The sequence below is a fragment of the Amblyomma maculatum genome, unplaced genomic scaffold (genome assembly GCF_055883805.1).
Source record: "Amblyomma maculatum isolate TAMU_Amacu unplaced genomic scaffold, ASM5588380v1 scaffold_18, whole genome shotgun sequence".
Taxonomy (NCBI): Eukaryota; Metazoa; Arthropoda; class Arachnida; order Ixodida; family Ixodidae; genus Amblyomma; species Amblyomma maculatum.
In genome coordinates, this window is record NW_028146743.1 from 5,444,839 (window position 1) to 5,589,017 (window position 144,179).

A 144,179-nucleotide genomic window follows, 5' to 3' on the forward strand; every position below is an offset into this window, starting at 1 on the left:
TTCCTTACAGATCTCAATTGCATACTGCGATGGTTGTTCCGATCATCTGTAAATCAAGCTGGCTTCTGAAGTGCTATCAGTGACAGCAGTCACCGTGAACTTTTTTCCCTACTTGTGGCAGCTATTCATCACACCACTTCTACATGGTACTCTTGAAGCACAATATCGCTGTTGTGAAATGTGTAAATAAATGCTGGTGCCTTTCTTCTTAAATTTTGTTTTATTGCAGCGTAGACTAGCATTGTAATTTTTCTATTACCATTGGTGCTAGCGGAGCAGTCATGCAGTTTTTCGAGCCATGCGCAATTTCTTGAAACTGCCTGACATAAAATGTCATATAGCGTAGGTGTTATTGCCTAACAAGTATCATGATCACTTGTTATGCTTAGTGGATGTCGGCCTTACAAGTAAATATGCTGAATATGCACGACTGATGCTTAGGAACAGTTATCCCGCTAGCGAATAACAGCGCTCCCGCCCCGCGCCGACATTCGTACCCGTGCGACCCCTGCGCCTCGACCCCTACCTCAGCGGCGCCCTCAGCGAGGGGACCGCGCAACTTTACTCGACGGCGCCGCTCTATTGTTCGCTCGGCGCGTTGACAGGCACAGAGTATAAAGGAGGCTATGATAAGGCATGGCATTTGTCAAAACTACCAGGTATCAATATAGCTTTCAAGTCGTAGCTCTACTTTTGCCAGGGTAAGCTGTGCTCATATTAGGGCGGATTTTTTTTGTGTTTGCGGTTGCCTACAACTACGATATTGTTTTAAATAGCAGAAGTAAATGATCCCAAGTCGTTTTGCACTAGCATTTAAATCAACGCCGTAGCATTGGACGACTCGCAAATAAACCGGGTGAATGTAGTTGAAATTTGAAACGTCGCCGATAATGACATCAATGTGACGTTTCTCCGCATTACTTTGCTGCTGTGAGGAGAAGCCTGAAGATCTTCGCTGCTTTAATAGCTGGTTATATGATATCTTTAAATGGAAGTACAAAACTTCGTGAGCTGAACCTACAAGTTTTATATACAGTCTAACCTCGATGTAACGAAATTCGCGATGTGACGGCTTTTTTTTTTATTTCCCGAGCTCTGTCCCACCGAAAACCACGTACTTATTTTGCGATTTAACGAAGTATTTTTATACCGCACTCTCGATTTAACGAAGTCCTAGTGCATCGCACGTACCAGTAGCCACCTTGACAATGGGATGAGGACTAAAACTTCAGCCCTGATCACCGCATTTTACATATGCCCTTTTACGCGCCAATTTTGCCAGCAGTCTGGAATTTGCGGACGAAACAAAATCCCTAGTGCGGATACAAAACCCAGGGTGCGGAAGTTTTAGGACGCGTCATGCCCTGGCTAACTGCAGTCAGAACGAAAAAGCACTAGCCGGAAATACCGAATTTACTCGCATAATGAACCCACATTTTTTTTCTTCCAAGATCCACGTCAGTTTGAGGAGAGGGTTGAACACGCGAGAAAAGTTTGTTTTTTTTTACTTTTGTCGTCGTCGTCCATCCCAGCCATCAATCAAAGAAAGCATGCGGTAAGCCGCAATCATGACGCCAGCTGTTAAGCATCGTACCCTTCAAAAGGTGCTTGCTTCTACCGCACGTTCCAATATTTTTGTGGTAGCAGACAGCGCCCACCTCCTCGCTGCATGATAAAGCAGTGAAGCAAAACTGAAAACCAAGGGAACACGCCACCGTACCGCGGGCACTCCTTTCACGGCCGCTGGCACTCTGCCAGGTTCGCCCCCCCCCCCCCCCCCCCCCTTTCCTTACCCCACCACTAAAGCTAACCCCAAGAGATTCACTGTGCTGTTCTCGCTGCGCAGCACCTTGGCGCGCTGCCAAGAAATACACTGGACAGCGACGGAGCGAAACGGAGGGAAGCGCTAACGAGGGTTTCATTCTTTTCAAGTTCTTAGGGGGCAAAAGTGGGAGGTGGGTTCTTATTCGAGTACATATGGTACACGTATATGAAGCCTGAACAAAGATTGTCGCAGCAAAGGTAGCCGTGCCGGCGTGGGCGATGCGGACATACGACTAAATTTAGTTCACTATAATAGACAGCGTCCCCGTTAAAGCCCCTGGATCAGGTGATCTAGAGACTCGTATTAACATCTCTCGTCTCAGTTTGCAAACGTTAGTGATGATACCAATGGAGACAACTGGCGGCAGCTTTGAGTAATGCGCACACGGAGAAAAATGCGTTCGCGTCCGTTATCACTCATTATGTGCTCCCTATATACAAAATAACTTCCGGTGCCCTTGTTAGCGCTATTATGGCTAGAATTCCATATTTCCTGAATTCGTAATTTACGTTTCCAGCAGTGTTCCACAAACCTGTTACTTCATTTGGGCAACTAAAACATAGCAACCTCGACATAACGAAATTCGCGATTTAGTGAAATTTTCAGCTGCACGTAGGACTTCCTTATATTGAGATTCGTCTGTATTTTAATGCTTAAATCTTGTGAAATTCTCTAAAAAATGTTTCAGCTTCCTTTTAAGAAGCAGAAAGTGTACTCCATTCTCTAATGCATGGCACTGCAACTGATGCCAAAGTATTTACTGGCTGCCAATTAAGTTATTGGCTTGGCATCTGTTTAGTGACTGTCGCACTGAGAGGATTCCTTTGTGGTCAGGTCAGGCTAGTTGGCTTGTAATAGACACAAAAAAAGAACTGCATGAGCGAGACGCTTTTGTGGGCAAAAAGAACAAACGTAACAACTTACAGGTCTTTATTCGTCTCACAAGGAACAGCAATAAGCTACAAAAGCACTTGAAGAACTGCTTCAAGCATACCAGCTGTGATGCTGAAGTGATAAGTGGAGCGAACGCCGCAGTCGCCTCTGCTAAAAGCAAGCAATGCTACCACTTCAGCCGAATGACGTTTGAGAAAGTGCCATGCCACGGATCAAGAGAGAGCTACACCAGAAGGGGTGCGAAGCAAGAATCTGGCAGAAGCCGGGTATACGAGTGGGAGCAAGCCCTGAACGCCAGCCCCGCACATCCGGATGCCAGTATGATGAAAATAGTCCTGCCCTAACGGTAGCACCACATGCGGCCACTCATTAAAGTGAAACATACTGAAGGCTCCCATTGCAAAGCGGGCGATTTAGCTGGCATTGTAAAAATAGAGGCGCTAAACAGAGAAGCATAAAACATGCTGCTGTGCTGCTGGCATTGTACTGTATTCCATAACCTGGCATGGCAATCCATTTGACGCCAGTATGGCATAGTCCCTTGTTGATGCCGCATGACTAAGCCGCCATGTAGCAATACTATTCTGTCCCTTTACCACACGGGCTAAAACTGCAAAGACAGCTTCATCCTTGTCCCTCATTGTTGTGATTTACATTAACTGCTTTAAAATGATGCGTGAACTTCTGAAAGTGACTGGTGTTTCACAGTATGTAAGCAAGGTTAGGAACAGCGATGAAAGCAGAACTGAAAAATGCCAAACAATTATCCAGGCACTTCCTACATCAAGTTATACTTAGGGGTTGACTTTTTGGTTTAAAACGAAAAACACCTATAGAGGTATGCTGAAACGATTTTGAAAAATTCGGTTTAAATTGAAAAAGGTCAGTACCTTTTCATCCACTCCACCCACTCTCGATGGCGGGAGAAAATAACAACAGTGTTCAATCCAGGGACACGGTGTAAGACAGTGGGATATTTGGCTTAAGTACAGCGGTTGAGGGTTTTTGAGGCATTGTTCATGGCCTCACGAATGGGGAAAGAATGGCAGCCGTGCTTCCCGAGCCTCATAAACATATCAAGCGTCCTAGGAGGGGCACTTGTGGCAAGGCAGGCACTTTCTTTTTTAATAACATTGTTTATTGCCTCAGGGCGTAATGGAATATGTAAAAAAATTTAAAGGGGTATTAAATGAAAGAAAAAAGGTTGGCTGTTCTTTGAGGGCCAAAGAACAGACCAGAGCATTTGCAGCGCAAATTGCGAAGACCAAAGCCCGCCAGTTCCTTACCACATGACACTTCTCAGACACAAGCCGAGAGAAGCGCATTTGTTTTTTAAGAGATTTGGTTTATGTAAAAATTGGATCAGAATAAATAATAATTCAGTTACCCCTTTGTCTAACGTGTGAAAACGCAATGCTAATTTTCATCATGAAAATATCGTTTTCCTCCAGGAGCTTAGCCATATATATGACGACCAACTGTACATTAATTAAAAGTGCATGAAACAACATGCAAGAAAAAAAAGCCAAAATAAACATTACGTCACTTTTAACTGTTAACAGCCTCTTATCTCAGCGAAAAAAGCCGATATTTCTTCAGCAGGAGATGATATTCACCGAAAGAAACCGGAAGTTGTGTTCACATATAAACACCGAAAAAATTCAGCCGAATTCTCGGAAAATAAAAACCGAAAACTCCAACCTTTAGTTATACTAATGACCCTGAAAAGAGGTATGATCTTTATAGTTGTGCTGTTATTGAGTTCTAGCAGCCACCGAGTTAGCGACTCTAGCACCTTCCAACTTGCCTATTTCTAAATTTGATGCCTTCATGCAGGAGGGGATTTTATCATTTGTGTTTGTAATGCACAGAAAGAGAGCCACTTACAGCTGGCTCTCAATAACAGAAAATAGAATGTGATTAACAATTTGTTCCAGTTATGAAGTTTGAATTAATGGGAGCCTTTTTATTACATTCAATGTCAACAGCACCAATGCATGAGTTCTAATTAATCACAAGTCTCAATTAAGTCAGGTTAAAATAACAAGATTTGGCTGTATAAGCATACTAAAATCAATAAGGTACAACATAATGCTAGACACAATCGGTGCAAAATGCAGACACAACCCTGAGAGGCCAGGGATAATTTTATTTCCACACAATATGGCCTGATAAATTGGTAACTACTCTACAGCTACTTGGAATGGGAGTCATAGAGCAAGTTTATTGTCTGTTACCTTCTCTGCTTAGAGTCAGTACTGTGGTACTGAAACAATGACATCTCGAGATATTTCGTTCTGCCATATCAGTGTCAAAGTGTTGAGTCAATGACATTATATAGGAACATATGAGCAATAAATGAACATCATAGCTCCCCACATTACGTAACCACATTCAAGTCCTGCACAGACATCACTGAGAGAAGCCACACTTGGCAACCTGGCGCAAATGAACTACTACAAACTAAGCTTCAACATAAAAAGCCATCCCAATTCGATGTCATTGATTCATGTGTACAAAATCTGCAAATGAAGAAAGAAAAATGAAGCATTGCTACATCGTGCTCTAACAAGGAAGAAAGACTATAGAGCTTCATTATGTTAAAAAGATGATTCTTACAAACGCGCAATAACAGTCTGCATCAGCACTGCACAACTAGAAAGCATTTTGTTGTTTAATCGCTCCTAAAAAAAATTACCAAGCACAGGCATGACTAAAAGTACAGATCTTGTTTGAAGCTGCTCCACGTGAACAGACCATCATGGCCAAGCTTTGCATTGAATATATCCATTTTTCTCAATGCTGGAACATATTGTGACAAGCTAAGAAAAGGAGGAGGTTGCATCTAAAATTGCATCATTTCCTCTGTTCCCACATGTCAAAAGCACATTTTCACGGGCTGATTCAGTCAGACGTGACTATGGCAGCCTAAACACCATGCCACAACTGAGACTTCACTCCGCCACCTTAACATGCAGCCTTTGCCCAAACCACAACTTGCCGCTACTTCTGGAATACTGCGAGGTAGACCTGAAGTGGAATTTTGAAATGTACATCTCAAACACGGGTTTGCACACATACATACGAGAAAAAAAGAAAAATGAAGCAGTATTTCGGCAAAACTTCTTAGTCTAAGCAGGTCCGGCTTGCTTACTGAAGCAAATCAGCCAGCCTCGGCGCTTAACAGCACCGTGATTATGCTGTACCACTGAAAATGCTTTAGTAAGCCACCAACATTTCCACCTGTCCACCTGCCTGTATCTCCTCGATACTTGGCTGGCTGAATGGAAAAGCACAAAGGAGCAGACTGTTTATCACCGCCAACAGAAGGCCAACGCGGCATTGCTTCTCCAGTCTAACCTTGATCTGTACGGCACAAATAAGTCGGAAAGCTGCAAGCTGAACTCTGCACTTGGAGACGCGTGGTGCTTGGAGAGTCCCACTGAATGCAGAAAGATCCACTGCTTTGAAAGAACGCGCTTTCACTTCACCGCTACCGTAGGCCCCAAATGAAGGGTAAAGGGCCCTCATGTCCTGACTTGAAATCTGCCAGCCTTGGTGACATACTTGACGCCCTTGAAAGGCTTGTACTTCTGCAGAAAAAAACAAAAACAAAAACATTTCATTGCTTTGTTAATGCTACTTGTTTTCTTCAATATGTAAATATCTCAATTTCAGTTTTCCCATTTTCATATTAAATGAGCCATTGATTGACTGCATCCATTTATTGCAATCAGTATGGATCTGTGGACTAACTACTGCGAGAGACAGTAAGGCAGGAAAGTTAACATGCGGTGGTCGGTGCCAGTGGCATACACAAAAGCTCATAAGGACAAAAGTGTGTCCTTGGCACGAGCTGAGTTTTTGGGAGCGATCCAGTCCTGTAGGCTACAAACATCTGAAGTGGCACTCTGGGTGCGAATCTGCTGCAGCCAGACTCACTCCCACAGATGAGAAAACGTTGGGGTGGTGCCTTTGTCGCGTGTGGAACAAGCCGCCGACTGCAGAGGTGTGAAGCTTCACTGTTGTAGTCTGTGTGGGGTTGAGTGGGCTGCAGACCTCTCAAGGGAGTGTAGTTCCTCCAACTGACTCACAGGAACATCGACTATATAAGCCTCATTAAAACAATTTGTACACTAGAGGCACTCCTATCCCAAAGTGGAATCCACGACTCCACACGTTTTATTGAGTCCTCTATCCCTCCTCTAGCTATGCTCACTCTGAATGGCTTACACAGCCTGCTTTGCATTTAAAAGACTGTGAATTTTTACTCTTTGCTAAAATCTCATGACAAAATTTCATGCTCCCCAATTATTCATCTGGTCACAAAGAACAAAGATGGATAATTTCCTGTTCAGCAGCTGTAAAAGCTACAACAGACTTTGGCAATGTCCAGAGAATCTTTGCTACCTCACAACTTTCTTCACGCAGCTTTCTTCACAACTTTCAAGGCATGTGCATCTGAGGTGATCGTTTGCCGCGCGCCAACCCATGATGCTTGCAAGCCATGTGCGTGAAGGAACGAGAGGGAACAGGCAGATGTAGCCAATGCAGCTCTGGTGTTCGGGAAAGGGGAAACAATACGATAGAGCGAAGAGTAAGCGTGTACTCATTCTTTCTCTCTCCCCTTCCTTTCTTTCCCGGTCTTCATTGGCTGCAGCATGCACTACGCATGCGCAGATAAGCCAGCTCAGCCCATGGTAAACAGAACGTCAGGCGATTTCTCCAGTGTGTGTTGTGAGCTCTCTGTGCGTGGCAGCTGACGTGCGATCCGCGTCTCGTGTGTGGTGTAGCGTATGCTATGGCGGCTGTGGACGTTGAGAAGCAGCAGATTTTTTTTTTTTGCGTGAGTCGTCCATCCTTGCATCTATGAATCAACGAAAGCGCGGTCACCTGTGATCATGACACCGGTTTTTAGCATTGTTCGCTTCAAATGGCATTTGCAGCTATCATGCTTTCCAATGATTTTGTGGCAGTAGACTCCGCCCGCTCGAAGTGCGCGGCATGAGAAATCGAACCAGGCTTGGCAAGCAAGCAATCATGGGCACTGTGCCAAGTTTGCTCACCACCACCGCAGGAGCTTCAAAAGTATAGTAAAAAAAATAAACACGCCGTGACGTTATTGCTGCGCAGCATCTTGGCACGCTGCCAATAAATGAGTTGTGGATGCGATGACTGAAACAGAGGGATGCGCCACCGACTAAAGGCTGTTTCACATGCAAGCAAAAATTCTCACGATTTCTGCCGCGGCGACGCAAAAACCTGTTTTGAGCTGTCGCGGCGGCTCGAGCGATGCAGTTCCAACAAGTTGGAAATTTCTCGCTCAGCCGCTGCCGCTCGTCGCTGATTCTGCTTAATCACTTGCATGTGAACTGGCCTTAACGCTTTTTTTTTTTTTTTCAAATTCCCAGGGGCAGAAGTGTAGGGTGGGTTCATTATGCGAGTGGGTTGATTATGCGACAAAAACGCTATCACTTTTCATGATCGCAAGCAGCGTCTCAAGCCAATTTCTGTATATCGAAGTATTGATATATCGAACTATTTCGCAATCCCCTTCGAGTTCGATATATCCGGGTTAGACTGTAAAACAAGGGCAACATAGTGGAAGCCCAATTTAGCAGGGGTTCTCACTTTTGAACCTCACAGCTGGCCCCATTACTACTGTGTATGCAGAATAGCACTACAGCATTCTCCAGCAATGGCACTGCCAGCGCCAAGACAGGCTAACCAAATTTTCACTCTACATGGCATTTTGCATAACTTAAAACAAATGGCAGAAACCACAGCTAAGTGAAACTAACGATGTATTGTCTGCTGTTGTGTGGGCGTCAGAGCATTTTTTATATTCCGCTTAGTCAGTTAATTAGCTAAGATGAATTATGCCAAATTTTTAAAGGGACAGAACACTGGCCAAAATATGTCACGAGATTATGGTGGAGATGAAAAGATCTTGCCTCATATAGCACAAATCAAGCACTACAATATCAAAGAGGCTTTACAATTTTAATTTGGCACTGAAAATCATATAAAAACAACTGAGGCGCTATCTAGTGGAGAAACCCTATTACCTTTACTGTAGTACTATGCGTGACTACACCTCAGCAAAATATAGCTGATTTTCGTAAGTGCACACTATTCTCCTTTCTTCTAGGAGTGCCTGTCATAATTTATTATATTTTGCGCTTTCTCCACTGCGTCCTTAAATAAAAGCCACCCCTCCTTTTGCACCGTGAGAGGCATGCTTTCAGCTTTTGCCACTATGTGACACCACAGTGTTTGGAATTCTGTCAATAAAGCAATGATAGTGCCCACTCAAACTTTCGTCGACCAGGCATGCATTATTGTGCTGTAACAGCCTTGAGTGTGGAAACTGAAAAGGACACTACTTTACGCAAAGGTGTCTAATTACTGTCTGATAAGTGAAATTTATAATTGTTTTTGGCACGTCTTTTTTGTCTACCACCAGTCGTCATCGCGGTCATTGCTCATGGCTTCCAGCATTGGACTACATAAAAACTGGCGCATGCACTGATAAAAAAATTCTCGGCATAACTTTTCTACACCGTTCCTATCGAAGCCGCTATGGAATCAAACATTTTAGACATCAACCTTTCCATTGCGCTGAAAAATATTTGAGACCTAACTTTCAGTATTCTGTCCCTTTAACATTTAGTTTCGTGTCAAGGGCCTTTCATTAATTTGTAGAGCAAGTTCAGATACAGGCTGTCTAATTTTTTTCTGCCAGCATACTTTCTGAACAGTCATTTTTTCCAGCCCTTCAAGAAAGCCCGCAAAATATGAAAGATAACATGTGACTGAAGCTCATTTGGTAACATATTGTAGCGCTCGTCACAGCATTTTGAATAAATTAAACATTCACGCTGACCGTGCCGAAGTCAGCGGCCACTGCTCAGTCCAACAGGCTGTGCAATGATATAATACAACGAAAACAGAGGAGAGAGAGAGGAACACAGAGAAAAATAAAGAACTACACGGCTTCACTGCTTTCCTTTTTGCTTTGATCGCATGACCACTCAGAAGAAGGTTCGTTCGAACTGGCTGCCAGTGTCATTTACCGTAAATCATAACGCGAGGTTTCCGAGTTCAAGTATACTGTACTTATGCATTTTCAAGGCTATGCTCATACTGCCATTGGTCACTTGCTTCAAGATAGTGAGCATGTACACTTCACTTGTTCAAACCACGTCTGGCTGCATTACAGTACGGTAGCACAAGAGCTGCACATTTTTATGTGAAGCATATTACTAGAGCTAAGCCTCAGCTCCTCGAGTGTGGCGGTGTCGCCACCATTGACCTTTCATGACCTACCACGTGATGCGCGACGTCACGACAGAGGAGAGACCGGGCTGCATCTCGCGCCGTCGAGCGCGGCGTCGCTACCAATGCGTTTCCCACTTCTACTGTTAGGTGCGCTGTAGTGAACACGTGATGCCGGAGCGGCGGTATATAAGGGGGGTGCGTCTGCTTCTGCTAGGCACACACGGGGTGCCACCATGATGATGAGGCGGGATTTGGACCAATGCAGCATCAATGCCTGTGCATTTCCAAGCCTAGCCACCAATATGCTTCGCATCTGACTAGGCTTAACCTTAGCTAAGCCTCAGCATTTTTTTATTTGCATATTTTGCAGCTATCTTCGAATAGTAGAAAAAAAAAAATTGCCGACGATTACATTACTTTCTAATGCGAAATTTGAGCGCAGCTCATTTTTGATAGATTGAGCCAAAGAATTTGAGCAAGACATGTATGTACGATTACAGACAACTATTTTTATTTTTCATACATATTCCCTCTTCCGCGAGTGACAGATAGTGGGCTTTTCCTTTCCTGCAAACCACTTAAAGGGCCACTGTCCAGGGAAGGCCCTTTTAGGCAAAGAAGCCCAGTGTTTCAATCAGGTACCGGAGATAGTCTGTGCAAAATTCTACAGCGACACGCGCGCCGCAAAGCATCGAAAATACAATTCAAAGCTCTCTCATGCTCTCCTTTGAGAAGCCAGCTTCACCGCTTCCTGCACTTGCCCGACGGGCCCCGATAATGACGTACGTACCGTGAATGACGTCCATTGGTCCGTCTCGCTGACTGACGGGAGAAGGATGGGTGTCTACCGCTCGCAGCCAGCTCGCAGCGCACTTTTCCCTCGCCACGGCCAGACTGAATCCAGCGGCGCGCGCTCCCTCGACCGTTTTTTTTTTTTTCGCGCTTGCGGAGAGCCCCGCCCCACCTCCCGCCAAACACGGAGGAGGAAGGGGAATTTGTATTGCGGAGGCTAGACGACCTCGGGCAGGAGAGTGAAAAACCTTTGCGAGGGAACGGAAGGAGAGAGGCATGACAAAATCGGGTGATTGCGGTGGCTGTAACTGCGTTATTAGTTACTCTTTTCAAAAACATTTTGCGGCCTTGCGTTCTAGGGGCGAAGTCTCACAGTCACCGGGGAAGAAAATATTTTCGACCGGAGGGTGGACAGTGGGCCTTTAAACGGCTCTAATTAAGCTTTGATGGAAGCAAAACGAAGCGTTCGTGTGCTGTGCGATGTCAGTGCACGCTAAACATCCCCAGGCGGTCGAAATTACTACGAAGCCCCCCACTACAACACCCTCTTCACTCTTTCCGCTTTCACTGCCATCTTCTTCCCTTTCTTTTATGGCACCGTTAAAGTGTCCACGGAACAGGTGTGACAGACATTTCGCCTTTCCTTCCCTGTGAACCAATTATTATTGTTATTGGCTCTAATTAATTACCTAATTAAACCACATCAACCAATTTGCATACCTTTCCTTGACACTCTATCCTATAGTACCATTCTTTTTTCAATATACCAACTAGTTCCTCTTTTACAGTGCCAACAAAGTCATGCACACCTTTTTATGACACTCTATCCTATGGTACCATTCTATGTTGGCTGCGGAGCTGGTTACAAGGGATGCCAACGTCGACGATTATGTTACTAGTTACTGGTTACAGGTTATTTACTAGCTCCTCTTTTACAGTGCTGACAAAGTCATGCACACCTTTCATTGATGCTCTATCCTATGGTACCATTCTTTACTGGTTACAAGGGACAACGGCAACGCTGCGAACGAAACGCAGGGACGGGTGCCAAAGAGCTGCACTTTAAAATTCCGAGAGCACTGTGGAAGCTACACCGCAGAAATGCGAAAGCCTAATGTTGCTGGTGCACACAGTGCATCACATTTGCTCTCATTATCATTATCAACTAAATGAACCAATCATTATCATTGCCAATGTCATCACTGTCATTATCACTAATTGCAACATCATTGTCATTGCTACTATCATCCTCATGGTAGATGAGGAGAATTATGATGCGCGTTTCATGATCGCGGGCGTGTTGCAGTTAGTTAATGCACTTGGCTGTGAATCCAAGGAATAGAGATTAGATTCCTAGTGCAGACAGGACTTATTTATGGAGCTGGTTACGAGGGACAATGGTGACACCGCGAAATGCAGGAATGGGTGCCAGAGCTGCGCTCTGTAAAAAAAAAAAAAAAAGGACACCACAAAAGATATGTTGGCAGAAAAAGTTATACCAGTTACTTCTTAACCACCTCTACTACTAATAAAATACAATTGACCCCAAAGTGAATATTAAAAATACTGACGGGTGTGGATATGGCATGCCTGATCGCAGCAGCCAACAGAAAGATAAAAATCATTGAAATCCTACAAACATTTTGTCTTCTGCATATTCCAGATGTCCGTTTAATTTGTAATTTAAGGTCAGCGTGGACAATGCGAAACAAAATGCAAGACAACAACGAAAGCCAGCATGCTACTTACTACTTGCTCATCACTGCCGTCTACCGCACAGTAATGTTCCAACACCACTAGTCTCAAGGAATTTTGGACTAAAGGGCATAAATACAAACCAAGATGCAAAAATAATTGCTTATTTATTTACTAGCACAGCGATACCTTCACTTACTTCAAATGGAGCAGGGAAAAAAGATGCCCACAGTAACTGTACCGATAATCATACCGTATTTATTCAAATCTAGGCTGATAGTTAAAAAAAATATATATAAACTCTGGGGTCGGCTCAGATTCTCAGATTCCAGCATTTTGAAAAAAGAAAAAAGTAGCACGCAGGTGGCGCCTTCATGGAACGCCAACAAAAGACAAGCCATAGCCAACGCCGGCCAAAGCATGCACGAGCACTGGCTGCCATTTCGGCCTTGTCTTCTTGTGTGCTCGTGTGGTACCCTGACTCCTGAGTGCGTTCCAGGAGTTTTTAGACGTGCGTTTTTTCTTCCCAGACAGCACGGCACCAAGCAGGCGGTGTCACTATAGCGCTGCCTTCAAGCGAAAAGTTACACTCGCTGGCAGAATCATCAAATCTTCAAGCTGGGCGGGACACCGGCGTGGTTTAAAAAAAAAATGTTCGCCGCTGGGGGGAAGCAGCGCGACGAAAGTTTTGCTTGTGCCGCAATGAGAAAGACTTTCACAGGACCGAAGAAAGGCCCCCATCCTGAAGTGGAGTCAGCACTGACAGAGTTTGTCAAGTTCAGCTCATCAGAGTCAGCAAGGCCGAGTTCGTCGCGCCTGACAAGCTCGCGACGAGCGCGAGCTTACACCAACAGGTTATGTAAAGCGCGCATCACTGGTAGTCGTGGCCAGTTGGATTTCTGCAGCCTGGGATGATATCACGGAAAGCCTGGTTGAGCACATTCCACAAGTGTTGCATTTCCAATGCACTTGATGGCACCGAAGACTGTGCACTCTACAAGGAGCCCAGCAATAAAGTGATGACGACGACTGAGCAGGATAATGTAAATAAATTTCGTTTGCGTACTGCACTCCTTGTTCTCAGTTGTTTTTTCAGTCAGCCTATAATCGAGGTAAGTTCTTTTTTTTTTCTGCCGACTATAACTTTCGGGTCTCGGCTTAGAATCGTGGCCGGCCTAGATTCGAGTAAATACGGTATATGTGCGGCCCAGTACAATGCTGCATAAAGTGCCATTGAGTTTAAATTTCTAAATCTGTTCTAATAACTTAATCTGCTTCAACAGGCAGCTCTTTGTAATATATTTAATCCTAGATATATTGAACCCGGATATTTTGGATTCTGGTTATGTAGAACTAACAGATTGTCCTCTTGAAAATCCTATGCAAAAGAATAGAAAAGTTGCATCGTAGACCAGGGTGGAAGCTTGGGCGAGTTGGTGACGGTTTTCTTGCAACATAGTGCTAAACAGACAAGGACACAGCGAGACACACGGGACGGCAAGTTAGCGCCCGTCCCGTGTGTCTCGCTGTGTCCTTGTCTGTTTAGCGCTATGTTGCAAGAAAATTGCATCGTAGACTGTACTCCAATTTCACCACTTGTTTGGTATAACTCCACCATGCACAGGGGAACATTTGGTTTGATTTATGGGGTTTAACGTCCAAAAGTGACTCGAGCTATGAGAGACAGTGTAGTGGAGGGCTCCGCAAATTTTGACCACCACTGGCATTGCACAGCACATGGGAGTCTAGCTTTCTGTCTCAATTGAAAAGTGGCTACCATGGCCAGGAATCGATCCCGCATTCTTGGGCACAGCAGTCGAGTGCCGTGATCACTGCACCACCACGGCAGCGCGCACAGGAAAGTGCACCATCCTCAAAGCTGATCGCATCACCCCCGGTTGTCTGTCGCATGACGTTTGCAAACCCTATGTGGACCCAGCGCCACACCTTGGAAAGTACGTTTTCCCCAAAGGCTCACGCATCCACCATGGTCACTTGGCGCGCGGCATCACGTGATGTTTTGAAGCCATGTCTGGAAGGAATGCGAGAGAACCAGTTTGGCAACGGCCGGTCTAGAGTGGCGCCCCCTTTTCCCCAGGGGCTCAGGCATCTGCTGTGATGGTTTGATGTGCGGCACCATGTGACGTTTGCGAACTATGTGCATGAAGGAATGAGAGAGAGCCAGTTTGGCAACAGCCGGTATGGAACACACAGTCAATGCAGCTATGACGTGAAAGAGCGAAGCGCAAGAATGTACGCATTCTTTTCTTCCTTCATGAGTGTGCCGAATGTGTGCAGGAGAATGAAGGAAGAAAAACTTCTGCCGACCATTCTTTCTCCACTTCTTCCCTCTTTCTTCTCTTATCTTTCTTTGCAGCAGCAAGTACTACGCATGCGTTGTTAAAGCGAGCTTGGCACATAGAAGACAGAATGTTGGCCGCTTTCTCCAGTGTGCATTATGCCCCTGCCCCTATCACGGCGTGATAAACAGAGCCGAGGAAGCCACCACCGGCACTCCTGTCAAGGGCATTGGCACTCTGCCACATTTGCCTCCCATTGCCCCTAACACCACTGAATCTAAAACACGTCATGATGTTATCGCCCGCATCACACTAGTGCACTGTGACGATCTGAGAGTGAAGACCCAACTGGAGTTATGCTTTTTGAGGAAAGTGAGATACCTTCTGAGACGACAGGTTCCGCAGAAGCCGCGAGGCAACTGCCAAACCAGAAGTTTCATTCATGAACCCATCGCCTGCAGGTGAAAAAGCGCAGGATTCTAGCGGCATGTTAGAGTCCATCCTGTCTGAGTGCCCATATCATCGAGGGAAAGACTAATCAAATAACAGCGAGCACGAAAGCTTGGATGGAGCTGAAGCGGAGGACGGCACTGTCACTGAAATTCAGCAAATGGTTTCGAGTCAAGGCTCAGCTACCAAGGAGGTTATTCCCGCTGAGGAAAACGTGAAAAACTTTGAGAGAGATGACGATACAGGGCAACATTTGAAGCAGTGAAGAAGAGAGCAATTTGACAACTGTGCTGCCATGAAAGAAAAAACTGCAGGACAGAGCGAGTAATTAAAAGTGAGGAGGATGAGTGTCCAGTGAGTAATAAGCCCTGCTCTAAAGGTGTATGACAAAAGGTCGTAAAGAGACAGACTAAAACTGAACAGATTGGAGAATGAAGATTGGTTTAATTTGTGAAGTTTGAACGTCCCAAAGCGACCCAGGTCAAGACAGACAGCACAGTGGAGGACTCAAAATTTCAACCACCTGAGGTTCTGTAATGTGCACTGACATCACACAGCATATGGGCGCCTTGCTTTTCACCTCCATCAAAAAGTGGCTGCCGTGGCTTGGATTTGATCCTGCATCCTTGGGTTCAATAGTCGAGCATTCTAACGACCGAGCCACCACGGCGGGGCAGAGAACAAAGATGTTCTCAATCAGATGCTTCATCAAGAGAGAAAAACATGATGATGCAATTGCAATTAGATTGGGCACGCCTCGAAGACCTAGGAAGAAATTGAAAACACAAAGAGGGTTATTTAATGCTGCCAATACAGGTGAAGCCAAGCGAGGCAAGCCCATAGGAAAGGTGAAGAAGGAGAGAAACATAAAAAATCTGCCTCATCAGAGCAAGTCCAATGGGACAGATATCATGGAAAGGTCAGGAAGAAAGTCACAAAAAAAGAGTAGAAATCCCCCCCCCCCCCCCCTCCAAAAAAAACAAACACACACGAAATGCTGTGTTTCAAGAAACCCGAGTCAAAGAAGAAAAAAAAAGAAACTTGCGACAGGAAGAGGAGTCAAAGTCGAGAGCAGAAGAGAATAAAAAGCGAGGCACAAAACTGGATGCAAACAAACATGTTTCAAGGTGATAGCACAAGCATAGTGCAGAAATATAGGCGAGAGTATGCCATGCATTTACGCGGCTCTCATTTGCAAAATTGTGTTCGTGTTGCTGATGATGTGTCGTGTTATGAAGCACGTGTATATACAACGGTCAAATCTGGTGTATGTGAACTGCATGGTACTGATGTACAGTTGAACCTTGATATATCAACCTCAGTATAACAAAGTTCGCAATGCAAAAAACTTCTTCGTTTCAGTTTCTTGCTTCCACTGAAATACACATTTTTTCCCCCTCGATTTATTAATAAACTAGTTTCATGCCAAAGTTTTGGTACATGTTTTTGCGAGCACAGAAAGCAAATTTCGGCAAACTCTACAGCCTGGAAACCAAATTTCTTTTTTTTTTTTTCATCGCAAAAGCGTGCAGCATGTTTATAAAGCGACAACATTAAGGAAACAGGAAAATTTTCCCTCTCTGCAAAGCCCCATCTGCCCAGATGCTCAAATAAAACATGTGATGTTTTGGCATCTGGAATAAGTGTGTTCAGATGTTCAAATATCGCATGTGACATTTCAATGCCCGGAATGACGTTCCGATTAGAACAGTGCTGTCTAGAGCATCTATTTTATTCGCGGGCATGAAAAGATACACTGAGACAGTTATTTCATTCTTTTCTAATCATTGCGCTCACACAGTGCTTAAGATAAGCCCCTCTTGCCCCGCTGCTATGGAAGGTGGTTATGAGCACTCGACTGCTGATCCCGAGGGCACAGATTCTATCCCAGCCAGGGAGGATGATTTCTTTTGGAAGCTAAACACAAGGTGCCAGTGTGCTGCACCCATGACTTGAAATTTCAGCAGTTCTCCACTATGACATCCTCCATAGCTGGTGTTATGTAGCTTGGGACAAACGACATAAACAAACTTAGGCCCATCTCATCGCAATGCTATCGGCATCGTGAAGTGCAGACACAGTCGACAGCCGTAAATCAAGTCCGGTGCGCATCTCAATGGTTCCTATGATCAATATTTCTAAAAACGTACTCCACAGTCTACAAAGTTACCGTATACACGCGTGTAATGGCCGCACGCATGTAATGGCCGCACCCCGAACTTTAGAAAGAAAATTGGGAAAAAAAAACTTTTAAAAAATTTCCCGAGTAAAAGCCGCACCATGAGTTTCAGAAAGTTGGGCAGTGCCGTCTACTGTGCGGTGCAAGAAATACGGAACGTTTTGTGGTTACTGCCGCCAGGTGGGGCCCAAAAATCAAGTGAAAGCCAAAATGAAGCGTAAGGTTAGAAGTAGAATTGCCAATAAGAATTAAGAACAAAATATTTGAGGAAAAAAAAAGTCGAGCATGAGGGCAGCGGCCACCACCTCCGTTACAAAGGGGGCGCTCCTAGCCGCAGCGATGCCCGCCCGTTACAAAGGGTGAGGCCAGCAAATCCAATCCAATCCAATCCAAGTCTGTTCGCTCCTCCGTTTTACAGCCATTTCCTCGATCGCCCGTAGCATATCACGTGCGATCTCGCGATCGGAACGCATCGCTGCCCTGATTTGTTCTGCGCTCGTGAGCTGAAGATTTTCACCGTGCGTACAGTGAGTGGATGGCAACGGCCCTCCACCAGAAGACTCCAACTAGCCGACTGAAACGGGCATCGCTTGTGGCCGTTTGCCACTGGATACTCGAAGTGTGGGCCACGGTTTTGTTTGAGACTGTGGAAAAAAAGTTTCAAGGTGACAGGGATATAAAACAGGCTGGACGGTACGGAGGATGGCCTCATCTGGGACAAGGACGAGCCTGAAGTCCCGATGAGTTCGGAGGAGGACGACGACGAGGAGTGATGTTTTGGACACGGGACGAGCCTGAAATCCCGACGAGTTTAGCGGAGGAGGACGAGGACTTTTTTAACAATAATAAAGGCAGGTACCACCGCAAATAATTTTTTTCGCTGTCTTTTTTTCTCATGTAATCGCCGCACCCCCTGATTTTCACCCCAATCTCGGAAAAAAAAAAGTGCGGCCATTACACGCGTGTATACGGTATATGAACCAAACCAAACCAGCAGTGCTATTTTGTGTGGCAACCTGCTCACCTTGCTGCTTGCACACGTTATTCCTATCAGCCCGTGACGGGCGGCACAGTTGCTTGACGCCATTAATGCAGTTCCGCAGCAGCACTTGGTTTCGTATTCTGTGAAAGTGCCCACTCAGTGGCAGTCTGTGCGTTGCTCGTGATAATTTTCAGTGATGGCATTTACACCTCCAGCCATCAATAAAGACAAAAATCCATTATTTGGTAAAAAAATACTTCGACAGTTATATCTATATGCACAGCGGCAGTGAAGAGCTGCTCAGCTCCGCAGAAAACCTGGGATATGAGATTTCGAGTTAATGAAACTTTATTGCACTACTCTCTCCAGTTCTTTTGTTTGGTGTTTCTTCTAAAATTGCCTGTATAGCCTCACAAATGCACATAGGTGGTACAGCAACGTTAAGGGATATGGGATGTCATTTGCAACACTGAAAGAGGAAAAAAAGAACCTCGATGAAACTAAGTCAGTCCACAATATAACGAAGCTTTTTTTTCCCGGTGGTAACTACAACTTCCTTATATTGAGGTTCAACTGTATGCATTTTGGCATTTGCCATTGGAGATTGTGAAACTCATGCCATTCATGTGTGTTCCTGCATTTGTTCCTTTAAAATTGTGAGCGCATCATGCACACACGATGTTCTGTACGTCTGAGAACGTTGTAGGACAAAAGGAGAGGCGGTGTAATGAAATCAGCGCATGCTTTTATTAAGTTAGTGCAGTGCTAAGGAAGCATGCATGCGGCGTCGCACTGGCTGTTCAAGAAAAGGAAAAAAAACTCCTCATATATTGCTTGGACGCAGAGGCCCCATCACCACTCCCTCCTTGACTTCATTAAATTGACTAACCTTTTATCATTTATTTAACAATTGTCTTTTCTTTCTTAACTCCCTTCATGTCTTGAGACAATGTTCCTTTTCTTTCTTAACTCCCTTTATTGCCATGAGACAATGTTCATTTTCTTTCTTAAAGGGACACTGCAGCTGTTTTCAAATGTGCTAATACCCTAGATTTTTAAAGCAGATTAATTGTTGATCATGGCTGTAGAGTTAATTTTTCGATTATGCATAAAACATCTGCGCAATAGCAGACTGAAAGCATGCAATTCAAATACCTGGCGCCTCGTGTGACTGCTACAGAGGAGGAAAGCAGAGAGAAGCCTTGCTTCTCCTTCTGTTGTGATGTCACTTTGAGAAGCTGGAGGCATCCAGAGCCAACCGAGGGAGACTATTAAAGTCTCATTTGTATGTGAGCAGTTGTGTTTAGCGTTGACTGCAATCTGTTCACAGAGTGCAATCGTGCGATGGGACGGGCAGACAGCACTGGCACATGGTTTTACTCGTGTCTTTTTTTTTTCGTTTTCGCAAAGGTACGCGCAATGGCTTCTGTACTAAACATCGGACAACTCATCAGCAGCACGCAATAATAATCCTTTGCGAACCAGCAGATGATTAAGAAGAGCCCACTTTTGTGTCGCAGCTAGGTTGTGATGGCTTTGTGAGATCTTTTCCAGAATGGAACGTGCCTGATATGTTCATGGAACTCCTACGGGAGCGTTATTAGAAGATAAGGCGCATACCACTCAGCTGAGTATGGGTGCATATGGAGCGCACTGAGTGAGGTTCCCTTCGATGTGTCCGGGCACGCAATCATTGAAGTTGTTTGTATATGGCCTCGTGACCTTGCACCTGTTGCTGCCTCGTCATTTCACACAGTCTTGTCTTGTTTGGGGAAGCAAATTAAATTAAAAATGAAAACAACCAGGCTCTTGTAAGAAAACATATTTCAGAACATGGTTTTCTCACGAAGGTAAGGGCACGGCAGAGCTGCAGTTTGGCTTTCAACATACGTCAGCCGTCAATTCATTAAACTTATATTGTGACTGTACGATAAAAGGGAAAGGTTCTCTAAGTCTGTTAAATGTACCGTGACTCAAGCGGCATTCTGCGCATATTGACTTGGTCTCCAGAACAACAGCTTTGTCACTGCCTTGCATGCATCGTAGAGCTCTGCAGCCGCGCTTCACTCACTCTTCATTTGCCTGGTGGCAGCTGTGTACTGCTTTCCCCTTTCTATAAAATTCTCCGTTTTCCTAAAGTATGACGCCTGGCACGCAAACCAGGATTTGGTATGCCACGCCTTGGCCCCTTTTTTCACAATAACTTTTCAGCCAGGGTGGGAGGCCTGAGATGGAGGAAGTGGGCTACTTCATTGTTCGCTGCCCTTCCTTCCCAGGAATATGCGCGCCGAGGTTTCTCTGAAGGCCATGCAGTTTCTGCTAATAATGACACACACTACTTTTCAAAATGCCTTACTCTAACCAAACCAAGTTTTCATGCAAAACCTACGCTCTCCACAATGGAGGAACTGCATCGTTTGTGGGCGCATCTGGTGCGGATACATGCGGTGAAAAACCCGATGGTCATTTTAGTGGAAATGGCATGCCACAATGACTTTCACAAAGCCGAAGGGAGCTGCGATCAGCACGCAGTGCAGCGAAGAAGCTGCATAGGCAGCTTCCCCAGCCCTCAAACATCGTCACGCGATGTATTGGCCAATCACAAGGAGCGGCGCGACCCGCGGTGAGCCCCATTGCGCGGGCTACGCATTTCCGCTGAAAAAGAGTGTATTTCTGTTTTTTTTCTGCCCAACTTCAATCTGATGATCAAGTTCGCAGCATGAAAAACTGTGGGTGTCTGCTGAAAACACTGTTCCGCACTGCCTCATTAACTCTCTTATGCCTTTATGACAATGTTAAAAAAAAAAAAAAATCCTCTTTATGAGTAGAGAGCGTGTAATCTGGCATGCACTGGGTGTAACACTTTTTACCTCACTCAGAAGTGGCGACGACCGTGCAGCAGAGATGCCACTGGCACTCTCCAGAAATTTCTGCCATGTCTAATCAATGACGACACATGTTCCGGCATGAGAGGGAGAGAAAAACTGCAGCAAACGCTATGCGTATGCACGTGCCTGTCTAGGCATACTGTAAGAAACAGATGCGGCATGCACTATAGATCAAGACTGTGTTGTGTCGACAATCAGCTCGCACTGATCTTAACTTAACAAATGCTTCTGCCCTACTTTTGGGGTCAACCCATTGTTTGACAAGCGACAGATCAGGGAGGGAGACACGCCAGTTTTCAAGATGACCACAGCATGACTCTTCAGAGGCGTCGGTCTGCTACAATGCCTGGTGAACAATTTGGTTGCTATTTGTTTTCGTCTCTCTGTCTTGTTAAACTCCTCTGTTTGTATTAGAGCCTTTTTAGCTTGCATGCTTTGCACTGCTTTTTGTGAACTTCATGCATTTGTTTGAATTATAAGTGTGAAATTCCTTCCTCTGTATCGTCTCTTGGTGTATAAAGTTTGTTTCGTTTGTTAACTCTAACTCCGACCCTTTCTCTGCCTTGCAACTGGCGAAAGCTGGGCACCAAATGGTTACCCCCTTCTGTCAGCACAGGTAGCTGACTTCCGGCTGAGCTTGTCACGCAAGTCGTGGTCATCTCCTTTGAGACCAGAACAGCTACCTCCACACGCTCTAAGGTCGTCTGGGAGTGTGCATAACAATGAGTGGTGCATCATTAATAAATTATAATTATTAATGGGTGACATGTACTTGTGCACAAGATTTTCAAGGCATGTTCTGACCACCTCAAAAATTTACAATTTACAAGCTCTATTTTAGAAAGCACCAGGGGCGAAACATGAGTCCGAGAGATCTTGGCTATTTGAACCAATGCAGAACATAATAAACGGCAATTACAATATTACCAACACTCAACAGTGGGGTGCATTTGAATTCCACAGCTCCCCACGTAGAGAGCAGAGGTCACGGCATGTTTGTGAAACATCCCACTAGATAAGAAAAGAGCCTGAAGGCAGGCTACCTCACCTCTCCATACATGTCCAACCGATTCACCTTGAGGCCAGACACCGCTAAGGGGTTGATAGTAAAACGCACCTGCAATACAACAACATTATTAGCACTGTCCTGTATGTCCCTGCACAATTAGAAATGCTCATGCCCAGGTACCTGCTGCCTTGAAGAAATGGCCAAACCTTCCACAGCAGTTGTACGCTCCACAAAAGAGTAAATCCTTGCTGACTTGAACTCAAACCTCCCAAAACGTTACTGACGATAAAATTTTCACGTCAAGCAATAAATTCGAATTGGTAACACATTCTTTGTTAACTGCTTGCAACGAACGGTTGTTGTGATGAAATGTGCATTTCTCAAAATCTGGGCTGAAAGGAGCTAAAACAAAAAGCATGAATATAAAGACAAAGAGGAGACAAGAGAAGCATTTGCTACACAGCGGCATCATTTGATGCCCTGCAGAAGTGGTGGAAACTGCTGCGTCAGCAATGTCATCATGCGTCCAAAGGCTATGCTTTTCTGGTTTAGTTTCTTGCTGCTGTTATGGCCGGGTGGTGCTTGCTTTATGCAGTGGAACTTGCACTCCACATGAAAAATGAAAAGCTAAAACTTTAAAATCAATCAAAGACGAAAATTTTACCATACAATTATCACAAAAGGATCATTTGCTGCAAAATTCTTATTCGTTTCTGCGACTGTGGAAACGAGGACTTGATGCACAGCCATCAACATGCCTGTCTAGAGCACTGGAACACCACCGACCTGTCGCACAAGAAAATAGAAATTTTTCAGCAGATGTTTGATTGCAGAAGGAATTGTGGCGCTATACCGAAGGCATGTAGGTATGCTATTTGCCCTGAAAACCGCACTACATCAATAACGGAGCAGCAGAGCCTTACTTAGCTTTCCTTGTTCTGCAGCAAGTCACTCCAGTACTGTAGACAGGTGTGCTGATGATTGTAGAGTACTGTCATTACACTGGACTCGCGTGAGTACCTGTCAAGGCCGCCTGACAAAGCATTTGAACACAACTACAAGCTCAGCTCACAAAGGCCGACTATACAAGTGGTCGGCCAGAAGCTGACCGGCGAAAGCTCGTGGCCCAAGTCTGTTCAAGTAGATACAAGACTCAAGTGATTTTGAAAAGTGGTAGAGGCCAATAGTCAAATCAGTTTCGCAAACTTTCTACACTGAGTTTGTTGGCATAGCTTCTCACTACGCAAATTTTGGCTCTTTGCAGTAGCACGTCAACCACACAAACATTGCTTCTGCTGTAGGCTTGAGGTACCATCAAAAAGTTTCCAGCCTGCCCTTATGACAGCTGACAAGACAGTAGGAGGCTCTTTTGCCATGATGTCCGTCACAGTGGCATTGTCCCAGCAAGTCTAGTAATTTAGAGGTCCAATTGTTTTAGGCTGTTCATTTTTCGTTAATAAAATTATTTGCTGTTTTAACTAGGACTACCCAAGCACGGAAGTTGAAATGGTCGCAGGCTATTGCTGCAGGAGAAAACAGATGTCTTATTGGTTCCGGTAGTGCATAACAGCACGAACAATGCAATATCAACTAGCCCACTACCAAATTCTCAGGAACAGTGGCTACATTTCCTTCAGACTAAGTACGGCTAAGACTGAATGGACTCGAAGATTTGAGGTGCGGGAAGCCTTCTATATCAGTACAACCATTTGTAACGCCACTGTTAAGAGGTAAGAAAAACATAAGCACTGAGGGGTCGCACAACCAATCCTGCATGGCCAAGAAAAGAAATCGCTGTCATATAGCGGAGCGAGATCTGGCTCACAACAGAAACAGTGTCTGAATATCTTCACGGCAGGCATACCGGAAAATATGGCTGTGACAGAGAAGGCTCTTAATTGGGCTAGTCGGTCGCTGCATTCAGACATAGTGGCAAGCTGCACACAGAAAGTGGGGGAAAGGACACACGCTCCTGTTGCCCTACCTGCTGTGGGCACCTTCATGTCTGAGATTTCTGAGGGCTGCATGTTGTGAACAGTGCAAACACAATGCAAGTGTTTCTGTTAAAATTATGGCCTTAAAAAAACCAAACAGAAGTCCAATAATGAATACCGCTAAACCTGGTTATAACGAAATTATAAAACATCCGCAATTTTTTGTTACATCCAGGTTTTTCTTATATGCAGTTTTCATGTGAAGACTCAAAAGGACAATGCAGAACGGGAACCAGATTAAGAACTGATTGTAAGGGAAAACACTAGCAAGTGCTTGTAGTAAATCAAAATTATTTGAGGTTATAAAAGGAGTAAAATGTTTCACGATCGCGCTGACGTCGCGGCACAACTGTAGCTGCAGTCTCCCCATCTCTGGCGTGGCTTGTGCGATGTGCCGCAGGGAAAGGGTGTGAGGGAAGAATCAGTGGGGGAGAGCGCACGAGTTTGTACAACCAGCGAGCGAAGAGGCACCTGCGTCTACAAGCATGTTCCCGCTGGCCCACCACCATTGTGACCGTTGCGTTGCCCCAGGAAACCGACCCTGTGTCTCGTCGCCAGAGCGCAGTACTGCTCCTGCTTCCGACGCACGCGAGCCCGCGAGCAATCGCGTGGCAGTGATGGATGCACACTGCTCGCCCCATGTCTTTTATCTTTGTTCTGTTACTTTTTGCTGCTTTAAAGCATGAACTATTGTAATGTCAGGTTCCAAAAGCGAAAGCAGAGGAGGCTGCTGCGTTTGTCATGTAGATGCGCCGTCGGCACTGAAACGCGGCGCATTGTATTAACTGCGGTGGCTTGTTGCTATCGTCGACATTCCTCTCGCGTCAAACAGTGTTTTACCACCCTGAAACTTGCTGGGCTTTGCCAAATTTCCAGTAATTCAGCAATAGTTATAGTCAGCGCCGCGAGTTCTTTATATCAAGGTCAACCGCTGCGACATATTCGTTGCATGGAGTTTTCAAATGCACGCATTTCAATGGGGGTGGCATTGGGGAATTGAAAAACTTCGTAATAGCGAGGAATTCGCTACATGAAAGTTCATTACATACAGGTTTAACTGTATATACAAGCGCATACAAGTTTTGAAGAACTTAATTTCAATCAATGAAGGTTTTTGAAAAACAGCAGTGGCAGATGCACTGTTTAGCAGACTGCTTTCAGTTCACGTTGACAGCAGTACCCTTCTTTATAGTGAGCGTTTACCAGGTACAGAAACTCAAGTTACAGCCAGCTGATTGAGCACACACCTAGTATAAAATCATCTGTTTTCCACTGTTTTCCAACAAGAAGGAAATAAACTTAAAAAGATAAATCTGAAGTCAAATGGAAAGGTCGAAGTCTAGTGCACAGCTCTCTCTCTATTCAGTTAGACAGTACTTATAGCACCCACAGGCCAGCCACTTAAGGTTGGCAATGCAAATATCTACAGAATGGTTGCCATCCACCAGCTGGGGCTCACCGTGATCGTTGGATTGGCATCAGGGGGAGGCGCACCGGCTTGCAGAGCCATCTGGACATGCACAGACAGCACCGTGAATCACTACATGAACCCAGCTATGAAAAGCTTTGCAGAGGCACAAAGCATATGTAACCATTTTCGGCAGATTATGGTGGGGATGGCTGCAACTTCCATTTCTATACACAGGCTCAGGGGTGAAAAAAAAGAAGCTACCACACTTTTTTCTCTCCAAACGTCAAAAGCTTAGTAAGCGCCCTTAACTAAGACTAGAAAGTTGCATTGCATCCACATTTGCCAAAGGCCAGCACAACCTTAAAGTGTCCTTGATGCAAGGGCTAAAACAAACAAACAAACAAAAAAAAACCAACTGCATTTCAGGAACCATAGAAAGACAAACTCTTGACACTTCGGGGAGGTTATGCGTGGCACCTCGAGCAAGGCGAAGCAAAGGGGGACCACACATGGTGCACCTTCATGTGTCACTCCATGGGCACATGCGAGCGCCAAACATCTGGCGAGGGCAGACTGGAGCGCCGGAGCCATGCAAAGCACGAATGCAGAGATCAGCTTTGGCATACACGTCGAAGTGCAACGCAACTGGAGTTGGAGCTTTATGCTGCAGGCTCACAAGCATTTCACACAGACAACCATATCTGCTGACTCTTGACAAGAAGCAGAAAAAAAACCTGAGTACTTTTTATAGTGCACCACACGCAGAATAGAAAACTCACAGGCACAGTCAGTGTGAGGCTCAGTGGCTAGCCAAGAATGAGGCTTAAAGGCAGTAGCGACGAGATAAGGAGGCACCTGAATTCAACAGTGCGCCGCATTGGGGTCAAACGACAGGAACATGAAGGTCAAGAAAAAGAAGTACACTATGGGAATAAAATCTAGTGCCCATTGCGTTGACAGCAGGCATTTCCGTCATGTTCAGGGATTCCGGAAACCACAGTATTAGTACGGGATTAGCAACGCACAAGTTAGCATCTATCGTCATACAAGGTGCCCAAATGCTTCTCTGTACGTTGCTGTACACAAAACCTCATTAAAAATAGCGAGGGAAGCAGGATGGGGCTGCTAGCTTCGTGCACAACTTTTTATTTCTCGCCAGGAGTATCATGTGACGCTGGCCACGGGAAGCAGCTTGTGAATGTTGAGTGCTTCTCGAGGGGTAATAATTAGATTGCACATGGTCAGATTGTGGAAAAAGGTCCAAAAATGATCTATTTTCTTATCTTATATTTGCCGAGGAGTACTGCTGTCTACTAGCAGTTACAGCGAGCACACTGCGTGGGTCAGCTACTAATTTCTCAGGCGGAATTAGCTTTGCGTCTGCTGCTTTGCTTCATAGGTCCTTTTTTTTATCCTTTACGTCAGATTTGCTTTTGTGTAAATCTTATGCATTCTGTCATTTACGAAATGCCACAGGCGAATGCATCCACGACGGATTTTCACATAGCCCCACTGTCACTAAATAGCACATGTGGTAGGCCGCGTAAAATGGTCATTTACTGCTCATGGTTGCCCCGCCACAGTGGTACAGTGGTAAGATGCCCGACCACTCTGCCAGAGTTCCTGGGTTCGCTCCCGACTGCCGGCAGCTGTGCTTCGATAGAGTGAAATGAAGAGGCGTCTGTGTGCTGTGCGATGTCAGTGCACATTAAAGATGCCCAGGTGGTCGAAATTACTCCGTAGACCTCCACTACCGGCTCCTCTTTCTCTTTCCACTTTCACTCCCTTTCCTTCCTCCCTCCCTCTATGGAGCGGTTAAGGTGTCCACAGAAGTGTGACAGATACTGCGCCTTTTCTTTTCTGTAAACCAATTATTATTAATTATTACTGCTCATAGCTGGCTGTTTGGTTTTCGCCTACTTAGGTAGCAAAGATTGAATTTTCCAAGCGGAATTGTCCAAGCAATGATGTGTACCCAGAGAACAGCATGGACAGTCATGGTAGGGCTGTCACTTTGCGGAGTACCTAGTACCGTGAGGTGCAGGAATACCAGCAGCAACACAAATTATCAGGTTCATTTTTAATCCGCCGAAGCTACACTAGAGCTATGAGGTGCGCATTAGTGAAGGGCTACAGACGAATTTTGACTACTCGGGGATCTTTAAGTGCGCCGAAATCTCTATACTGAGGCGTTTTTGCTTTTCACTTCATGAGAAAAAAAGGCCGCTGCGGGGACCGAGCCCATATCCTTTGGTTAAGCAGCACAATGTCTTTAGGCTGCCTTAAACACTAGAATCAGCAAGGTTCAGCAAGATGTGCTCATAATTGAGTGTGCGATTGTGATATGGCATCGTCCATGCAATTCGGGCGCAAACACCTCACTACAAACTCCATGATATGATTGTAGAGAAAAAAAGAAAACAAACGAACAGAGCCCACAAGTGAATAATAGCCAGAGTGACATTTCAAAATAAGAAATCTAGCCTAGAGCACTTCTTGGTCTCTAATGTGGGCAGAATGACAACCGTTGTGAATTTCTTCACTGACGGTGCCTCTCAGACTGTGTTTTCAAAGCATAATTTGTATCTGCAAAGTGGCTCGTGCGTGTGTGGGCATCACAGCAAGGTCCATGGATAGTTCATTGCTCATTTCAGCCTTAAACCTTAAAATAAAAGGATCACCAAGCTGAAAAACCCGTTCACGTGTTCTACACTAGACAATCTCGTGACTGCATTCCCCCAACATGGAACGGCTATAGCGCAAGAAATGCAAATGTGGCAAAGCAGCTAAGGCAGGAAGCAGCAACAACAACAATGTAACATTCAGCAGTAAAATTTATTATCATGAAAACAGCACGCCTATAGCTGAAAGCCTTAATTTCTATACTACGTACATAGTGGTCTAGAAACGATTCCTGAACACTGATCTGTGACCTTGTAGGACCAGGAGCATATCTGATGGACTTTATCTTTCTAGACTGAAGCAGTTACTCAAAGCACCAAATTTATCTCGGTTACCGCTCAGCATGACAGTACAATTAGCATTCATGGGACTTTCGGACTGTGACTTGCTTGTACTCACTGGTATGACGTGTGAGGTTCAATGTCCTGAAGTTGCTTGCAGGCTTACGCTGTAATGAAGGATTTCAGACTTGTTTTTGATGATCTAAAGTCCTCGAAAAAACAACCACTGACCAAAACATGTCATGAGGCTATGATGGAAATGAAAAGACCTTGCTTCATGATGTAAGGACAGAGCATTCCAATATTCAAAACCCAAGGATTTATCATTTTGATTTAGCACTAAAATCACATAAAGTAGGGTGCCTCAATGCCTTTCGCCTCCGCTTTCAGGACCTTGTGCCGTTGTTTTCCCCTCCCGGCGGCATGTTAGGTCCCACTCGACAATTGCATGCAGCAAGCAATACTTGCGGCGGGGGCTCTCCACAGTTGTGCGGCGACTGAAATAATGCGAATGATCTGGAAAAAGATGGCATTTTTTTAATTTGCTCTCGGCAGTAATGTTCTTGCAGTTTCAAGAGGGATCTTTACATGATGCAGCGGTTGTAGTTGGCTTGGTAAATTCCGTACAAACCTACTGCATTTGTTGTTCGAACGCGAGGACTTTTCACAACGCCGCTATCGTGTTTCTCCAATGTGCCAACAGCGTGAAGGGTGATCTAGCTTACAAATGGAACTATCTTCGTGCATTTTAAACCCACTTTTCCATCATTCATTCAGATCCCTTCCCTAAAGTTCTTCTAGTCGCCTGAGTGAAAAAATATTTTGCAGACGGTTGGGTTTCCTTCGAATTGAGATGCTTGGTCGTGAATTGGTGGCACGATGGGTTGCAGGATGTTGCCTTTTCTTGTTTCTTTTCTTTTTGTAAATAACCTGGTGTACATGAACCAGACAGAATGCAGGCAGAGTTGAGTATTTGAGGAAAAAAGCTAGTTTTTAGAAGGAAATGCATGACTAGTTTTGTCCTCTTTTCTTCTTTTTGTCGAGTTCATGGCTAATGATGAAGAAAACTACTGAAGGCGACCGGGACACCAAGAAACCAGACAAAATAAGCCCTTGAATGTTACACTTTCTAAATGCTGTTGCCCCTGCCATGCTCAATTACTGCAGCTATCAGAAGAAACCAGGAGAACTTGCCGCTTATGTAGACTGTGCGGAACCATCCGTTCTCACTTTATAATCGTTGGACGAGGCAAATGTGCCGTATGGGATAGATGAAAAGCCAAGTTATAATCATAAAGCGCACAGAAAGAAAGTATCCAGGAAGGCGACAAACGAGCTTGCATCGCCGCTGAAGTCATTTAGATATGCAAGAAAAATAGAAAAATTTTAAGATTTCAGTGCAGACACGCATGCGTGACGAATTTTGCTCATGCCAATGGCCTGTGACTTCAGCAAAAAGGAAGGCATTTTTTTTTTACTTTCCATCATCTCTTTTATACTGATGCCTACTGGCATCATTGAAATAAACTTAGTGAGGTAGGGTGAAAAACTCGAAGGGAGCAGTTGGGGAGGGGTGGCAGTCTGCGTGCCTTTGTGAACCGCACAAGATGCGGCGACGAGAGCTTCAGATACACACTTCATAGCGAAAGCCCTTATTTAATGCAGCCATTTTACCGGGAAACGCCCTCTTCTTCAGGTTACTGAAAAAAGCCTCGGTAAATTTAGGTGTTGCCTAGCAGGTTAGATCCTCACCTCCCGTTGGAGACATCATTTCAGCTAAAAGTGCAAGTTTGCAGAGCGCTGGTTAAAACGAAGAAAATATGACAAACGAAGATATTTAAAACGACAAATTTGTGGGAACGTCTTTACCAACAATTTCCCACCTCGCCTGTGGCATGGCTCGACAGCTGCGAGAGCATAACACGTTTTCAAGCTATCAGGACATGCGACTCGGGTCTTGTGGACAAAACAGGAGACTTCTGGTAGCATTGTGCAGAAAGTGTAGCTCGGAACGAGGAGCTTCGTCTGTGTAGGCATGCTGGAGTGCGAAAAAAAGCGAAACATCGGCTGAAATTGCATTACACCTAGCCACAGACGACCATTGCACACATTTTATAAATAAAAGACTTATACAATATATTACTACTATTCGCACAGTCCAACATGTATGCTATGCACAGGATATCCAGAACGTTCCTTAAACTAGTCTGAAACTTTCTAGAGAGAGCTCCTGTCGTTATCTCAAAATGTTTTCAGAACAGCTTTCTTACGTACTATGTGATAAGCCGGGCCGGGAACATTACCCGGCCAAGAGTGAAGAGCAACACGCCATTCGAGGGCATAGCACACACTGACTAGCCCAGTCATGTGTGCCTTTTTATTTATCGACACAGACCGGCGCAGTGGAACCCCTCAGTGAACAAAACGTCACATCCCTCCCACCCTAAGTTAATAAAAAACCCCAACAACTATAAGGTGATTAGGTGTAAAAATGGCAGCACTTGAGTTATGGGATGTAGCACTGTACAGGCTGACGAACTCTCGTGCCCTGTCGGGAAGGCGTGATGACAGGTGTTTGACGAGGGGACAATGTGGACGATGTACCTCCTGCAGCCCTTGGCTGCCCTGGCTCCTCAGTGGAAACTCCCAGACAGGAGATTCCGGAACTCTGGCCTGACAAGTCAGGTGCCACAACCTGCTCTGCCGGCTTGGATATGTTAGGACTGGGCCCAGGAATGCCAGGGTCCGTGACTGTGCTGGATGGTTGATTATGCTCAACCTGGGGTAGCGGTTTTGCCTGCCGGAGATATCATGATGGCGCATCCAACGTCGTCCGTATGCCAGTTGGAGTTCCGATGAAAACGCTCCCTGAGCTGTGACTACAGCCGGTACCCATGCACATGCCAAGGTCCCATGCAGATCTTGGCCGAAAGTTTCTGGCAAATACCTCATCCCCAGGCAGTTCCTGAATCCGAGGTTTCGTTCGCTGGTCGTATCTAATCTTGTGCTTGAGCTTTTTGCTGTACAGTGGCCCTCAGATCCGGTCGAAGCAGATCCATTGCAGTCTTCATTTTTCTTCCGAGCAGTAGCTCTGCGGGACTGCATCCCGTGACTTCATGTGGGGTCGATCGATGAGTCAGCAAGAAGCGTGCGATTTGTGCCTGAAGGTCCCCAGGACCAGCCTTCTGCAACTTCCACTTTACGGTCTGAACGTCACGCTCTGCAGTGCCATTAGACGCTGGATGGTACGGCGGTACCAGCATCTGTCTCACCTCATTCTTCTTTAAGAATGTTGCACACATGTCACTAATAAATCAAAATGTCGGCTAACCCCTGGTTTGCGAACATGACTCTCAAGCATGTAATGGTGGCTTCCACAGATGGCGAGGAAACTGGGAACACCTCAATCCATTTAGAATATGCATCCACTGCAATAAAAAATAAGTGTTCCGGTATGGCCCAGCATAGTCCACATGAAGTCTTGACCAGGGTCTGTCCGGGAACTTCCAGGGCATGACGGGTATTGGCCGTGACGCTCGCTGCTGTTCCTGGCACGTGGGGCACCCCTGGACGACAGCAACAATATTAATGCGATAGCGTTAAGGGCCCCGTGTCGCAGAAAAGTCGGTGTCGTCGTCGGCGGCCGCTGTCCCGCGTCGTCTGGCGTTGGCCGTGAGCGAAAAATCCCAGAAGCATTAATAAATAAAAACGAGTAGGAAAAATCGCCGACCTGAGGAATCGAACGTGGGCCTCCGGGTGCGAGACGAGCACGCTAACCACTCCGCCACGCCAGCTAGATGGTTTGAAATAGACAAAGGCGCGTCTATTGATTGCGGTTTTGTCTTAGAAATGTCCCTTAGAGAAGTATATTGTGGTGTATAATAATAATTATGAGCATGTAAATTACAGAATTACAGAACACGCAGTTAAGTGAGTGGCAAATTACTTTTCCGCTGTACTTCCTCTTCGCTTGGCGTGCATGTAGCGCCATCATGCATGTGGCGCACGGATTAAGATAGTCAGGGCAGACAGGGCATGGCCTCCGAGATCTTCATCGCGCCGGCTCGGATCGGCAACGATGTTGCCGACGAACTACGACTGCAACTTGAGGCCCGCGCGTTTCAGCAAGGTGGCTGGTAGCGCTTCTACGTCCTGGAAGGATTAATAAATAAAAATGAGTAACTTTGGACAAGTTAACGAGTGTTGTATAATGTGAACTATGTCTTTGCGTCGCTCAAAAGCGCAACAAGCAAATGAGTAGACGGTGCAAACGGGGTGTGATAACGCTATCGCGTTCCATTCTTAGAGGCAAAGTTAGGCGTCCTCCAAATTTTGTTTTCATCCATTGCAGGCCACCATACATGGCTCCGTGCTACAGCTTTCATCTTGGATATCCCTGGATGGCCCTCATGAAGCAGCCTCAATACGTCGCCCTGGAGTGATGCAGGAATCAACACACGGTTGCCCCAGAGCACACAGTTCCCTTGCACACTCATCTCAGAAAACCGTGTTTCATAGGGTTTCCCCTCAAGTCCCATGTCCAGCTGGCGGCCAGTCCACAAGGCTTCTCTTACTCGTGAAACTACTGGATCCCGGCCAGAGGTGTCAGCAACAGCAGCTGACGACAGCACTCGTGGGTATACTCCTGCCAGCATGAAAGCGTCTGCAGGGCAGTCAACGGGAAACTCGGTTGTGGGAAGTGGCAGGCGACTCAGTCCATCCGCATGTGCTATGTGGCTACCAGACCTGTAGCTTAGTGCATATCGGTATCCAGACATCAGCAAGGACCACCGTATCACCCTGGGGGAGCAGGACTCAGGGACAGGTCTGTCTGCTAGGAGTAAAAGTAGTAGTGGCTTGTGGTCAGTGACGGCTTCGAACGGTCGACCCCACAAGTACTGTCTGGATTCTGTGACCCTAAACTAGAGCGCTAGCACTCCTTTGTCCAACTGGCTGTAGTTCCTTTCTGCAGCCACCAGACTTCGAGATGCAAAAGCAATGGGACGCTCCTCCCCCGAAGTCTCCCGCTGTGCCAAGACTGCCCCCAGCCCGTAAGGTGAGGCATCTATGATCAGCACAGTTGGTCTTGCAGGGTCAAAATGTGCTAAAAATCTTGCGGATGTAAGCAGCTCTTTGCTTTTCCAGAAAGCTTGCTCCTCCTCAGACGTCTAGCACCACCAGGCCCCTGCATTCAGCAAGTGGTTCAGAGGGTGCAACACACTAGACAGGTTTTGCATGAACTGTCTATAAAAGTTGATCAGGCCCAAGTAGCTCTGTAGCTCTTTCACATTCCGAGGCATTGGTGCTGAGAGCATGGCTTCGGTCTTGGTTAAGTTTTGTTGAAGACCGGCTGCACTGATGACGTGCCCCATATACTCCACCCTTGGTACCATGAACTCGCATTTAGATTTAGAAAGCTTCAGCTGCAGCCCGGTTCTCCTCAATCGCTCCAAGACTCGGCACACATTAGCCCAATGGTCGCTGCTGTTGGCGCCAGTCACCAGTATATCGTCAAAGTATACCGTAACATGGTCAGGACTGTGCAGAAGGTTCTCCATCTCGCGTTGAAATAAAGCCGATGCTGACGACACCCCGAACGGAAGTCGGGTGAACTGGTACAAACCCTTCAGGGTATTGATGAAAACAAATTTGTGAGCCTTCGTGCAGCTTAACCTGCTGGTATGCATCTCTCAGGTCGAGCTTTGTAAACATAGCCCCCCTGTTAGCCTTGCAAACAGCTCCTCGATGCGAGGGATTGGGTACAACTCAAGCACTGTCATCTTGAAGTCGCCGCACAGACAAACAACACAGCCATCCCCCTTAACTACGGGAACAATAAGCGCGGCCCATTCGGACGTCTTTACATGCCGGATGATTCCCTCCAGCTCCATCCTTTGAAACTCTTCAACAACTCTGTCTCGTAGTGCGAATGGGACGATCCGCGGCTTAAAAAATCTAGGCTTAGCTTCCTCTTGCACGGTAATTTGGGCGGTCACGCCTTCAAGGGTGCCCAGTCCCTCCGAAAATACTTCATAGAACTGACTCCCCATTTCTTCCACGGACGTCACCGCATTGACTGTTTCTGGCTTGCCGATTCCGAGCTGAAATTCCTTCACCGAACTTCTTCCGAACAGCGTTGGGCACGGGCCATTCACGACGAACAAAGGCAGCACACATTCACTCTCACTGAGCTTCACAGTTGCCATGAACTTGCCTACCACAGGCTTCGTGTCGCCGAAAACTCCTCGGAGCTGAACTACCGATGTCTTCAGTATTGCTGAGGGAAACAGCTGCGTAAACTTTCTCTCGCTGATAGTTGACACATTGGCGCCAGTATCAATCTCCATGCCCAAAGTCACCCCATTGATGGAAACTTCAACACACAATGGCTCTGACCATAGGTTGTACGCTCCCTCCTTCTCCAGCCTGAATTCAATTGCCGCCAACTCGTCGTACAGGTTGTGGACACAGGTTTTGATCCATTCCAGTACCTCGTTTTCACAGCCTGTGACGTGCTTGACTGGCATACTCTGGCCAGATGTCCTCTCTTCTCACATTTGAAGCAAACGGTGCTCACGTGACGACATTGGGTTGCCCGATGATTTCCCCCACAGCGGAAACAAGACCCACTTGCCTGGTGCTTGGTTTTCACAACATTCGCAGACTCCGCGGATTGTACTGGCGTCGCTTGGGGTAGCTGAGTACATACTGCACGGGAATCCCTCCGTGCAACCTCCATGGAAATTACGGCATTCTTTGCAGTCTCAAAATCCAAATCTGCCGTTTCCAGCAGCCGAGTCTGCATTGTGACATCATTGATTCTGCTCACGATTTGGTCCCGCAGCATCCGCTTACAAAACGACGCGAACTTGCAGTCATCGGCAAGCTTCTTTAGTGATGCGATGAAGTCGCTGATTGACTCTCCGTCCCGCCAGTGCCGAGAAAAAAACTTGAAACTGGCCACAACCTCTGATATCTTTGGCGAGTAGTGCTTGTTCAGAGTGTCGAAAATTGAAGCCAAGGTGGTGTCGGCAGGCTTCGTAGGGGCTAGCAGGCTCCACAGCGTTTCTGATCCACACAACGCCAGAAACAAAGCAGGCTTCTTCGTCTCAGCGATGTCATTCGCTGCGAACTACAGTTCCACCTGTTCACGATACTCGGTCCAGTCCGATGTACCCGCGTTGAACAGTTCCAGCTTCCCGACAGCAGACATAGCCGATCCAGGGGGGATAACGCGGATGTGACAGTGGTTTATCGCTCGTCGCCAGTTGTAATAAGCCGGGCCGGGAACATATTCCGGCCAAGAGTGAAGAGCAACATGCCAGTTGAGGGCATAGCACGCACTGACTGGCCCAGTCATGCGTGCCTTTTTATTTACCGAAGCAGACCGGCAAGGTGGCGCCCCTCAGTGAACAAAATGTCACAACTGACTACGTTTGTTCCACTACAAAAAGACATTCACGCTAAGTCCCAAAGAATCGAAATTTTGACTATCCAAGGTGAGCGAACTGCGACGGGGTATGCTATGCATATCGGAATGTAAAGACTGTTCTGAAGGCAAAAAGTTTCTGGGCAGATTACCAAAAAAAAAAAAAAATACAGAATTTAATGCAACTAACTGTTTCACAGCTACAACATTCTTTGATACCATCCTGCCTTGGTAGAATGGAAATTCGAAAAACTGAAGTTTTATCATCGAAACCGGCCGCTGCCTCACTGCGCTCAACACTTCCGAACGGGCTAGTGGGACCCAACATGCCATCGGAGAGAGCAGTGTCTCCACCCTGAAAGCGGAGGTGAAAGGCATCGAGGCACCCTGAAAGCTATCCAAAGTGCCATCTAGTGATGAAACTCTGCCATTATTGGTGTATCCCACAAGTTAACTATTGAGAAATGGCACCAGCAACGCGATAGCACGAGCGCCAAGGCCTCGTCCCTGTGCACGCGGGGAAAGCCAAGTCTTCCACTTCAAGGGAGTGCGAGGCCTAGCGCCCGCGAAGTTGCTGGCCTAAAGCGAGTGAGTATACGAAAATCACGTGGGTGGTTCAAGTTTTCCTGTACATATTTTTTCTTCTGTCTCCTTGCAATTCCGGGAGTCGCGGCTCGGCACAGAGCGTTCCGATACCGTCCGGGACGGTGAGCACCAACCGCAAATCTGCTTCGTGCAGTGAGCGGAGTAGGACCATGCCACCGAGCCGATGTCTCCTCACGGCTGTGTGCATGTGGCCCTTATACGGGTTGTTGCTGTATTTTTTTTTGAAGGCGGTCTTTGTCATAGTGGTTGTTAGGCCTAAGGCTTTCGTAGCTGCCTGCACCATGCCAAAAGAAACAACCGCCCAGACCATGGTGTGGTAAAGCGGAAGCACACTGCTGCCCGCTTGTTATATATATATTTTTTTTGGTATCCTCGCATGTAACTGAGCAGTTTCGTTCAACTCAAGGAAGGCCTTTGTTCACTTAACCCTTTCGGTGTCACGAACATACCGGAACGTTTTTGAGCATTCCTCTCACAGTGTCACTAACGTGCAGGTACATTCTCTATAGTCCATTCAAAACTTCGCGCCTCAGCGCGAAGCTGGCACGTGAAGCTGGCGTGCTTGGACTGGCGCTGTGTTGATATGTACAGTCGAACCCGGATATATCGAACTCGAAGGGGATTGCGAAATAGTTAGATATATCGATAATTCGATATAAAAAAAATCGGCTTGTGACGGCACTTACGATGCGAAAAAACGATACCGTATTTGTCGCCTAATCAACCCACTCGCATAATGAACCCACCCTCCACTTTTGCACCCGAGAATTTGAAAAATAAAAATGCGTTAAGGCCAGCTCGCTCACATGCAAGCGATTGAGCGATCTCAGCGACGAGTGGCAGCGACAGAGCGAAAAATTTCAAACTTGTTGGAACTGCGTCCCTCTTGCCGCTCGAGCAACCGCGACAGCTCAATACAAGGTTTCTGTGTCGCTGCGGCAGAAATCGCGAGCGTTTTCGCTTGCATGTCGATGGCGCGCGTCACTCCGTTTCGGTCGTCGCATCCACAGCTCATTTCTTGGCAGCGTGCCAAGATGCTGCGCAGCGATAACGTCGGGGCGCGTTTATCTTTTTATAGCTCCTGCGGTGGCGGGGAGCGAACTTGGCAGAGTGCCCGTGATGGCTTGATTGCACAAGCCTGGTTCGATTTATCACGCCGCGCTTGGGGCGGGCGTCATGATCGCAGCAGCAGACTGCGTGTTTCCGTTAATTCATACATGCAAAGATAAACGGCTCCCGCAAAAAAAAAAAAAAATAAATAAAAAAAAAAAGCCTGCCGCCTCTTAACGTCCGCAGCCGCCAATCTTACGCTACGTCGCGTGTACAGCACAGAAGAAAGAATGACTCTCGAAAAAAAAGAAAACAGCTGCCGCTTCTTAATGTCCGCAGGCGCCATAGCCACGCCAGCCGCCGCGCGCAGAGGGTTCGCAACACACGCTGGAGAAAGCGTCCGACATCTGTCTGAAAACGGGCTGAGCTGGCTTGGCGCATGCGTAGAGCGTGCTGAAGGAGAGAGATAGCTCGGCAAAAGAATGGGCGCACCCACGCACATGGTTTGCAAACGTCATGTGTTGGCGCGCGGGAAACGATAACTGCAGATGCACGCGCCTTTGGGGAATGGGCGCGGCGCTGTCCAGAACTGTCCCCTCTCATTCCTTCCGCGCGTTGCTTGAAAACGTCACGCGGCAAACGGCCAAGGGTGATGCAATAGTCTTTGGGGAAGGCACACTTTCCAGTGCGTGGTGCGGAGTTCGATATATGACGCGGCTTTCCTATACTTTTACATGGGATTTTCAAGGGGATATTCCGCGAGTTCGATATAACCAAAATTCGATATATCCGGGTTCGATATAACCGGGTTCGACTGTATATATTGAAGAGTATGAAGTGACCGCGCCCACCAGCGCCTACCACCGCCACCTTCTTTGCTGGGAGGTGCGGACCGCGCTACTCTATTGCGCTAAGCGATCTTGCGGCACGGGTTCAAGGGTTGTTCTGCCATCTGCCGCAGGGTTTGCAGGTTTTTGTTTTTATTTTGTTGGTGTGTCTGCTACAAAGCATCAATTTAAGGTGCGTGCGGTGTTGTCTCTCCAATACATCAACACGACTTGGTCGCTTGGGCCCTCCGTGCGTGCGGTGGTTACTTTCGGATGGCTCACCGTGCGGGACCTTCGACTGCGGACTAGAGCGATGGCGTTTCTGATTATGAATATGAGTGGAGCTCGGATTGGGACTCTCAAGAAGTATCGAGCAGTGTTCTTTTTTCTTATACTCATTTATCTCATTTATAGACAGGCTGATGATGATGATGTTAATTAAAAACCCCTGCATAACACTGAAATGTGCATTTTCTGTTGACTATGTTATTTGTATAGTAATCATAATAAAAAATAAATCACTATGCTCGTGATAAATCACCCCCGATAGCGAGAGGGTTAAACTTTGCATTTGTACAGGCGCGCGACATGTTTTGCGAGCAAGTTTTGTACGGAGCCACGAGGCCCGTGCGGACTTCAGTGCCCCTCCCGTGACTTATATAAATGGCACGCGGAGAGCGTTCTGGCAGTTATGCAGGTTCCCCAGAGCCACCCTGGCTTACTGGCCTCTGCACATCGTTTCGCTGCCGCCTCCTGCGATGGAGTTATATCCTGTTCAGCACACCCATCTGCAGCAGGCATGCCGAAACCAGTCAGCAGTCGCATCTGGCTGCTGATAACCTGGCGTGAAAGCGCAAGTGTGCTGCCTTTGGCGCAATTGCAGAATCCTGTCCTGCAGTTTTCAGTCAGCCTCACGGCCCTTGTGGACATGTGGTCCCTTGTGCTGCGCTGTACATCTTGCTCGACTCGGTACCTTCTCCAGTGCTGTCTGCATCTGCCTTCCAGACAGCGACGCCACCTCTACGGACTCTCGGCCACAGTTTGTGACCGGGCCCCCACTGCGTACAGACCTGCAGACACTGAAGCCCACGTGAGCCATTGTGCGGAGGCCTCCACGCTACTGTCGGCGCACTGCGGAAGTCTGTGAGGACGTCGTCGGTGCTACCTCTGCTGGAAGGTCCTGCCTCAAGTGCAAGAAGACATCTCCATAGCATGTACTTGCCGGTGCGTGGGTCAATTTAAGGTTGGGGGATGTGGGGAATGACCTCCCATCATTCCCTTTAAAGTCAGCTTTCTCTCGTGGTAGTTACCCTAGCTATCCCAAGATGGTGCCAGCGTTGCAGCAGCACGAGCGCCAAGGAAGGCTTCGTCCCTGTGTGTGCACACAGGAAAAGCCAGGTCTTCGGCGTCAGGAACTCGTCGCGAGCAGACGCATCCTTGCGGTACTCTGCAGATGCCAGAGAGGTGAAGCCTCGCAGAAATTTTCCTGCTTGCCTGTCCTGTCCGGCCTAAGAGTTTATCCCCTGCTCTAACATGGGCAAACGTTCGCCCGTAATAACCTTGCTGGTGAGTCGGATGACCTAGATTCATTAGCAGATTTTATTGCTAGCTAGCTGGCATTGTTATTACTGCAGCAATAAATGCCTGTTTGTTGTCAGCATGTGTTGTTCCTTTGTTTCCAAGAGTAAGGCTCGCAGTGGTCAGCATGTGCTCGCATTGGGTGGGGTCGGTGGTTGGACTGTCAGCCGCAAATAAGCGGGGAAAACGCATTTATCTCCCTAAGGAAACCCCACAGTACAAAGTGCTCATTTCATTTCAGGAGTGTGTCATGTTTTGTTATGGTTTATGTTCTCTCCATTGCGCCTTTAGATGAAACCCAATGCCCCTTTCGCACTGCTGATGACTTGCGTTTGCTTTCTTCACTAGACGTGCCATAATGTTTTGCATTCCTTGGATCAAGCAGTAATCATGTAGTAGAACTGTTTTATAGTAAAGTCACTCAGACCCGCAGAGATCTTTAATATACCAGGGTCTTTACTATATAAGTTGTAGGTGATAACATGCCTCTGAAAATGCTGTCTGGTAATTTCGTTACTACTTGCCAAACATGCCTTCTTACTTCATAAAAAAAAAAAAAGCACTGTAATATACCGTCCATTCCTCTCCTATGATATATTCTGGCAGTTTTTTTTTTCAGTTATAACATTTTTTTTTGGCTTACGCCTTGTGGAAACACCTCTTTATTTATAGCATGAATACAACGTGGCTACGAATACAACAGAGTTTGATTTCGTATAAAAGCCAATGCCTTGTAAGAGTATAGCGTTGTGTTTCCCTGTTTCTGTCATTTAAGAGGCAATAGATGAGAAATGTATGTGACAATCAAGCGCGACAAAGCTGTACACGGTGAGCCTCCACTTCTTACCACCGTTACCGCGTGCTTCGCACTGCAGTGCTGTTTCTTCCCTTCCTTATTTCTGGTAGCACTTTTACTTCCCTTTACTTTCTGAACAGACATGCCTTTTTTACATGTTTGTAGCCAGCATTTTTTTTTTCTTACCCATCGCATGCCTTCCCTCGCGGCTCTAAGGCCTACAAAAAGTTGGCTTCTTCCCAGAGCTGGTAAGTCTAATAGTGAAGCCACTTAAAACCAGCTTTCTTCTTCCTCTGCTTTTTTTTTTTAAATTGCTTCGAGACTCCAGGTTGCACACGTGAACAGACATTTCGTGGGAAGGCGTCGTCGCGGCCAGACGCACTTTACTATAACAGATTTTTATCAAATGTCTCTTTACTATAAAGGGGGGAAATATACAGTCGTCTATGGAAGATGAACTGCAACTTCAGTTTCACTTTACTATATCCGAGTTTACTATAGCGAGGTTCACTATAAACTGTTCAAGAGGCATACATCACTTTGCCATAAAATCTGAGTGTAGAAACTAAAATGGACGTTACATTATACTAAAGACATCTAATTAGTCTCTGGCAAGTAAGACTTGTATTAGTTTTCAGTACATCACTTTTGCAGACGTGCAGTTGTCACTGAGATACATAAAATCGGGCTGATGCACTGATAAATTTTCGCTAAAAATCTCCTACAGTATTTTTAGCAAAATCTTTGTGGAATTCAGGCCCCAAACTTTAAAGTGTGCTGGAAAAAATTGGGTATTTATAATTCAGTGTTTCGCCCTTTTCCTTTGTTTTTTCAAAGGCTTGCTATGTGGAATTAGACAGGCCTGCTAATAAACCATATTCACTCAATTATAGCATACTTTTTTTCTTTTTTAAATCTAAAAATGACATGCGGGCTAGAATAGAAATTGAAATTACGCCAGCAATGCACCTTTTTTCTGTCCTTGAAAAATGGGTACGCATTTCAGTTGAGGATGCAACAGAAATGAATAAATATTACATTACAGTAGAAACTCTACACAGAAAAGCCACTCGGACCAGCAAATACCTTTAGTGGTTTAACAATTCCTGATGGCATGGTTCTTAGAATGTAGTCTGATAATTTGCTGATTTACAAAACACACAGTGTTGGTTTAAAAAAGAAACTCAGGATTATCTTCCATTCTCATCTTCTCATCTTTTTATGCTGATGATTATCTTCAGCTATCACATTTTCAATTATACCTTACAAATGCAACACAGCTAAGAATATAATGAAAGTTTGATTCCACATGAAAAACCAAAGCTTTAAGTGAACATGAGGTCATGTTCTATAGCCTCCTCATACTATCGAGCACGCATGTCACCATAACCATTCTTCACTAAAAGTGGATAGTGATCTATAGAAGGCAAAATAGGACCGCACTTTCACTTCACTGCATCTAAGGTTTTATTGAACCTGAGTGAAGTCCTATCATATGGAACAGGGGCGGCAAAACTGGCTCCTCATGGGTTCAAGTGCGGCTCGAGACTCTCTGGCATCTGGTCCCCTCCACCTTTCCCCATATTTCTGCAGGCCTCCCCCATATAGTATGAGGGCCAGCAACCTCTGTCAATGCTTGGGTCCACCCACTGCTGAGAGGCACTCATCTCAACCAAGAAAGCGCTGAAGTGAAAACAGTGTGTGACCTTTATGCAGACAAACATCTAACCGAGCTACTCCAGACTGCAGCCATATAATTCACGACAAGCTTTAAGGAGCTAACTTCACGAACAAGGCACCACAATGCAGAGACATGCAATGAGCAGTTGCTGCATACCGTATTTACACAATTCTAACGTGCCCTCGATTTACAACAAAACAAACAAACAAACAAAAAAAGTGCAAACTCAAATTCCAACGCACGCCCAATTTCGGGGACCAAAAAAAAAACTGCAAGCCCCGCTTCTAACGTGAATGTGATTTTTGCGAATGAAAAAAAATGTGTAACCATTAATAGGGAAACCTCCCCTCTTGCGGACCGTGGCGGCCTTTGCTTGACGTTTTGCAGTGATGTTTTCATTCTTCGCCAGTTGCGAACAAAGTCTCTGGCACACCAAAATGACAGGCTGCATGCCTATTGCCACTCCTTTCTGATGCAGAACAACTTTACGCTTAAAGCTATTCACATGGCGGACACAACACATCTTCATGGCCGCTGCATCCATTCTCAAAAACGATATCGTACGGAGAGGTTGCCGGAGAACACCACCGTCGTGCTACGGACGACACTAGCTTGCAACTAACGCTGTAAACGTAGCAAAAGCGAGGTGCGGAGGTTCATCCTGTGAATTCCTTTGTACCACGCTCGCCGAGAGGAATGACAAGCATCACACCGGTTGCGATAGGCTCCTGTGACGCAGAGAACGACAAGCAAACAAGCTCCCATGGTTGCCAGCAATATGTGAGTTCCCACATCGTATAATGGTGATGACGGTGGGCAGCTATGGGGTAGTTTCGGTTTGTACTCAAATATAATGCGTATGCGATTTTAAGACTTATTTTCTCCGAAAAATGGTGAGCGTTGGAATTGGGTAAATACGGTAAGTGGCATTCACTGTTACCAAAAGCTCTGCTGAATGAAATAATTGATAAGGTACTCCGACCCCATTTTCGCTGTGAACATTACTAGAAATTCTAGATATTTTTTTTTTTTTTAAATGTCTCTTTCCGTAGTCTCCCTACCCTTGCAAAAGAAAGTCTGTGAGACTATTTTCATCTAGAAGCCTGAGCTCCGGCTCTTGATGTTGCCTGTCAGCCACAGAGGTTGCTCAACATGCAACACAGCCATTTCTTCATTTTGCAGTCACTGAAACAGCAGTCGCCATGGCCTAGATTCAATCCTGTGACCCTGGGCCCCATAACCAAACTGCGAAGGCACCCAGCAACAACAGTGAGTCACCCGAACCCACTAAAACCAATCAGGGACCAATACACGAGCACAATCCTTTTACTCGAGACTCACTGTGGTTCCAACTTGCAGAGACAAAGATTTACTGTAAGCAGGCCTTCATCAGACTCGCACAAGTCAGGCTCGCTTTCGCTCAATCTAATCTCACTTACAGCTAGATTACTAGCTGTGAATGAAATTGTGCAAAGTGTGCTGAAACATCCCCCCAAAGAACAAGGAATACTCACAGTCATCATTTCTGACACCACAGCACTACATTAAAGAGCACAAATATCTGCTGACTGCATCTACAGTTACACTACAGGGGAAGCGCGACCCACTCTGTGGTTTAATTCCCTTTTGTGACAAATGTTTAGGGAAAAAAAATAAACCAACACCCAACTTTACTGCACTCAACAGTGGGTGCCACTGAGGGGTCTCTGACCAATAACTCTGCACAGTTTTCAAACAAACAAGGAAGATGCTCACCGAACCACGGAGGTTGGGAAGTCGGCCCGGCTCAATGCGGCCCACCTCCCAAACAAGGTTTTTAGAGACTGGGTCGAAGCTGTGCTTTCCCTGGCTCGCTGTCAGGGTCACGTTGAGCACCGTTTTGCACAGTGGCACCTCCAGGACCACCTCATCGACCTGAGACGCACAAAGCACAATGAAGAAGAGTTTAGTTTAGTTTGTGGGGTTTAACGTCCCAAAGCAACTCAGGCTATGAGAGACGCCGTAGCGGAGGACTCCGGAAATTTAGACCCCCTGGGGTTCTTTAACGTGCACTAACATCGCACACAATGAAGAAGAAGAGGCCCAGTCAGGAGAAAGAGCACGGATGCCTTCGCTTCGTGGCACAGTGCCACAGTCTTCTGCAATTCGCTGTGCCAAGGCTAAGCTGAGCCAGTCTGAAACTTCAAAACTCTTGATTCCATGCAGTGCTTTTGTTTCTAGTAAGAAAAAAAAATATATATAATGGTGCCATACTCTAACAAAAAGGCTGGTTTTACCATGACTGCACTCTGTAGCGTCATGTCTTTCTTACCCCGCCTCTACCAATGCTTTCTGCCATGTTTTTCAAGCACCTGCTTCGATTCGTATTCCAATACGGTCCAGATCAGCAGAAGGAAATCAGTGAAGGAAGCAACGTGGCAGCATGCAGCTGCTTCCATCCCGAATGGTTCCTCTTGGTGTAATATCAAGTCTAGATACCAAACATGCCAACCCGTAGCTTTGCGAACTACTCCTTCAATACGCCAATTAATGAAATGAACTATCTTGCCTGTTTAGCCAGTAGCATTACGGGGCTCTGAAAGGCTATTTAATCAATTCTGAGATGTGTCTTGAACACGGCATGGCCCCTAACAAGCAGTATTATTTTAGACAGATAAACCTGTCTGTACTGCATGGTGGCTGTTCATCTCGCAATTTAGCACTTTTATTAAGACTAACCGGTAAGCATTGCTAAATTAAACACCTGTTTTAACCTGAAAGACAGACATAAACCGAGGACAGGAGCCAACTGATGTTTATGGTCAGGCCCTGAGTTTTTCTACAACTGCACATTATTTGATACTGCACCACGAAGCACACGCGCATCAGCCACAGTCCCTTACACGAGGATTAGGCAGATAACAACACCTAAAGCAAAAGGCGACCCTTTGTCATCTAATTGACAGCTATGGCAGCTACGTTTCCACTTCACCCTGTACAGCAACAACACAAAAGAGATAGAGAAAGGAGGAACAGCAAGAGTGTTTAGTTAAGATCACTTATCATGCATTCTTACGGCACTCTACTACTGTTCCCAAGGACGTGGGATCAAATCCCGACCTCGGCGGCCGCTTTTCGATGGAGGCGAAAAGCAAGGTGCCCGTGTGCTGTGCGATGTCAGAGCACGTTAAAGAACCCCAGGTGGTCGAAATTTCCGGAGTCCTCCACTACGGCGTCTCTCATAGCCTGAGTCGCTTTGGGACGTTAAACCCCACAAACCAACCAACCAACTTATCATGCATTCAAAAGCATAGAAAGACTATACTTTAGAATTAGTTCAGGGTGTCTGAACACTAAAATTTTCTGATGCGAATCGAATGCACATATGAAGAAAAATGGCTTCCAATAGTGAAAGAGATAATGGCTCAGGATGAAAAAAAAAAAAAAAAAAAAAGAAACGTAAACAGGCCAACGTTATTGCTCAATATGTTTTCAAAAAAGTATGTACAGTTTCTTTATTCGAAATAAACAGAACTGACACAGCACTAGATAAAAAACATTTTCAGGAAGCTTACTAGGGCTACAGCAGCTACACATGCCCCCGCCAAATATTACCAATCAGAGGTTGCGAAGTAGATTTTTGAGCAGCTCTTGGAGCAGGAAAACGTGCACTCTGAAGCAGCTTTGGAGCAGAAGATTTGCATTCCAGAGTAGCTATGGAGCAGAAATATCATTTTAGAGCAGTAAGATGAAGCTTCCAGTGCAAATGTGTTTGATTAGCCAAAACTCGCACATCCCAGAATTTCACTCAGATCAAGATTTTCAAGCCATACAGTTACCTCCGACAGGCAGTGTGCTTGTCGCTGCTTTTCTAGAATGGTCTTTGTGACAAAGTTCGGATATATAAATATTTGACCCCAAAGAAATTTTCATTAAACATGCCAATACTCTGGTGTAACTACCTATATGGGACATTTTTGGACGGGGCAGATGGGAGGAGGGAGCAGTCCCACGTGAACTACACATTGACTGAGGTTCTGCTGTTGAAAAATGTTGCTCAGTATGGTGTCCTTATGGAAAAAGTTCTAGAGGGCACTTTGGACCTCTAAAGTGCAATGAGGCGAAAGCCGTTATAGCGCGATGGGTCGTAGCCCTCCACTATGGCACCTCAATCTCCCTCTCTTCGCACTCCCACCTTCCTCCCTTCCTTTGCACTGTGGTTCATATGTCCGCAGAGAATTATGACAGATACTGCGACTTCTCTATCCTGTAAATCAATTTCAAACGCCGCTGATACCTGCTGTACTAACGCCTCCTAGGCATCTGGGTGGTATGTTTCTGTTTGCTATGTGGTGCGGCATTCGAAGAAGCGGCAAATGAAAAGCGCCACACGGACGCCTGGATTGGATGCCCGGCGGGGTCAGCTTCTTATATGCATGAATCGCCTGGTGACGTCATGACCTGTTGTGATGGTACATCACGCGCCTCTTGTCGAACACGACCAGCATTTCATTGAACGCATCAAAGTTCACCAGCGCTTTATAAGTCGTTTACAGGTAAAAAGGCATAGTATCTGTCACTCGTGGAATCCCGCTATCCTCACGGCAGACAAGGAAAATTATGATGAACGTTTCATGATCCGGGATGTGGCGCAGTTGGCAAAGCACTGGGCTGGGGATCCAAGGGCTGGAGATTTAATTCCCGGTGGAGACAAGGTTTATTTATTTATTTTTAACTATCTCCCTCGAAAGTGTGACACCCTCTGCCGACAGCCTCTGCTGACAGCTTCTGCTAACACTGATGAGAATTTAAAGGCTTTCGCGTTAAAAATTTATGGCGGGGGTCGCGATTTTCTCCTCTCATCAACCTGCCTTTGCCATTGGCTAGCAACTAGCACGGTCTGCAGGTCACACTGTGCACCATGCCCCACGGCAATTTCTGCGCGACCGCACCGCAAAGAACGCCTCTGGCTGCAGTTTTGTACTGGAGCAACAATGCGCAAGCAGCATGCCACCGTGCTCGCTTAATTATTTATTTATTTACAGAAGACTGCTGGCTTTATTGCAAAGCCTTAAGCAGGAGTGGGTGTAAAATACACTTTGACAAAAAGAAAACCTCCCTGCGGTACACGCAACTCAGCACACAATACCGAAAAAAAAAAATGAACGACGAAAAGAAACAACATTATACAATATTAGACGACGCCTGGCGTCAAAATGAGCACTGGAAAAAAAAGAAGAAGAAGAAGAAGAAGAAAATGTTGAATGCTGTAAAATTGTTACGAATTCCTAAGCGACTCCGTAAATGACTCCACAGTAGAAGCCTCTACAATATTCGCTTTGAGGACATTCCATTCCCACACAGTACGGGGGAAGAAAGAATTCTTGTATGTTTCAGTGCGGCATGAGTATTTGGTAGGATCGTGTCGAACGACCCGGGACGAGCTCAATGTACTTGCTGCTGTTAATTCCTAATTTGTTGTGAACAATCATGAACATATATTTAAGCCTCTCGCTGTATCTCCTGAGCTGCAACGAATCCAAATTTGCTTTCTCAAGTAAGCATGGTAGGGGACGTCTGCCAGGTGTATGAATTATAAATAAATCGCACTGACTTTCTTTGAATATTTTCGAGTGTTTTAATGTTTTCTTTAGTATAAGGGTCCCACACAACAGAGGCGTATTCTAAAACAGGTCGGATAAAAGTTTTGTAAGCTAGTAACCTAATTTCCTGCGTAGAGTACTGGAGAGATCTTCTTAAAAAGCCAAGTTTTTTCATAGCTTTATTTTTAATATTAGAAATGTGTTTGTTCCACCGTAGGTCAGAGCTAATCGTTAATCCCAAGTACTTGTAGCTGTCCACGGTAGACAGGGGATGGTTATTAATAGTATAGGCAAAACTTAATGGCCGCTTCTTCCGCGTGATAGACATTGAAACTGTTTTTTTAGTATTAATACTCATCTGCCACGTTGAGCACCAATCATGAATTTTAGCCAAGGCGTCATTAAGAAGAAGCTGGTCAGCAGGAGTTCGTATTTCATGATATAATACACAATCGTCGGCAAACAGCTTGATTTTGACAGGAATTTCTTTAACAATGTCATTTATAAAAATTAAAAAGAACAATGGCCCAAGTACTGAGCCTTGTGGGATACCGGAGCTTACCAAAGCTGGGCTCGAACATGCATTGCCGATTGATATGGACTGATATCGAGACGATAGATATGCTTGTATCCACGTCAACAGTAGATCGTTTTTAAAGATAGTAGTTAGCTTTAGCAAGAACTTTCTGTGTGAGACCCGGTCAAATGCTTTTTTGAAATCTAAAAAAAATGACATCAATTTGGCACTGGTTATCAATGGCTGTGGCAAAATCCTGCATCGTCTCTAGAAGTTGGGTCACTGTAGAGAAGCCTTTGCGAAAACCGTGTTGCCGGTCGTCAATTACGTGATTGGTTTCCAGGAAGGCTGATATATGCCCAAAAAGTATATGTTCAAGTATTTTTGAAGAAGTACACAGTAAAGATATTGGCCTATATGAGCTAAGTAGAGATGAATTTTCAGTTTTGGGAATAGGAATAATTTTTCCGTGCTTCCAGTCCTCCGGGAGCTCGGCGTTTAACAGAGACTTCTTAAATATGAGCGTTAAGTACTTGGAACACCATTCGGCATATCTCACAAGAAACGTATTTGGCATGTCATCAATTCCCGGCGTCATTTTTGCGTCACAACTGAGAAGCAGAGAGAAAACACCTTCTTCAGTTACAGAAACATCAGTAATAGGCGGACAAGCTGAGTTAAAATGAGGCTTTCTACCATCATCGTGCGTTAAAATGAGGCTTTCTACCATCATCGTGCGTAAACACAGTACAAAAGAAACAGTTGAAAGACGAAGCAATCTGTGTCGCATCAGTAATCAGTTCGCCGTCAACGACAACGCTGTACACAGGTTTCTTTTTCTTTGATAACTGCCGCCAGAACTGTGCAGGGGAAGAAACAAGAAAGTTTTTCATAGATACGCTAAAGTGATACTCTTTTGCTTTTTTGATACTGTGTTTTAAGTTCAAGCGCATATCAGACAGTTTAGCAGCATCAACTGCCGACTGGCTTCGCCGAAGTTTTTTGCGAACTTTCTTAATCTTTCGTCCCATGCATACAAGTTCCCTCGTCATCCAAGGGCTGCTGGCGCGTAGGGTAATTACCCGAGTAGGCACAAAACGCGAAATGCAATTCAGAGCAAGGTTCTTAAAGAAAACCCAGAGATTTTCTACTGAGCAGTCGCAGGATTCGTAAAGAACCAATAAAGGACCTTTGAAAACAGAGTAGTCCCTTGTGCTATAGCACGAGCGCGGCATCTCTTACGCACTCCTCGTAATGCCTTTGCAGTGTTCTATGCCTACAACACGATAAACGGGACAAAGATGAGGAAACATATAACAACAAACACAGCGCTGTCTGACAATTGATTCTGTTGCGGTCACATCTGGTCACTACCATATACGAGGTGCAGTGTGCATGGAAACAGGCCTTGGAAGTATAATGCGGCGGGCAATACTGCGACACTTTGTCGGTCCTGCAGTCACTTCATGGAAGCCGCTTCCAACCTGCACAGTTGCAGTGCCAAATACCAAGAAAAGAAAATGATAGTGGTTTAACATAGCTCTGCCAGGCTGGACATGCAAAAGCACAAAGTCTAATGTCGTCAGAGATTACAAGCAAAGGCCAAAGGTTCTTAATCATGACTGGGGTCAAAGTCATGACTAATGTCAAAGGTCAAGAGTGGTGGTCAGTCATGGTAAGTCATTGGATGCTCATGGTATGTCCTGTTCAACTTTAAAACTTGCTGTTGCTGTTCTAAGCTTCAAGGTCTTTTCAAGAACAAGCAGAACACAAACCTGAGTTAGGATGTAGCAACTCGTGGAATGGTTAGTGCTTTCGGAGTGTTTCATTATATAGAGACATAAGGAATATGGTCTTGTATATAAGACCATAATATTTATAAGTAAATAAAAAAAAGCCACGAAGCTGGTCATATAAACTGTGTCTCGTGCAACAAAACTTGCGTAGTAGTTTCATTTTCACGCCTTCTGTTTGAAGACCGTCAAAAAGTCACGATCCTGACTTGTGTGGCAAAACCTATACGAAGAAGATGATCAATTGGCTTTGTCAAGACCAGAGCATTGTGGACAACACTGCAAAGGTCAGTAGTTGGGCGAGTTGGTGACAACGTTCATAGCTACAGTACGATAAACAGGACAAAGATGAGAAAACATATAACAATAAACACAGCGCTGTCCGACAACAGATTTTTTACTGCCTGGCCAGCCAGTATATATACACCACTGGAAGGCGGAGATGGAAACCAAGGCACACATAACATGAGTAAAATAACATTTCACACTCCTACAGGGACGCGTCCACATTCGCATTCAAAATAATCTTTTAATTTTTGTTTTGACAGTGTCACCGATAGTGCACTTATACAGCTTCGGAGAGCCTCGCTATCATTTGGGCTTCCACCACATCCTTTGCCAACTGGTAACGATGACTTCCTATTACTATACATTCATCGTAAAAAGGTTGGCAGGCACTCCTATCGTCATCTTCGTCACCTTTCTTGCAGCTGCTGCAGTGCTTGGATACATTACCGGTGATAGGGACATGTGTGACATTATAATTATGCTCCTTTAATCTTTCGTGAAGACATCGGCCAGACTGGCCGATGTATTGCCTCCCACATGATAGCGGCAGGGAATAGATTACCCCTTCCTGACACTTCACAAATTTTTTAACGTGCCTTTTTTTTTGCAGCCGCGTGGTCATCGTTTGCTGAATTAATTTAATGCACAAAGTGCCAGATAATAATTTTATTAGGTTTTTATATCTGTCGCTTCACTTCACTTCACCCCGTTTGTTGGACATTTGAGCCCTGCAGTCAGAAACCCATTCATCTGCCCATTCAAAGCTCATAAAAAGAGCCATTGTTCATTCAGTGTTTTACAGTGTTGTAAAAAAGACACATGAGTACAGGATGGAGCTTAGCTTTAACAACCAAGTAAGTCGCTTGACTCAGGCCGGTTACCCTTGCGACGTTCTAACTTCGTGGAAAAAAAAAGAACAGAAAAAAGTGAAATGCAAGCCGCAGGATAGCGACTTTCTGATGATCTTCAATCAGAAGGCGTGAAAACGAAACTACTACGCAGGTTTTGTTGCACGAGACACGGTTCACATGACCAGCTTCGTGGCTTTTTTCTTATTTATAAATATTACGGTCTTACATACAAGACCATGTTCCTTATGTCCCTATATAATGAAAAACTCCAAAAGCACTAACCATTCCATGAGTTGCTACATCCTAACTTAGGTTTGTGTGCTGCTTGTCCTTGAGAACACCTTGAAGAACAGCAACAGCAAGTTTTAAAGTTGAACAAAACATACCATGAGCATCCAATGGCTTGCCATGACTGGCCACCACTCTTGACCTTTGACATTAGTCATGACTTTGACCCCGGTCATGATTCAGAACTTTGACCTTTGCTTGTAATCTCTGATGACATTAGACTTTGTGCTTTTGCATGTCCAACCTGCCAGAGCTATGTTAAGGGGGGACGAGGGTCTTAAAACTAACTTTTTTAGTTATGGCTAGAATCTCACGAAACTTTGCACACAGATGTGGTTTTCTCTCCTGATTTCAAAAATGTAATTATAATTGAGCTGGTGGTATTAGATCAAAAGTTATCTAACAAAGTCCAGAGCATAATTAGTTAATTTCTTACGCAGCTTTAATGAACTTTCTCATTGCATTTCGTTGCTTTTAATTACATAGATTGATAGCCAAAGTCTTCCCATACCCGATGACATCCTTCGTTTTCCTCAAAAAGGCATGTCATTCTCACATACTATGGTGAGAGTAAAAGGCTGCATTATTTGAAACGAACTCATTAAGCTAATCTCAAATTGACATTTATCCATTGCCTAAACTAAAAAACTAAAAATGTCATCGGGTACTTCATTTCTCTCTGAAGAAAATGGTACCAAAGTTATTTGTGTGAACTAAAAAGAAGTTATCAAAACCCTGCGTAAGACTGTAGAGATCGACCAAAAATATGAAACTGAGAAAACGGTATTTGAAGTTTGACCACATATTATAACTTGAACAATCAGTAGCCTCACTGTGATATTTCTCACCAAAAATGTCATGCTCTTCCCATTTCCAAAACTGTCTTTGGATTTTGATTAAAACTAAAACTATCACCATTACCCATGGCCAAGGTAGTGTATACCATTAGGAAATCAGCAAAATTTTTTGGCATGCAATATTATTTTAATGGCAATTTGAAAAAAATCTCGATAGAGTGATGTAAGTGTTGGATCACCCCCTGATCTTTTCAATATGACTGCAGTGGTGCTAAATTTGTCATTGTCACTCAGCGACAATGTAGAGAAAAAGCACAGTAAGGCTGAGTGCAGTGTCCAGAAACAGCACTGAGAAAAACGTATTTGCATTTTGAGACAACCTTTAACTTTTGCTACACTGCAGCTATGGTAATATAAATGGAATCGTTGTGAGGCTTTGTTCTTTATGAGGAAGGCTATATACTAAACATATAACAGTACCCTCCCCAAATACTGGTAAAAGCTTGCCACAAAGTCTAAATATACCGCCACTAGAACCAGCGGGAGAAGCATTATTTACAACTTCATATGCCTGTGGCAGTGCCCTTCAAGGCAAACAGATACTCAAAATTACGATAAAACGGTCTTGCAATATTAATAAACCTGCACAAAGTTTAAGGCTAAAGCACCAGCGGCATACTGGAATGACCTAATAAATTGGCTAATGTTGCAGAATGAAACTTTGCTACTTTGCTGTACAGTGCATGCAGGGCCGCACGCGGAGTCCCTTGCTGGAGCTAAAGCTCGAACTTTCACACCCCTTGAGCGCAGCGACGCAATTACTTAGACAATCTGAAAAAAAAAAAAAAAAAGAAAAAAAAAAAAAAACGAAACCGTCCGCGGAAAATGAACGCGGGCAACGGCGCGATGTCAGGCTCGCCTGTCGTCTGAAGCGACGCGATAAAAAAGCAACGAAGTGGTAGTGTCGGTGAGGACCATGAGTATCAGCTGAACAGTTAAATCTATCGATGCTATCTTTGATGCCTCTGAACCGCTCGCAAACGATTATACGCCGCCGGACGTGCTGCAGCTAGGTCGAGAACACGCCGCGCGACCCTGGCAGCGCGCCGCCGCAGTCGTTCTTCGACGCGCACTCGCTAGGCGCTTCCGTTTTCAATACACTCCTGATACGGCTAAGTCTACCGAGCTACGTTTAAAGACCAGCACCGGCTGCGGGAACGACTGATAACGATCGCGGAAACGCATCATAAACGAGCGAAGCAGCAGCCGCGACGAAGAACGTTACAAACAAACAAACAAAAAATGGCGTCAGTCGCGCTGGCCAATGGGAAGCGCGAGACGAGGGGCTCGCTTCGCGAGCGCGCGCTCCAGCCAATCAGCGGACCGGAAACGGCTTTCGGAAAACCCGCGACGGTGGTCGTTCTGTTTGAGCGACGTCATTTGGAGATGTCGCAAAATGCGCACAAAGAAACAAGCTTCAAAACAAGTCCAAGATGGCGGCGGCCAGCCGGCTGCTTCACCCGCGGCGCGCGCGGGAAGTTCGAACAATTTTCACCCCTTTTTTGGCCATTTCGAGGCTCCCAGGGCGTTTTAAAAGTCGATTTTACCGTGTTTCCCGATCGAATTCAGTGATGATATTTTGAAGGCTAGTGCTCAAAGGTACAGACATTCCGAAAATGCATTTTTCTCAAAATCAATTTTTCGGCCATTTTTGACCAGTTTAAGACCCGCGTCCCCCCTTAAACCACTATCATTTTCTTTTCTTGGTACTTGGTACTGCAACTGTGCAGGTCGGAAGCGGTTTCCATGAAGTGACTGCAGGACTGACAATGTGTCGCAGCATTGCCTGCCGCATTGTACTTCCAAGACCTGTTTCCATGCACACTGCACCTTGTATATGGTACTGATCAGATGTAATCGCAACACTGGCACTTGCTTGCTTTCAATGCCGGAGCGTACTTCACCACTTGTACAACGCGATGACGAGTGTCCATGGTGTCGCATCTCATGATCAAACCCACAAGCTGCACTAAGTGCATGGCTTTCAATGGTTGTCAACGCAAAGGTTCTTATGGGAAGTGTATCCTTAAAAATGTGTATGCTTTATTTTAGCGAGCTTGAAGTCACTCTACGAAAAATGAGGAACCTAAACAAAGCAAGCGATACCTTGAAATGCCATGATTGGTGGCCGCTAGTTGTGCCTCGATGAATAAATAAAAGTTAAATTGAGCTGCGAATCACAGCATGCGCTATTCGAAGACTACTCAAAATTTTTGATATTTTCAAGAACCCTTTTGAGAACAAGAAAGCTGTAACACACTGAGAAAAACTAGCCTCTTGGCAAAATTTCGGCCAATGCCCAATGCATTTAGGGCAGCAGGGCACAACTTTCTTACCCCTGCCAGATTAATGGTCCTACGAAAGAAGCAAAGCTGTGAAATAAGATGCAAAAATAGTGGTCCTACGCCAGCAGTTACACGGCAGCAATATTTGAAGCCATTTCAGCTTCACTATTTTTCCAAGGTCAGCAATCTGCTGATAACTACTGATCAGGCTTCTGGGATGCAAGTGTTGACAGCCACAAATAATGCTACACTTACCAAAGTTCTGATACACACCTTAAAACTGTCAAATCAGTGAAAGAATAACTGAAACCTAAATGTTACTATTTTTCACTGACCTACTAATAAAATCTAGCTCAATGCGATGTACAAAAATAGACAGTGCACACACACGTGCCACCCTTGCTTGGTTGATGAAATAAGCCTCGATTATTGTATCAGAAAGTTTTCATCACATCAGTTATAAAGAAAGGTGTGGCTTATTAGTAAGATCTGATTTATCCGAGAAGTTCAAGAAAATGGCACTTTCTGGGAAGAGGGCGACTTATAAACTAAAAAATGCAGTCTTCAGGGCAAAGAGGCCGAATGCTACACGAATGACCGCTTCCTCGTCGTGAGCTACACAGCAGTTTACCATAAGAGGTTCACCCTTCTTGTATAAAACACCTCATTAGCTATGTGCACAGCTTCCAAACTGCAGCCACCTCATATTAAACGCTGGGTTCCTTTTAAAGCATATAAATGCACAGTGTGGACCTCTAAATTCTTTGTGCCATATAGCTTTGGTCTGGTTTGGTTTGTGGGTTTTAACGTCCCAAAGCAACCCAAGGCTACGAGAGACGCCGTATCACCTGGGGTTCTTTAACGCGCACTGACATCACACAGCACGTCGTGGCCAGAATTCGATCCCGTGTCTTTGGGCACAGTAGTCGAGCGCCCTAACCACTGCACCACCACAGTGGGTTCATATAGCTTTCAAAAAAAGTGTTCACTTCAATACAAATGCAGCTCAGTATACATGCAAGACACCCAATGAACCTCTGTACCAAAGCTGACATAGGGAGAAAAAGGAATGGCACAAAGAGAAAGGACTGCCACCTACCGTCTTCCCCATTGTCTGCTTGGGTCCAATGCTGATGTCGAGCCGACCGCCACCAGCTTCTCGAAAGCTGATCTGGTGCCGCACATACACTGGAACAGCCACCACACTGCACAGCAAATGGGCGAGACATGTGACGCACGTCTGTGCATGGTACACCTGGCATGCAGCAAAGGCACCATCTCGTCACATATGCCTGACGTTTGTGATGTCGGGGATTGCCACTCCATGCACGGAATGAAATGCACATCACTGAATGTTACCTCACAGGAGCAGAATGCAAACCGAACAGGCATTCGGAAATAATAGTAACAGCCCAAGCTGACATGTGAACAATGAGCAAATCACTGCTCACAACTGCATTATTTTATTTCAGGATGAAAGTATTTTATTTATTTATTCGTGATATACTGCAGTCTCAGAAGACGAAGCAGGTGGGAAGGTACAGGAATGATACAGGTCAGCACTTAAGAAAACTTGCCTGAAATGCGCGCTTGATTTAACAGAAGCACAGAAAAAAAAGGGGATCACATAGCAGTACAACCAGTAAAAGAATGCTTACAAGAACATAAAATATAAGATTACCCATCAGTAGAGCATGTAAAGAAGGATAGCAACAGAAGAAAAGTAAGAACATCAAAATTAAGGGTGGTCACAAAATAGACCATGAACACAATGAAGGCAGAAGGCCCACTTTGTTTCCAGCTGGTAAGTCCTTGCACCTGTAGCAGTTTTGAAGTTCACCATGTTGACCTGCTTCATCACTGCTCATTGCTCAACTACATTTCAAGAGTGTGCCTTGGTGGTCTTCACTGCAATGAGCTTTGGCATTGTTAAATATTTGATGTGCAACACAAGAAATGTAATTCAACAGGATAGTTAAGCGGGCGAGTTGGTGATACATCATCCAAAAAAACAGCGCGAACAAACGGGGACGACAGGAAGAAACAACAGGAACAGGCGCTGCTCTCAACTAAAATTTAATCGCAGAAAACACACTTATATAAGGTACAGAAAACAATAAAACACCAAAACCAAACCGCACGTGTTACTATGTGATGTCCAGATATGCAACTTCGCAGTCACACAGGAGCAGGGAAGGTTTGCTGACACACAATCTTTCTTTCTTGGCCATATTATACGCCTCGATGATTTCCCTGGTCAACTGGTTGGGGTGTTTGTATAAAATGTCAGTAAAATGTAAAGACGGAAAACAGGATTGACACTCACGGCAATGATCAATTAGATTAGTGGAGCGATTAGATTCTAATGAGTTGAGATGTTCTCTAAGACGTGTGTTAATACATCGTCCCGTTTGTCCAATGTATATCTGACCACAGGACAAGGGAATTTTATAAACTACCCCTTTGGAGCACGGCACAAATCTTTTATCGTGTTTAACAGCACAAGACGCTAGAGATTTATTAGGATTGCGGGACTTATTTTCTACCACTGAACAAATTTTATTGAGCTTATTAGGGGCCGAAAAAACAACATCAACCTCATACCTATGGGCAACATTTTTAAGACCATGAGAAAGGCGATGAACATAGGGAAGGACTGCGAATTTTCTCCGTTTCTGAAATGTGCAGTTTGCAGCATTCTAAACATGTCAACTGATGCCACTAAACCTCTAAGCCACCTCCCAATGTTGTTTTCGCGCTGGCTCCACATGAGCCCTTTGGCACCCAAATCAAGCACTAGCACAGGGCTTCTTCAAAAAAATCAGAATGAAAAAGTCAATAAGGCAGGCTCAAGTTCCACAATGAAAGTGCCATAGAGATGCCCTTGGACAAAGTTGCTTCCTTCTGCCTCCATGCATGCCAAGAATGTGGCTTGGCTACACAGTTCGTATCGTTAGGCTAGGTTAAAAGTACAGAAGTAATTTTTTGCCCACCTACTGTGAGGTGTCAGAAATACTTACGTCGGGAACTCATGCAGCCCTTTTAAAGTACAGTACATTCTACGCCTGGGGATAGTCCAGAAAACAACAAAAACAAATTTAATACAAAAATATACGACACGACAGCAGCATGCCCATCTAAGCCGTTAAATACAATAAGCAGCAAAGTAAACTGAAACAGAACGGAACTCAGCCAAGGCCATCATAATGACAACCATATTTTTTTTTTATTATTTATTTATAGGTACTGCGATCTGGTACAGATCATAGCAGGGTGGGAAAAACAAAAAGAAATACAAGCATATAAATGCACTCAAATTCATAAAATTTGCAGGCACTTTTCAAACATTAGTAAAGAACTTTGAGTTACAGTCTCGCTATTAAGCTTATTCCATTCCGTAATTGTCCTCGGAAAGAAAGAATATTTAAAACAGTTATTTCGCGCGTTCACAGGGGTTATTGTTAGTGCATGCCTTTGTCTCGTATTATAACCTGAAGAGTAAGTAATATAATTGGAAGTGTTAATATTATAATGACCTTTTACGAGCTGGAAAAGAAACTTTAATCGGCAGATACGATTGCGCTCAGTCACAGAAGGTAATCCACTACGCTTTACAAGCTCACTGACAGACGCACGGCCATATGAATTAAATACAAACCTAACGACCTTATGCTGTATGCGCTCAAGTTTATGAATGTTAGTTAAGGTGAAAGGGTCCCATATAATTACGGCATATTCTAACAGTGGACGGATGAGGGAGTTGTAAGCTAATAGGCGGACACTGGGCGGAGATGACTTCAGTGAGCGCCTCAAGAAAAAAAGTTTGCGCAGTGAATTAGCTACAACTGCATCTATGTGTTTTGTCCATGAAAGGTTGTTAGTAATCCATAAGCCCAAATATTTATATTCTGTTACCTCCAATAATGATGTGTTGTTAGTACCGTACACAAAATGAAGAGGACTTTTCTTGTGCGTAATTCTCATGAAAACGGTTTTCTCACAATTAATACACATCTGCCAATCGTTGCACCACGCAATCACCTTTTCTAGATCATTATTCAAACACACCTGGTCATCAACTGAAGAAACCTCTTTGTACAATATACAATCATCGGCGTAAAGCTTCACGCGGACAGAAAGGCCAGACACAATATCATTAATAAATAGCAAAAATAAAAGTGGTCCCAAAACGGATCCCTGGGGGACACCGGACACAACCTGGGCACTGTTGGAAGAAGTATTGTTTAGGGTGACAAATTGACATCTGTTTGAAAGGTAGGCTGTGATCCATGTAAGTATCTGGTCGTTTTTTATATAATAGCTTAGTTTATGAATTAGTTTGTTATGCGACACCTTGTCAAATGCTTTGCGAAAATCCATGAATATGGCATCGGTTTGTTTTCCCTGATTAATCGATTGAGCGAAATCGTGTACTGTCTCAACTAATTGTGTAATTGTAGAAAACCCACGCCTGAAACCATGTTGAACATTTGTAAGTACTTTGTGCTCTTCCAAGAAACCTAATATATGTAAATAATATATACTGGTGAAATATATACTGAAAGTAAATATATACTGGTGAAATGAAAAACTTGTGCTCAAGTCCTACTTAAATCTAACAGTACCAGTGTAAAATAACTATGGATAAAAAACAAAACAAAAAACAAGCACCTAATCCGAGCATTGCAGAAACAAACCCAACAATCCCAAAATCAAGCAGTCACGTCATGAGTCATGCAAGTCTTGGTCCATCTTAGGCTAAGGCCACATGGAAAAGAATGCCTATGAGCAGTAATTCTTCAAGCTAACTTCAAGCTGACTATAATCGTGTTTGTTGATGATGTTTAAATAAATGTTATTTCTTACGCCCGTCTCGTCAAGATACTGCCATGAAGACAGGGTATGGGAGGGGGGGGGGGGGGGGAATTTTTTATTTTTCACACCCCTCCCTTTCAGCTTGTGATCGTGAAAAAGGGCGGTGTTTAGACGAGGAAGTATGGTAGATTAAAATCAAAAACTTGAATAACTGAAAAGGCATAGTCGATAGAGCCAAATGCACAACACCCCAGCACATAATGCCTGCATTCATTGCCCCAGTCCAATGAGAGAGAAACAGTAACAAACAACACTTCTTTTTTAGTAATGGAGGGCGAGTGGTTTTGATCCCTAATCATTATAGTATTTTCTTTGGCAATCACAAAAACCAGCATCCTTTAAGGTAAAGTTCTGGCAAGCACATGTAATGCACCACCCTAGAGCCACACTCACCTCTGGGAGCCTATGTGGTAGGACATGAGCCGGAAGTTGCCATCCGGAGGCACAAAGGACAGCACCCGCTCGGACTGTAAAGGGCAGTGCAGCAGCCATTGGCACTGTGCGGCAAGCAGCTGGCTTCACAAAGATTAGGACTGCACTTTTCGGTGGACTTTTTCCAGTGCTCATTGCAGAATGCAGCTTTCACTTTTTTTTTTTGCCTGGTAAATATTACATAAGTCCGATGAATGAATTCCCTTCCTTTTTCTCCTAGTGATTTAATGCAGTATTCCTGAGCAGTGCAAAGTTACTTGAAACTTCATTTAGCTTTTTTGTTTGCCTCAGCTCTAGATTTATAACTAATTACAACATAAATTGCCATTTCTTACTTGTCTAGTGCTGTCTGTAGCTGTGCTTACAGGAGAAAATGTTGCTGTCAATAAAAAAAGTTTATGGAAGTGAACTGATGGGACTGCCAAATAAAAACTTATAAAAGTTGATTCATAAAATGTCAATTGCCACTTTAGTGTTGGGCGGTTGTGTTAGGTTGAACAGGAGGAGGGAAGAGGGCATTATGCATTCTGCTTGTTGATGATACAGGGGAAACTGCTGCTTAATCGTCACTTTATCAAGAAAACGACACTTTATCCTGACACTTATGCTGGTTATGCGTGGTTTCAAGCATCCCAAGACACAGTTGAGAAGCCCGCTCAACTAAATGACTGCCCTGAACAAGTGATGACACTGAACAGTGCTAGGCTACCAGATGGTATTTGGAGACAGGCTGAAGCCTTCCAGTCTTCTGCAGAGGCGTGTAATGTAGTGGAGCACATAGTATACAACTGATCTGCTTGATCCACCAGCAGGCAGATCCTCCACCAGCCATCCTCCAGAGGAGTGGTTACCGGTGGCTTGAACCATCGGAACCACTCCTCTGGTTCTAAATTGTGCTCTTTTATCCCTTAAGTGAATGTAGCTCCTACCAGGTAGCCAGCTAGTCGTGGTAAGCATGTCTCGGATAGTGACCTTTTTTTAAGCGACAACCAAATTTGGAAAACTGAACGAGACTTTTTTTTTTCAATTTAACCTGAAAAGCCCAACCCTGAATTAAAAAGTATGAATGAATACGCAAAATTACCTACTTACCATAAAATAAATTACTACAAAAGGTACGTGAATCAGACGACATTGTAGCTGGATGTCATGTCTATGTACCACGGCATTCTTCGTGCTACCCTGGCTGCTAGCATATTTTCTTAGCTCAGAAGACTTTTGTCACAGGCTGCTCCTACCATACATGTTTGCTGCCAGCACACCAGGCAGATACACACATTGCCATCTTGCTTTCATTACAGGAACAGACTGTGAACTTAATCAAGTATAACAGTGCCGAGGAATCAGACCCTTCCCTTCCTGTTGTGTTTAAAACGTTCTTGGATGCCAGGCCTGGACAAGCTTTTCACGACAGTGAGAGCACTGTTCAGAATCTGCTCACAAGTTATTGCACACAGGGTGGCAAAAAATGAACGCCACGGAACATGAAAAAAAAACCCTGTGTAGGTTGCCTAACAGGGACGACAGCGGCCAGATTTATTTCAGAAATGTGGCAGGAGCGGCGACGTCAGTGTGCGGCCATGGCAAAAGTCCAAGGGCATTCTACATAGTGCGTGCTAAACCACTTCGTCTTTTTCCACAAGTGGCCGACAAGAAGGTTGGCTAAAGTGATGTAGAAAATTAGAACTGCACATCAGTCAGTACTGCATTCTTTTTTCATGCCTTGGGGGTGGCCCAACCACTCCTTATACACTGCAGGAATTGTTCAGTTGCTGAAGCCAAAACTGAAACCGTACAGCAGCTTAAGGGTGTCTATTATTACTGTGCACCAGCAACCTCTGCTGCCTGTATTTTTGCATACCATGGCCATGCAAGGTAGAAACTGTAGCAAGCATCAAGATATATTGCATAAATTACACTAAGGGCCGCACCCCTGACTTGGTGGCCAGTAATATGGAAAAAGAAAGTTAGCTGTGTGGTTTGCTCCACTGGGGGGCTAACAGGCAAAGGTTGATGATAACTGCCTTTAAAACTAGGAACGAACAGGGACACACCGTCCCGTGCACTGGACTGTGCCTGAAATCATAAGCACAAAAGTGCCTCAGCAATGCCAAGTTTTATGCACTCTGTGTTCATACCAGAAAGCCGTTACGCTGTGAAAAGCCAGGATAGGGTGCACACACACGAGCTGTGCATTTGGCAGTCATGCGCCACCTGATAGGGTGCCAGCGGGATACACGTTGCAGTAGTGCGCTGTTCGGCCTGTGTTGCTTGTTTAACGTGTTTCGCACCAAGGCCTCAGTGAAGATACTTTGAACTTAGTTACATCTAATCATAAAACGCCTAACTTCGTTATCAGCCAATGAACCGACAATAATCTTGCATTAAATGAGCATACAATAGATCTCTGCAAGCCCTTCAACAGTGATGTGCATAGAAAAGCAGATCAGGCAAAGGCCACCCCACACTGCAGCCACGGGTTGCCCGTGTCCATGTAGAGTGCCGCCAGTGTAGCCAGCATTGGCCAAACTGGCCCCAAAGCCAGACCTTAGGAAGGTCCAAATAATTTATGATCCCGTTATGTTTGTCAGGAAAGTAACACAGTGATCAGGAAACTGCCTACAACCTGTTTCACTCAGGGCGGTTAGCTCGCACTGATCATCGGGTGCACGCTTAACTGGGTTGCACTGTAGGCTGAAAAATTTGAAGGAAAACGTCAGTCTCGTGCAAGGGCCACATCTCGTTAGTACCGCGAAAATAAGGTGCGGCCCTAGCATATGCAGTAATTTATTCACAAGGTTTGCTGGTCACTGTGACCACTCACAGGAAAGCATTTCTGAAAGACTGTCAGTCTCCAAAGGTTCTCCTATACCATTACGGATGATTCCCGCAACAACACAAGCTGCCTATGAGCTCTCTGGCCCTTGCTTTAATTTCTAACCTGTGCAACAGACACAGATGCCTTGATCCCCAATATAAACGGACCTGAGCAGCTAGTGCCTCAACGAGCAGCCACCATGCCCTCAGAGTCCAGCCCTTTCTTCTTGCCTTTCACTCTTTCACAACATGTCCCAATGATTCCAACCGCGAACAGCCCGGAAGCATGCCAGAAAAGCTCACAGAAAAGCATTAAACCAACATAAAATTGAACACAGTGGCTCCTGCATCAAGAAATCACTGAGAGAACAAGATACATTAAAATCTAAAACCCCAGACTCAGTTTCAAAGAATTTGTTGGCAATGGGTATTAGTCCAGTAAGAAAGCTGGCGGCTAGAGCAGCTGCAGTCACCTTGGCTTCAGCCAAAAAACAAGTGCATGCTGGCAATTACGATTTGCCTATATCACATGCAACAAGCTTTTATCCAAGAAAATAACAGACAAGTCAGGCGAGCAATAAGATCACATTTTCTCAGTCAAAGAACTTGGTCAAAATTCGTAACAGTTGGTAGGCATGTACTAATGTGAACACACGGCACAAGAAAAAAAAGAAAAGCGTGCATTCAACGTTTCATTCTGAGATGAAGACAGCAGGAGTTGCCGCTAGGATACACATACTCTCCCATGCACGAGAATGAGAGCAGCTGTTCCAACAACCCATGGCGCAGTACCACGTTGGTCGGTGCACATGTCAGACGCAAAGGAGGCAAGTGAGGCGAAATGGCTGCCCTCATTCTTTTGCAGACGAGTACAGAGACCAGTGCATTGGTTGTGGAGGCTAATTCTAAATGCAATGCACTTTACGGAAAGAGGTGATTATAAATTCATTTGAATGGAGAACTTTTTCATTCCACAGGACGCCAAATTAACTGAACACCACTCACAACTTTCACTCCACTACAAACTAGCAGCAAAATGGAACGCAGTTAAAGCCGGATGTAACAAGCCCCTATGTACGAATTCCTTGATATTATGAAGCTTCTCAATTTCTTAGTGCTGCCCCCGCTGAAGCTGTGTGTATTCGTAAACTTCACACAGCAAAGGTGTAACTGCTGTTGACCCTGATATAACATACTAAGCCAATTATTAACTAATACCGAGTTGCCTGAAATTTAGTTGAACACACGCAAGTTTCGTGACGGCAAAAGATAAACTGACACGAAAGAAACGTCTACAATCCCAACAAGCGACCACAATTGACACAATGCACTATGCTCCAGTACCACTGGTGCCTCAACGTAAAAGTCTCCGCTCCTTTCATTTTTGTTATGTCACACCACATTACACTATAACAGTTTATGCTCAAAACCAGCAAAGAACAATAGGACATAACAAAACAGGACTAAAGACATGCGGTGTGCAGCTATCACTACCATTCAGTTGTTGGAGTGATTCTGGTGATAACAGCTTTCACGCATTGGATGTGAGGATAGCAGAAAGTGCAGGCAACACAGCGGGAACAAACAGAATGAGGCAGGTACTTCCACAGTGGGACTAGAGGTGGTGGCGTGACAACAAAATGCTCTCCTCTAGCCTGGCTCTGGCGGCTAGCCTCTCTTCCCACCACACTCTCAGTGGTCCTGTGCCAGCCATGGCAGAGCTCGCTGTGGATGCTGCCAAAGTTCAATTAATCAGCACAAATGCGAAACGGTCTGACTTTCAAGTAGCAGAGGCACACTGTATACATTTTCACCTACATTTACTAACTGTTTTGGTTTCCATTCCTCATTGCCCTTTTGGGTCTTCACGTAATAACTGCACACAACGAAAAACCTGGATGTAATAAAAAAACCGCAAATCTTTCTCAATTCGTAATATTAAGGAACTGCATAACACTGCATTTTGCCACCAGTGCATTGCACATACGCTCACCTCCCAACGCCGGAAACGAACACAGGGGTGAAAACTGACGTCGTCGAAGAGGCGTGGGTTCACAAACGTCAGGCTGAGGTCAGGCATTCCACTCAGCTTGATGCAGCAGTCCACCTTGAACAAGCAGTAAAAAAATGTTTTTTCAGGAACCTTGGATACAAAAATAATTTACGACATTGACAATAACAATTAAATCTAAAGGTGTGTGAACAGCAAATTTTTTTTTTGAGTGTGAAGTTAAATGACAGTTGATCCCGTACATACCTATATCGAACTCAAAGAGGACAGCCAAACAGATACACTGATAATTTTATACATAAACCATGGCAACGAACGAGCTTATCTGCAACCTAGAAGCGTGAGTATAATGCACTTAAGCTAGTGGTGCACTAGCTGCAGCGACATGTTGCAAGTCATTAGACTGGGTCAGTTTTCGGACCCCTTATCTCGCTATGCATCAATGGTGCTTCCATTTCTGTGGCTGTCACCAGGTAGAGAAACCGTTGCACCCAACTGGCAACCGAGCGCCATTCCTTCCTGTCAGGACATACACTGCTCATGCACACTTACCTTTCCAGTGTTACACAATCAGTAAGGTACCTCATTTCAAATGCCGTAAAATGCTGCGAAACTCTGCTGCACCATACAACATACAGAGCGCACTGTTTTCATATGCTACCACAGCCTCTGAAAATGCAGCGCGTATATCTTTCCATTCCCTTTGGCTTTCAGAAGCTTTACCACATTGAATCTCAGTTTAGCTAGTACTATTTTGCGGCCCAACATTTTAGCACCTCTGATGCTGGGCTACGGACTATGTACCACCAAAGCAGCAGTTGCATGGGGCAGGCATAAATTACTCCTAACAGCAGACAGGTGTAAATTCAAGTACACAGGTTACATTAAGGGGCAAATTAGGGGGTAAAAAAATGTAGGCAGCTGAGAAACCGGGACGCCAGCGACAGCGCCCTGGTCACTGGGGAACAACTGCAGCAGTGCTTTTGCCCATTCCACTACAGCAGGTATGCACAAGAAGCCCCGCTTCTGTGCGTACTGCACATCTTTTCATCGTGACTGAAAATGAGAAGACTGCTGGCGCCTGCTCACATTGGTCACTGCTACATTCGCAGCCAGTCATTAACTGCACTGTGGCACGGTGCCAAACTTTGTTTTCTGACCCTCGATTGCGTCACAGCGGCTGTTGGTGGCAGTCGGCACACTTATCGCCCTGTGTTAGCGCTAGATTCTATGAGGAATAGCAAAGCTAACTAACGTAACAAGCACAAGTGAGACTAATTAGTGGGTGCCATTTGGTCACAAGTTCAGATCAATAGGAGCTTTGTAATTTCCGAGCATTTCGGAGGTATGAACAATTCAGATATTAAAAAGTTTGTGCAAATTGGATCAAATAACAAACCCTATTAGCACACTATTTGAAATTTTGAATATTTGCACACCGCTAATCAAAATGTAACAGTATACAGTGATCGTCAAATCATTTCACTTTCTTAATGCGGCCTGCTTATGCTTGAACTCATGAATAAGAAAGTATGCAAGCAATACAGAAGAATATATAATAAAACAAAATAGCACAATAATAAACAGCAGCAGCTACAAATCGGTTGCAGAACAGAGGCAAGTATAAAAGGCATAACTGCATTCAGTGTTGAACCAAGCATTCCAAAAAACCTGTGACATGAAAGAAAGTCTAGTGTTATAGCGTATGCAGCCAGTGTAAGCCTACCCTCTCAACCAGTACGAAAATACAGTGGAACCCAGATATATCAAGCCCAGATAATTCGAATTTTGCTTATATCGAACTCATGGAATATCCCCTTGAAAATCCCATGTAAAAATATAGGAAGGTTGCGTCGCATATCGAACTACAAATTCACCAGTCTGATATAAAGAACTTTGCATTGTGCACTATAAGGTGCTCTTTTGCAGAACTCGCATGCACCTGCTATGATCGTTTGTTGCGCACCAACACGTGACGTTTGCTAGCCACGTGCATGGAGGAACAAGAGGAAACCAGTTTGACAATGGCGTTACGGAGCAGATGCAGCCAATGCAGCAGTAGTTTTGGGGAGAGAGGAAACGCGAGAAGTGCAAGAGTGTGCACATCCTTTCCTAGCGCCCTCTTTTCCTGCCTTCGTTCACAGCAACATGCACGGTGCATGTGCTGAAAAGACAGCTCGGCATGTGGTATACAGAATGTTGGACACTCTGTGCACAGTGGGGGCAACGCGTGTCACAAAAGCCAGGTCAGCATGGGGCAGACAGCGCTGGACGCTTCCCCCAATCGAGGCATGATATAGAACGAATAGGGCAGACAGCGCTGAACGCTTTCTCCAGTGTCGACAAGCCAAGCAAGCCACCACTGACACCCCTGTCAAAGCTGTCGGCACTCTGAATTCCCCCCCCCCTTCCCCCCTCCCCAATATCACCTTGCAGAAGCTCAAATGGCTAGAACTCATCACAATGTTATCGCCGCGCAGCGTCTTCACATGGTGCCAATGAATGCACTGTGAACTGCGACAATGAAGGTGCAAACAGGAAGGGCAGGCTAGCAACTAACGTTCCCCCCCCCCATATTTTCAGCAGAAAAAATGAGAAATGAGGGCTCTGGTTCATTATGCGAGCGGGTTCATTGCACAAGTAAATACAGCATCATTTGCAATGATCACAATAGACGTCAAGCTGATTTCTGTACACCGAACAATATTTTTTGCGACCCCCTTCGAGTCTGATACACGCGGGTTCGACTGCAATGGGAACTGCAGTATTTTTTATACAAGTTTCGGAGGCTTTGTGGCACCTTGTACTACAAAGTTTTTTTCGCTGTGATCCTTTGTTACAATTAAAACCGTCTGCAAAAGTCACATATGATGAAGGAGTTTGCATCAGTTGTGTGAGAGGTCTCTTATAAGGTTTCATACATGGTTTACTGATCTGCCCCTACTTTGAAGGTAAACATGTAAACATGTAAAAAAGCAAAACAGACAGGACACAAAAAGAAACAGGATGAACTAGAGCATGCTCATTCTGTTTTCTTCTTGTGCACTGTTTACATGATGATCAACTGCAGTATACTAACTAGCCCTACAGTGTAAGACAAACCCTGTTTTGATTCTCTCCCCCAATGAGTGTAGGTTTCACAACAGAAGGTGACAAGTATATCAGGTGCAAAAGTAGCTGTTTACTTTTGTTGCTTGAAATATGATGCTGCTGAGAATATCCCACACGTTGACAACATTTTTACTCTAACTTGCTCAAAAAAAGTACATGTCACACTCAAAAATGTGAGCCCGCAAGAAAAGCAGGAATATGTGATATCATTAGTGCTAGTAATTGGTAAGTGAACCATAAAAATTTTTGGCGTACCAATCGTGAATTGTAAAAATTGAAGTCTCGTGTTTGTTCTATTTCGCAGAGCAAACTCTGTCATGCAAAACCAGGCACTTCATTATTATAAAAGAGACCCTGCATATATGGACACGAGTAACACCCAAAACACAGCCAAAGGTAATGATAATGAACACAGCTGCTATGGTGGAATCTCAATGATATAATCACGGATGATATGCAATCCTGCATGACATGAATTTCCCACAATTACCTGGCTAGAGTATATGGTTTACAATCGGCAGAATTTCTGGTGATGTGAACACACTCCCACACTGCTCCTCATAATACAAACATGCGAGCCATCACTTTAACCTCGACCACAAATGTTGCCCGCATTTCGTCCATGGCATGACATGCACCACAGTGAGCAAAGGCGTGCAATTGTAAATTAACTTTATCACCTGTAACAGACCCGAGTGAATGTATTTTCCGTGCTCCTAGATATAGAGTTTATTCATTTTTGACAACAAAGATTTCTCCCGAACCCGTGAGCCCTTCAGACATGTCAAGAACCTATTGTATAAGCATACAATCATGTTGATAAGGGGGCGAACTTCATACTGCATCTCCTCCCTAAGTATACATGGCCACCATTGACTAAGGAGACTGCGTGCACGAGTTGAGTGCATGCAAGGTGCAGTTTCGACTGGCAGTGCCAATTTCATCACTTGGAATGTGAAGTGCTCTCCGTTGTGATCCCTTCGCTCGCTTGTATTTTAATTTGCATGGCCGGTATAATTTTATTTGCACCTTATAAATTTTTGTAATTATTGATTTTGCACTGGCCTTAGGAGCACAAACATCAGCAACGACAAAAACACTCCAGTGTCCCTTTAAAGGACAATGCTAGCATTCTTTTTGCTTAATGCGTTTTACTGAAACCTTTAAAGCGGCTCTCCCGATTCTTCGCGTCAAATTTCACAACCCAATAGCATTTCATTCCAGCACAAATTAATTTTAAATTCCGCCCTTTTGTGCCTTAAATTCGGCCAATTTCCATCTACAATTTTACAAGCATAACATCGTGCATGCCCATTGATATTTGCTGCATATTTAATAAAAAAAGAAAAGATATTCCAAGATTTTTTTTTTAAATAGTAACAGTCATTGCTGACAAAAATGACCTAATTCTGTCACAGTCACATACCAGTTCAGCCAATTAGTGAACGCAAAAGAGGTTCTGTGACAGTATCCATGACATCGCACTTTATGGTCAAAACTCAGTTCTGGTTTCGGTCTCTTGGGTTATTGCAGCTTCATGTCGTTTTCCTCGCTATATTTTGAAAATCTTTTCCATCACTACCATGACTGGGAGGTCCATGAAACGTAACCGCAGCTGTTGGCCGGAAACAATAAAAAATCCTTTGGAGTTAAGCAGCCGTGCAACAATAAGTCTTAGTCCAAGCTACTCGTATAATTTTAAAAAACAACCAGCTCAGGGAAACTGCAGCCCCAGCAAAGCCTCAAGCGGGGGCATCTGTAACACCTAACACTTAATGATACAATCAGCAAAAGCACCATCACGTTCTCGTGTTGGTGTTTGCAAGTATAACCTCGTTAATTCGAAGTCATCGGGACTGCGAGAAATCTTCGAATTAAGCGGGTTTTCGAATTAACCGAACACACCAAAAAATAAGACTTAGGCAAAAAAATTCGTTGCAGAAACGTGTTACCTTTATTTGGCATATTTTGAATTACTACTGAAAGTAATCAGAGATGCTGGTTTGCCGCGTCCGGTAGTTTGCGGCTCCTAAGGTCATGCTCTCGAGTTGGTCAAATAGACAAAACATCTCTGAACTTCCACCGCGGCACTCAACAAAACTACGGATAACGTTCAGCGATCCGATAACTTCACCAAGAGCAGGTGCTCGGGGAGGCTCGTCGGTGTCGTCGTCGCTATCGTCGCTGTCATCGCGCATGTTCGTACCAGCAGTGATCTCACTCTCCAAGTCAGAGTAGCCAGTCTGCTCTTCGCTCTCAATGTTGATATACTCGGCGAAGACGACTGCGTTGGACTCATCCTTTGCGCAGAGCGCATTGATGTGGTCGCAATACTCTGCTCCTTCTTCGTCAAGAGTAGTAGTACATGGGTGGTCAGCATCGGCATCAACAGTGCTTTCACTGGAAAAACCACCGTGTTCAAAACACCGCCTGATCAATGTGGGCTCCACTTGTTTCCAAGCGTACACCATGAGGCATATGGTTACGAGGAGGTCGATGGAGTACTCCTTGCCATTGTCGTAGCAAAGGAGCATGCGCTTGAGCAGGTGGTACCGATAAATCTTCCTAGTGTGGTGAATGACGCCTTGGTCCATCGGCTGTGAGATCGAAGTGGTGTTCGGAGGTAAAAATACCATCCTGATGGCCTGGAGATGTGGGATGTCGCCATGTGCCAGGCAGTTGTCGATGACAAATAGGACATTCCTGCCCGTGGCCGCGAACTTGCGGTCAAGTTGCCGCACATACTCTTCAAATATTGCACCTGTCATCCAGGCTTTCTTATTGTGCCTGTAGACGAGTTCATCCTTTGGCGGCAGCCGCGCATTTTTGAAGCAGCGAGGCTTCCCCATCTTCCCGACGACCAGTAGCGGCAGCTTGTGTTTACCGCACATGTTTGCGCCGAACAGCACAGTAATCCGGTCCTTGGCCTGTTTCCTACCCTTGATGGCGGTGTTTTTCACTGTGAATGTGTTCGTTGGCAGCATCTTAGAGAAAAGTGCAGCCTCGTCAAGGTTGTAAACGTCGTCTGCACCGTACTCGCTAAGCAGCGGCACCAATGTGTGGTTTCTCCAATCCTCGACAACGCTCTCGTTAGTGCTGCCGCTCTCACCACAGACGGTGAGAAAGGTTAAATTATTGCGTTCTTTAAAACGGCAAAACCATCCATTGCTGCACTTAAATTCCTCGTGCCCAAGTTGTAGAGCTAGGTCGTTGGCCTTCTCCCGCAGTAGCGTTCCATTGATGGGAAGGTGGGCAGCGTTTGCTTTCTGCAGCCAGCGAAGCAGAGCAGCTTCCACATCTTGATACGTGGGAGCCCGTACTCGTGACCGCTTCGAAGAATAGGTCTTGCCGTAAGCCTCTAGTATTTTTGACTTGTTGCTCAATATTGTGGACAACGTCAAGAGGGGCACGCCATGCCTTTTGGCCAACTCGGTCTTCGAACAAGCGCTCTTGCCTGCTTTCTGGATCAAGCAGAACTTCTGCTGCAGCGTTAAAGTCTTGTACTTTGGCATTTTTGCACTGCTACGGTCACAAAGCTAGCACTTCTGCACAGTCCCGCCCAAAAAAACGGCACAGTAGCCGACCCCTAACCACAGCGCACAACACAAAGAAATGGCGCAGGCGAGACCGGCGCGGCGGTGGTGGTGGCGTACTTGCAGCGTCGGAGGCACAGTGGAAGAGTGGGCGAAGCACACCAAGGGATGGAGTGGGGGCAAGGTCACGTGATAAAAACTGGTATGCCCGCCGTGTTGCAGTGAAGCACGTCTTCTCCTCTGCAGGTGCGTGTTTCGGCGGTGCGCGAGGCGCACTGTGGACCGATTTTTGTGCAGAGAGTGCTCCGGCTGGGGCGCTTCGCCTATAAATCATCACCATTACTATGTGGCTTTGCCTCGCGGCTCCGTAGGGCCGTCGTTTCGCCGGGTTTGCGGCGAAACATGGATCAGGCATTGCCGCATAGCAGTCCAAATTTTCGAATTAACCGGGCTGGCGCAGGCCGCCTGTTCGAATTATCCGGCCAAATTTACATTGGAAAATACGGGACCGCAGAAAACCTTCGAATTATCCGGGATTTCGAATTAACCGAGTTCGAATTATCGAGGTTGTGCTGTAGGCAAAGCAAGGCAACCTTCGGGTTTTCCCCACCAGCAGCATTCCATGTGCAGGGACATCATGGTGCGAGGAAACAAGAAAAATAAACCTCAGATCTAAAATAAAAAATGCGTCACTTACGTATCCCTGAATTTCAGCGGAGATGACTGACCCGCTCTTGTCAATGATGGCATCCACCTCTTCAACCACGTCAAAGTAGGCCTCATTGTTGGCATACTTGACGCCAGTTCGACGCCACGGGACATTGGACAGCTGACCGGTGGGCAAGGTGCTGCTCAGGCTGAACAGGGCAAAAATTTGTGGTGAGGGTTCAGCCCCGACACTTTCACTTCACCTCAGGAGACATTAGAACTTCTCCCTGAAAAACGCACTCAAGTCTTAATAAATAAATCCCTCCTGATCATACCTCACCTCATGTACACATCAAACAGCTACATTTGGCACATGGCAGTTTTGCCTTAGAAGTGGTAGTAAAGCTGATTTCAGTATGCTCTGCTTAAGCTGCAAATTAACACGTCAAACAAACAATCCCGTATACAAAGAGACTCGAATAAAAACACTGGTACAATACTTCAAAACACACATTTTTTTTACTCATTTTCAATCCAACTAACATGTCCCCACCCAATCTTTCTGTCTGCAATGCCAAAGTCAAGTGTGCCCAATGTCACAGAAATCACCCTTACTGATTCAATATCCGCCTTCACACAAAAGAATAACATTGCATACTTGGTGTATTGCCCATTTAGCAGACAAATGCACAAATAAAGCATTTCCTTCCACCTCCACGTTGTTTCCCAAGATGCAACTGGGGCTATTATGCATATATGGGGCTATTATACCTTTCTTTTCTGGCAACCTTGTTTATACACATACCCAAAACAAATCACTGACCCTGAAGTAACAACAGACTGCAGTGGACTTTCATTACGAAGAATTCATTTAAGAACAATGTGAGACCTTTGACTGGTTTACCATGGGACTCAACATGAAAAGAATCCGCTTAGATGAACTGTTTCGCGTGTCATTCGATTAAGATGAACTTTCACAACGAACATAAACCATAATGCCCCCCGCCGTAACAGTACTTATGGGGCATCCGCAGGGCACTATCAAGTATGCAAAGAGCTTCTGCACAAGAACGCGTCCCCTAGCAAGATGGTTTGTCCGCACTATAGTGAAAAACTGCAGCGAAGCTGCCTTTCAGAACCACACTTTCTTGCAGACAATTTTTTTTGCCAGTGTAGAAAAGGCAGGGCATTACAGCGCCTGCACCGGCAGAAATCTGACATGGTCAGATCTTGGCATCGCATGTACGTTATGTGAGCCCACTACATCCCACAGACTAAAAGGCACGTATGTACGTGCAAAGCAGGCCTGCGCGTTGACTTCAGGCTTAACCTCTCCAGGGTGTACATATCATTGAGACGCGGAAATGGGTAGATAACGTTATGCGCATTGCTTGTAACGTATAAAAGGCGCACCATGTGCCTTCTAGTCAAGCAGGTAACGGATACGCTGAAGATGGAGTGAGATGGGAGAACACACACACACACCCTACCCTGCTGGCCACCTTAGAAATGCTTAAAGTAGAACGGAAAGCAAAATAAAGAAAAAAGGGAGTCGCCATAGGATACAGTGAGAAAGGTAAGACAGTGAAAAAACAAAAAACAAAACTACACCAGTGCCATTTTCAGGTAGGATAACTGTCACTTCATGCACAGTACAACGGATGCATTACTTGCAGTCATGCTCACTCTGGAAGGCTATTTTATTGTCTTCGTTATGTCACATATTTGGACACACCTAGCATGCTCACCTCTTTTGTAGGGCCACTTCCTTTAAATAAACTTTTGGTAAGAGGAAGAAATTTTCTGGTCCCTTCAAACTCGTCTTAAAGGAAATCTATTGTATCTGCAAATGTTTACCCACTTTTCAAAATTCGTCTACAAAGTGCAGGTCAGACAAAACAACACAGAAAAGTGCACAAAAAATTGCAGGGAGACTCAAGCTTAGCCTTAAGAGTAGACGCTTTAACACTGACTTTTCATTCTGCAAATTTTTATAATACATTTTTTTCTTTAGGTTGGTTTTTGGCGCAGTTTGTCTCGCTTTTCGATGGAGACCTACACTTACAATTAACAGCACACAATCGGAGGTACCAATGTCATCAGTTCAAATCCACATCACAAACTAGCCTCCAACTTAACTACAAAATGGACGCTAAACTAGAAGCGGAGGGGTATGACGTCACCCCCCTGAACACTGCACAAAAAATGCTTGCATCACAATTTCAACACAAAATCATGTGCCATTTTCGCTCTACAACCACAACATCAATGCAGGCTTTTCTGCAAGTGTTTCTTAACAGCTACAGCTGCAACTTGGTTTCAGTACCCAGACATTCAAGTGACATTGAGACCTTGAACTTTTAAAGGCACATTGAGTAAAAATGTTTTGATAGATTACTGCACTATGCAGCGAAGCATCCTCAAAACACCACGGTTCAGCATACTCAAAGAGTGGCGGAAGCTCGTGGACGCAAGAGAGGGGAATGTGAGTTAGAATGGCGTGACGCCATCCGAGAATTAAACTAAAAGGCCAGTGCACGCAAAGCAAGTGTCCAAAATGGCACTACTGGCTGATGCATGTGCCTAATGGCAGCGGCAGGATGGCGCAGATTTAAAAAAAAGGGAAACAAACTATACGGCTGGGCTGTATTTCAGCAATGAGGGACTTCTGATCGCGCCGTCATGCTTGCCACAGTGCACCCGCCTGAGGTGTTGCGGTCACCACTGTCCCAAGCAAGTCAGGTTCGGGTAAGTCTATCTGGAAGATCGCTGGCTTTGTGGGGCGTACTTTAACCCCCCCACCCCCCCCCCCCACCCATCCAAATAACCCCGTGCGAGTCTGCCCATGTCGGAATTAACGAGTGTCCGATGCCATAGACTTACATGGGCGTCAGTAGGGACGGTGCTCCTAGTTTTAATTATCTAAATTTCACTTAACGGGCACCAAATTACGAGATTTTCGTGCCCCCGAAGTGCATTTGCAACACATATGCACACTGTGTACTAAGAGCAGACGGTAAAGGGTCTGAAAGCAAAACGGGACAGCCATCTTTCTTGTCACACATCAGGAGAAGGAAGTACAGTCATGCCTCTGTACATCAGGCGGTAGCATCTTCATATTTGCTGCAAAAATTGGTAGCTGGAATAGCACTTCGGCGTAAATTTGCGGAAAATCACCATTTTGTCGCAGCACATGGCAGGTTTGATGAAATGGTGCATTTATCAGACAGTTCGTCATTTTCTCGAGCAACATTACGGCAATGGGAAAGTTCTGCCTAAATATGAGGAAAGCCGCACAGCAAGTGTAGTCATGACAGCGAATAGTTCCATAATTAGAAGACTCAGACGACAAACATAGAGACAATGTGCATAAGCTCATAGTCTCTCTGCCCCGCATCTTTTGCATTCCTCTTATCGAACGAAGGCCATCGAATGAAGGCAGGTGGCTTCCAGAGAACACAGACAAGCAAAGAAGGCGCAGCTTTCTAAAGACGAAATACACAAAAAGTGGGAATCCTATCAGCAAAGAAAAAAGAAAAAACTGACAGTACAGATTGTCCTGCGCAGTAAAATAAAGCAGTACACCGATCGATGGATGACTGAAGTGTACGACGCAACTAAAGCAGGGCCGAGGAAATTCTGGAGTTGTATAAGCTGTCTGGGTGAAAAGAAAAAGCCGGAACAGATTCAAGACACCGAGAGAAAACGTCTAAAAGAAGACGATGCTATAGAATACGTACTTCAGTTATAGTCTAATCATTCAGGGGCAATGATAGAGCGATTTCCCCAAATAGCGAAGCAGCTCTGGAAAGCATAACAATAAAGTGTTTAGAACTGACCAATCTTAATTGGAAGACGGTGGAGACAAATATTTCTAGGATACAGCCGCAGAGGCAGAGGAAATCTAATTGCAATCAAGCTAATTAATGGACTTGGTGCAAGAAGCAAAGACACGTTAAATGCATTGAAAACTGTTATAAAAAATAAACAAATTGCAGACAGTTGGCGATGGAGTAGGATGAATTGAACCTTTAGAGGGAGCGGTGATAGGGTTACTATAAAATCTTCTAGACTGATCACAATAACGCCAGTTACCTACCGGCTGGCAATGCAAGCGGTGAAACTGAAACAGGCATGGATAGAAAAGAATAACATACTGGGAGAACTGCAGAGGGATTTTAGATTCGGTAGGTACCTGATAGCATCTTCGTGCTAATCCAATGCATAGAGTTAGCCATGGTGGATAAGCCGACCACTGTATTTAATCTTCCTGGACAAATGCGGTGCTTATGACAGCATAAATAGGAAGCTTCTGTAGAACATACTAAAAGGAGAAGGTATCGAGGAAAGGTAATTGAATTACTAGAGGAAATATACCGAGACCATAAAGATGAAGTTGTATGGGAGGGGTTAAGAAGTACACGTGTGGACATAAACAGAGCATGTTTTTCCCTTCAAAATAATATCATGCCTCCTGCACTGGAGATAAGAAAATGATGTTTGTCCAAGTGAAAGGGCACTGGCGTCTTACTGCCGGTTTGCAAACACCCTGACAGCCAGTTTTAATTATGCAACACATCAAAAATTTTAGAAGAAAATAATGTGCTCCATTTACTTTTGTCCGCACCAGTACATCTACTGTTGAGGTAGTACATAAAGGATCAAGGCAAGGTTGTCCGCTTTCACAGCTGCTTTTCATGAAAAATAAGGAAAGGAGGGTGCAAGAAAGCCAGCTTGATTTTGATCTTTTGCACAAACTAGGAGGAAGGGATGTAGAGCAGCAGCTGCCAGGTTTAATGTATGCAGACAATACGGTACTATTAGCCGATAACAAGGAAGACTTACAACCTCTACCTAATGCTTTCACTCCCAATCTTTTTTCTGCCTGCTCCTCACTCCTTGCTGGCTCTTTTATTTTGCATGTCATTTCCATGCAAATTTTATGCTAGTGATGATGCAGGGCATGTAAACATTCTTTATTCCACTTGCCGGGTTTCATCTTCTTCTGTGGATTCCTAGGTGGCAGGAGTTCTTCCTTGCTCTCTGCACTTGACTAGTTGCTTAGCTGAGCTCATTCATTGTCACTTGCATATGAGTCAGAATTCATGAACTGTTCATGAATAGATTTGTCTGTCAAGGCACGAATGCACCTGACACGCTTACTCGCCGTAGCTCGCTGCTGAGACAAGAATGAAGCAATGCGATGGTAATGATGATGATGATAATGATGATGGGGACCTAGAAATATCCTCTTTATTTGTTGTTTGAAATGTACCCAACAAATTACATGCATTTATGCGGCCTCTATGTAGACAGCGCAAGATGCCCGCAATATTTCTTTTCATACGAGTTGTATCGAGAGAGGCAGGGAGTGAGTTAAAGAGACATGAAGATACCAGGGAGTTGCAAGAGGTGTGTGTGTGTGTGTGTGTGCGGTCTCAAGAATTATCTTGGTAGTGACTCGTGGTGATGAAAGAGACTGTAGGCTTCACTTTCAGAGCAATTAAGTCAGGTCTGATGGTTATTCAATGATTCCACTGATCGAATGGTTACAATACAAGGGAGTGAGATACTAAAGATTGGCGGAATATAAGTATCTCAGGGTATGGATAAGTGAAGGAAAGGTATACATGCAAGAACATGAACAGACTGCCAGGGCGAAGGGGCAAAGAGATGCTGCAATAATGAATCGCAGAGGATTATGGGGGTATAACAGGTATGAAGTACTGAGAGGTATTTGGAAAAAAATAATGGCACAGGACTTATCTTTGGTAATGCAGTTTTGTGCTTAAGGACAGAAGTTCAGTCGGGAGTTAGAGACAGATCAGAAAGCTGTGGGAAGATTAGCACTTGAGGCCCATGGCAAAGCTACAAATGAGGCAGTATACAAGGTGATATGGATTGCGCATCTTTTGAAGCAAGAGAAGTCCACAGCAAGATAATATATAAAGATTGCCCCAGGAAACTGGACAATAATAGGTGGGCAGCAGAGATAATTACTTATGCGGAAAGGGCACGGTCTCAGAGTGGCAAAAAAGGACAACAAAATTAACCAGTTGGTATGTAGGGAAACAGGGCAGAGAAAAAAAAGAACAGTAAACAACAGGTAAAAGACACAGAGGGTAAAACCTTGAATAATGCAACAGACTCTAGACCTATACAGGAAGTGGAAAAACCAAATTAAGAAGGAAGCTTTCTACGACAACTCCAAGAAGCAGAGGCCTTTTTTGAAGCTAGATCAGGTTGTGGTAGAACGTGAAGATGATGAAAAAGTTGGTAGATGCCCAGAAACAATTGAACATCTTATGCTGTAATGTGGCAGTATCCATCCAGATGTCGAAGGGGGCACAGCCACTCTCCCCAAGTGCTTACGGTTGAGAAATGGCAAAGGAAACTCGAATTAATTTGCAGTAGAGGTTAGCAGGACGCGTTTGTAATTTGCAATAGAAGTTAGCAGGAAGCGTTTGGAGGACCGGTGCTTAAGTAGCAGGGCGGGGACATAAAGATACTGAATCAGAATTAAAAATGCAATTCAATTAAAAATATAGAGAGACAATGATGAAAGTTGTTAAAGTTGAATTTTTTTTTTAAATACGGAAAGACAGCCTGAACAAAGTGGAAATTGTCACCACCCCATTTCAAAGGGGATGCTCCTAACTTCCATCCATTCATGAGGATCACACTGACGACTCAGTGAAGAGAATAGGAGAGCCACTAATATTATCTATACTTCTTTGCTGCTCAGTTCACCAGTGTTGCTAACATTAACACAGCTGTGATTTTCATAAATTTTTGTGAAGAACCAGGGACTGTTCCGTGCTTTCATTTCAAGCCCATATATTTTAGCATATCTAGAAAGCTTTAAAACTGTGCTTGTGAAGACAAGGCTCGAGTGTAGCACTAGCTTGAGCAATATCAGAAAACAGCAGCATCAACCATAAGATGGATTCATACACAACTTACTTGGTGCGACCTGTGACAGTATTGGCAAGCGTTCGGAGAATGTTAGGTGGTTTGATGAGCTCTTTGAGGATGTTAGACTCCGTGGCAAGTGGGAAGCCATTGTCCAGCATTTCATCCAGGAGCTGCATAATTTGACCATTAACATAATTGCTTTTGCAAGCTCTTGCACTGCAGCTTATTTACATGAATGAGCTAGTTCACCAAAAAGCAGATGCTAGTAGTTAATGAACACCGCACCAGGTAACCGTGCAACTTACTACTTCTCTGAATGTAAAATCAGGAGCTTTGGTCACTTTACAGAGGCAAGATGACAAAACAAAAATAAAGTTTTGCAATATGACAGATACAGTAATAGCAGAGTTCTACAAGCTTTATCAAGATACTGAAAAGGAAATAAACTACTTTCAATTTAGGAAACTACAAGCTTTGAATGTACAGGCAGCACAGTAACTTCTAACCTGAGCTCACAAATGAGCAAATCACACACAAGAATTCATCAAAGCATTCATGCAAATAAAAGAGAGGACCAGATCAAAGAACACAAAAAAGCCTGATAAAACAACTTAAAACTATACTCTTAAAACCTCACGTGCACAGACAATAAAATGAAAAACGTACACAAGGCTGATTTGCCAAGACAAATGAACAAGCTTAAAAGATGCAGAAAAATACTGAAAGGCCCACTGTAGCTAATGGACACTTTTCTTTTTAAACTGAGTGCAATCTTGAACATGTGCAGGGCTGCTCGAGGAATTCTTGTAGCCTGCATTCCCTCCACGTGCTTCCTCCTTAGTTTTCACATAAGAGTCCCTCCCAAAGCTACAAAGAGTGGGTAACCAGTTGGTGGCAGTGATAACGTCTAATTGTAAAAGCTCTCTCACACACAACACAGGCATACATATATATATACATATATTTTTTTTTCCCATGAAGAAGGAAAAGGTCTCCTGGGGTAAAAGCTTGACAAGGCCCAGGAGACCCAATACAATGCAACAGCAATACAGTACAAAACAATAAGGTAAACTTTCATCCAGAAAGTTCAGAAATGAGCACAGGATTTCAGGAAAGCAGACACAAAAGCAAAGGTAGTGATGGCCCTCTCCACAGACTTTCGTGTGGGCCAATATAGCTGCATGCATGCGCAAGGGAAATAACTTCAAAGAGGGAACCATGGCTTGAAGCTTTATGCATAAAAAGTGAGGCCCCTAGCACATTGTCTAAAAAGGTACTAAAATGGCCTTGAAGAGCACCCCAAAAGCAAAAACTATCACGTTTACAAAACGCAACTAGATGATCTTCGTACCTGAATTTGGAGTAACCTATTTATTTAGCTTAAAATCTGAAGAACATTCAATGCCCCCTCCCCCCCCCCCCCCCCCCCCCCCCCCCCAAAAAAAAAAACTGCACAATCCTAGGGCTATGTACAAATTCATTGTGTTTTTGAACACATTAATATGAAATAAAACAAACATGGCACCCAAGTAAACTTGCAGCAATGATATTTAGCCAGTCAGACACGTCACGGGAATTTCTGAATCACATTCCTGAATGAGCGGTGTGATGTGTTGGTCTGGCAACACCATACCGCTTCAGTTTGGGGTTGAACATCCCAAAGTGACTCAGTCTATGAAGACGACATAGCGTGAGTCACTGAAAATTTCGATCCTGGGGTTCTTCCAACGTGCACTGACACCGCACCGCCCACGGGCGCCTAGCTTTTCGCCTCCATCAAAAAGCGGCCACTGTGGGTGGGCGTCAATCCCACATCCTTCGGTACAGCAGTCAAGCACCCTAACCACTGTTATCACCACGGCGGGGCCATACCGCTTCTGAATAAATCAAGAAAACAACAGAAACTGGTGTTTTGCATACCTCGTAGACAACCACATAGTGCTCCTTGATAAGGAACTCTGTGCAGTCACTGAAGTAGTCAACGAATGTGTCAACAACACGGTGCAGGAACTCTATCACGAACAGTGGTGGCACTGCAAATTTGTTAAAAAGATGAGAACCATTATGATTACAGCAATGACTTGTCACAGACACAATTTCAAGAACCAGCACAGTAGTCAGCCCACTGATTTTTTGATGATTTCATGATGAAGGTGAGCATTCAATGACAAGATTTCATGATGATCATGAGAATGTGAGACTTTCACCTTAGCAAGCATGGTTTAGAGCTAGTATACATCAGAACAGAGCTGTCAGCTTTCATTTCTGCTCAACCAACCTGAAGAGTTATTGTCCCCAAGAGTACATGCAAATTACTCCTATCAATGCAAAAGAACAGGTGAAAAACATATTTCAAACAAATGCAGTTCAAGAAAAAGCTCCAAGCCAGTGCTTGTTAACAAGCACTAGCTATTTCTTGGAAATCTGCATTTGGAGGCAAACGGAAGCAAACTGAACAACACTGTGTGCTGCATGTACAGGGTGTTCCATATATATCCACCCGGATTGTAAAAAATTTTTGTGCGTAAAATACTGCACTATTTGGGCTCAAACATTGAACACAGTGCAGCTTGTGATGGTCCACGTATTCCGATAAGCAATTTAAGATTGGAACTTGCCTGTATTGATCCGAATGAAAAACTGCAGTCGGCTGTGGCAGAGCCTTCTGTCATGGTGAGCGGGGCATTTGACTCGACAGGCTGCGCCATCTGGTAACCTGCGAGGCCAAGTCCCGTACTGTTCGGCACATTGGTTGCCTCGCAGTTCGCCAGATGGTAAAGCCTGTTAAATTAGCTGCTTCGCTCGCTTTTACAAAATGCTCTGCCAAAGCCGACTGCAGCTTTGTGCTATATCTGGAAAAATCAGGCAAGTCCAGATGTTAAATTACCTATTAAAAAAATGTAGACTATCATGAGCTACCTCGTGATTGGCATTTGAGCGCAAATAGTCCAGTAGTTTTCAGAGGAGAATTTTTCCCAATGTGGAAAGATAAATATGGAACACTCTGTATGTAGCCACCATAGTTACTAAGCTTTTATAAAGGAAGCCTGGATAGAGAACATGGGGAAGCACATGGAAAAACATGGCCTACAAGACTGCGAAATTTGGTTTTATTAATGCAGGTTAAAACAGCATTCTGCTTTTGCTTTGCTGTTTTCAAGCAAACTTAAAACTGCCTTAGGAATGCCCCAGAACTGGATTCTTGTGGCCTCTAAATTAGTAGCACTTTGCTTTAATACCAGAGGCTTGCTAAGTGCCCTGCTCGAAAATGTACCAATGAATATCCCGGTTTTCAAAGTGGAAGTTTAGCCTGACATGCAGCTGTGCCAAAACAAGTTCCATGAACCTTTGACTTCTTGTACCCCCACAAGGTCCACCTAATGAAAGACGCTCTTTTCATGAAGACATTTGTAATTTAATATCATGCTCGTTGTGTGAGCATTCGGTGCAGTCTGACTGCTAATAAACAACAGCAGGCCTATGACCTATGTCCACGACAAATGTGACACAACTATGTCAAGTTAAGATTCGGGAGTCCTAATGTAAAGTCTGAACTGCCCCAAAGAATCTGGGATGGCTGGTAACCACTATAGTAACAGTCATGAGGCAGACATTTTTATTTTCCACCAGTATGTTGGCCAATACGTAAATGCATTCACACTGTGAGGAATCCTAGGCATGCTCGTATTTCAAGCAAGCCCAATTCTATCAAGTACCATCGTTTTTCTGCACCTAAGAATGGAACACAAAAATGTGGATGCTTCGTTAAAATGAACAGTACACCACGGAGTTTCACACATGGTGCCACTCACTGAGGCATGGTAAACTTGAGTAGTTCACTACATGCTCACGAAACCAATGTCACTGCCTTAACCACAGTTCTACTAATTTATTTTCTTCAAATGCTTCAGCAGTGCTAGCCAAGAACTCCACAAATCCAACAATGCAAAGGTACAAAAATCCTGAACAAAACTTAGCAAATCAGAGACCACCATTACCGGCACATGAAAAGGATATGTTATTTGGTGTTTATACCAATGAACACAATGATATTAAATTTTCAACACCAGTAGAACGTCAAATAACATTATCCCCAGCAAGCACCACAGTTTTGCAAAAACATTTTGTCCTTTCAGACGACACTACTGCTTTCAAAGCTCTTCATGTCAGTCACAAAGAAAACCTCCCCTATCACACTAAAACTCTTTGAAGTGAGTTCCAAAAGGAATTACTGACTGGACCACAATGAATTATAACCAGAGATGTGCAATTTCAATAAACATTCACATGCCTGAATATACATCAACACAACCATGTGCTAAGCACTGCATATAAAAAACGAAAAGCGCTTGTTTTGCTCAAATTGATATTGAGCACTACTAGTTTGCTGCGATTATGTAGAATGCAGACAATGCATCTCCAGCACCTGCCTCATTTGATGACCACCACTCAGTTTTCAGCAAACAGTTGTTCCTTTCCGCAATGCATCCTCACCTTCAGACATGGTAACAGCCACAAAGAACATCTTGTTACGGTAAATGTTGATGAGGTAGTGATGTGGGGCTGAGATGACGGGGGGGATGTCCTCAGGACTAGCGGCCTTCTTTTGCACATCGAAGAAGTAGTCACACACAGAGCGGTGGATGACGCTCTTCCAGTGCTTCTCCATAAAGACATCCCTGCAGTTGGCACATGAGGATGAGTTTTAAACTAAAAGTAAGCTGCTTTTTGTAAAGAATGCTGATGCAACAAATCATGCGATCAATCAATAAGCCTATTTTGTTAACTGTGACTAAGCTGGCCGTAACTAGAATAATAAAAATATTGGTCCACAGCTGTACTGCTCTTGAGAAAAGCTGTCTCACTATATCAGACAGAAAGTGTGAATTACAGCAGGGCTGCCAGTGCTTCCTCATTAGGCTAGCTTCATCACTACATCAACAGTGAGCAGAAAGAGGAGCAAACTCATTCTTATAGGCCCAGGAAAACAAACCTGCCTGGAATACATTATGCGATGCAAAAGGCGATACTGAGCTATGTCATTTGTATAATCAGCCATTACTAAGGTTCTCTCCAGGGTGGGAGGCAAAACCGCGCCAGTAATTTTGCCACCCACCTCTTAAACCACCCGCCCACGACCCACAACTTTCTGTGACTGGCAAGGCCAATCATGCCATTTCAGACACTGCAGCAAGCGTCATTGGCCTTTTAGTTTTATTTCGGGATGGCCTCACGCCGTTCTAAAGCGTACTCATATTTTTCTTGCTTGCATCCACGTGCCTCCTCCGCTCTTCAAGTATGCTGAACTGTTGAGGTTTGAGTATGCTTCACTACATGAGTTAATGTCCTTGCGGTGAAGCATCCACTTAATGCAAAGGAGCCGTTTGCAACGAGACACTGCTGTTACTGCGTCAGTGACGTCGCTAGGGTAACTCGCACCCGGTGTGCAGGCGCAGCGCAGCACCCCCCCCCCCATCCCCGTGCTTTAGGCACGGGATCGCAACTTCCTCTTTAACTCCTCTGTCCCCATGGTTTGCTTTGAAGTCAAGTTCGCCCTGCACCCAACCACACAGTGCAAGTAAAGTGGCATTTGTTTTCTTTTAATACTCAGACGCAGCAACCATGGCCCAGGACTGACAATTCAGCAAAAGCACCTCATCAAAGCAATTCATCAAAAGCACATACTTGCGAAAAAGGCCTAAACAATAGCACGTGTAAGTTCTGAGAAAATTCACTGAGCAAGCGGCTTAAGACAGGTATTGTCCAGTGTGATACCACGCGCTGTAGTATAGGTACCCAGCAGAGCCTTTAATTCATATGCCGCATGCATAGGTGAAAGCCTTTGCATTTTCTACATTTAACTTTTCTCCCCTTTTTTCCTCAAAAACGTGCAAGTTGACTTCAGCATCCAGACTGCAAAGTTACTAATGCGTATTGATGCCATACCAGCAGAAAATATTAAGCGTAAAACGGTTTTTCGAAGCTGGGAGACGGTGGGCGCTAAAGGTGCCCTTCATCTTATCTTTATTTTTCTAGTCAGTGCGCTGTGTTCAGACTTGCCATTCCACTGAGCAACAGGCATTCCGTGCCTTTCGGCATTTTCAAGGTGTGAGGCGGATGTGTGAATGGGCTGAGGAGCGAGAAAGGCATAGGAAATAAATGAAAAAGACAAAAGACTGCCAGAGAGATACTGCCAGAGTGATACTGCCAGCAGTACTCGCTTGGGGAAGGAGAGTGAACTGCACACATAGGCGATGCGGCGGTGCGGCCACTGCAGGGTGTGGTCTAACATGCTCCCGCGCATGGGGTTTCGGATGGGTATCAGGTTAATGCTGGTATTTCCAGGGCACACATGTACACAGGCAGTCCAACGTTAAAATGACTAGGAGTCTGGCATAAACTAAGGCATGTGTTTTCAAGCACTCCTCACAATAGAATAATTAGTTAGAGAAGATCACAATTGCGAGTCAGTGTCTCTGCGGCACCAATGCGCGCAATTTCTTATCTTTACACAATAATTTATTCCGCCTCCGCCCCTTCCTCCCTCCCAAAGCAGCTGCACCCCCATGAGCGCTGCACCCAGTGCGGACCGCATTCCCACACCTCTTTTGTGACGCCACTGTACTGAATCACACTGCAAAAAGGGCCACGGTGGCACTTCCGATTTTGGAGCAATTCTTCAAACTCCTGACAATGTGCAAAACAAGGCACTTGACGAATCCGCGAAAAATTGTTGCTGTCGCATAACTTTCATCGCGAATGTATCAATATTCAAGGTGTTCATTAAACAAATTTCTATGGTGCAAACGATTTTCAGCAGCTTTTCAGGCCTATTTGATAATGCGAACATTTTTCCTCAAGGCCAAATTAACAAGATAACCTTGCTGTGCAACTTACTGCATTCTGCAGCACCTGTACCTCAGGTTAGTCCAACTGTCTAAATGTCACAGTCATACCCACAAGAAAACAGCTCGACAGTGGCTTAAGCAACAAAGGTCAGACATTATGATTGATGACTACAGCACTGTACTGCAATGAGCTATTTTATTTGCGGGTAGACCAGACAAGAAATGTGCCGAGAACAGCCCCCTCAAAAAAAGAAAATAATGAAGCAACTTTATGACCAAGAATCACTGAGATTAAAGAGACATTTTCTTTTTTCTAATGAAGAAAATATCTTTTTAACCCCAGTGTGTCCTGCACCCATTTTTCAACGTTCATGCAAAGATCAACACAAAACTGTGCAAAAACAATGTTTTAGTTTTAACTCCAAACTCTGATTGTCAAAGATGTTTTTTTGTAACTAGATAGCTTTTCTATAACTAGAAGACAGAAAACAGCAGACAAATAAAATATCTAGGCACACAGAAGTAGTAGAATCAGATGGACCATACAATTCAATGTACAAATGCAAGAAGAAAGGTTCAGAAACTCCCAAGGATATCATTAATAAACTAGATTTGAGGTCTCTTGAGATCAGCCTAGTGTACAGCCATAGATATAAGTTTGCAATCTGTGGATTTAAAAAATGAAACATGGCTTAGCTCTGCTATGCCTGGATATACGCAGCGAAAAGCAGTGACTACCTCGATATCAGAAGTTAATTTCTCCAGTCTTCTGCGCCAGCAGCTAAACTCTCCTTGGATTCCATGTCGAGCGCGTCTAAGTTCACCGGCGTTTGATAATTCGTTTACAGGAAAGGATTCCCGCTTTGATCCTCATAGATGACGGCAGACGGGTGACGTCACTGACGACACTCTAATTGAGTGACTTGACTATTTTAGTCTTTGGTACATTCAAATTGTGCGCCAATCGCAGTATCTGTCACTCGCGGAATCCCGCTATCATTCTCACACTCGATAATCGGAATTATGAAGAGCGTTTCACGAGCCAGGGCGTGGCACAGCGGTAATGCGCTCGGCTGGGGATCCAAGGGATGGAGATTAATTTTTTTTTTATTGCAGAGGAGTCCGCACACCTCTTAAGCGTTGCTAGGCAACGCCGGCAGAGCTTGGCGAGGGGGCTGCGCAGCTGGCGTTGGCTATGGCGTCACTTGGTCGCAGCATACGTTACTGGGTTTTGCGCATGCGGAAAACTAGCAAATCTGTGCACCGGCTCATGCGAAGCTCGGCTCTGACTGTCGTAGTGAAGCTTTTCGCGTCAATAAAAAAATTTATGATTAGCTTTGCTAGCCAGTCAGCTGTTATTCATTCTTGCGGATAGAGCATGCATGACTCCTGATGCTTCTTTATACTTCATGGTTCTGCTTTGCATTTTCTGCAAAGTTGCATCTTGTAAACTGTACTATGTGACACATTAGCATTTGTATAACACAACACAGCGTCAGCACAGGTGCGGGATGCAAGAAAAGCACACCTGGCATGATTGGAAATGTAAAAACGCAAAAAAGTAACAGTGTCTTTCTGCAGTTTTCTTCCAGCCATAACCTAACAAGAGTTACAAATTTTGACAACGAAAGCTACAATGAGCACACCATCTGCCGTAAAAGCTCGTCTCTCCATATTCATGCTGCATGCTTCTTCCCAACACCACCCAAAATATCCTCTCTCTAAGTGACTGTGTCTAAAACCCATGTAAAATTAACCAAATGGTAGCCGAGCTTTAATTGGCACCCTGAAAGAGACAGTGGGGCAAAGCCACTGATGTCATTGTGATAGCCCAGGTTTCTGCAATCTGCAGGTCTTAATTTTAGAAGACAGGCAGCAGCATAGTAACAGCTTCACTTAGTTTAGAACTTTATGCAGCAGAGTGTAAACAAGTGGCCATTTTTTAAACCCAGTCTGATATTCATAGCGACAACATGGTGCAGCTGTCATTAACTCGCAGAAAAATTCCAAACATCATGCTTATATGAGGCTTACATCCCGTAACTGCCCAAGACATGCTTATGAAAGAGATTCAATAGAACAAGCTCAGTAGAAGTCGATGCAGTTCAAACCTTTGTATTAAAAATTAGCTAAATAGAACAAAGTTCAAAATCCACATTTTCACGAAGCACTGCTTTCTATTTTTACATCATTTCCACTTTCATATACCTGCATATTAAATGTCCCAAGAAGAATGAAAGGATATTTGCCCACCTGTACATCTAAAATGTCCCTTATAAGTAAATGTCAAAGGACAGCTGAGATCCTTATCGGCCCCGTGAGGAGATAACCACGAATACCGACTTAAAATAGATGCACTGATCCGCAGTCTACAAGGTGACAATGTTACGGTGCCATATCAGTGGCTAAATAACAGGACTTTCGCACAAACATGTAAGGCCAACAAATGAACAGCCCGGACAGTTTAAACGTGAACTGCTGTTTCTCTGGTGTCTCCGAAAGAAATGGCAAACATGTGGGCTGGGCTGCTACATATGCAAACTTGAACATAAGTCAATGTCCTGATGTCAAAGCGTCTTCTGCACGTTATTTCCAAAGCTTCTCTTTAGCAATATTACAGTTCGGTTTATAGCTAAGGTTACCACGTTATTCCACCGTTTATTCCAGATGTGCTCCAGTAAACGTCCCGTTTCGCAGCGCAATCACGAGGTTTGTGCACAAAACAAAAATAAAACAAGGAGCATTATAAATCAGGTGCAGATATAATAAAGGGCGTAGCGGAGGGACGACTAAACGTGCTGAACCTCTCCAAACATTCCTGGCTAAGTCAACATGCAAACATGGTACCCCAGAAACCAAAGTCCGAGCATTCGGTTACCAAAGAGAGTCAATCGGACACTTTTCAAAGCGTAGTTCAGGCATCAATTGAACTCATTTCTTTTGCTCTTACAACATGAGTACCGAAATTAATTATAATCAATTTCGGGGACGTCAAACAACGGAGTCGCACGATCGCTACGAAAGCCGATTAGCAGATTTGGTGAGCGACTTACGAGGAAAACAGGAAACATATTCAGCATATCTCACCCTGAGCCGTTTATGACGAAAACGCTGTGAATCATGTCTGCGGCGCAATAGATCTCACCAAACCTAACGAAGAAACGTCTGTAGCAGCTTTCAGCTGATAGCAACAGCTACAACATGACATGCAAAGCCTATTGGCTTACTTTACACGGCCCTTTTTGCCGAAGAAAAAAAGAAACACGCACAATCACTAGCGTTACAGTAACGTCAATTCACCAAAAACGATATAAAAATTACAAATCTATTTCAGCTACGAGCTACTAATGAGATGTTCGTAAACAACACATGCTTAGGATAGCGAGCAGCTGACTACCACCAGCCCACCAAATTCACGCCGCCCAGCGACATGCACATTGCACACTTGCCCACGCGGCACGGGAAGTTTCACCATCGGAGGATATATGGCGCTAGTAACCGTTCAAACTAACTTTTTCAATTATGATATTCAAAACTAATTTAATAGGACGTTCCAAATGTTAGAATGTAATTAAAATATTATTTGTCCTAAACTAATGGAATAGAAATTTTATTACACTACTCATGGTACTTTGTTTCTTTAGGATGATCAAAGGCGGGTGACACAAATTTCACAACATCCTGCACCGGGGGCGCTCATATCGCTGCTCTCACGTGCCACTACGTCACATGACGTAGGTCCGTCAATGGCACGGTGGTCAAGGGTCCGTTCGATTCAGATCATGCATCATGGAGGAAGGAAACAAGTTTCTTCCTCCATGAGATCATGGAGGAAAAAAAGATATTTCGATGCACTCTTAGCACCAGTTCCGTAAAGTAGAGTCTAGCGTAAAGAAGCGTGCACCGCCAGTTCCAGCAGTTCAGTGCAGAATCGGTACCAGCTGCTTCCAAACGAATGGTAGAGTGCAGGCCGGGTCGTCTGCTAGCTTTTACCAACGTTACTATAGCGTGTTGCACAATTAAAGGCGCGATGTAGAATGCTTCTCCCAGCTAAACCGCGGAATCTTCGCAGTTCAAATTTTGCACAGAAATGGTATTTTGTTGCTAGTATTTTTTAATACCAAATTTGTTTGGAGTACTTGCCTGATTCGATCAAAAGAAGTCAGATGTTCTCATCTTATGCGGCGGCGACGACGCCAGACAAGCCGCTGCCCCAGCGATGGTACTGGTGGCGCCACCTCATGCTGCTTACAACAACTCAAACCTGCCAAAAACGTTCGCCCCCTCTTTTTCTGCTACAGAGTTGTTGTAGCAGCATGAGGTGGCGCCACCAGTACTATTGCTGAGGCAGCGGCTCGTCTGGCGTCATCGCCGCCGCATAAGATGGGAATATTCGACTTCTTTTGATCGAATCAGGCAAGTACCCCAACAAAGTTCGTATTAAAAAATACTAGCGACAAAGTGCCCTTTCTGTGCAAAAATTTGAACTGCGAGGATTCCACGGTTTAGCTGGAAGAAGCATTCTACATCGCGCCTCTAATTGTGCAACGCGCTGTAAAACAAATTCAGTTTCACAGCTCCACATACCGCCCAGCGGAGGAGAGTGTCCCAAGTGGCGGTCGCGAGAACTAGCGGCGCTGCAGTCAACTCTTGCTCCTTACCACGATGTAAGAATTACACCGTGCTCCTTACCGAGCGTGTCGTCTGCTACTCGCGGCGCGAAAGCATGGAGTGGCCAACACACACGTAGCTTTTGCGTGCTGCCGTTGCACTGCACATGGCTGCAGTATAATTATAACTACATTACGGCAGCTTTGGCTTCGAAGCAGCGCATTACCTTCATTAATTCATTTGTTATTGCTATGAAACGTGTGAGCGCCGTCGGCTTGCTCACTCTTGCTTTACTCCCTGGCCTGTGTTTTGTAGTATGTTCTTTCAGGGCATAGATCCTGTCATGCACACAAATTAGCCAACTTTTCAGTGCATAGCAGCACTAACCTTAGAAGGTAACGCAGTGGGTGTCACGTTTACTACTGCGCTGCGCAACATATCACTGCCGTGACTAACCGCTCAATGACAAAAGTATTCTCAACAAGCAGAATTCCTCACCCTCATGGCTTGTCTATTTCCTCGTTGCGAAAATACTCAAATTTCCTTCGAATTGCTTGTACTGCGACGAACTCAAAATTATCCAAATCAAAATTCGTAGTGGAGGACTTCGGAAATTTCGACCACCTGGGGTTCTTTAACGTGCGCTGTGCGATGTCAGAGCACGTTAAATAACCCCAGGTGGTCGAAATTTCCGGAGTCCTCCACTACGGCGTCTCTCATAGCCTGAGTTGCTTTGGGACGTTAAACCCCACAAACCAACCAACCAACCAAAATCCGTTTGTGCAGCTCAGCTGTCCGATTTGTGCTATGTACACTGATAGGCTCCTGGAATCTTGCATGTCCTCTACTGGCACTGCTGTCGAAACATACGGGGCAGCGCGATTATTAGGGCGCTCTCTTTTCAGTATATAATGTCTTTTGCGTTCGAAATATGTGCCAGCAAGAAAATAAAGAGCCTTGCTACACGAACTATCATGAGAGTACTTGAATATAGTTCCTTTTCTAAATGCAGATCAGAAATTGTTCACTTCGAAGTAAATTATATCTCTTATGTGCAGAGCTTGTTCCCAGATTTTAATCTCGAGGAAGTGTATCTGGTGTATCAGTGACACGTACGAACGGACTTCCAATTCGATCGTTTCAATAGGTTTCGTTGTGCACGGTGCAAAGCATGCAGGCAAGGATGAAGAGGCTATGTTAAAAAAAAAATAGCAAAAAGCTTCGTCTTAAAACAGGACGCGATAGCGCCTTTAACGCCGTTTCTTCGTACCGCCAATTTTAGGCATCTAAAGGCTGGTACTTAGTTGGCAAAGCGTACGTCTATTTGTTGCTGATTTTAGGGTAAAGACGCAGCATCTTCTTGGCGTACAACCTACGTTTACAGCGAACGGCATAGAATTGGAGGCACACATGTCGGCGGCTTGAATCCCTGTCACAAATTGGACTGAAACTGGAAAAGAAGGTGGATGCTGAATAAGAAGCGAAACATTGCATGACAGCACGCTGAACGCTGCGCATTGAACAGCCACGTCATATTTTTTTACTAAATGACTTGCGCCTCACTATATCGCGCAATAAAAAGAAATGAAGCCGAACAGCAGAACGTTACTAGAACGCTGGTTCTGGCCAGCAAGTCGACAACGCTGTCACAGCTGTTTCATGGCGTTAATTTTCGGATCACACAAAAGTATTCACTGAGGTAGCGTATGCCTTCGAAGCCAAAACTGTCATAATGTAGTCATAACTGCAGTGCCGCCGTGTAGATTGCAACGGCAGCACGTAACAGCTACGTGTATGCACGGCCGGTCTCGAGGGAGAGCGCGCGCTCTTTTTTACGGCCTTCTCAATCGCCGCGGGAACAATGGGAACGTTTCTCCTTGAGTTACGCTCTCCGCCGCCGCAAGGAGCGTGACCTGCTCACTGTTCGCTCCGCGTCTGCGTCAGCGGCGGCGGGTGGCTTTTGCCTGTTTCGCGCTGTCGCTCGCGGATTTGGTGGTGAGTGCAACCCCGAAATGAAAGAACACAGAAGGTAGATGCTGCAGCAGCATGTCGTCAACGTACAACACACGTGAACGGATATAAAAAACACTGTCGTTCAGCAAACGTTCGACAAGCATGGTATACATTGCGGCACGGTAGCTACTTTTGTCCATTTTAATCCAAATTTTCCTCAAGCCTGTACAAGAACAGGAACAAAAAGAAAACTGAATGAGCAGTGATCACATCGAAGCTTCTTCAAGGCTAACATGACAGCATCTCGTCTGCAACAGCAAAACCGTCTTTCAGCGCTAGATGCGAAACCATCCATGTAGTAGAAGAGACATCTGGGCGAGTTGGTACGGTGACATGATGAAAAAAAAAAAAAAACAGCGCTACAGACGTGGACGGAGGTGAAGAACAGCGCCTGTCCTGTTTGTTCTTCACCTCCGTCCACGTCTGTAGAGCTGTTTTTTTTTCTCATCATGTCATCCATGTAGCACCTAAGATGAAAATAATTTCATAAAAATGTAAAGTAAATTGCAAAATGCTTGCATGATATAAAGTATTAGTATAACAGTCAAAATAAATATGTTGTAGGGTTGAGTTATAAATGTTATTAAAACTCATATATTAGCCAATGTGTTATATTATAAACATTTTAATTTTGCAAATAAACGTTGTTTTGCTAAAATTTTTACATAATTTTAAGCTTATTATGAAAACAATCAAAAATGGTTTGATATTCATGACACCACTTGTGCTGGAAGTGGTAAAAAGAGGCCAATAAATGATAAAGGTGAATGCAGTGACTTACAAATGAGTTCACCTACTATATCGAAAGTATGCAAGAAACTTCTAAAGCGTTAAAGAAGGACACTCTCACTGAAGACGCATTTCAAGCCCTATATAGCAACCCACTGAGGCTCTCTTCGGGAAAATAAGGTTAATGTGCGGAAAGGAACGACATTCTAGATGCGAGGGCCGTAACAGCTAGCGGCACTGACTACATTGTCAAGACGGACGTTTCATCTGAGAGCAAAATCAAGGCACCTTGCGTCGATGCCAAAAAAAAAAAAATCATTTCTGCTGTGCCGCAATCACTAACCGAGGGACTGAAGGAAGTGATGGCATCTCCTGCCATCCCATTTCCCTCTGTCACATATTCCGGTTTAGCTTCATTCAACTTCACTCTTCAGGCCCATTCAACTTCACTCTTCAGGATGCCAGGCTCGAGATCAGTAATCACAACCGTCTTATGTTGGGTTCGCACATCTGGATCCTTCTTGTACAGTTCTTCTGTGTATTCCTGCCACCTCTTCTTTATCTCTGAGGCTTCAATGAGGTCCTTGCCTCGTTTGTCCTTTGTCACGCCCAGCTTAGCACAGAAGCTTCCTTTGATATCTTTGATTGTCTTATACAGAGCTCTCGTGTTCCTTAATTGGCTGTTGTCCTCAACTGATTGGCAATGTATGTTCAGGAAGGCATTCTTATCTCTGCTATTTTCTGAAAATCTGCATTGAGAACCTTGGGTCTTTCTCTTTCCCCCATAACTTTTGCCATCCTCCTTTCCTCAGCTATTTGCAAAGCCTCTTCAGATAACCAGTTTGCGTTCTTGCATTTCTTTTGTTCTGGAACTACCTTAGTAGCAACTCCTTGTATGATATCACGAACATCAGTCCACATCTCTTCAGGCTCTCTGTCTTCTAGATCTATTTCTTGAAATCGATTCCTCACTTCCACAGCATATCCTGACGGAATTTGTCCAGATCATACCTGAAAGGCCTCTAATTAGCTTACTGCGTTTTCCTAAATAGAAGCTTAAATTTGGCAACAAGAAGCTGATGATCGGTGCCACAATCGGCCCAAGGCCTTGTTTTTACTGCTTGTATAGCGCTTCTCCATCTCTGCCGGCAAAGAATATAATCGATCTGATTCCTGTACAGACCGTCCGGTGAAGTCCATGTGTACAGGCTCCTCTTGTACTGTTGAAAATGAGTATTCGCTATGGTCAGGTTGTTTTCTTGACAAAACGCTACTAGCCTCTGCCCAGCTTCATTCGGCTCACCAAGACCGAACTTGCCTCTAATTCCGGATATTTCGTCACTCCCCACCTTAGCATTCCAGACTCCTATGAGAAAAAGGACGTCTGATGATGGAGTGCAGTCTAAAAGGCATTGCAGGTCAGCATAAAATCTCTCAACGTCAGCTTTTTCAGCAGTAGTGGTTGGTGCATAGACTTGGATAACTGTTATGTTGAAAGGGTGACCTTGGATCCGAAGTGAAATCATTCGGTCGTTTTTGGGGTTGTGCCCTAGCACTGCTTTGCCCATTCTTCTGTTTACTATGAGAGCGACCCCATTCCTTCTCTTGGATTCGTGCCCACAATAAAAGACATAATGGTCGCCGGAGTTAAATTGTCCCATTCCGGTCCACTTGAGCTCGCTGATACCCAAGATATCAATGTTCAATCTGTCCATTTCTCGCTTGACGACATCCAGTTTACCTTGCGTCATAGATCTTACATTCCATGTTGCTATGTGATATATCTCCTTGCAACATCGGACTTTCCGGTCGCTTCCCGACACATCCACAACTGAGCGTCCTTTTGGCTTTAGCCCAGCCGCTTCATTCGTCCTGGAGCTACTAGGAATCGCCCTTTGTTCATCCCCAGTAACATGTGGGATGCCTTCCAACCTGGGGGGCTCATCTTCCGGCGCCATATCATTAATGCTGTTGTGACTGGCCATAGGGTTTTCTTGGCAGGAAATACTGGAGTGGGTTGCCATTACCTTCTCCAGTGAATCACATTTTGTCAGAACTCTCTGCCGTGCCCTGTCTATCTTGGATGGCCCTACACAGCAGAGCTCTCGACTTCATCGAGTTTCGCAAGCCCCTCCGCCACGACAAGGTAGTGATCCATCAAGTGATCCGAAATGAAATCATTCGGTCGTTTTTGAGATTGTACCCTATTGCTTTGCCCATTCTTCTGTTTACTATGAGAGCGACCCCATTCCTTCTCCTGGATTCGTGCCCACAATAAAAGACATAATGGTCGCCGGAATTAAATGCTCCCATTCCGGTCCACTTGAGCTCGCTGAAACCCAAGACATCAATGTTTAATCTGTCCATTTCTCGCTTGACGACATCCAGTTTACCTTGCATCATAGATCTTACACTACAATACACTACAATAGATATACACTACAATATTTTCATGTTTTCTAAAGGCTACGCACAGTTCTGTACTACTTAGAAAGTACATATCTTATAAGGCCTTAATTACCCAAATATAACATGACTGCTTTAGTAACAATGTACAGCATTTCTTCTTGTTAGTCTGAAATCCTGAGGCTGAATGTCCTGAAATCTGGTCGTTGCGTTTCGATGTTAATAAAGTTAAATTGGTTCACAGGAAGGGAAAGGCGCGGTAACTGTCACACTTGCTCTGTGGACACCCGAACCGCGCCGTAAGGGAAGGAAGGAAGGTGGGAGTGAAAGTGGAAAGAGAGAAAGGGGAGCCGTAGTGGAGGGCTACGGAGTAATTTGGACCACCTGGGGATCTTTAACGTGCGCTGACATCGCACAGCACACGGACGCCACTTCGTTTCGCCTCCATCGAAACGCAGCCGCCGAGGTCGGGTTCGAACCCGGGAACTCCGGCACAGTAGTCGGGCGTCTTACCACTGCGCCACCCCGGCGGGGCTTGCGTTTCGATGGAGGTGAAACAAAGTGGCGTCCGTGTGCTGTGCGAAGTCAGCGCACGTTAAAGATCCTCAGGTGGTCGAAATTACTTCGTAGCCCTTCACTACGGCTCCCCTTTCTATCTTTCCACTTTCACTCCCACCTTCCTCCCTTCCCTTACGGCGCGGTTCAGGTGTCCACAGAGCAAGATGACAGATACTGTGCCTTTCCCTTCCTATGAACCAATTATTATTATTATTATTATTATTATTATTATTATTATTATTATTATTATTATTATTATTATTATTATTATTATTATTATTATTAATTGCGACTTCATGATATGCTGCATCAACTTTATTTGAGCTTTGAAGGCATTATGCTCTAAGTGCAAGATGGGGATTTGCTTTATTAAACTTAATCTGAAACAAGCCCTGATCAATGTGAAATGACTTCCATAGTATTATAGTAATCATAGCCCAAATGAGAATAGGATATCCATTAGGCACTTAATTGTTTTTAGCAACAGGGTAACCAAAACAGTGAGAGGTCATCCTTTAATACTACAGCCTATTTAGCTTTTTTTTTTTTTTCTCCTAATCAACATAGATCACTCCCAGCATCACAATTCTGACCTAAAAAATTTGTAGAGTTGAATGATCTAGTATCGTATCTCCATTCCCTTTGTCCTCAAGGCTTTTTTTTGCCCCCTACAGTAATCGACTAGCTAGCTATTGCAGCTAGGATATGCTTATAATAACGCCGGCGCCGCGGTGTTGCCGGCCGGCATCATATGCATTCGCCGGCGCGTTAGTTTGGAGTGAGGATATTAGGCCCTTTTTAGCCAATAAGAGCGGTCACCGAGCGCATTTCTGCAGGTTAAAACAATTCATAATGAACTATTTCGCTTAGAAAAAGACCGAATTATATCGGGACGCGTGGCAACGGGACGCGCGACAGTTGCCGAGAGCCCGCGCGCCTGAAGGACTTAGCACCGAGAAAGCTATTTTGCAAAGAAACGTTTTGCAAATATACGAAATGTGCAGAAGAGAGGAATCACCGCAAACATGGTGTGCAGTTGTCACTGGAAAATTCGCCCGGCCGGCCTACGAACAGGTCAAACCGCGTTGGCGAACCTCGATTGTTTTTGTCGCCGAAAGGTCTCACACAGATCTAGATAAGGAAAAGCAATTAAACTGTGATTTTCCCGGTAATTCGCGCGGTGTGACAAGCTGATTCGGAAACCTCTTCGCGGCTCGAAGCGTGCATATGTTATTTGAAGTCGCTGCCGTTTCCGCGGTGTCCGCACGCAAGCTAAGCCTTGCGGCTCTCCGCCGACGGCCATCGGCTGGGCAGCTGCGATTTGCTTGCGGCGCGCCGCCGACACCGCCGGCCATGCCGTCGTGTCGCGTCCGGGCCATCCGAGCGCTCTCAAAAGCACGGGGAATCTAGGGACAGTCTAGAGAAAACACGTGCTCCCTACATTCGGACATGACGTCATACAATATTACGTAACCCTTAACGTTGTTTGTGACGTCATATATGACGTCACATATTTTGGGATAATAAGTGTTTTCAGCCGAGCTACCCCGAAACGCTTGTATCTTCTCCGCCGGTTCTGCTGGCGTGCCTATGAAGCACCTGCGCGCGCGCTGATAATTGATAATTTCGCACTTAAATCAGCATTAAAAGGCCCCAATCCTTAGATATTTTTTTTGCGATATTGAAACCCCAACTTCTGAGCAGACAGCAACTTTAGTAACGCTGACTAAACAAATAATTTCATTTCCGAGCAAGCAGAGACGCGTCGTCTGCTCGAGCAGACGACACGTCACGCTCGCCGCTTTCTAGCGGATTGTTGCCACGTCTGGCCAATTAAAGAGAAGCTCCATGACATCATGCCGCCGATGCAATGCCTCTTGGGTAGCTGTTCAACGCATGCGAAATGAAGGTTCTCTATTCTATCCGCTCCTTGTTCGCATCGCAACCAGACGCCGATTACATGGCGGTGAAGGAAGCAAGATCAAAGTGCTGTCGGGGAGGTTTGAGCGCCCTCGCGGGCGCGACAAATGTTGCCACACGAGAAACTGCGCTGCGCCAGATGATATAGGAATGAACATGGCATTGCAGTGACAAAGTGAAGAATCGAACACAAAAAAGCAAAGCTGTCTGCAGCCGGATGCGCGTGTCTATCTCAGACGACGGCATCCGCACGGTCAGACTGGGGCTTTTGCCGCGCGTTTGATCTGCGGTTCACACTTCATGCAAACATGCATAGGACTGTATGAAAGAAACAAAGAAACTGTGCACAGGAATGAAGGTAGTGTGCGTCGTCGAATGATTAAAATAAACGATTGCAGCCAAGAAACATTCTGTTTTGAGGCACTTCTCCATGACCTTCACAGTTTCTTCATTTTACTAATATTATTTGGAATACGTTGCTTGCTCATTGAACTTTATCGTATTTTTGCGCAATCTGTGTTTTGATGAAGGTAAGACTCGAAAAACATCTCTATGCTGCCCGATGCCACAAGCGCATCAGGAACACCACGCGTACAAATTTCCCAATCATTCACTACGGTGTCTGCCAGTTAATTTGCAACGCCAAGACATAAATAACAAAATACAATATTATGCCACAGTTGAAAAACAGTGTGCGATTCACAAATGTCGTAGAATCTTGAATCTTACGTCGTGCGCTGAGACTTGCGCAAGGGCGTTATTGGAGTGGCCGTAATTACTAGCGCAACAAAATTATGCAATATGTTTTCAATGAATTTGAAAGCTGAAACAAAGGAGAATAGGTGGACAAAGTTTAAGAAATATAAGAAAAATGTTTTGTCTTCAGAAATTTTCATTGCTCGCTGTTTTCTTGAAATTAGCGCAACCGTACGTCTGTATATTGAAACGTTATATAAATATAAGCTTTCGCAGTTTGATAGATAAAGATGCTGAGAACATAGTGTGGAAGTATTGCCGCTCTACTACAAACATTTTGTGAGACAAAGGCCTGCAAAATAGGCAAAATTTAGTTTCCTGGGCCGATTTCGCCCCGCCGCGGTGGTGCCTCTTTCGATCCCGACCGCCGGCGGCTGCGTTTCGATGGAGGCGAAAAGAAGAGTCGTCCGTGTGCTGTGCGATGTCAGTGCACGTTAAAGATACCCGGGTGGTCGAAATTACTCCTTAGCCCTCCACTGCGACACCTTTTTCTTTTTCCGCTTTCACTCCCACACTCCTCCCTTCCCTAAAGGCGCGGGTCAGGTGTCCACAGAACATTTGTGACAGGTACTACGCCTTTCCTTTCCTGTGAAAACAAATTATTATCTGCTAAGAAATTTCATAAAAACAAACTAGGCGTTTCTTATAAATTTGGTGGAAAGGAATAGCCGGAACCGCTATGCGGCACCAACCTCTCCTTTATGTTCATGTAAAAAAAATCTATACTCCCCCCCCCAAAAAAAAAACAAAACAAAAACAAAACAAAACAAAATTATCTGAATACAAACAAAAGCATGCATATTTTCAGTGAGGCCATTTTCAGCTACCTAAATTTATTATAATTTCTGTAATCAATGTAATCAATAACCAAAGTTGTCAAAAACAAAAGAGAACATAAGCGCGGCACTCCACTTCTTCGTTATTATTAATTTCCTATGCCCCGAAAAAAAAATTGGCAGCAAAACCAATTGCAGATATCTTCTTTCCAGTCATCAGGCAATAATATATCAAATTTTAAAATCAATTTATAAGGTCGGCCGACCATCCTTTGTTTGATCTTACATGAAATCGCCCTATAGCATCCTACCTTCAAATTGTGCTGTAATGCACGACACTCAAGTGTAATGGCAATAAAAAGAAATGCGAGCAAAGGCGCGCCTACAGGCTCCGCTGTTTAAATTTCTTGCGTTATGTTTACATTTGGGTTGCAGCAAAAGCCTTCTACAATTGTTCGCAATTCTATAAACAAGGACATTACCGTGTTTTTGGTATCAACCGGGAAAATGAACGGCGAGAAGAAATTCAAACAGTGTAGTGGGCGAACGTAACTGTGCTAGTTTTTTTTTTTTTTCAGCGCAACAGTACTTGAAACTTTGTACATGTTAACAGTGGTGAAGGCTCACATAGTCATCTTGCACTCCTTTGGATGCTTTTTACGCACCGCTCACAAGAGTACTTTCAGGAAATATTGTATTACTCGTGTTTTTCGCAAACCACAAAGCTGCATAACAGTTAAGAAATCCTTCATACGGCCTCGAGTCGAATTATAACCCAGGGAATGGGCAGAAATATAACGGTACATACCTCCAACCAAAAAAAAAAAATGGTTTCAATCAGGCGACGCTCCTATGTGCCAAATCAAGCGCCCGTCCCAAGCGCGCCCACAGAAACGCCAGCGAAATGAGCGACGAGACAGGCTGGATGGATGGATGGAATATAGGAGCGTCCCCTTTGAAACGGGGTGGTAGCAGGCTCATTTTTCTCCCTATATCTTAATTATTGATTTAGAATGGTCAACTAAACCATCATTCTATTTATTAAATTTTTCTTTCTACATTACTAACATTATGTCACTTCCGTGCTTTTAAGCCACCAATCTTCCAGTGGTTTTTTGCTAGTTTCCACCGCCGGTTTATTCACCCGGCCACTGGTATCTCTAAACCCCAGAGCTTCAGGAACAGTGATTACGCCTGCATCAACTTCCGGATGGATACCATTACATTCGAGTATAATATGGTCAATTGTTTCACTGGAGTTTCCACATACAGCACATGCGTCATCTCCATTGTAAAATTTCTTTTTGTAGCTGCGTGTTCTAATGCACCCTGATCTAGCTTCAAAAAGTAGGGCACTGCATCTTTAGTTATCAAAGAAATCTTCCTTCCTGACCTGCATTTTCCACTTTCGGTATAATTCCACACTCTGTTTCTTTTCCATCGAATTTATCCAATTTTTACCTTCTCTGTTTTTCACCTGTTGCTTAATGCTGTTTATTTCTCCGTCTTTGTGACAAGCATACTTACTAGTTAGTTTCCTAGTTCTTTTCCTCCATTGTGAGTCAACGCTTTTTAAGTACAGGTATTTAAATACTTTAGCTGCCCATCTGTTACTCTCCAATTTCCTCAGGCGTTCCTCATATAATATTTTACTCTGAGCTTCCCGTACTTCGAAAGATGCCCAGCCCACATCTCCCTGTACCGCCTTATTTGTAGTTTTGCCGTGGGCACCCAGTGCTAATCGTCCAACGGATCTCTGATTTATTTCTAATGTCGACTGTACCTCTGACTTTAGGCACAAAACCGCATTTCCGAAAGCAAGTCCGGGCACCATAATTCCTTTCCAAATACCCCTCAAAACCTCATACCTATTGTATCCCCACAATGCCTTATGCTTCATTATCCCGGCATTCCTTCGCCCTTTGGCCTTAAGTGATTGCTCATACTTTCCAATGTATGCCAATCCTTCGTTTACCCATACCCCCAGATATTTATATTCTGCTACTCTAGGTATTTCATGGCCTTGTATTTTAAGACCGTGATCAGTTGAGCCGTTGAAAATCATCAGACCCGACTTAACTGCGCTAAAACTGAAGCTTAGAGCGTCCCCCTCGTCTCCGCAATACTTAACTAGAGTTTGTAATTCTTCCAGACTCTCAGCTAGCAGCACAATATCGTCCGCATACATCAAACCGGGGAGGCGCTGCTCTACCACCTTTCCACCTAATCTATATGACAGGTTAAAACCTAGGTTACTGTCTTGTATCCTTCGTTCCAGATTTATCATATAAAACATGAACAGCAGCGGTGATAGAGGACAGCATTGTCTAATTTCCTTTGCATACTTTGACACCTTCCGTACTTCTTATCCCTTCCCACGTAATTTCTACTTTGTTATCCCGGCATATTTCCTGGAGGAACTCTATTATTTCATAACCGATACCTTCTTCTTTTAATATGTTCCACGGAAGTTCCCTGCTTACGTTGTCGTACGCCCCGTTTATGTCCAGGAAGGCCAAATACAAAGGTCTATTTTCCACTCTCGATATTTCGATGCATTGGGTAAGGACGAACAGGCTATCATATAAGCGCCTATCATTTCTAAAGCCGTTCTGAAGTTCTCCGAGTATCTTGTTACTTTCTACCCATGCTTGCACCTTTAATTTCACCGCCTGCATGACCAACCTGTACATAAAAGATGTTATGGTAATCGGCCTGTAGGATTTTATGTGCACCCTTTCTCCTTTCCCTTCATAAATCAAATTAGTTTTACTCTGCCGCCAGCTGTCCGGAATTTGCTTATTCGTTATGACTGTTTCCAGAGCTTTTAACAACGTTTCCTTACTTTTTGGACCAAGTTCATTAATCAGCTTAATCGGAATTCCATGTATTCCTGTAGATGTGTTTTTAGGAATATTTTTTTCTGCCTTTTTCCAGTTTAGATTGGTCAGTTCTAAGCTGCTTTGTATTCTGCTACCTTGTGTTGCTTCCTGATTTGCGGAGATTACCCTATCGTCGCTCTTAAATGACTCGGCTATAACTGATGTAATGTAGTTCACTGCGTTGTCTCCCTTTAAACAATTTCCCTCGTTATCTTGAATCCGATCCTGCTTTCTTTTATTCTTCTTCCCTAGCCAGCTTATATGGTTCCAGAATTTCCTTGCTCCGCCTCTAGAGGCATCGTGTATGTCAGCCATCCAGCGATCGGTGGACTGCCTTATTTTATTTTGGACGAGGGCCTGCACCTCCAGTTTCTTTTGTCGATATGATTCTCATTTTTGGTCGATTTCCTCCTGAGATACCTGTGCTTTCTTTGCCACTCGATGTTCCCTTGAAGCAGCCCGTCGTTGTTCAATAGCTTCACTGATTTCCTTATTCCACCAGCTCCGTGGCATCGTGTATGTCAGCCATCCAGTGATCGGTGGACTGCTTTATTTTATTTTGGACGAGGGCCTGCACCTCAAGTTTCTTTTGTCGATATGATTCTCATTTTTGGTCGATTTCCTCCTGAGATACCTGTGCTTTCTTTGCCACTCGATGTTCCCTTGAAGCAGCCCGTCGTTGTTCAATAGCTTCACTGATTTCCTTATTCCACCAGCTCCATGGCTTCCTCTTTCCATTCCAGCGGTTTGCAACTTTAACCTCCCTAATTTTCCTCCTTATGAGTAGTTCTATCTGTTCATAATCCCAGTCTTCCATAGGGCTTTTCTCTATTGCTTCCTCTATGTCTGCTGCTATCTGCGCTATTTGATCGTCGTTTAATTTTGCGTTTACGTTTTGTCTAAGTTGCATTTCTCTTTTCATCAAGGGCCCCATCTGCAGACTAATATGTTTATGATCACTTCCCAGACTACACTCCCCTTCTTCGGCCCCCAGTATCGGTGCTGCCCCTGGCGGCCGCACCATGCGTAAAGGTCACACTAAGTGGCCGCTCCTCGCGGCGCCGTCGGAGGGGACTCTAGTCGAAGCCCCTCTCTTTCTCCACGCGGATATATATAAATATATATATATATCAAGGAAGTTATATAGAACTTCTGAAGTGGCGGTCCCCCATGGACGTCAATGCGAGCGGGTGAAGCTGGCCGAGACTGCAGCGGCCATGTTGCAAGGGGCAAAAAGCCCGCGGCGCCGGCCTGCGCAAGCGCATCGCGCGCGTTTCGCGAGCACTTGCGTGCATGTGAATTTAAGAAAAGCCTAAGGAAATCATCATGTCGTCAAAATCCATTGTTTAGATTGCCAATTTCTTGTTTCATATGCCTTACACTGTGGTAAGAGTGGATGTAATCGGGGCCTAGCTATTATACGGTTCTCTAGATTTTTCCCCTGTTTCTTGGACCAAAAAACACTCTTGCGCTGCGGCGCACATAGCACACCCGTAAACTGAGTTTCAAAATTAGAGCACACAGTTGACGAACAATATTTCGAGATGAAAATACGGCCTTAAGTCTGAATTGCGGCTCGTATGCTTCGCTGACAGTATGAAAAGTTTCTGTCCAAATGAGCGGCATTCGCTGCCTGCATTACCAATGCTGAATCAACTAAGTCTGTTACTTTAATGATATTAATAGCATTGGAAAACTGTATTAACACTGCGACTTCTAGAACTAGTGCGATATCTTTCAAACTCTATTGGTTGCACTGTGAGAAAAAATGACAGCCTTTTAATAAAACTGTTTCAAGCTACAAAAGTGTTATGATGATGCTACAGAAATTATGAAGTGCAGGAAAGAAACGAATGATCGTGTCTTCTTTCAGATGTTTGTGCGCCAATAGCTAACCGAGGGAACGCACGTGCCAACGCCAGATGTTGGTTTCTTTCAAGCGGTCAAAAAAAGTAAATACCGGGAGCCCTTAGCACTCCTTATGCGCTGTGAATCTGTAAACACTGAGACAGTTTCGCTTCTACCACGCGTCTATTTTAACCGAGTGAGACCCGCGTTAGTTCGGTTTTACATCGTTTTGCGTAAATTACCATTTAATTTTAAATTCTACTTGTAGAGACCTTTAAAACGATATATGACTTGATGTTGTAGCCTAAAGTTCAATTGTTAATGAAATCACCGAATTACAGCTCATTATCTAATATCAGCAAACCGTATAGTGCAATAAATCGTTCTCGATACAATCTATTTAATGATATATGAGTTGAAGCTGTAGCGGAAAGTTCAATTTAATACGAAGAATTTTTTTATTTATTTTTATTTATTTTATTTTATTATTGATGGCAATTAAGACCTACAATAACTTTAGTGCAATTATACTCGACATAAGCTATTCAACGCCATAACACTTGAGGCTGTTATACTTGACATAATCAACACAGCACATTTATACATATTGTATAAATGCGCTGTGCCGTAGGATCCAATAATGCTGCTCATTATTAAATACATTTTTTTTCTGAACTTTTTAGCTGAAGTTTTATCCCATTCTTTCCAAGAGAGCGTGAAGATTGCCAGACAAGTGCAAAGTAGCGTATAGCCGCAAATGGGACGTTATATATGGAAGGGCCCCTTGGCGATACCTCCTTCTTGCCCCTTGCAAGATGGCGGACGCCGGCTTCACTTTTCACGCACCGCCTCCGCTCCAGAAGTTCTACATAACCTTGGATTGAACGGAGCCGCGACTGTGAGCAGTCGCATGGTTTGAAGCTCCCGTGGTCGCCCGAGGGCTCCGCGTATTTACGGGCAGTCGTGCGTGTCTGGCCCGATTTTTAACGGCTTGCGAGCCGTGAGTGTACCGTGCGCGGTACTACTAGTACGTTGCGGCGTACTGCTTAACAGTTAGTGTTTTGTGTGTGTGTTGTATTGTGTCGAAGGCAACCAAATACACGCCGGTTGGGCTCCGTTAACATACACCATCTGCTGAGTGCCTCCCTGGAAGCCGCTTCCATCCACGAGCGGACACGAGAATATTACTTGCCCATGCCCATTTCTTCTTAATTTCAACTAGAATGTCAGTAAGTTGAGTTATTTCTCTGACCCACTCTGCACGCTTCCTATCTCTTAATGTTACCCCTACCATTTTTCGTTCAATAGCCCTCTGAGTTGTCCTCAACTTAATTAGAACCCTCTTGGTTAGCCTCCACGTTTCAGCCTCATAGGTGAGTACAGGTAAGATGCAACTGTTGTATACTTCCCTCTTGAGCAAAACCGGTAAGCTGCTAGTCATAATCTGCGTGTGCTTGCCAAATGCGCTCCATCCCAATCTTATTATTCTGGTTATTTCCTTTTCATGGTCCGGATCTGCGGTTACTACCTGCCTTAAGTAGACATATTCGCTTACTACTTCCAGTGCATCGCTACCTAACGTAAACTGCTGTTCTTCCCCGAGGTTGTTGAACATTACTTTAGTCATCTGCATATTGATTTTCAAGCCTACGTTTCTACTTTTCCTGTCTAGGTCATCAATCATTATTTGCAGTCCATCCCCCGAGTTACTTAGCAAGGCAATGTCATAAGCAAATCGCAGATTACTGAGGTATTCTTCATCTACCCTTATCCCTAACTGCTCCCATTCTAAGTCTCTGAATAATTTCTCTAAGTAAGCTGTGAATAGTATTGGGGAGATCGTTTCTCCTTGCCTAACACCTTTCTTTATGGGATTTTGTTGCTTTCCTTATGCAGAACTATGGTCGCTGTGCAGCCACTATATATATCTTCCAGCACTTTCACGTACGGCTCGTCTGCCCCCTGATTTCGCAATGCCTGCATCACCGCCGAGGTTTCAACTGAGTCAAATGCTTTTTCGTAATCAATGAATGCTATGTATAAAGGCTGATTATATTCCGAGCATTTTTCTATCACCTGGTTGATGGTATGGATATGATCGATAGTAGAGTACCGTTTCCGAAAACCCGCCTGATCCTTAGCTTGATTGCAGTCTAAGGTTGTCCTGATTATAAGCGATTACCTTAGTAAATACCTTATACATAACAGACAGTAAGCTAATTGGCCTGTAATCTTTAAGGTCCTAAGAGTCCCCTTTCTTATGAATGAGGATAATGTTTGCATTCTTCCATGGTTCCGCTACCGTCGATGACACCAGGCACTGCGTATACAAGATGGCCAGTTTTTTCAGCACGATATCCCCCCCCCCCCCCCCCTTAACAAATCTGTAGTTATCTGATCCTCTCCAGCTGATTTCCCCATTTTCATAGTTTCTAATGCTTTCTTGACCTCGTCCTTCGTCACTGGTGGAATGTCTGACTGTTTTTTCCTACCGCCAATCTCATTACGCTCTTGACTACTTTGTCTACTGTAGAGATCTGTATAGAACTCCTCGGCTGCTTTGACTATCTTGTTCATATTCGTGATGACGTTGCCCGCCTTGTCCCTTATCGCATACATCTGGTTTTTGCCTCTGCCTAATTTCTTTTTTACCGCTTTAAGGCTTCCCCCGTTCTTTACAGCATGCTCAATTTTACTGCTCAATTAGCAGTAAACAAAAATAAGGTGGTGAAGCTCAGAAGTAGAGGATTCGTTTTGCACGTGAAAGGCCCCAAGTTAAATCCCCGGCACCTCCAAGGGGTCCGCACTTTTCTTTTTTGGTTTCGATTTTGCCATTTATTAGCAGTTGATTACACACCACTCACTCCGTTCTGCTGAAACGTCTGTATTGGTTGTGCCATGGCTTTTACCCCGCCCTCCAGCCTCGGGATCAGATTATAGGCTTGTTTATAGACCGAATGCACACTTTCTGTTCGCCGTGGTGGGGTGCGGCATTCAGAGCAATCTTCAGTAGTCTCCTTGCTCCGCGACCAGAATGGCTTCAGAGAATGGTAGCACCGTTACACGTGAGATGACTTTAATGAATCACGCAGCCTGGGGAGGAGGTGGCGTGGTTTTTTAACCGATGTTCTGTGTTTGTCGCGTATCATATTCTGTGTGCAATATGCGGTTGTGAAGTTGGCAGTAAAAAAAAAAAAAAAACAAATAAAGGGGAGTAGCTCGATTCAACTTTCGGCCACCGAGCGTGACGGACGGGCGTATCATGAGCTCCCAAGGAGCGGTTTCAGCGGCCCAGTCAGGCCGCGGTAGCAGAGAGGAAGTTACACAGGATTATGTTATTCTTTTGCCTCCCCTGACAACTGGGTACGCTGTCGAGAATACTCTTTTCTTGCATGCTGATGTTTCCGGGCGCCCATATCACGTAGAAGATTTTAAAGAGCCGCTTTTCCAACGGGTACCGCCCACCCAAGTAGTTGCGTTCGGCGCGTATCAAATGAATCACGTAACCTGCAAAAGCTCTGAAGGCGTTAAGAAGCAATTTGCAAAACCAACGTTGACATTCAAGGGGCGTAAATGTTTGATAATCGATCCAAACCAACAATATGTGAGAGTCAAGCTACATTGGCTGCTGTTTCATGTGCGTGAAGATGTTGTGCGAGAAACCCTAGCGCCCTATGGACGGGTGGTTGAGGAGGGAATGGACAAGTGGCGAGTTGACGGCTACAGTCAGCAAAACACCATGACTAGTACCGTGGTGCTTAGGATGAAAACAGGGGTATCCCGTGATATAATATCCCTCACCAGTTGTGGTTCCTGGTAGAGCACCTCGCTGTCTTCGATGTCAACAACTCGGCCATATCAGACGTGAGTGGCACGCCCCAAAGTGTGATGTGTGCAAACGATTTGGACACGTGAGTGAACGCTGCTCCAAAACCTATGCTGGTGTTGCAACAATTGCAAGTGAAAAAAAAAAAAAAACGGAACTAACCATGGACGAGGCAGAAGCGGAGAAAAGCATAGCACCTGCGAAAAATGCGGAATGCTCAGTCGGCGACATCAACGCAAGGACTGGAGAGGCTCCAACAAAGAGAACAGTATCACTTGCGGCGCTGACTGAGAGTACAAGTGCACTAAAGGTGACTACTGGACCCGCTTGAAGTGAGCGTCCCAGACTTTGCAAAACAAGCTCGGAAAAAAGAAACATGCAGAAACAGCAACGATGAAGCAAACGACGAAGATTCCATGCATGTTGTGGGAGCTAGAGAGAACTGTATCGGGGGGAAAGAGCGTCTGTGCAACGAACATCGTTGTCTTCATGAACTTCAGTCTCCGCTGCTCCTTCAGTTATTCTAGGTTTGGTGTGGCGTTCAGAGCAGTCTTCAGTAAACCCATTTCTCCACGACCAGAATGGCTTCAGAGAATGGAAGCATCGTTACACGTGAGGGAACTTTAATGAATCACGCAGCCTAAGGAGGAGGTGGCGTGGTTTTTCAACCGATGTTCTACGTTTGTCGCGGATCATATTCTGTGTGCAACATGCGGTTGTGAAGAAGGCAGTAAACGAACATAAGGGCGTGTAGCTCAGAGGTAGAGCATTCGCTTTGCATGTGGAAGGCCCCGGGTTCAATGCAATGACCTGCAGTTTTCTTTCTTGGTTTAGTTTTTGCTATTTATTAGCAGTTGATTAACACCCCACTCACTCCATTCTGCTGAAACGCCTGGGTTGGTTGTGCCACGGCTTTTACCCCGCCCTCCAGCCTCGGAATCAGAGTATAGACTTGTTTATAGACCGATGCCACACTTTTTGTTCGCCGTGGTCTGGTGTGGAGTTCAGAGCAGTCTTCAGTAGCCTGCTTGCTACACGCCCAGAATGGCTTCAGTGAATGGAAACATCTTTACATGTGAGAGAACTTTAATGAATCACGCAGCCTGAGGAGGAGGTGGCGTAGTTTTTTAACCGATGTTTTGTGTTTGTCGCGTATCATATTCTGGGTGCAATATGCGGTTGTGAAGTTGGCAGTAAACAACAATAATGGAGTGTAGCTCAGAGGTTGAGCATTCGCTTCGTATGTGAGAGGCCCCGGATCAATCTCTCGCACTTTTCTTTTTTTAGTTCGTTTTTGTCATTTATTAGCAGTTGATTAACAAACCACTCACTCCGTTCTGCTGAAACGCCTGGGCTGGTTGTGCCACGGCTTCTGCCCCGCCTTCCAGCCTCGGAATCATAGACTTGTTTATAGACCGAATGCACACTTTCTGTTCGCCGTGGTGTGGTGCGGCATTAAGAGCAGTCTTCAGTAACCCCCTTGCTCCACGACCAGAATGGCTTCAGAGAATGGAAGCACCGTTACACGTGAGGGAACTTCAATCACGCAGCCCGAGGAGGAGGTGGCGTGGTTTTTTAACCCATGTTCTGTGTTGATTGCGTATGTATGTATGTATGTATGTATGTATGTATGTATGTATGTATGTATGTATGTATGTATGTATGTATGTATGTATGTATGTATGTATGTATGTATGTATGTATGTATGTATGTATGTATGTATGTATGTATGTATGTATGTATGTATGTATGTATGTATGTATGTATGTATGTATGTATGTATGTATTGTGGGCGATTCCTCTGCCCGAGGGATGCGCACGACAAACACACAGTGGGCCGTATGACACACATCTTTAATCTCACAGGGATCGTCGAAGTCGGTGCTAGGTCGTCGTCCGGGTGGCTGCGGATCGTTTCCGTGGAGAGCGCCAGGAGCAAAGCAGGAACGAGGAGGCAGAAACCAAAAGAGCGACGGCGGCGCGAGGCTTCCTTTATAGCCCCCTCGCGCGGGACCGGTTATCCCCGAACGAGCGGGGAGAGGGAAACAGGCACCGCGCAGGGGGCATTGGGATAGTGGCGCGGCCTTCGAATGCGCGGCGCGCACGGGCATTACGGATACGTGGTGCCGGGCCCCACATCTCCCCCCCCCCCCCTCAGCGTCCGACCCGTGCTACGCCAACAGCCGGGCCATGTCCATGTCCGAGCCCGGGTCGGCGTAAAATAGGGAGGCTTGTCGCCTGGCTCTGGCGGGATGCCCTCTCAGCTGGGTCGTGTGACGGGAGAAGCAGCAGGCATGGCGGGACCGTTCCGACTGGTCCCTCTCCGGCAGCGGCCACATCCTCGCGGTCACAGCGCAGCTGGGCTCGGCCACGGATACGCCTGGCAGCGGCCCTGAGCTGCTGCTCTACATCGTTGACCCCTTTCCACGTGGCGCCGTGCTGGATGCACATTGCAGCAGGCGTTTCCGCCCCGGGCACACATGGCTTCCTGAGGCCCGTACTCCAGGCCTGGGCAGCGGGCTCCAATCGAGACTCGTTGAAGACGGCCAGCTAGGCCGCGCTGGTCACAACGATGGGCCACAAACCACTACAAACTAGGGGGGTACCCCCTGTTTAAGTGGCCCCTCCTTGAACCATGCGCTGGGTGCGGTTTCCCGCCCCAGCGACGGTGGTTCATCTGGCTGCTGCAAAATCTTATCAGAATGCATTCTGAAAGAAGCAAAGACGTTAGACAAAGTAGTGCACTACCTTGGCCTTAGGTTACAGCGTTGGTTGCGAACCGGATTGCTACCTGTACGCCTTATTTTGGGGGAGATCGCTGCATTGCTTTGAGCTTCCCCCGCTTCGCAGTTATCGTCCTTGCGAAGGTGGTAAGCTTTCAAGTCTGCGACGTGCACAGGACCAGCGGTTTCACCGCTGGCCAACAACCGCAGCTGGTAGGTGAGTGGCGTAGTCCGTGGCGTAACTTCGAATGGTCCAACCCACTTGTGCGCTAGCGACGCGGCGAAACCACGCGCTGCGTTACTAAGCGGGTGCGTTATTTTCAGTACCAAGTCGCCCGTGTTGAAAACGACGTGACGACGACCTTTGTTGTACTGATCCGCTTGCTCCATGCGCGCGACATCGAGGTTTTCACGAGCCGCGCGCTGCGCTGCCTCAAGGCGCTCGCGGAGCTTTGCCGCGTACTGCGTAAGCGGAGGGGGCGCGGGCCCCGCCGCGTCAAGTAGGGCGTTCTCTAGCGGAAAAGCGATCTCTTTCCCAAAATTCAAGTAAGCAGGTGTCATACCCACCGACCTGTTCACGGTTGTTCTAGTGGCGAAAGCCAGTTCGGACAGCCGTGCGTCCCAATCTCTGTGCTGCTCGGTCGTCGCGACCAGCATACTCTTAACATTCCGATTCACTCTCTCGGTTATGTTGCTCTGAGCGTGGTAGGGACTCGTTTTCCTGTGGCGGATTTGAAGCGCCCGACAGGAAACAACAAAGACTTTGCTTGTGAAATACGAAGCATTGTCTGTAATCAAGTCGGAAGGGAAACCGAAACGAGTGAATGTCTCCAACAGTTTCTCCCAAATCCTTTCTGACACAAGCTTCCTGAGGGGGAAAACCTCAACTCACTTGGAATAGTGGTCCGTTATTACCAGGATATATTGGTGTCCGCGCGCGGAGCGAGGGAGGGGTCCCATGATATCGCACGCGACCACTTGCCACGGATAGTTGCTAACTACCGGCTTCATCATGCCAGCGGGTTTTTCCGCCAGAGGCTTGGCTACCTGGCAAACAGGACATGTACGGGCGTAACCCAGCACATCCTTTCTCATACCTGGCCAGGTCGCGACACCACATAACTTGTCGTAAGTCTTACTGCCGCTGCCATGGCCTGCCAGCGCTGAGTCATGGAGTACTGGAGGAATCGTTTCCGCGACTTCCTCGGGACCACGACTCGGAAGGGGGATGCAATCACCTCTTCCTCATCAAGTTGGGGGATGTAGCGGAGCAGTAAGCCGTCATCGCCCAGCAGATACGCGTCGTACTTGCCCTCAGCGTTCCCGATGCAAGCTGCACTACTCGCAAGCTCTGTCAGCACCCGCTGGCATAGGCCGTCTGCTTTCTGGGCCTCAATTAGCTCTTCCCTACTGACCGCTACTCCCCATGACAGATTTCTCTCTGCCTCGCTTCTTGGCAGGCGAGTAGTCGCCGCCACCAGCTGCTGCGCCTTCTCTCTCTCGCATCAGTTTTCAGTTTCAGTTTAGTCGTTCAGTCGTGTCCGACTCTTCGTGACCCTATGGACCATGTCACGCCACGCTTTCCGGTCTCTCACTATCTTCCTAACATCACATAACTTCATCTGCAGTGCCTCGAGGATGCCATCTAACCAACGCGTTCGCTGCCTACCCCTTCTCCGGCGACCCTCAACCTTTCCCAACATCAAATCTTTCTCCAGCGACTCCTCTCTTCTCATCAGATGACCAAAGTAGCTGAGCTTTAACTTTAAAATTTGACCCTCCAATGAGCAGTCAGGGTTTATGGTCGACAATATCGACTGATTTGATCTTCTGGCAGTCCAAGAAACTCTCAAGAGTCTTCGCCAGCACCACAATTCAAACGTGCAGCACCGCGCGGCAACTCTGTCCGCCTCCTTTCTCTCTTTGACTACGCAGGGCGCGACACTCGCGTCCGCCCTCTCCTCCTCTTCACTAGCGGCGACGCCGCTTTCAGCAAAGCTGGTCTGCGCCTCTCCTGCGCTTCTGCCAGCCTTCAACGGTGCGCGCGATAAATCATCGGCCACCTTATTCATGCTGCCCCGGCGGTACTCAATGGCGTACGCGTAACGTTGCAACGTCAGCGCCCATCTCGCGAGTCTGCCTGCGGGGTTTTTCAGCCTCTTTAACCACGAAAGTGCCTGGTGATCTGTCTGCACGGTGAAAACAGCTCCGTCTAGGTACATGTCGAACTTTGACAATGCGAACATTATCGCCAGGCATTCCTTTTCGGTCACGGAGTAATTCTGCTCCGCCGATGTGAGCGTGCGGCTAGCGAACGCGACAGGGCGCAGCTTGCCCTCGTGTTCCTGCAACAAAACAGCTCCTACACCGGCATCACTAGCATCTGTCTGCAAGACAAACGGCTTGTTCAGGTCGGGGAGGCGCAAACTAGCGGTGTTCGCTATCGCGCGAGCCAGGGCAACAAAAACGTCGTTCTGTTCCTTGCCCCAGACCCACTTCGAGCCTTTCCGCAACAGCTGGTTCAACGGCCTAGCGAGCTCTGAACAACTAGGGATGAATTGTCTGTAGAAGGCAACCATTCCCAAAAACCTCTGCAAGCTTTTCACGTCCGTCGGGCAGGGGTAGTTCAGAATTGCCTGCAGTTTGTCATCGTTCGGTCTCAAAGTGCCATCATCAACCAGAAATCCCAAGAGGTTCACTCTCTTCGATGCCAACTGCACTTTCTTTGGGTTGATCGTTATACCCGCACGTCTCATTCTTTCAAGAACGGAATTCAGGTGAATGAGGTGGTCTTCGAACGACTGTGAGAATATCACGACGTCATCGAGGTACGCCATCGCGTAGTTGAACCTTGCATCGCCCAGCACGATGTCCATCAATCGCATGAACGTGCTCGGTGCATTAGACAAACCAAACGGGAGTCGAGCAAATTCGAAGAGCCCGCGGTGACAGGTGAATGCGGTTTCTGAATGTCACCCTCCGCCACCTCAATCTGCAGGTACCCTCTGCTTGCATCCAGGACTGTGAAGAACCTTGCGTTCCCTAACGCGTACATCGAAGCCTCGATGGACTGGAAAGGGTACGCAACCGTAGGCGTCAGTGAGTTGAGCTTTCGATAATCAACACACAGCCTGACCGAACCATCTTTCTTTGGGGCTAGAACCACTGGGGACGCCCAGGGACTTTGTGAGGGTCTCACTGCGCCGGTATCTATCATCTCGTCAAGGGCGCTGTCGAGAAGCTGTCTCTTATGCGCGCTTAACGGCCGCGGGTTACATCTGAAAGGGCGCGCATCACCCGTTTCGATCTCGTGCTGAAGCAAGTCGGTTCTGCCTGGTTTCTCTGTGAAGCAGCCCGAAAACGGGAGTAAAGTTTCCACGAGCCTTCGGCGCTGACTACCGGTTCCTGAGAAGGACGCGATAATTGCTTGAAGGAAGCGAAGTCCGCCTGTACTACCTTCGCTTCCTGTGCTAGGGCCTCGAGATTTGCAAAACCACGTCCCCGCAAATACGGCTTGAAGCGCAGATGGCATTGCCTCATCACGCGCGTGACCTGTTCTAGATCGGTTGCCGTGGGATCTGCCCTCTTGTAGAGCTCCTGCATTGCGCGTACATACTCGAGGAGGCTCTCCTCTGGGTGCTGTGTGCGAAACGCTAGCTCCTCAAGCATCCGGCGTTCCTAATCGGGCGGCAAGAACTCGGCGCGGAAGCGATCTGTGAAGTCTGCCATCGACTGGAAGGCCGGCTGGCAGCGTCTCCACCGCGCCGCGCTCTCAACAAGTGCCACGGGGATTACCTGCGCTAGCACCACGTCGTCTGGGGAACCCAGTGCCGTCTGATAATTCTCGAGTTCTTGCAAGAACTCGTGGACTGACTTCACGTCCGTGTAGCCGGAAAAGTAGGGAACCTCTACATTTATCCGCGGACGCGAGACTGCCGCCGCAGCTGTGGCTTGGTTGGCGCTAGCCACCGAACCGAGCTGAAGGGTGAACATCGACAACACTTCGTTCATCTGCCTCATCAGGGCGGCCGCATCGGTAACCTGCGCAGACTCTACCGCGTCCTTTACCTCACTTCCGGACGCACTGGCGTCCGAAGCGGCGGCCCTATCTGGCACGTCTTTTCTCGGAGGCATTGCACTCAACAACTAAGGCCGGCCGGGAGCCTAAACGCACACGATTACCACCTAACCCGCATCAAGAGGCTAGTCACAAAGGCTAAACACTTCATAAAACTAACATATGCACAAAAAAATTGAAACACAAACCGCCTGACACTAACAAACACACACATAACCCAAAACAAAATAAAACACTGTACAAACACTACTATACTACACTCCGTGTCATCTGCACACACGATAGCCCTAAACTCAAAATGGCGTCGCGCCTAACATACAAAGGACCGGCCCGTCGTGTTGCCGTGCGCTGCCACGATGGCAGAAAAATCGTCCACATGGGTGCTAATTCAGCCCCAGTTGGGTGCCAGTTGTGGGCGATTCCTCTGCCCGAGGGATGCGCACGACAAACACACAGTGGGCCGTATGACAAACATCTTTAATCTCACAGGGATCGTCGAAGTCGGTGCTAGGTCGTCGTCCGGGTGGCTGCGGATCGTTTCCGTGGAGAGCGCCAGGAGCGAAGCAGGAACGAGGAGGCAGAAACCAAGAGAGCGACGGCGGCGCGAGGCTTCCTTTATAGCCCCCTCGCGCGGGACCGGTTATCCCCGAACGAGCGGGGAGAGGGAAACAGGCACCGCGCAGGGGGCATTGGGATAGTGGCGCGGCCTTCGAATGCGCGGCGCGCACGGGCCTTACGGATACGTGATGCCGGGCCCCACAGTATGTATGTATGTATGTATGTATGTATGTATGTATGTATGTATGTATGTATGTATGTATGTATGTATGTATGTATGTATGTATGTATGTATGTATGTATGTATGTATGTATGTATGTATGTATGTATGTATGTATGTATGTATGTATGTATGTATGTATGTATGTATGTATGTATGTATGTATGTATGTATGTATGTATGTATGTATGTATGTATGTATGTATGTATGTATGTATGTATGTATGTATGTATGCATGCATGCATGCATGTATGTATGTATGTATGTAAAAAGGGGGAAATCAGCTGGAGAGGATCAGATAACTACAGATTTGCTGAAGGACGGGGGGGATATCGTGCTAGAAAACCTGGCCACCCTGTATACGCAGTGCCTGGTGTCATCGACGGTACCGGAACCATGGAAGAATGCAAACATTATCCTCATTCACAAGAAAGGGGACTCTAAGGACCTTAAAAATTACAGACCAATCAGCTTACTGTCTGTTACGTATAAGGTATTTACTAAGGTAATCGCTAATAGAATCAGGACAACCTTAGACTGCAATCAAGCAAAGGATCAAGCAGGGTTTCGGAAACGGTACTCTACTATCGATCATATCCATACCATCAATCAGGTGATAGAAAAATGCTCGGAATATAACCAGCCCTTATACATAGCATTCATTGATTACGAAAAAGCATTTGACTCAGTTGAAACCTCGGCGGTGATGCAGGCATTGCGAAATCAGGGGGTAGACGAGCCATACGTGAAAGTGCTGGTAGATATATATAGCGCCTGCACAGCAACCATAGTTCTGCATAAAGAAAGTAACAAAATTCCCATAAAGAGAGGTGTTAGGCAAGGAGACACAATCTCCCCAGTACTATTCACAGCTTGTTTAGAGGAAGTATTCAGAGACTTGGAATGGGAGCAGTTAGGGATAAGGGTAGATGGAGAATACCTCAGTAATCTGCGATTTGCTGATGACATTGCCTTGCTAAGCAACTCGGGGGATGAACTGCAAATAATGATTGATGACCTAGACAGGAAAAGTAGAAAGGTAGGCTTGAAAATCAATATGCAGAAGACTAAGGTAATGTTCAACAGCCTCGGGAAGGAACAGCAGTTTACATTAGGAAGCGAAATACTGGAAGTAGTAGGCGAATATGTCTACTTAGGATAGGTAGTAACCGCAGACCCGGACCACGAAAAGGAAATAACAAGAAGAATACGATTGGGATGGAGCGCATTTGGCAAGCACTCGCAGATTATGACTAGCAGCTTACCGGTATCGCTCAAGAGGAAAGTATACAACAGTTGCATCTTGCCTGTACTCACCTATGGGGCTGAAACGTGGAGGCTAACCAAGAGAGTTCTACTTAAGTTGAGGACAACCCAGAGGGCTATGGAACGAAAAATGGTAGGGGTAACATTAAGAGATAGAAAGCGTGCAGAGTGGGTCAGAGAAATAACTCAAGTTACCGACATTCTAGTAGAAATTAAGAAGAAATGGACATGGGCAGGACATGTAGTGCGAAGAGAGGATAACCGATGGTCGGTGAGGGTAACAAACTGAATTCCAAGGGAAGGAAAGCGTAGCAGGGGGCGGCAGAAAGTTAGGTGGGCGGATGAGATTAAGAAGTTCGCAGGGGTCAAGTGGATGCAGCTAGCACAGAACCGGGTTAAGTGGAGAAATATGGGAGAGGCCTTCGCCCTGCAGTGGGTATAATCAGGCTGATGATGATGATGATGATGATGTATGTATGTATGTATGTATGTATGTATGTATGTATGTATGCATGTATGTGTGTGTATGTATGTATGTATGTATGTATGCATGCATGTATGTATGTATAACTTTATTAAGGAACCGGCAAACGACGGTTAAAGCGTCGTGACGTTGGCCAAGCGTCGACCAGGGGTTATGCCCTACTCTGAACTACCTCATTTGGCCCGTTTGTGGTGCGTTGGGAGGCTTGTGCTTTTCGAGCGCACCCCGGGTCTGCTAGACGGCCCATAGTGTAATGTCTGTATTTTGCCCAGCACTTTGAAGTTCCGGCGGGTATGTCCTGGAGGCAGCTTCGGTCGGGAACCTGGCAGAGTCCCACATGATGTGCCATTGGTCCGCCGGACGCACTTGACATACACTGCACATATCACTCGTGTCTGGGTGTAGGAAGTGAAGCACTTCCGGGGCTAGGAGTGACCCGGTTTGCATTTTCCCTAGGATGACCGCCTCCTCCCGACTAAGTGCCAGGTGAGGCGGCGGCATTGTCCGTCGAGCTAGGTGGTAAAATTTAGTCACTTTCTCGATCGTAACTAGTCATTCGGTCTTTTGTTTCGAACCACCACTCGCGTATCATATTCTGCGTGCAATATGTGGTTGTGAAGTTGGCAGTTAACAAAACTAGGTGGGTATAGCTCAGGGATTCCACTTCCGGCCACCGAGCGTGACGGACGTGTTATGACGAGCTTCGTTGGAGCGGCTACAGCGGCCATGTCGAGCCGTAGTGACAGGATTTTTGCATCGAATGATGACTACCAGGTCGTATTGCCTAGTTTGCCTACAGGACGATCCGTTCTAAACCCTGTTTTCTTGCACGGAGACATCAGGGTCCGCCCATACCGGGTGGAAGATTTGCGGGATGCGCTCGATCCCCTATCGCTCCTGCCAGAAGTTATCACCCTCGGGTCGTACCGCATGAGCCACGCTTGGGCCGTAACCTTTAAGCACGACGTGGGCGTAAAGAAGATTGTGGAAATCGGTGAGCTGAAAGTGAAAGCTGCTCGATGCCTCGTGATTGACCCTGCGAACCGAGACGTCCGAATGGAGCTACACTGGCTAGCTACTTCACAGCGTACCGGGCGAGGACGGGCGGCTCGCTTTCGCGCCGTTCGGCAAAGTGACCGACATATCTAAGGAGCGGTAACGTGCACAGGGTGTGTCGGACAAAAGTTCAACCACAAGGCTGGTGACCTTGAAGTTGAATGCTGGCGTGAAGCTGGACGACCTGCCCCACCAGGTGAGCCTCGCTGGAGAACTAGCTAGCCCTTGCTGTTGTGGCGGGCAGGGCTCCGCTCTGTCTGCGCTGTCATGGCACGGGCTGCATTTGGAGTGACTGCCACAATCCACGGTGTGGTTACTGCCGTCGCTTCGTACATGACGAGACCTAGTCTGCTCGGACTTACGCCAGCGTCACCGGGCCCGTGAGCAGCGAAGACGCTGCCGAACTGCTCGTGGATGAAGCCGAAGTTGAAGAGGCATCGAGAGCGGCTAATGGACCGTCGCTGCAAGAGAACACGGTGGGTGCCCCACAGACGGATCAACTTAAGTCTCAACCTGTAGCTGGCGCAACGCCTGAGAAATGTTCTCCAGAATCTGTACTGGGCGCAGTCGTCGAGCCGGATGGTGCGGCCGCGAAAATATCTGACTGTTTGGTTAGCGACACCCAGCCCATGGACGTTTTCGGTACAGCGGTCAGCCAAATTGCCGGAAAACGGCTCCACGAGGAACTCGCTCCGAGTGTGCCCCAACTTGATGCCAGCGGCGGAGAAGAGCCACCGGCTAAAACATCAGGTATGAGGCGGTCGACCTTGAGGCCGCGTCCGAACATTCCTGTAGAAACACGGCAGGCGGGTAAACAGTCTCCATAGTTTTGTGTAGTTCAGGCCACACAGAGGTGGCATGGTGTTCCGGGGTTTGTCTTTTAGGTAGACACCATGAGATAGGGTCCCTATTTTTTTTTCCAACCATGGCAATCAACCTCCCTAAAGCGCTACGTGTAGCTACAATAAACGTACGGGGCCTTGGAGCAAAAAGGCGACAGTGCCAGCTTAACCGCCTTTTTCTTGAGAACGATTTGCGCGTAGTAGCTGTTCAAGGAGCAAAATTCATAGCCATGAAACGACAGATCAAATGGTGTCCGCTTTCCGACTGCATTTCGACGTTGGTGTGTGTCATTCAGTTAATTTATCTGCCGGTTGTGCCATTTTTATATGTAATAGTATTGGTATAAATGTGCAGATGATGTTTCTGTGTCAAAGCGGCCGGCTTCTGATTGTTGATTTTTTACATTACGATGTAAACTTCAGAGTGATATGTGTGTATGCTTCTAATATAGCTTCCGAGAGAAGAATGTTTTTTGAACGTTTCCAGACGTACCTTGATTGTGAAAAAGTAATAGTTTTGTTGGGAGATTTCAATTGTGTTTGTCGCGCTGAAGATCGTGTAAAATGCATGACAGTGACGAATAAGAGTGCGGAGATCCTGAATTCAGTTATTCACGATCACAACTTGGAAGATGTTGGAAGTGTGTTTGCAAATGCTACTCAACTGCAATTCACTCATTTTCAAGGCAGTAGCCACGCACGACTGGATCGGTTGTATGTATCGCTTGAATTTGTGCCGCTGTGTACATCGTATGAGGTTAGACCAGTGTGCTTTAGTGATCACTGTCTAGTGATTGCAGACTTCGGCAGAAAGCAAAGCAAAAATATCTTTATTGGGACCTATGGAAACTCAACACGAAATTGTTGGGGGACGAGGGTAATTTTAAGGACGTTGAGCAGGAGCTGAAAAAGTTGCTCGCAGCGCAGCCAATAAGTGTCGCCGTGGGCTGGGAAGAATTTAAACAGGCAGTAAAACTGAAGGCAATTGAAAAAAGTAGTAAACTACGATAAGAACAGAAACAAAACGAAACACACCTGTGCGAGCAACTAGAATTCATTACTGGTGTAGAATGCGCTCAACCAGGTACATTTGCCAAAGAACTAAGGAGCATCAAGATACAGTTGCAAAGATTAGATACAGATAAGTACAGAGCGGCGGTTATTCGTGCACGGTCCGAGAAGCTGTGGGCCACTGAAGCACCAACAAAGCGTGCTTTATCGGACGAAAAGCTATACGCGAGCCGTAAGGAAATACGGAAAATACGAAGTGGGAATGATGTTTCATCTGATGGCAGTGTTATCAGATATGTAACTGCCGGTCATTTCAGACTTGCTTGGTCACTCGCGCAAAATGAAAGGGGAATTTCAAACACAATTTTTGCCGCTAATGCCTAAGCTTGATGATGAACAAAAAGGAGCGACTAGAAATGCCGATTTGCGTGAAAGAAATAGAGGACGCAATAGACGCTCTGCCAGTTGGTAAACCGCCGGGCCCCGACGAATTAGGCGCGGCCTTCTATAAAACATTCAAGCCAATGATAGCTCATCTCCTCCTGAAGGTTATCAACGAAGCTTATGAGTAAAACCTTTAAGCCTTTTTTTAACACTGCGACTGAGCAGTGCGAAAGGCAGTCTCGTTTATCCTGTCTGCAGATACGAAAAAGAGCGCCCGAAGAAGCACTCAAGATTCGACTCGGGCATTGTTCTCAGAGCGGGCAAGCCAGAAGCTCCCCTTTAATCCGGCGCCAGGCCTTCAGCATGGCGGCTGGTTGATGTTTCCCTTTCCATGTCGTTGCTCGTAGTGGTAAACACGGGTGGCGCAAGGCAATGCACGGTGGAAAGGATTTAGCCAGCAGCGGCAGCGTGGATGGGGCGGCGGTGTGCGGGAGACAAGTGGGAAGAAAGTTTCCTGAGAGGAGAGGATTCGACACCCTCATCGGGGAAAGAGTTTCGCCGTGCTATGTTTGTTGTAATTTGTATTGCTAGTGTGGCCCTGGGTTAGAGGCTAAGGACAACCCACGGGGCTGTGCCCATCTAGCATATTTCCTTAATGGACAGTTGATGTAGGGGGTTGGCCTATGAAAATGACCGCCCCTATATCTTTGTTTTGTGAAGGTGTAAAATGAGACGTGATCCAAGAGAGTTGAGTCCAGTCTGAGCTGGGGCTCCATGCGTAGGCATGTAACGCGGCTGTTCTGCTTGGGCTCTAACCAGTTAGGTCGAAGAGTCAAGTAGCGCAGAGTGTTCTTTTTGTAAATTCATTTCAAGTTCCAGTTTTACTCTCTTTCTCTATATATATGCCATGCTGTAAATATATGCTCTACCATCATCACCTTCAAGTATGCCTCCTGGTCTTCCCTACGCCGAACTACATAAGAGGAAGGGCTTAAAGAAGCTTTCGAAGAGGAACGAACGTCATAAATTCTACTGGCGCAGCTCGACAGGGTTCGGCAGTCTAATCTATAAGGTCAATCATCGCACCGGCAACCACAGGCCATTCGACACGGAGCAGCGAGGAACGGTCAAGGGACGACTCTACTTCGGCTGCCACCGACGCCGTTGGAGCGGATGCATCATGTGGGCTCTGGGCGGCAGACAGCAAAAGATCTGCGCCGGGTGAGTGGGATTTCTTGCGTTTGTGAAGTTGGCATGGTGGTTGGTTTTTGACGCTTATGGTTGAGACGAGGAGAATGCTAGCCGCTAAAGAAAGCGAATCAATTCCTGAGAGTGAATCGAGGTCGAATCCTCAACGGGAGCAGCAATCGCTAGAGGGCAGAATAGAAAGGGTTACTGATCAGAGTGAGGTATTGACTATGGAGGGTGATCTCAGTGTGGAGAGCACGTTACAGGCCGGCGACCTGAGGCAGACGTTGTCACTAGACGCGACAGGAGCGGAGACAGAGAGGATGGCTGTTCGCCGTATGGAGTTAAAGATGGAAATGGAGCTACGAATGCTTGAAATTGAATCTCGGGAGCGACTAGCCTTAAAGCAGATGGAGCTTGGGCTGTCGAATGGTCGACTGTCACCGCTTGGGTCGGGACCGAGTGATGAGCGAAGTATAGGCTCAGATTCAATAACACAGTGTGCGAAAGTCCTAAAAGGCTACAAAATGCCATGCGATGCTGATGTGCCACTGTGGTTTGAGGAGGTGTAGAAGTTGTTCGTCACTTTTAGTGTGCCGTAAGTAACAGAGTGCATTTAATTATGCCGGCACCGACAGAGAGAGTCCGCTACTTGCTTTGTAACCTCGACGGAGCGGAATGCACGGACTATGAGGCTGTGAAAGCAGCGGTTCTAACTGAGCTAAAACTCACCCAAACTGAGTACCTGGAAAGATTTGAAAAAGCAGCAAAAAGGAAGGAGGAGATATGGGCTCAGTTTGCATCACGCGTGAAAACGTACCTAGCATACTACATTCAGGCTAGAGAGGTGGACTCAGTAGGGGCGCTGACTGACCTAATGGTGTCTGATCGCAGTAAGGCAGGTCTCAGCTCAGAGGGCATCGAATATGTGCGCCTGCAGGAAGGAGAGAGTTGGCTGAAGCCCAAAGAGCTATCAAAGGCTCTGCAGATCTTTGAGCAAGCAAAATGTAAAGGCCGAGATACAAAGCAGCTTACGGCGCCAGTGCAGCAAATGGGCCAAAACAGATAAATTCCGAAAAGCCCAGAGTAAAGTGCCATCTATGCCATGGGCAGGGGCACATTGCTAGGAATTGCCCGCAAGCAACAGGAAATGAACCGCGCCTGAAACAAGAAAATGGGTACCAAAAGAGGGTGCAGAAGTTCGCGCGGGTCGATGAGACGGAAGCAAAGGAACAAGTCTTAAACCAAAGTACGGGTTTAACTGCTAAAGTTAAAGTACCGCTGCAAAGTTCGAGGGCAGCCACATCGAAGCTCCACTTTGTAGATCTTCTGTGCGGAGATGTTTGCACAGAGGCAGTGCTTGATACTGGTAGTGAAATAACAGTAATACGAGAAAGCATACTACCGCAAGCGCTGACGGAACCATCTGGGGCAGTGAAACTAGTGTCAGCTTTCTGCAGCTCCATTCAGGCGAAGTTGGCGACGATCCCTGTAAAAATATCTAAGCCGGGAACAGTCGCAGAAGATCAAAAGATAGGCATAGTATGTGCCCTCACCAATGAGCTGGCTGAAGGTGTGAACTGTTTGCTTTCATTAGAGGACTGGCAGCCGCTTAAAGATCACAGTGATTCTGAGCACGCAAGTATGGGTGCAGTCAGGGTTTCTGACAAGGAACTAGAAAACGCAGAAAATCGGCAGTATGAGGCACTGACATGCGAGGTGAACACGCCACTGAATGCCGAAGATTCACAAGAGGAAGCAGAGTCAGACGAGAGAGAAGAGGCAGTTTCGCTGTCTAGCCAGCGGGAAATGTTTCGAGCAGCACAGCTCGCTGATGAGAACTTGAGAAAGGCATGGGAGGACTCTAAGCACGGAAAGGCGGGTATGTTCGTTACTGAGGGTTTGCTTCACCATTGGGACTCAATAGCAGATACTAAAGTGCGACAGCTGGTGCTTCCCCGAGAAAAACGAAATGACGTTCTGTCCTTGGCGATGAATCGCTGTAGGGTGGACACCTGGGTCCAAGAAAGACCAAAGCCCGCATAAAGTACCATTTTTATTGGCCTGACATAGAAAGAGAAATTTCAGAGTACTGCCAGTCTTGCCATGGATGCCAGATCTGCTCAGACCGATGTCAAACTCACAATATACCCATCACGGCATTGACAAGGCCTGAACATGCCTTTCAGGTTGTTAATGTAGATGTCATAGGGCCTCTTGATACGCCATCTGGTAGGGGTCACAAATATGCTTTGTGCCTTGTTGATTTATGCACGAGATGGCCGGAAATAGTATGTCTTCGTTCCTTAACGGCAAGGGCTACCTGTGATGCTCTTTTAGAAGTATTCAGTCGAACAGGGGTCCCACAGACTATCTGTTCGGCTCAGGGAACAAATTTCAAGGCACAACTCACTCAGCTGATGCTAGAGAAATTAGGTTGTTCCCCTAGGTTTTTAGAACTGATGCTTGGGCGAGTTGGTATGCCATTTTCTGAAGAACAGCGCGACTTGGACAAGGACGGAAGGAAGACAACACGGACAGGCGCTGTCCGTGTTGTCTTCCTTCCGTCCTTGTGCTTCCATCCTTGTCCTAGGTTTCCCACTCCGGAACACCCTGAAAGCAACGGGGCCGTGGAAAGATGGAATCGGGTACTAAAGAACAGGCTCTTTCATGTAATAGAAAGAGACCCTAAAAATTGGGATAAGCTGATCCCATTCGTGCTGTGGGCTTACCGCGAAGTTCCCCATGACACTACCGGGGTAGCACCCTTTATGCTTTTGTACGGCAGAAATCCGACAGGTCCACTTACAATTCTTCGCCAGACGTGGGAAGGAGAAGTTAGTGTACCAGCGACGCATAGGGAGGAACCTGCGAGGTACTTGATACAGCTACGGGAGAAGTTTGAGCTAGCGGCCAATGTGGCAGGACTCAAAAGCACGGCGCGACAGGCTAGCTACGCAGAAGCATACAATAGAAGGACACGAAATAAAGTCTTTAATGTGGGGGACCAGGTGCTCGTTTTCGACACAGACCGCACCACTAAGATGGCTCCTAAGTGGCTCAGTCATTTCACAGTAATTGGTTGTGATAGGCAACATTAGTACAGAGTAGAAACGCAACAGGGAAAAAGATCTGTGGTCCACGCCAACCGAATGAGACCGTACTACGCAAGGGTAAGCCAGTTTGGTGTAGTGTTTGATGACGATCATGAGTTTGGAGAAGTAGAGTGTGCACCACAAGTCGCACCCCCTCTAAAAGATGAGGAGCTAATACTGGTAGAGAATTTAGCCCACCTCAGTGAGATGGAGCAGAATGAATTACGACGGTTGTTTCGAAAACACCGTGCACTCTTCGATATCAGGCAGGGATTGGCGAAAGTAGGAAGGCACATAATTGAGCTAGAAGAAGATTTAAACCGAAGAAAGCTTTTCCTTACCGAGTGCCTGAACTGCTCAAGAAAGAAGTAAGCCGCCAAGTGGATGAGCTACTTGATTTAGGATTAATCTATCCTGTAGAGAGTGAATTTGCGCACCCGGTTGTGTGTGTGGGGAAGAAAGATGGGTCAGTGCGAATGTGTATTGACTACCGAACTTTGAATGCAGGAACCCGTGCAGACGCGTTTCCAATGACTAACTCACAGGAGCTAATTTTTAGAGTCGGTCGCGCGCAGTTCATCACTTTGGTCGATCTGAGGCGCGGCTACTGGCAGGTACCGATGGACCCGCAGAGCCGAGTACTCACCGCATTTGTAACCCATGAGGGTCAATATGCATGAAAGGTGATGCCTTTTGGGCTAAAGAACTCGGCAGCCACCTTCCAAAGAATTATTAATACGCTCCTCGCTAAGCACCAAGCCTACGCTACGGCATATCTAGATGATATAGCTATTTTCTCGCAAACCTGGCAAGAACACGTAGAGCACGTCGGTACCATATTTTGGTTGCTTAGGAAAGCAAGACTAAAGGCTAGCCCTGAGACAAGTCAAGTGGGGCCGTCTCACATTCGCTATCTAGGGCACATAGTGGGCTCAAGGACACATGCACCCGACCCCGAGAAAGTATCCGCAATAGAAGGCCTAGTGCAGCCTAGAACAAAGAAAGAGCTGGGAAGTTTGCTGGGACTATGCGGATATTACAGGGATTATGTGTCTGGGTATGCTGAAATAGCTAGCTGACAAACAGCGTTGACAAAGCGAGGAGTACCAAACTTGTTCCCGTGGCCGCAAGAGCGCAACGCGCGTTAGAACAGCTAAGGACTCGCTCTGCAGAGCAGTGGCATTGAGCACTCCGCAACCTCATGACCCATATTGGCTGTTCCCTGACGCATCAGCGACGGCTGCCGGGGCTTGCTTGGCACAGATGACCGCAAATTGCGATGAGAGGCCTATAGCATTCGCAAGCCATCGCTTCGATGCGACCCAGGCGAGATGGTCGACCATAGAGCGCGAAGCGTTTGCTATTATTTGGGCTCTAAAGAAGTTCAACTACTGGCTTTTTTTCGCTGAGGTCAATGTTGTCTTTGACCGCAATCCGCTGTCATACCTGACGACGTGCACTCCACACGGGGCGAAATTGGCTAGGTGGGTGCTGGCACTCCAGCGTTATAACAGAACGGTTAGACATCGTAAAGGTATCAAGAATGGAAATGCAGAGGCGCTATCCAGGCTCCCCAGTCTGTCATGGGAGGTGGGAAATAGCGATACCATCACATCAGCCAAGACAAACGTGAACGTTCCTACTCAGCCGACGCTGTGTGCGGCGAACTGCGTATGTGATATATCGGACACTTGGAAGAGAGTTCTCGTTGATATTCAGCTGTTGTCGTCAGTGTTGTGTGCGCGGACTTGCGAGCCGCGATGAACAATATGACTTCGTGTGTACGCCTGTGTACATGAATGTGGACTCCCTGCAGAGTGATATTGCTGACTGCTTAGCAGACCTGGACAACAGCATGCACCAATGTTGTGTTTTGTGATTTGCTTATTTCTGTGTATGTGTTTTTCTCTGTGTGTCGCGGTGACCTATAGACATTGGTGCCCCAGCAGGAATGACATTGCTGCCGCAAAGGTAGTGAGGCCCTTGTGAAGAGTTAGTACGAACGAGCTGATAGCAAGCTCGGTTATACACTTAGAAGGGGCGTGTAGGGCCGCGCCCGAGGATAATCACTTGCAGGTGCGCGTCTCTGCATGGCGCCGCCACCCGCCTGTTTGCTTCTTGTATTGTGGACGCGGTCCCCCTTCTACAAGCGTGCCGCGTGCGGGGAAAGCCGACTGGACCGTCGGCGCTGGATTTGCGGGACCGTTTTAGCCCGAAGGTCATTCATGGGGACAGGAGCAGCGGAATGTGCTGCCGGGTGCTCGCAAGTATGGCACCCTTCGTACTGGCCAGTAGCGAGCACGCAAATGACCTTTAAGCCTTTTTTTTAACACTGCGACTGAGCAGTGCGAAAGGCAGTCTCGTTTATCCTGTCTGCAGATACGACAAAGAGCGCCCGAAGAAGCACTCAAGATTCGATTCGGGCATTGTTCTCAGAGCGGGCAAGCCAGAAACTCCCCTTTAATCCGGCGCCAGGCCTTCAGCATGGCGGCTGGTTGATGTTTCCCTTTCCATGTCGTTGCTCGTAGTGGTAAACACGGGTGGCGCAAGGCAATGCACGGTGGAAAGGATTTAGCCAGCAGCGGCAGCGTGGATGGGGCGGCGGTGTGCGGGAGACAAGTGGGAAGAAAGTTTCCTGAGAGGAGAGGATTCGACACCCTCATCGGGGAAAGAGTTTCGCCGTGCTATGTTTGTTGTAATTTGTATTGCTAGTGTGGCCCTGGGTTAGAGGCTAAGGACAACCCACGGGGCTGTGCCCATCTAGCATATTTCCTTAATGGACAGTTGATGTAGGGGGTTGGCCTATGAAAATGACCGCCCCTATATCTTTGTTTTGTGAAGGTGTAAAATGAGACGTGATCCAAGAGAGTTCAGTCCAGTCTGAGCTGGGGCTCCATGCGTAGGCATGTAACGCGGCTGTTCTGCTTGGGCTCTAACCAGTTAGGTCGAAGAGTCAAGTAGCGCAGAGTGTTCTTTTTGTAAATTCATTTCAAGTTCCAGTTTTACTCTCTTTCTCTATATATATATGCCATGCTGTAAATATATTCTCTACCATCATCACCTTCAAGTACGCCTTCTGGTCTTCCCTACGCCGAACTACATAACAGGAAGGGTTTAAAGAACCTTCCGAAGAGGAACGAACAACAAATTCTACTTATGCCTCTTGACAGCTATCAAGATAGCGAGAAGTACTGGTGTCAAGCGACAGAAAGGGTCAGGGAAAAGACGCAAGGCTGGCAAGGCCGTAATTTGTCCATGTTTTGCCCGCGCAACTGTCTGAAATCTTTTCTTCATATCCAAAATGTGTTCATACTCCAATTTTTGTTTATGAAACGCACAAGTCTGCAAAAATTTCAGTGTCCGCGGTTTTCATTTGGGGGGCAAGTTGGGAATATACTAGTAGGACGAATTTGTTTCATTCTGTTGGTAATGGTGGATTAGGCCTGTCTCTCATGTTTCTAAGACAAATCGTGTCGCGATTTAGTTTTCTACGAGACCAGAAAGACCCTTTTTTTTTTCGCACAGTAATGCAAGTGCACTTAGGCAAGGCCTTACCTGAATTTATTGTTTCATCATGCAATGAAGGTGGACGCGCAGTAACTGGGTTTTGGCGAGAAGTTCCAAATCTAAAGGCTCGAGTTTCCCTTGAGTACTTAAGTTCAGTGTAAGGGAAAACACTATACAGAGACCTACTGGATATAATGTTGCCAACACCCAGGTACCGAGCAATATACTGTGGAGGCCCAGGAAATCATGTTTTAAGAGAGTAAAAAAAGATGAGTATTAAGCCCATCATTAAAAACTTCTTTAAACTTTATACAGGGATGCTTCCAGTTATGACTTGGCTAGAGGAAAAGGGAATATTCGTTCCATGGACAACTAACTGTATATTATGCAAGAAACCAGAAACAAATAGGTCATGCATATATTCATTGCTGGGATCCAGTCTTCTACTGAGACATCTTAAAAAGAACTCTAAGAAAGACCTACCAATAACACCGTTTGGAATCCATTTTCTACAAATTGAAAACGATGGAGACGTTTCTTATGACCTGATCATGGTTCTGGGGCTCCACAGCATATGGAGAACAAGGATGGCTGTTAGGCACGCCGATGTAAGCGTCCTACCAGCCAGGGAGAATTTCATTGAAATCATTATGTACTTACGAGACGTTTACCGTGCATTACGAGAACCTCCCGATCGGATTGGCGTTCTAGATGAACTTGTTCATTTATAAGAAGTTTTAGGCATTCACGCTGTCCACGGTATGGTCATCGTGTTTTATCTGTTATATTTGTATTGTATTTTTCCGAGGAGGAATAAAAAAGCACCAATAGAAAAGCCGAGCGCGAGGCCGGGGTACCCTTGTACCCATTTTTGTCGGTGGGTGTCTGGTGGTGGGTTTTGAACTTACCAGCCGAGACGGGTGTTCTAACCATTAGGCCACGGCTGCGGTATTATACTGGCCACACCACGACTGCGGTATGGCCTGTATTGTGGGGAGCAAGAGCATTTTAAAAGGCGTACGCAGAATTGTAGCACACCACATCCGCAGGTAAACCATTCCAATCTGAAATGGTTCTAGAAAAAATGAATTTTGGAATACATGAGCCCTGGAGAGCCACAAGAATCCGGAAAATTTTATTACCGAACAGCCAACCTGATCGGAATGAAAGGAAAGCCTCAGTCGTTTAATCAATAGTTCAATGAGAAGACTTGTCTTTGTCAGCCCGAGTGCGTTCATCATTAGCTCATGCTATGTGCTTGCCTCACTTCAAGAGCAGGTACCAGACAGGAAAATTAGGATGCCACCCTGTACTTTGAGCAAAGTACGGGTGAGTCGAAAATTTTGTGTGAAATCAAGTGCATGTTTCCTGTCGAACTTTCCAGCTGCGATCTTTCCCAGGAAACAGATAATGCGGTGGTTGGAAGTATGAAAACATAATGATTTCCGTTTCATTATGATAACTCGAATCAAAATGTTTCTCCGTAAGATGTTTTTTCTATGTTCACAAAGAGGCACCCAATCAAGTTGTTGCTTTAACAAATTGATTTGTAGGGTTTAACGTTCCAAAGCGACTCAGGCTATGAGAGATGCCGTAGTGGAGGACTCTGGAAATTTTGACCACCTGGGTTTTTTTTACGTGCATTGACATCGTACAGCACACGGGCGCCTTGCTGTTGGCCGCCATAGAAAAGCGGCCGCCGAGGCCAGGATTCGATCCCGCATCCTCGGAAATAGCAGTCGAGCGCCGTAACCACTGCGCCACCCCGGCGGGGTGTTGCTTTAACAAGGTGGAGCTGTGAAAGCGATCATGCTTCCCCAGGACAAATATCGCGACCACACACTGAATTTTCTCAAGTGCATCAATGTGAGTACGGTGAACCGCATCTCACATAGGGCAGTACTCAAGAATGACGTATTTCGGCACGTTAGTTAAGGAAGCATTTTGTATTTTTGAATACGCATTATTTCGACGTTCGTCCCTTGATGGTTTTACTCTCCCGAAGTTCATGACTTGCTTTAAAACAATTTTCACGGTCTTGCCTCTATCTGCTGCAGCATTGGGCGTGTTTAGTGCGGCCATCTGGGTCATGATTATAACGCTTCAGTCACTGACAGCGTTCGCTGTGAAGTTTGTGCAGCTTTTTCAATCTCTGAACAAGTCATCGGGCTGGGGCTCCTGTCACAAGTTCTTATAATATCATAAAAATGTGTTTTAATCTAATGACGTTAAGCATTCGTTTTCTTTACGCTCCTTTATCTAACACAGTTATGTACCTAAGCAATCAAGAGAAGCATAACTTTGAGCAAACATAAAAATGGTGTCCGAATCATTCATTTTCGCCGCTCGGAGAATTTAGATCTGAACGCATTTTCCTCTTCATTCATTCTTCTCCACGCACCCTTGAACGCACCGGCCCTCTTGGATCTGTTAGCGTCAGATTGTGCTGGAAAAAAAGCTGTGCTCTTCATTGAAGGCACTGGCTGATTGCACGTGGATTGAAGCGACAATGTGTCAGGACCGCCTTGGCAATTGAGCAGCGTGCGCTTCGTTCCTTCTCGATTATATTCGCCATTGAAATGTAGTGAGCACGCAACATCTCTGGAGCCCCTTTTCCGTTGGCTGCTCATGTCGCTACCTTGTCGCGAGATGTTGCGTAGTCACTCTTCCCGAACGTTTTCGTTGCGACATAGTTCATAGAACAAATTTAAAAGTTTCTTGCAGCATTGCAGTGGCAACATCCTCTCCATATTCCTTTTCTTTCCCAACCACTACAACCACCACGCGCAACACCTGCCCATCCACCTTCCCAGGCAAAGTCACATCGCACTTGTCATCGTGAAAAGGGTTTATGCACTTATTTTAACCCCACCACTTATGTAATACCCCCAAAAGGGGGCTCTTAAGGAAATAAAAATGAAATGAACATAACAGCTATTAGGCATTATGGAAAACTGTGGAAAATTACAAAAATGTAGCAGGATGATCGCGGTGTCAATATTGTCAACATGTGCACCAGAGCATAGCCAGGTGCATTCTTTATCTCGACGAACATCTACGACAATGCACCGCATTTCAGGTCTTCTCAAGCGTGGCGCGTAACTGTAGACTCCCAACAACTTAAAAAACAATAAAAGTTTACAGTATTTGGAGGTAGAAAGCCCTATAAACATTCTCTTTCCGCCAAACGCACGTGTGAGCAGTAAAGAGGGAACACGAACATTAAGCATACGGAAGGAAATAACACCCAAAGCCAGAGCTTTCACGAATCTCGTCAAGACAGCTTACCGTGCCTGGCGCCCCCTGCGGCCGAAAGCGCAAACAGCCCAGACACCTCTTCCCCCTGTGAAACTGTCGTCAGTGTGTATTGTCGGAGTGGATAAATCTGAGACCCGAGAAACATTGCAGTCGCCGCCTGGTTAATGTCTCTTCTCTGCAACACCAATGGATGACACTAGTGTTTTATTCCCAAGGAAATTAAAAAGATTCTTTTGTGTCGCCACTGAGATGAGGAAATCGACTTTATTCTAGAAACGTTTGACAAGATGTGTGTTTGTGTTTTGTGGGGTTTAACGTCCCAAAGCGATTCAGGCTATGAGAGACGCCGTAGTGGACGACTCCGGAAATTTCGACTACCTGGGGTTCTTTAATGTGCGCTGACATCGCACAGCACACCTTGCTTTTCGCCTCCATCGAAAAGCGGCCGCCGAGGCCGGGATTAGATTCCGCATCCTTGGGAACAGTAGTCGAGCGCCATAACCACTGCGCCACCCCGGCGGGGTTTGACAAGATGTAGTGAATGAGAAGGTATTAAGAAATGTTTCTGGGGATTGAACTAATCTGTGAACTCTTTCAACGCGAACGCGAGTTTTATTCAGGAAGTGTTTTCGGCCAAACGTTTATCGGTATACGTGGCGATCAGCGAGAAGACGGCACGTCATGGCGACAGGGTGAAGGATGATTCAATGGCTGACCTAGCGCGAGGGCTCATCTCGCGGCACTGCCGATCTTCGCAACATTTGCTGGGGCTACCGAGCGATGGTCCCAATCGGTTAGTTGAAGTCGATGGTGACTTGACGGTGAGGATGTAGATGGAAAGATAAAAGAATAATTTGCTTGCCAATACGATGACTGATGCTTGGGTGATCCGCCTCCCCTGGAGCTTTTCACCAATCCAGCACCAAAGCATCCATGTGGCCAGTGTCTTGAGGTCGCTTCGGGCGGTTTGGGGGGGGGGGGGGTTGCGTGTTCGTGTCCTTTGGGTCCTTCGGGGCTTTGGTCTGGTCTTGGCTCTCGTTGGTTTGTCTGTGTGACTTGTCTTCAGATGCGGGGTGGGAGCGGGGTGGTGGTAATTGGGGCTGGTCGGATCTGGTCATGAAGGGCTGGGGCGGAGCTGCGCGGTAATATCCACGGGCTCTTGGCCGATGGTCCTGGCGCGTGGATGGCGTCGACGCTCCAAGGTGAGGGTGGGGATGACGTACCTTGCCACTCCAACCAAAATGATACGTGGCGGAAAGCGAGAAGACGGCACAACATGGCGACAGGATGAAATATGAATTAATGGCTGGTCTAGCGCGAAGGCTGATCTCGTGCCACTGCCGATCTTGTTCTCAACAGCAAGAAGTTGTCAATTTATTGTGGTCGTGCGGCGCCGATTGCGAAACCGCGCAGGGCAGTGACGAAGAATGAGACCTGGCTCGCCGCAGTGAATGTACAGGGGTCGATGTTTCAAAGTTCTTCAGGCGTTGCATTTCCTGGAACTCGAAGGTTGCTCAAACGCTCGGTGGAAGGGGATCAGCGGACGGTGTTCAGGTGCGACTTATTGTTTGTGTCGAGGAGAGTTTGGTGAGTGTCGTCGGAACGTAGGACGGCGTAACGCAGCAGCATAGTTCATCGCCGCTGTTTCTCGCGTCGGAGCCATCGCTTCAGGAACGCTTAATGATTGCTGTACTTCCTCAAGGATGAGATCCGTGAGTGCAGCAACCTTAGATTTCGTTTGCGATGGCAGAAGTGAGCGCAATTCTTCACGAACGACTTGGCGAATAGTCTCACGGAGATTATCCGCTCTTGTAATGTGTGGTGTCGCATTGGCTTGCAGAGAGCACTTGAAAAGGACGGTTTTATAGGCGTGTCCTTGCTTCCAAAGTATTTTCGATACTCACTGCTTCCTGGACGAACTCCGCTACTGCCTTTGTAGAAGACCCACAAAAAGCTCACGTTTCACGCCATGCATCAATAGGTTCACCTTCGTCTCCTCTGTCAAGTCGAGATCGGCGCGGCGGAAGAGACGTCTCATCTCTTCAACGTAAGGCAATACAGGCTCATTTGGGAGTTGAAAGCTTGATTGGAGGAGGGCCTGGACTCTGCTGTCTCACGACACTTGCAAATGCCGTCAAAACCCGTCTTTAGTGTCTCCCAATCCTTCAAAGAGTTCTCATAATATCCAAACCAGATTCGGGCAAATCATTGAAGAGTAAAGTAGAGTAGACTTACCTCAGCTTCGCAGCGTCGTTCCAGCCATTGAATCCTGCCACGCGGTCAAAGAGGTGCATCCAAGCTTTTGCATCTTCATTGGGCAGGCCTTGGAAGATGGGGGGTTCCCGGCATGCATGAAGACCGGGGAGGGGGGGGGGGGTCTCTTCGTCCGGCATATTCGGGGGTATTGAGGGAAGGGCATATTCAGGGTGTACAGGTACTACAATACCAGTGGAGCCAGTATACGAAGGTAACGTCACATACTTACCCACTCTAGCTTGTACATTCCGCCATAAAGGGTGCCCCAATTAAGTAACTGTAGTGAATGGCTGATATGTAATTTCTAATTAATTTTTTTCTTGTGCGAGGAATTTGAGGCAGCTATCATGTCAGACATTTAACTATGTTGATAATCCAGTAGAAACGAAACTACTGCAGTAAGTGTTGGGAAACTTGGAGAGATAGAAATGCTGAAAACATGGGGAATGTAAAAATATTTATTTGATTGTTGCTGACATCATAATTCACAACTTCCTTTTGTAGTTTTGATTTGAACAACACAATATTGTTTCAACATAGCATTAGTGTGACGTTTTGTTTGGCCTTCATATGACATTTTCTACTGTCAGCATATATCTAACGCAACATTTTAAAAACCACTTTTTATTGTTTCGTGAGTCTTTCACATAGAATACGCAGACATTCTAGATATTCCAGAGACCTTAAAATGATTTTTTTTACAAGCATGTATCTGAAAGCTATCTCCGACTTCCATCCGATGACTACGATTTCACGAAATAAAATTAATAATAACACGTAGAAGAATTAAGCGATGGTGATAACGTAAAAAAAGAAAAACATTTACCTAAATGCATTCATTTCGATCCAGTGCTGAGTTTTGGCGATTTTGAGTATGCGCCGAGCGCCAGGCATCGCATTAATAACCGTCTAGTCACTTCACGCCGGTGGTCCGGATCTGGGTGCACTAGGTGCATATGTGGATGCATTTAGGTGTTTGATATTATTTTGTAAAAATCGGTCCCCTGAGTTCCTTAGTATGGCCATGTTATCAATGAATAGATAATTACTCCGGAATTTCTCTTAACTTTTATTCCTAGCACTTTCGACACATATATGTGAATGCGTCTTCAAACACGCTTCTTGAGGTGATTCTCAAGGACAGCCAATACTGAGGCTCCATATAAATCGATAGCCCCTACTGCGCGTTTCTACCTGTGGCAGAAATCCCTAATTTTGCGGGCTGTTTTCTTTGGAAAAATACAGGTGATACTCGGGCTTCGGTAATTCATTTATTGCTCATTGCGGGCTTCAATAATTGTAAAGGGATCGAAACTCACGCTCTAAACGCGCCGTTCGGGGATAAATCACAATCACTTTTCCTTGCTGCTCTAAAGAAACTGTACGTGTAGTATTCGATGTTTATCCTGTAACCAGCGCTGAAAGACGAAGGAAAGGAAAATATAGGCTCCCTGAGAGAGGAAGGCAGAGAAGTGCGCAGCTAGAAAAGTAATGCGTTTGCCGTGAACCTCTGAAGCCCCTCGATCCCTGTGTTCGAGTGTTATGTGCGGGAAAACTTTTTTTTAACTACGTTATAGGCCTTGAGAGAAGGACTTTTTTTTTCCATTTTAAAGGGGCATAGCATTGCCTTTACGAAAACAATTATTTGCCTTTGGCCTTGATCAAAAAGATGTGTAATTAACTAAATAATTACTTAGCTTACAATTCTTACGTAGCTAATGTGTACTTTCTCTATTTTTATGTTAACTGCATCATATTGGTGAGTAAACTTCACTTTTCCGTAATACGCAATATTTTTTTTTATTTATCTAATGATAAATGTTTTTATGGTGTAGGAGTTGCTTTCGCCAACGAGGTCCACGACTCAGGGTATTTCTCTCTACAGGATCTGTGTTGTTTTTCTGCTGAAAACAGACAGTCAGAGGTGAATTCGGATTTGCTAAACGACTCCTGGTATATGCTGAAGTGAACTTTCCAACATCACTTACAGCAGTGAAAGTTAACCTGTACTTTTGTTTAGTCTGGCTGGTTAGAGTTTATGAACTTAACGCCTGCGTAAATGCGGCAACAACAAACACTTTTGGAGGCTGAAGTATACGAATGTGGTTGCTCCTAAGGGAGAAACGTGCTTAGCGGAGCCTTTACTAAATTCAGTGAGATCGGCGAGCGGCGAGCAAGTTATGCTTGTACCCATTCTTGTCTGGCGATGATTTTCCAACGAACTGTCTCCCGCTGCCAAGGTAGATGCCGAACCCACTGGGCCCCTCGCTGCGTTCCATCCTCTGTCGTTCTTGCCTCTCCCACATTCCCTCTCTTTGATATCTCCATAGGTGGAGAGAAGGATTTGCCTCTCCACTTTGGCACCTGTCTGCGGGCGCCGACAGTGGGGCGAAATCGAGTAAGGAAATGTAATTAGGGCTACCACTCAAAAACACTCTCCAGCACCGCCAGCCTTGTTTGCGTGGATGTGTTTCTGGACGCCATCGAGGCTGTGTGCACGTGGGGTCGAAAGGTGCGTTGCGTAAATCTTTCTGGGGGATTAACAAAAATCGAAGACTTTTTTTTTAATTCAGACCAAAGTCTTCTATATTTGTTTTTTGATGTTCTGTAATTTTGGCCGATTATGCTGCGCTGTGGAGAAAGGAGTTACGAATATAGAGCTAAAATTTTTGTCTTAAATAAAGAGCTACATGGCTCCGCAAAATGCAGCAAAAAAAAAAGCTTAATTGGAATCGCGCAAGCACCATGCCATAATTCTGTGCGGAAAATTGACTTCCTTGCTGGGCAAGCATTGATTTCTGTATTTACTCTAAACTTTTAAATAGTAGAGTGTAATATTTTTAGTGCTTAATACTAATGAAGTACTGAACACTGTTGAGATAGACTTTAATGAAAGCCAAACACGATGTTTTTTTTTTAGATTATAATCAAATTTGTCCAGTTTTATAGCCTTGAAACTTGGCTGATTTTGAATCTGTTCTGAAAAACTTACTTGTCTACAGCTCGAAATTGTGCATGAAAAGAAGAACATGACAAGCATATTAGAGAGAAAAGGTGTCAGTGGCAGAAACTCGTTGCCACGTGTCACAATGAAGTGCTAACGATGGCTTTCTTGCATTGTCTCGCACCTGGGGCTATGTTTTAATTTTACTTTTGCTAAGAAACTGAAAAAACATTGTTTCTCGATTTTATAATGTAAGAGTCGCATCAATGTAATAAAAGAAATCTGATCTACGAGAAAATGTTGGCGTGAAATCAGCATGGTTTCAAGTTGCAAATATTTAAAACGACAAAAACGCCCTGTGATTTCCTTTCTCTGAGTTAATTACGGCATCCTCATTAGAAAAGTAAGGTTCATTACTTTCTCTCGAAACATTTGCTCACAACTATTAAAATTTATTTTAAAAAAATTGTCATGGGATCTTGAGTACCGTTTTTATCCCAACACACCCCTACCTGTTGCTTGCAATATAACCAAGCACACTTCGATGAGGCAGCCGGTGTTCAAAAACGATAGGCGAAGGCCGAATACAAATTATGTAGCCTCCGAGATTATGGACTGACATGAACGCCATGAAATGAGGGTCTCGAAGGTCAGAATAAGTTTTGCGATCGGAATAAGGTCTGGAGGGGGGGGGGGGGATGTTCTAATTCGCCTTAATTCATCGCGACTGTGTGCACTCATTGAAAAAATAGGTAGCTGGACTTCTGAGACCGTTTGTTAATTTCGCTTGTCGTACTGTGTTGTCAATATATTATTCTTATTTTTTTTTTTGCTGGAATGATATGGGTTTTTCCTAGTAAGTGCCTGACGGAGAGAGGAAAAGTGACTGGAGCGTGCCAGGTTTCCCTTCTGTGACTTTTACATGGGATCGGCACGAAATTGGAAGTACGTTTACTGCTATACATAAGATGGAGCGCTAATTTGTACATAGTACAAAAAAAAATGTGCTCTTCGCGTGAGTAAAATAAAATCGTATGCACGTTCAGTGGTAGGGATATTACGCAACTTTATTAATACGCAGCTAGGTATAAAGAATGCGAAAGATCTGTGACCTGCACGTGATTTGAACACTCACCCTTCTGACCTGGAATCAGACGCGCTCCCGCTGCGTCGCTGTCTTCTTTTTTCTTCTTTGTTGCCTTTAAGGCTCTAGGGAACAATATAACAAAACAACATGATACGATACAATACAATATTACACAATAATATACAATGCAATATAATATATTGCAATAAATACATGCCATGCTTTCACACCCCGACTCCTAACTGGCAGTGTGCAATGTAGCTTTTTTAGTTGCTTGAGGTTTTCAAACTGGACTGCAGTTTCTTTGTTGCAATCTCTGTCAATCAGGACTTCATGGAGTTTTGTCACATTCTCCTCAAAATATTCGTGTACAGATCTGGTTCCAGGATCGCAGTGCAGGAAAGCCATTACACTGCGAATCCCTGCATGTAAACCAGCAAGAAAATTTCTTCGTATGGTATTTCTGCGTCCATCAAAAGTAAATACCTAATCCCATGTGGTATGAGCTGGAGATCGTTCTTCAGTGTGCGTTGCAGCACACCCCACAAGAACACGGCATTACTGCAGTGAATGAAAACGTGTTCTACGTTCTCCTCTTTTTTTTTTTTTTTTTTTTTTGCAGAGGTAAATTGCGTGTCCCGAGGTACATAAATCCCCTTTTCGTTCAGCCAGGTTTTTACTGGCAGGGTACCTGTGTGGAGGTGAAAGAAAAAGGCTTTCATTGCAGGCGTGACCCACAGGTTTTTCACTCGCTTTAACACGTTTCTCCCGGATGCGGTCAAGAAAGATGAGCGATACAAGGGGCGGGGAAAACTGTGCCAACTAAAGTTTTCAGCAGGGATTTTCTCTTGATTAATGGCAGATACTGCCTCAAGAAGCGACGGACAAGGAAGAGATAACGCGCAACTATTTCGCGGAGGTAACGCGATGTTCCGTAACGTGCACCCTCGATAGATGACACAACACAGTCCGGCAATGCATTGCACAACATAAACTGAACAAAACACCGAAGGAAATGGTATCTTTGGTCGCGGAGAAACATGAAACTTAGCACCACTTTATGCAGGAACAAGTGAGACAGGACGAGGCCCCCTTCACCGACTCATTGAAAGAGATTCATCCGTGACGTTCTCTCCCAACTGGAGCTCTATATAAATGTCGCAAAATACATGGTGGAATTTATGTATATTCGGTCGTGTACAGTACAGGGCCTGCACGATATGCATCACTTTGGCAGCCAGAAACACATTGCCGGTTAGCACACGCGAATATAGACAGGTCACGTCCACCCCATTGGGTGGTTAGCTCTCTCATTTCATCCGCCTTGCTCGCCCAAACCGACCCGCTTTCACGATAGCTGCCGAGTCGCACGCCAAGGTATGTGTTCGGTGTTGTGGACCAGGCTACATTCTCGAAAACACCTGGTATGGCGTTCCACGAGTCATGACACCAACCAACGCTTTCGTACAAGTTTAATAAAATTCCACTTTGAGTCAAAATCCTTGCGTCATTTTCATGACAGCGCTCACACTTTCGCTATCAGATACAAAAAAGGCAACAACATCTGCGTAGGAAAGCACAGGGACCTCACAAGTGTATACCCTAAAACACCGTATTGCATCGTTGTGCAGAATTTTCCGACACAGGGGTTCAAGGAATAGCGCGAACCGAAATGGTGATAAAGGGCAGCCTTGATGTACAGAAGAAGGTACATCTATGCGCCGCGATAGCTCGCCTTTTATAATCAGGTTGGTGGTGCAATTTCTGTACGCAATTCTGACCCCACCACTAATGACTGAACCGAAACCAACATGATCCAGTAAGAGAAAGAAGATAGCGTGTGATACCCTGTCGAACGCCTCAGCGAGATCAATCTGCCGCATGGCCACTTGGAGTCCTTTGCTGTCACAGAGCTCTAGTACGCTCCTTGCCACATGTATGTTTGAGTAGATCGTCCGGTTCTTAATTCCACACGTCTCAGTTCTGTTCAGTTCAGTCGTTCAGTTGCGTCCGACTCTTCGTGACCCTATGGACCATATCACGCCACGCTTTCGGGTCTCTTACTATCTTCCTAACATTACATAACTTCATCTGCAGCCCCTCGAGGATGCCATCTAACCATCGCGTTCGCTGCCTACCCCTTCTCCGGTGACCCTCAACCCTTTCCAACATCAAATCTTTTTCCAGCGACTCCTCTCTTCTCATCAGATGACCAAAGTAGCTGAACTCCACACGTCTGGTGGGGACCAATTAGCTCTTTGATAACAGACTGAAGCCTCGTCGCCAAGACCTTCATAAGGACCTTGTAGTCGACATTTGCTAGTGTGATTGGCCTATAGCCATTAACAGAGCGGAGTTTACCTTCCCCGTTACTTTTAGGAATGAAAATCGTGTGAGCGCGTGTGAAAGAAGGCGGTAATGAACCATGATCAAGGAGGAGGAGGAGAAGGAGAAAAGGAGGGCGGAAGGGAGGGATGTTAACCAGAAACAATTCCGGTTTGCTACCCTGCACTGGGAAGGGGAATGGGGGGATTAAAGGGGGAGGGTTGATGAGGAGAGGAGGTGAGAAAGTCACAGTCGGTCAATCAAGCTAGTCTGTCTCAAAAAGCGAAGAAGTGCCTTGTACGCTTTGAACGCAGATGACGTTTGTGGCCATGTTCCCAAGATCTTCACTTCTGTTAAGGGGTGAGCGACCAGACGATCCAATGCAGTACGCAGCGTATGTTTTTCAGTTGCAAAAACAGGGCACTAACAAAGGAGGTGCTGAATCGTTTCGTCAACGCCACATCGTTCACCAGGAGGGCTGTCAGTCATTCCGATCAGGAAGGCGTATTTGTTTGCGAAAGCAACGACAGGCCATAGGCGACACAGTAACGTTGTTTCACGACGTGTTGTGTGGTGGGGAATACGTTGGCGCAGTCCGGGGTTCAATACCTTGATGCGACGGTTGGAGAACTGTCCGGTATTCCACTCTGAATGTGTCAGCTCGACAGCCGAACAGCGAAGCCGGCTCGCTGCGTCGTCTCTCGTTAACGTATTTGGACTAGAAGTTCGTCCTCGTGGGCAGAATGGGCAGCGTCGTCCACCTGGCTATTTCCTGCAATGCCATAGTGTCCTGGCAACCACGTGACCTTTGGGTATTGCGGTGTGGTGCAGTGTGCGGATCTCTGCAATGAGTTGTTCATATGAACCGTGACGTAGTGTCGCTTGCATGCCTTGAAGCGCTGCTTTGAAGTCAGTGAAAGCTGATAATTCTTGGGGGAGTTCCTGGCTGATGTATTCGACTGCAGCCCGTAGGGCAGCTAGTTCCGCACCAGTCGAAGATGTGAGATGTGTAGTCTTTAACTGTGTAGTCTTTAGCGAAGAGGTGAGATCTGAGTCATTCATGTACTGAGCCATCCGTGTACACATGTATTCGGTGATTGCGCTTAGAATGAAGGTGATCCAGCATCATTTGTTGCAAGGCAGGCATTGGTACCCCAGCTTTCTTCTTTAGGCCAGATATTGAAAGGTGAATCTGAGGTTCATGTAGGCTCCATATGGGTGCGTACGGTCTTGAAGCAGGGGTGAACTGCAGGGGAAGATAAGTGCGGTGAACTTCAATGGTTTTTGGAAAGGCAGTACATGGTCTAGTTGCTGGGGGATTTGCCAGGTGGTGATTGGGAACTCGTGCGAGGTGTCTAACGACTGTTCTCAGGGTCTCGACAGCAACATAGGCAGTGATAAAATGTCCCCCGCCTAGAAGAATAGTTGCTGCCGTTGAGGGGAATTTAGGCAAACTGACGCAGTTGCGGAGAGCTTGCGTTTGCGCACTTTGGAGAGTCCGAATGTTCGTCTTCTTGATGTTTTTGACTATCGGAAGGCTGTCCCGCATGTACCCCATAAATAATGATCGATAAAAATATAGCATCGAGTGCACTGATGCGCCCCATGACTTTCCCCCGAGGAAGGAGAGAACGTGGACAATGGCAAGTAGTCTCTTTTTCATGTCATTCAGATGGGGCTCCATGAGAGATTCCTGTCGATGACAACCCCCAGGAATGGCTTTCCCGTTTATAGATATGGTGCAGTGTGACATTGGTTTTCATGTGAAGGCCACAAAGAGCATTTCTCACTTGAAATGTTAAGGCCCTCCAAATGTAGGTAACACATTACGATTGATGCTGCCCTTTGAAGTCTCTCAAGGACTTGCGGACGAGTGACACTTGACGCCCAAATGCAGGTATCATCGGCATAGATGGACGTCTGAGCAGATTGTCGCAGCAAATCAACCAGGCCGACGAGATCAAGGTTGAACAGGGTTGGGCTCAACACCCCACCCTGTGGGACTCCACGTGAACACAGGTGCAGAGAGGTTGGTCCGTCCTGAGCCTGGATAAAAAGCGACCTCTCTGATAAATAGCTGCGTATCCAGTAGAACATACGGCCTGAAATATCAGCGGTTTGCAATGCTTCCATAATAGCCTGATGTGTTACGTTGTTGTAGGCGCCCTTAATGTCCAAAAACAACGCCGTAGTCAATCTTTCCAAATTTTTTTTGCACCTGTACGGATGTAACCAGGTCAACCACGTTGTTGATAGATGAACAGCCACGTCGAAAAGCGGACATAAATCCTGGATACACTTGGTATCTCTCTAAGTACCACTCAATGCGCGTGAGCAGCATTCGTTCCATAACTTTGCCGACACAGCTGGCGAGTGCTATCGGACGATATGATGAAAGCTCGAGGGGTGATTTCCAGGGTTTCAGCAGTGGAATGAGCCGGCTGGTCTTCCAGTCATTGGGAAGTGTGCCATCGCACCATGACTTGTTGTAAAGGTCCAAAAGAGCCCGTCGAGCCTCCTGGCCAAAGTTGGTAAGCGCGGCGTACGTCACACCGTCGGGCCCAGCGATGACGACCGTCTGCAACACGCTAGCAACGGCATCAAGTTCTTTAAAAAAAAGCAGATCCATACGGGAATCCCTCGATGGTGGAACATCACAGAAATACTCCGCTGCTGGTGGGTTTGGGAGGCCAGTCATTTTTGCAGAGAATTCTTCGGCTACATCAACCTCGCTGCGTTGCTGGTGCACCGCGAGGAATTTGAACGGGTAGCGCTGTTGAGGGGATGTTCGGAGGCCAAGAATCACATCCCAAACTTGTGACGAAGACTTCTCTGGATCCAGAGTTGCGCAAAAGGTCCGTCAGCGTTGAGTTTCAAGTGTCTGAATTCTGCTCTGGATCTATTTTTGTATGCGCCTGGCATACCAGAGCTCCAGGTGCGACTTCATGCGACAGTATCTACGCTCTGCTCGTCGCCGTAGCGATCGCAGTCGCTGTAATTCAGTATCAAAATAGGTGTAGTTTGCCATAGGGTTGAAGCAACGGGTAGCTCTTTCCATAGCCTCCTTAATCTTTCCTTGGATACCCGTGTGGAAACCTTCTACGCGAGCATCTTCCATAATTACATTCAAAACTTTACAGTGAATGCAGCGCCTACGTGAAGCTGAGGAAGATGTGACATGACCGATAATGGTAAGGTAGATCGGAATGTACCGTGCTCAAAAGATTCCATGCAGAATCGATGCAAGGATGCGGCGATATTACTTTTAAGCTTCTTATAAAAGGCAGC

General features: G+C 45.7%; 1 protein-coding gene and 2 pseudogenes across 2 annotated transcripts; 2 read left to right on the top strand and 1 right to left on the bottom strand.

Moving 5' to 3' along the window:
* Nucleotides 1-4,670: 4,670 nt before the first annotated feature.
* On the bottom strand, nucleotides 4,671-89,732 carry cm (AP-3 complex subunit carmine). Of its 2 annotated transcripts, XM_084586359.1 has the most exons (12): nucleotides 89,369-89,731; nucleotides 83,928-84,112; nucleotides 81,354-81,466; nucleotides 79,482-79,603; nucleotides 72,568-72,727; nucleotides 65,209-65,322; nucleotides 60,360-60,433; nucleotides 56,191-56,296; nucleotides 44,386-44,544; nucleotides 25,749-25,799; nucleotides 22,335-22,403; nucleotides 4,671-6,312 (listed from the first exon to the last, which is right to left on the bottom strand). In XM_084586359.1, exons 1-12 carry the CDS (start codon nucleotides 89,401-89,403, stop codon nucleotides 6,247-6,249), a joined length of 1,254 nt encoding a protein of 417 aa, XP_084442485.1. In that variant the 5' UTR covers nucleotides 89,404-89,731; the 3' UTR covers nucleotides 4,671-6,246. The 2 variants fall into 2 exon arrangements, with proteins under 2 accessions (XP_084442485.1, XP_084442486.1); XM_084586360.1 differs by lacking the exons at nucleotides 4,671-6,312; nucleotides 22,335-22,403; nucleotides 25,749-25,799 and adding an exon at nucleotides 28,723-28,830 and having other exon boundaries at nucleotides 89,369-89,732.
* Nucleotides 89,733-108,042: 18,310 nt separating this feature from the next.
* On the top strand, nucleotides 108,043-108,937 carry LOC146171753 (uncharacterized; annotated as a pseudogene).
* A 13,712-nt stretch (nucleotides 108,938-122,649) lies between these two features.
* LOC146171754 (uncharacterized) lies at nucleotides 122,650-142,904 on the top strand (annotated as a pseudogene).
* The last annotated feature ends 1,275 nt before the right edge of the window (nucleotides 142,905-144,179 follow it).

Excerpts from the sequence above, each read along its gene's own strand:
- cm (XM_084586359.1), bottom strand. The coding sequence starts at position 89,403 with ATGATTCACAGCGTTTTCGTCATAAACGGCTCAGG. Across the intron at positions 79,604-81,353 it reads ACTATGTGGTTGTCTACGAG|CTCCTGGATGAAATGCTGGA; the intron begins GTATGCAAAACA and ends CAAATTATGCAG. Across the intron at positions 25,800-44,385 it reads TTCCCAACCTCCGTGGTTCG|ATGGCTCTGCAAGCCGGTGC; the intron begins GTGAGCATCTTC and ends GTGCATGTCCAG.